The following is a 143,232-nucleotide window of genomic DNA, read 5'->3' as shown; positions in this document are numbered from 1 at the left end:
ACCTGAGCTGATCACTTACAACTGTAGCCGTACTGTACGACGATTTGAACCCTGTACAGAAGGGTTGTCTGAGAAGAAGTGAAGTCACATGTTTGAAGTTGGAATGGTTAAACTATTAACTTCCTGGGTAACATGTGAAACAATTAAAGGGTATTTCCACTATCTTTACACATTAAAGTGTGTTTGCCGATCTTTGGGAGTATAACTGTGTGTGTGGAAAAAAAAGCAGTATAAAGCCTTCTGCAGCTCCAGAAGAGATTGTATGTAATCTGATAAATTGCCTCCAGTGATATCACTCAGTGGCAAAGCTGCATTATGGGTAATGTAGGTTCTAGGTTTTTGAAAAGGATGAACAATGCGTAGAATAAAAAAGGCAACATATCTGGTTCTGCTGTATCACATTTGATTAATGCAATGCTAACCCAGTGGACTTCTTTTCCAAAGCTGGATCCACCATTTCCCATAATGCAACTTATTTTTTCACATATGCTGATGTTTGTAAACACAGTTTGATGTGCAAAAATGTTGGAGTAACTGTAACTGCCTGCATCTTTAAACTATGTTACCATTACAAAGATAGAAATCTGGTGTCACTCGAGTGCACCTATGCCCTTTTTGTCACACAGCCTTTGTCTGAAATTGAGTTGGACAGGTTTGAATTAATAAGGATACTGCTGAACCTCAGGTCTAATTGGCTGAGTCATGCCTCTGTCAAACAGCTGATAAATGTGCGCCCATCTGACCTAACGGGAGTTCATAAGAAATTTAAATTGATTAAATCCAAATCAGCACTTATGCAAGTCATTATTTGTCATTTAGGAGCTCCTTTGTTGAGCAGCTGCTAAAGGACTACAGTATGAGGAGCATGGAGCATTTGATTAATAAGGTTGATTAATCGCGCCATGGCTTCACTCAGTCGACGTTAAGTTGGTGTGTTATCTTCGGATTTAAAAAAACAGTCAATGTCCAATTATGTTGCTTAACATCCTGTACATAAAACCAAGATTACATTCTTAAACTTACCAGGTGACTCAAAGTGTGTGCTTAATTCAATTTTTTGCGGTATTTGCCTTTACTTGAGTATTTACACTGCCATGAGACTAAATTTATGAGGGAAATACTTGATAGCTTTCCAGCACTATTCCCGCCCAGCTCACTTCCTTTTCCTTTGCGTCTCATAAGAGTGAGAAATTTGCACTCGGTGAGACCAACTGCCCGGAGTGCATTGTTTCAGACGGGTGGTTGTTGAGTTGCACCCTTTCCTGCTTCACAGGGCAATTAGACACACAAGTTGCTAAAAATTTGCCTGGCACTCTAACTTTTGGTCAGAGGCCACTAATCCATAAATAACATACTAATATTGCTCTTTGTCAGGTGGATATTTTTCACCTGGTGACCTGGTGAGTCTTGGAGATAGTAGGGAAGCAAATGTCCTAATCACAAATATCTCCCCTCTTCAAGAAAACCTATAGATACAATATATGCAAAAGAGTTGCAGGAAATGACTCTTACATAAGCACCCACGATGCTCTTCTTGGCCACCACGAAGATGAGGCAGATGAAGATGGCCGAGCCCAGCATGCTGACGGCGCACACGAGCGGGTCGGCTCGCTCTGTCCTCTGGCGGCACAGGCGCGTGGTGGCTGCCCCGATGACGACGCCTAGCAGCCCAGTCACACAGGTGATCGCCCCGAAAATTAGACTGGACAAAAGGGGAAATTACTGTTAAAAAAAATTGTGTCAAAAACAAAAATAATTTACCTCAAATGTAACTAAAATAAAATGTAAAGACACAAAAGTGATGGTGTCTGTGTACTGTGTTGCAGCTGCAGCAGTTACTCTAGTGATGCTGCCCTATTTGTTTGGAGTATGACTTTGAAAGGTCACCAATAATTACGTTCTGAACTTTTAAATCAAAAATATATCGTGCACATTTTTCTAAAACCAGCATGGGCTATAATAAATGGTGCATCACTGAAATGCCTCTAAAATGAAAAGACAAAAATGGCATAAATCCACCTTAACCCAGTTCATTCAGCTTTTTACAAGCGGCACACAAAGGCTGCCAGTATTCTTCTCTTTTACCGGGTTTCAGATTACACCGGTGACTTCAAAAGATCGCTCCCTGTGTTTAGTCATTAACCTCTCACCTGTCTGTGCTGCTGCAGACCTCCTTTGTGCAGGCCTCGGCAGTCTTCTGCACCACCTGCGCTCTGACGAGGTACAGAGGAATCCACATACCAAATGCACCTGTGGCGAAGGACACCGCGGCGGACGCCAGGGAGGAGAACACGTAGCTCCGGCTGGCGGTGAAGAAGCACACACACAAAAAAACAACCAGGTGATCATCCCGGCTTTACGAAGGGGAAACAAATAAACAAGCTACTGTTCTCTGTCACGCGGCCTCAAACATCTCTCCGGCTCTTATAACAACTGCAAGCAGATCAGGCAGATAATAGAGGAACACAGGAGGTGTTTGGGAGATTATCTGATTATCTCCAAGGTAAGAACATGAGAATTTAAAGGAGCTCCTGAAAAGAAATATATGCAGTTAATGCTGCCAGTTTTATGTAGGAGACAAAAATAACACAGGATTTAACACTTTTCCATAGGTGGTTAATGTGGGACACTGTGTACATGCAGGGGATGACTAGGCGGTTGTTCCCATAAACATGCATGGCTATATTAAAGTAGCTATATGGATTTTATAACTTTTTTTTTCGAGATGAAACCCACAGGTCTCATAATAACAAGGGCCTACACTGTCATGGATGCAAAGCTCCCTTCACAGCTCGGCAGCTTTGCAGAGTGGTGCTGAGTGAATGATACTGGCTCACTGTGTCTCGTGTTGACATTCCCGTGCCTCTAATAGCTACCATAAAAAGATCTCATATATAAAGCTTGTCGCCTATCATTCAACAAGCTAAATTGTTAGCATGAATGGCTTTCAGTGGGGGAAAACCGGTGCATTCTAAAGGGCCTACACTCATCAAACCCAGAAACCTGCTGCATTCTCTGTTGCCTGATGTGATTGGACGCCTTACTTTTTGGCGAGGGCCTTCATGTCACAGCACCAGGAAGTGCGCGTCTTGATGCGGACCATCTGGTCAGCGCTGCCTCTCTTCGGCTCCGGCACGAAGACGAGGATCAGAGTTCCCGCGGTGATCCCTAAAACTGGGGACACCTACCGGGGGACAAGGAAAGACCCCGTGAGACCTCTGGACACATCCCATGACATGCTGTTCAGAATGGGCGGGGTTTGGGAGAGATGCAGGACAAAGGCTGTGTGTTTACAATCTGAATCTGAATGGACGGCTGCTGAGTTTGCCGACACGCCTGACATCCTACACAAGCCCACTGGAGCTGAGAACATTCCCTTTGCTTACTCTATGTGAGTATGTGTCTGTGTGTGTGTGTGTGTGTGTGTGTGTGTGTGTTTATGTGTCTGTGTGTGTGCGTGTGTGTGTGTGTGTGTGTGTGTGTGTGTGTGTGTGTGTGTGTGTGGGCTTGCCTGTGTCTATAAGAATACGGGACTCTCAAGCTTTTGAGAGCTGCTTTGTGCATCAAGGTGAAAACTTCATAAATGCCCATCTGCTATTATGTTCACTATCATCCTTTATAGGATATGAGGTAGCATGTTTGTGCATGTGTGCGTGTGTGTGTGTGTGTGTGTGTGTGTCAGTGTGGGGGAGACAAAGAAAAAAGGCAGGATGGTGTGTGTGGGTGAGGATTTGTTTGGGTAATACAAATTGCTCACAAAAGCAAAAACTAATTTCACCTGTCAGGGGAAATTCATCATATTATATTTTGTAGCCCATTTGATATGCAATGGTACAGTGAAACATGTGTGTGTGTAAGGGGTTGTTTCACTGAGGGGAGTAACTAATGTGGCTCGTAATGTGGTCTCAGAGGTGTGAGGATTACACTAACACTGATAATTTCCTTTCCCATATTGTCTTCTTCTTCTTCCTGGGTGGAGCAGCTTAATTGGGTCCGCGTCTACATCAGAAGCGTGTAATATGCTCACAGCTTAATGGAAGGCACGGTGCTCATTTCAAAGTAAATAACTATTACTGCTATTTCGGCTCGAATCCCCTCAGAGTTATTCTATGAGACACCAGGAATCTATAACCTCCGACCCCGACTCCCACGGGGCCCATCAAGACACTTCCCGTATGGACTTATGGCAATCAAACAAATTAGCTCCTGCCCCTCTCTTGCTCCTCGTTTCTACGCATTCCCCAACGCCCCCCCAGCTCCTTCTTATCGCCAAACAAGGAAGGTAGCTGGAACACGCCTGGCGAAAAACAAACGGAAACACTGCAGTGTTTTTTCCTCAAAGCAGGATACTGTTCCACAGAACCCGATTCATGTCTTGGTATTTGTTTTCCTCCGCATGCCACACCGGTGATTAATTGGCTTTGAGATTGTTTTATTGGAATGTTATTGTGGCTGCTGTGGAACAAACTCACCCTCGCACTTTGTGCTTTTTTTTTTTTTTTTTTTTTTTCCTAATGCTCCAGCAAGACAAGAAAAATGAACATCCTGTTTCCTGAACCCCAGCGAGCTGTCACGTCCAGAAATCTCTGCCACCCCGACATGCTTAGAGAATGTTTAATGTCTTCCTTTAAATGTCAGCCGGCTCATAAGAGAAGTCGGGTCATCATTTGTTTTAAGGATTTTAAAAGCTGACCCTGAAGGCGGCAGCGGCTGCTTGGGAGTCCTGTTAGACCTTTCATTGGTCCTCTCCATTACTGCTGGTATGTCTTATAGGGCTGTCCACTTCTAAACATTGTATGTGGAGTCCCACTAAAAAAAGGGCTATGACAACAATGATTTAACACCTGCTCCTGCTCGTAAGTACGCAGTAAGTGCGCTACTGCAAAACCAGTCCAGTAGGTAATTTCTTTCTTATAAGGTTGGGACGTCTCAGCAAATTTCTCTCAGATAAATCTGAAATGAGCCTTTAATTAAAAGGGACCCAGCTTAATGCTCTTGGAGCACCATTACGGCATCAGTCCAGTAAGAAGCAACACATTTGTGCCAGGTCGAACTCAAACCCCGTTCCTCTCTCTATCTCTGCCCAGAGAAGAGAATTAGTGCCTTCCCTGGAACACATTCTCTTTTCTCACAGGTGTTCTCTGATTTCTCTGATAATGCAGCTTCATCTAAAATCATCATCATTTCCCTTCCACCCTACGTTTTCCATTATTTACAAAAGCACATGCCGCAGCATAGCTAGCCAGTGGTGAAAGAAGAACTCAGATCATCTACTTGAGAAACAGTAACAGCAAATTGCTGGCCTCCCAAGTCTCACTAAAGTAAAAGTATGTACATTTTAACAGCGTGAAAAGTAAAAGTTGTGCAGTAAAATGATCCCGTCAGTGTTCATATTGTGTATCATGTATTTTAATTCATAAAACTGCTATGTTTATGTTTATGTTACATCCTACAGCTTAAGATGTTTACAGTTGTGCTCATCTCAATTATATCATACATACGGTATATATACAGTATAAACATAGGTATCCTATAATAGCATCACATGTTTGTGGCATTACTGTCCTGTGGCATTTTCCAGCTTGGCCTAGAGTGGTTCTTAAACTGTTAATTTGGCCTCAAAGAATTTTTCCGACTCAGTTCTTAATTCTCATCACATTTTGAGATACGCGGTTTTCAGTGGACAGGAACAGTACGGCAATTGTTATCTGAAAAGCAACAAGTAACTAAATCTGTCAGTCAAATGTAGTGGAGTACAAAGAACAATATCTGTCTCTTGGATCAGGTGGAGTAGAAATAAAGTTGCATTAAATGGAAAAGCTTAAGTACTATGACAAGTACCTCGAATTTGTATTTAAGTTCAACATTTGAGTAAATGTACTTAGTTACCTTTCACCACTGCAGATAGCAGCCCTAAATTACCTGGGACATTCAGCATTGTGTGCCGAGTAGGGCCACATTGACCTCCAGCATCTCCTTAAGTGCTTAAGTAGCTAGCGATGAAACCTAATGCTATTTTTAATCAAGCTCGAGCACTGAAAAACGAAACTCTGCGCAGGTTGAGAAAGCCCCGACACTGTGTTGTTTTTTCTGAGGCCGACATTGATCTTGCCGCGCCGGAGACGACCCGCCTCGGTAAAGTGCAACGAGTGACAAATGTGTTTACAGCCTTACAGCCTTGATCCCCTCTCCTCACTGCAGCCACTGCATCAAACTGAACCATTTATCAACTTTATTCTTTTTACCTTGAACACATATTAAAGGAGGTTGAGTGAGTTTGATGTTAAAAGTTTGAGAAACATTTTTAAAAACGTTCTGCAGGAGGCTCGAGGCTGTTGATGTGGACGTGTTTGTTAGTTGTCCAGCCTTCAGCTCTCGCTGCTCTGTCACTTCCCTACAATGTCAGGCCTCGGACCGCCTGTTCAGCCATGTGTGTCCCCCGGTGCTTCTGCCACCACTGACCCTCCTGACCCCAGATCCATGACAGGCCTCCCCAGCAGCCCTGCAGGGGGGACTATTCTCCTGTGTTTGTGTGCAGCTTTTAGACGATGATGATGCTCTTACCCTTAATGCCCAGTGCCAGTCTCCTGCAGCCACCTTGGCGCTGGAGCCCAGGATGTAACCCAAACCGCTGCGGAGAGATGGAAAGATTTCATATTAGCAACACAAAATGTTGAATACATTCCTCTGAACCTGTTCCACTCAGGTCTATCAGTGCGTGTTATATATAAAGTCTGTGAGTCAGTGTCCTGAGTTAGCTGAGTCTATCATTTCCATCACATAAGCTAACGCCTACGCCACACACATCCTGTTTGTAGTGTGATTAAAGCTGCGTTGAGTGTTTGGATACTTGACATGGAGCGCTTATGACAGTGTAACTGATCAAAGCACCGGTAGCAACTTGGCTAGTTGGTCTATTTGTGGACCGGGGATTTGTGCGTGCAGTCACAAAATGCAGGTGCGCAGCCATCACCCATGACCCAACAGAGCGCCGCACTGATACATTTATCCGGCCGAAAAGGCTGTGTTGTCAGCGTAATCGAATTTCACCACGTTTTACTCGAGTTTAAGGGTGTTTTGTGTGTGTCGTAAAGGGGAAATAACAGTGAGACGCTTTGAGGGAAATGTTGCCAGATCAGATCACATCAGATAAGGTGGCCCCTATGCTGCTTTAAGCCTCTGCTGCTAGATAGCATCAGCATTAAAGGACAAAGAGGATTCGAATAGGGGAGGTGTGAGTGGCAGAGGACTGATAGTTACCGTAAGCGTGTGAGTATTATCTTCAACACAGTAATGGCGTAGTAATTAAAGAGTGATCACCACTGGGGCTTTTGACTCGGCAAATCAGCCCAGCACCGCAGAGATCTGCGTCTCCAGTACAACTTTAACATTAACCCACGCACTCGTCTTGAGCAGCGATCACAGGAGCAACTGTAAATACTCTTCCTCCCCGCAGCACTATCGAAGAATAGCTGCTAACAAAGCTCAGCCAATTCAGTGGCAAACACATTTGATTTCTTATAAATTCCTCCCAATATAAAGCACAGACAAACCCGCATATGACGTTTTAAAGCTCCGCATGACCTGAACTACGGGCTGAGACGATTGAATACATTTCTTGGTCAACAAAAAAAAACTATTCAAACTATTTTGATAACAAATTGTTCATCAGAGTCACTTTTAAAGCAAAAGTTATGAACTTATGTTGGTTCTAGCCTCTATAATGTGAATATTTTTGAATTGTTTGTTGGACAAAACTAACAATTGGATGAAAAAGCCTGGAGCTTCAGGAAATAGTGACACTAATTCTCACAAGTTTGACAATTTCATAGACAAAATATGCGATTGAAGTAGAAAAGAACTATCAGACGAATCAGTAATGAAACTGATGAGTTTCAGCCCCTTATCTGAAAAGCCTCCCGTAAAAAAAATTCTCAAGAATGGCCCTGCTGTCTGTTCTATTTCCCAGATACGTCAGGACATGAGGGATCGCTGACTGGTTTGATGAGTTTAATAACAATGTGTATTGCCGACAATGGCCCAGACAGTCACCAGATCTCAACCCACCAGAACACCTACAGTTTTGAGCAATATCCAATTTAATAAGGATGAAGTGATATCTTATCTGATCCTATCTACAATTAAGTAATGTATCATCCATCCCTATCTTATTCCTTCAGATTTGTAAGCCTCTTCACCAGAATTAGTCAGTAAGAGTCTTCCTGATCTAAGTTCTTTGGACCTGTTTGTCTGAATGTGCACAGCCTCTGGTCAAGGGATGCTGCTTTCCATTAAAATAGCAGATTGGAGCTGTAGATTGATGGACCTTATCAGCACGGGCAGCTAAAGGCCTCAAACATGTTCAACTGGTTTTACACACACAGATGCTCACACACTACACACTCAGAGCAGAGCGGGGGGGGGGGGGACAAAAATAACACGGCAGTATAAACTCAGACGGCGTATGATATTTCCAGTGAGTGACTAACAGCTAATCTTATCAGAGTCGACCCAGGGAGTGTTTGGAAAGTTCAGCACCAACAATAAAGCTCTGCAACGAAAAACACGCTCGTATCAAACGCCGGCGTCGCGCAGACACCATCTGTCAGGCCGAGTTTTAAAAAAATTATAGGAGGGGGGAAAAAATAAAAAATGAGGGCAGGGGAAACCATTTCCTGTGAATCCGGTCTAGTTTCTGAGGTCATTTCCTGGAAACGCTCATAACAACCTCAGTCAAGACAAACAAGTGGGAGACTGGATAGGATGTTTTATACTGAGGCCCACTCTTCTACCACCTATTGTCCGTGTTGCCGGGCAGTTTACGGTGACCCAAACATTTTGGCAGCTAGCGCGACTGCTCCGAGGTCAGGTTAGCCTTTCCTTTCCCCATTTGTCGGACTGTCTCCAATCTGCCATCATTAACTCATTTGGTTATAGCACCGAATGGCTTATATAAGCTTTCATCGACATGGTTTTCCCCTGCGTCAACAAATTTAGGTGACATACGTGTTGAGAGTGGAGAGACTCCAGCACATTCCCGTTGTGTGTGATAGTGCGTGCAGAAGCAGGAATACGGCGCAGCGTGCGGCAGCTCAGGCCCATGCCGTGCAGCATTACAGCATATAACGATAAACCTCAAGTGGCTCCTGTGCCGCATCCACAAGTACATTCATCTTTTATTACTTGGCTTTGTTTGTTTTCTCCCTGTGGCCCTTTTTCTGATTGAATGAACTGAAAAGGCTGGAGATTTGAGCTTAATAATACCTCCTACTCTCCCACACCCCGCCCCCACGCCACATCTCCGAAAAAGCCTCCCACCCCTCCTTTAAGCCTCGCGCAGCCAATTGTAAGTTGTGCTTTTTTTTTTTTTGCTGCAGAGAGCCTTAGCTCTTTGTGTGGCTGCTTCTGGAAAAAAAAAAATATAGAGCAAGATAGGAGCAAGCCTGACCTTCTCTATGTGAGGATGATTTCAATTCTTGTGTGTAATTCTCCTCATTCCTGTGATTTAACATTTGAAGAACCAGCTGGATTGGATGAATATCACCACCAAGCTAAAGCGTCATTAATGTCAGCATGAACGTTTCCCAAAATAGACCGTGTATCTTGTTGTTTGCGCCGAGAATACAGGACCTGTCTGGCTCTTACCTTCCCAGCGGGATGGCCAGGTAGAAGACAGAGAGCATCATGGTGCGGCTGTTGTTAGTGAACAAGTCTCCTATGATGGTGGGAGAGATGGAGGAGTAGCTGGACTCTCCGATCCCTACCAGTCCCCTGGAGAGCACAAACAGCCAGTAGTACTGCAGAGAGAGAATAAGGGAAAAGATAAGACACAGGACTTTTGGAGTCTTTTTCCTCACCAACTTTTAATTAAAGCAGAAAACAGTCACGCTTTACCTTCGGCACAAGGAGTACTAACCCAGTAGCACGGCTGTAAATGTCTGTATTGTCATTAGAATCGGGCTTACAAGCACGTACTGTACTTAGCGGAATTACAAACTGTTAACTGATGTAATACAGTTGAATAGTCACATCTATTTTCTGAAACGTCTTTCTCCCACATAATCAGACAAATGGCATACAGGACTGGACAATGAAATAAAGGCAGCATGTAGAGTTCTGGACCAAGAGTAGCACCATGGACCGATGGCTTTATGATTGAGTCTCTGTTGTGTTTGCTTCGTGAACGCGCATGGACACGTGGCGGCAGGTTTTGTTACGCTCCTGACTGCGGTAGTGTGCAAATCAATGAAACAATGGGCCGAAAAGGCAGCGTTGACATATATTGGCTGTTTAATTCATACATTAAACTTCTCTAATTTGCTAAGAAGGCCTCACGTGACACCTTTAGCACTAATTAACAATGTCAACATCTTGTTGCAAATGGAGTTTATCCTGCTAAACCAGATACATTTCACTAAACTGTGGAAAAAAATGCGACATCAGCATTCGAATGTTTAATTCCCCCCCCCCCCCCCTTTTTTTTTTTTGCTCTATTAAATTACCGCAGCCAATTATCTCTCATCAGATGTCATAAACCGATAAATACAAAAAAGATGAATGCGTGGAGGGCTTTAATAGGAGTGGCACGCTGGCGGGGGCACCTGTGTAGGCAGCTGGATTGTTAACTGTTGCCATGGCAACTACTACTCGCTGGATTTCATGTCTGCTTGTGAAGCTGCAAAGAAAATCTGGTTCCCTGACACAACAGGATGATGCAAACAGGAAATATTGGCCACTGATTTGCATACTGCATTAGTAAAACTAGCTTCACGTGCAACTCCTTAACGTTGCAATCAGGTCACACTGTTTGATGGTGACACGAACTGTTAGTATTTCACATTCCTTTACACTATGTGTTACATTTATCTTCTTACACTCGCAGCATATTCAAGCACCCCGTGGGGCCCTAATAATGTGAGTCTGGGATGCGCGTGAGCGTGATGAGGTCGCACTGTAGTGAAAAGAGATTAACGCAGGGGCTGCAGGTAGCGGAGGCAGAGCTGAGACGGCGATCCTTGCGCTGACCCGAGCTCTCAGCTGTCACTCCAAACTTCATGCTGGTGGACGGGACAATGTGGCATGAGGTCAGACACACAGCCATCAAACATCCCCTGGAGACTTACCACACACACACACACACACCTCAGTGTAAGATTACAGTTAATGGACGCCTCTGCTGTGGTATTCACCCATATCGTTTTCAAAGATATGTGTTTACAACTGTTTTTTTCCTGAACATTTTCCTCCTTTCGTGTTATGTGTGGGCCAAGCGTGTTTTCTGACTGATCACAGCTGAGCTTTCACTGCTGCATATCTCTGTTCGTCACAATCGCTTTCAAATGATTCAGAGCCAGTCTATTTTTTCTTCTTTTAATGGCCCGCTGTTTAGTGGGAATCGCGATGATAGTTCTCTTTGTTTGTGCGGTGACAAGATTATCATCGGCCACTTGGAACACAAACACTAGTATCAGTGACAAAAACAAAAGGCAACGATGCCAGGAAAGCGCCGCAAAAATGAAGTTTAAGAACAGCAAAAGCAGACTGAGGACTACGAGGTGACAAAGGAGAATAGGGAGGTTAGAGGAGAGTCTTGTCTTCTTTTGGTTAACATTTGATTACTGAAGATCATTACTCAACCAGTGCCATCCTAACTTATCTAACTAAGCAATTACACAGAACTATTAGAGAAAACCAGTTCTCTCAGCTTGCATGTGAATGCAGAAGACAAACCATCATGACACAATCTGAGGTACAGAACAGCATGTTCTCAGCACTGGTGGTGAATGAAAATAATATTCACGTCAAGGGTACAATAATATCAAGAGATTGTCCAAAATGCAATAAAATATTATGAATCCGTGCAGCTTTATGAGAACAATAGTCGTTCAGTGATTCATTATTCTAGTCTCACCCTGTTTATATTCATGAGAAACGCTAGTCTTACTTTCTTTCCATCGGATTAAATTATAAATAGACTGCCACTAATGTGTTTCAGATTTTTCTACAAGTGATCACTGTGTGAACACACACGATAATCTGTCGTGGTCATGCAGAAAAAAGTGTGCACTTTCACTTCATGGCAGTGGCAAATTCGTCTTACGTAACATCTGACTTCTGAATCTGCCGCAAAAATCCTTCCAAAAATGCCCCGGAGTGTCTTAAATGCGTAATGATAGGACTCAGTTGTAAGTGGTCATTAACATTTCATCGCACGTCATGTCTTTCATCTCTCATGGCGACAGCGCCGTGGAACTGTTACATAAGAGACATCTATGCTTGTCCCGTTTGATTGACGCGGCCGGGAACGTGTCTTGAGGGCGAAGTTAAAGTTTGGGGCAGAGGGACTGCTGGTGCTGAGGAGTCGTTCCGCAATCTCCGCGTCTTCGCATCAGCAGTCGGTGGCCTTTGTGGCATTTGTCAGAGGGGAAGAGGCCCTTAATGTCAGCTTAGCCATGAGCAGCCTGAATGTACTTCCTTCTTAGGCTGCCATCTTGTCTCCTAGCAGACCGGTCTATAGGGGATTGAAGTCAAAGGACGCCCTACTGAGACCATCGGCATCTCTGAGCTGTCAGTTCCTTCCGTAGCTCTGGGGCTGAAGAGTGAACAGGCTAACTCACAGGGGCGATGACACTGTGGGACTCCATGATGCTGCTCTGCAGACATGCTGCATAAATTCAACCAACGTAGCCTTTAATGCCACATATCCCTGCCGGTGGAGCGACTTCAGACTGTCAGTCTGATTTTTCATTGCGACTGTCCATCAAGGCTGTAAAACACACACATACACATGCACGTGCACATGTACAGAGCCCCTCACTGTAATGTGATGACTACCCCTCCCCCACATCATCAGCCACTAGAGTAATGATATCATTTAATGCGTCTAACACCACCCAGCACACAGGCGGCTTTTGGAGATATAAAATCTAGACCCTCTTGTCAAGGGGCAGTGAAACAACTGAGCCTTATCTTCTAAAGCATTGTAATTGAGACAAGGCTGAGGCATGGGCCTTCATTAGTTGATTGGCTGGCAGCCAGTATAAGGGGGAGGAGGGGCGGGACGGAGGGAGACATAAAGAAAGTCTACAAAGGCAAGGCGGGTGTCTGGCTTAACGAGCATATCATTTCATTTCACCAGCCTTAACATCAAGCATATCAGGACCGTAACAGAATAATTAGCTTGTCGGTGTAGACTGTATCACATGGACGGGGCTTAATAGAATAACATTAGAGCTCCAGTGCTCTGATTGTTCTACCGTTTCCATCAGATGTCGTACCTCTTTGCTGATGAAGGAGCTTGACAGAGTAACAATGGACCAGAAGAAAATGCCACAGCTCAGGATGACCTTTCTGTTGAAGCGGTCGCCCAGGTAACCGAAGATGGGAGCTGCCACCATGAAGCTGCAGATGAAGACTGCGGAATAGAAAAAAAAAAGGAGAGGAGACATTATAGTGACAGAATGTGACATATCTCTTTCAGTCGTGGCACTGCGGTATCATGTGTAACTTTGTTGCGCTTTGCTGTAAAACTCCAGCCGGACTGAGGCGTGTACTTTAAACTTTCAGGTCCACCTATTAAGTCAAGACCTGTCCAGATCGACTGGGTGATACCAGTGAAGGACTGCCAGAGGACAGCTCCATTCAACTCCAGCCAATTAGGATTCCATTACACCCCACCTACACCAACTACAAGAAACCCGGCGAAAGAATATTAAACACAGATGATACAGCAACCGAGAAAGGCAATGTCGGTTGTAAAGGTTTCAATTTGTAAAAAGAGAAAGTAGTGCCCTGCACAGGGAGGATTGTAGGAGGAGCTACAAACTCGGCCAAATACAGTTCATAGGAATCGAACAAATCAAAAATGAAGTAGGGGGAAAAAACATGTCAGGATTTAATGTATCGCTACTGGAATTACATTAAAACTGACCAGATGCCATGTGATTCTGTCCCATTTTTTCACAGGGGCGGAAGGACTGTGGTGCCAGTGTGGCCATAAATAATTCCTCCATCTTAATTCCATGCAACTAAACCTATGTCCCAGTGAAAGGCACACAAGTGCTTTAAAATATGTTCCCCTAATTGCCCCTCTGCTGACTGGACAACTAAGCCCTTGTTCTCGGGGCTTTTAGTCAATATTTATGAGGACGAGCAACCCAAACAGACCTGAATTTTTAATGCTCTCAAACCGAGTTTTGTGTCTTTGCAGAGGAGAAAGGGCAGAGATGTTACTCTTGACAGCGGCGAGGGGAGCCGGGGAGGCAGGCTGGAGTGTTTTGACACATTATCAGCATAAACATACAGAAGTGGAAGGGGGGAGAGGAGATGACAGAGAGAGAGAGAGAGAGGGAGAGAGAGAGAGAGAGAGAAAGAGGAGAGGAGAGGAGAGGAGGGGTGTGTTATATAAGACACAGGCATCACAGCTGTGATGCAGAGGCCAACCAACAGGATAAGGGACAATAATCAGATTAAAGCTGAACCGTAGGTTAGAATATGTGATATCATGATATGATAAAAAGAAAAAAGAAAATTTACTTGTTGTTGTAGGCCCAATTTATACTGCCACAACATTTTTTAAACAATATATGCAGGTCCAAGACCCCTGCTTTAACTAGTTTTAAAAAAAAATTTAATTGTTATGCAATTGTGGTTGTGGTTTTGATACTGAGGCTTTTATGTTTGGACATCTTACTTTTTATAGTGAATAAAAACCTCATGAAATATTAAAAAAGAAAAGAAAAGGAAAAAATTATTCTGGGAAAAATATGCTATTCAGATTAAAAGCACAACTGTGTGAATACAATTTTTTTTATAAAGCTGCAAACAATAGATATTCTGCAGTGAATAATCACATTGCTGAGGGGAAATATAGCGCCAGTGATTCCCACATTTTCTTATCCAATAAATTCGAGACCATGGTGTCAGCGCCACTGGCACATTTTCAAGTACAAATGAGGTTTTTACACCAGCACAAAGGCAACGATGATTCATCCTTTCACAACTGAAGAACTTTTGCATGGTTACTGTGTGGGGCAGGCTTCACTTCATTTTTGTTTGACTCATATTTTAATACAAGAAACACCCACTCTGGTCAAACCAGACATCCCCCCGGTGGGATCTCACTACTCATTTTAAGGAAAAAGAATCCCATTTCGGCAGGTGAAATGTAATCTAAAATCTAATTTTAAATCTAATTTGGATTACTATTAATGAATGAATCAGTCACAGTTTGGGTCTGGGATTACTTTATCTGCTCGTTCCAGATAATGAGTCTCTCCCGCCTCCTCTCTGCAGAATATCTTCCCTCTCTACCTCATAGTGTCACCCTCGTGTTTGCCTGCGTTTTACCTCCTTCTCTCTCTTTCTGCAGCCTCCATCGCGAGCGCCTATGTGGCTAAGTGCTGCAGGTCTATTGTGTAATGCTAAATGACTCTGATGACTGCTCAGTGCAGGTCTGGGCTCTCTAGGGAGCTTCACTGGCTCGCCCTGCAGCCACAGACACACACACACACACGGACGCACATACGCGCACAGAGCAGGGTGGCTGCGGTGCATGCTGGAGATAAGATGAGGGAGAGGTCTGCAATCACCCACCACCAGCTGGTTCCACGTGGGTTTTAAAGCCAGGGGGGACGGAGCTCATTATTCGGTTTGTCAAAAATATACGTCTGCACATCATTAGCCGGCTTATTTTCAGTCATTAGCAGGACCACACATCACCAACTCTCTGTGTTTTATTTTGTTTAATTTTGTGATTTGTTGATAAGCCACCACAATTTCTCGAGGCCCATTATCACCTCTTAGCAGTGTCAGCGCATGGGAATAAAGCCAGGTTTTGACAGTTGTGCTCACATTTATGCGCTGTTAACCTTGCTGCTTGTTAACCTCCTGTTCATATTGGTTTAATATCCTGCGCGTTTGGTGTGAGGACACCATACAAAGGAGAAAGAGATAACATCAGCTCCTTGCATACCGAACTTAGCAAAAAAAAAACAATGTGTGTAATACCGTTTGTTGTGTTTTTTGGGTCCAACATTCTCGTCAGATCATCGACCGAACAAAGCGTATGTGTCAGAAAAACCTTTTTCTCAAGAAGCTGCTTTGAACTGACAGGATAATAGGATGAACTACCGTCACACTTGAGTTACATATAGAAGTTTTGTTTCCTCACCATCAGGCATAGGGGAATATTGTCATGCTGTTTATTTAAGGCTGAAACAGGTACACCCTTCTCAAGAATCAGGGTGCAGCATCGAATTCTTTCTAATCAGAGTCGGTGCTGGCGACCCTGCCGTGCTGTCTGGTTGTCTTTGACCTATTACAGATCTACAAAGGGATACAAAAAAATGAAGCAGGCCTTTGTTTAGAATGACAAAAAAGACGTCCGGCATTGTGGAAAATGTGAGTCTGTTGATCAGATGTGTTGCTGTAAGGATTACGGGACACAATACACAGCACAACGTGGATCCACAAAGGAGACACCTGCTTCTCGTCATTCTGCAAAAACCAGCAAAGGGAATGCTTCATGGTGTCATTTTGTTCTAATTAATCCATTTTTGACATACAGTCAGATTAATCAGCCTCATATAAGACACATGCTGTCACTGGGACAGGATGCACACTAACATCAGATGTAACCTTTGTGGAGCCTCATCTGCTCCCAGGAAATACCCTGTCACTACAAATCCTGCCTGTAAAATGATCTCCTGTCAGTCTTCTTTGAAGGCTGCGAACCTACAAGAGCAAAAATAAAGAAATCTGTCAGGCTTGGAAGCAAAGATTTCCTCCTCCAAGTGCAACTCAGTTTGAGGGATCCAGCATGTTGTTTTTTTATTTAAAGCTGAATAACTTGTTTAAGAGACTACATCACATTCTCTATCAGATGTATTTAATAGTTAGAATGTTTGAAAAAGTATCATATGTTTGCTGCTGCAACAATTAGTCAACTAATCAACTAGCTGATTGAAAGAAAGTTAATCGGCAACTATTTTGATGGTCGATTCATTGTTTCAGTAAGCAAAAATGTCAAACATTTGTTTCTTAAATGTGAGGTTTTTCTGTTTTTTCTTCCTCATTTAAGAAAATAAATTAAAAGTCTTTGACTGTTAATTGGACAGAAGAGAAAATGAGTCGATGTCACTTTGGGCTCTAGGAATTAGGAACTCATAATTTTTTGACAATTTATAGACAAGAATAATGAGTTGCAGCCCGAGGGCATACGAAGTGATTAGTGGGAATGGAGTCAATGACAAGAGAATAAATGTGTTCAGTCTATTTTAAGACATTGCAGGAAAAAGACAAACAAACCATGACTAACAATAAGACTTCACAGATGGCAGGTCACACCCAAAACTCTCAGCGCAGGCAGTAAAAGCTTCATTATTCATCACCTCATTTGCAGAGGATAAGTCTAATTTCTGGAGCGATTAAGTGTTTGATTGACATACAGTAAGCAGCTCTTGAATATGAAACATGTATAAAATGCTGCCCGTCCTCACAAGTTACATTCCTGGCCTGGCCGCTATTGTCTCTCTGTTTATGCTTGTTTAACTTGCTTATGCTTGTGGAACACCACACGTCCACATGTTTGTGTGATCTCCACGGTGCCATCAGAGATAAGTCCTGGCTAATCACCAGAGATGGCAATCTCTCATAAATAAAGTACATGTGCAACAAATATTGAGCAGGAAAGCTCCCACAGCGAGGAGGTGCAGACGTACTCGGTGGATGTTTACACTGCAGGCCGTAGGGGAGGAAGCGTTTTCAGAGCCTAATTGAAAGAACAATGGTCAGCTGTGACTACTTTTCAAGACAGTGACTGACTCAAGCCGTGTTTTCAGTGTAATAGAGGCAACATTTCCTTCCTGCTTCACTCCATTTCACATGAAACACCTCTGGATCTAAGAATTTAATATTTGTCAGATTAGATGGGAGATAATAGGGAGGAGATGATGAGGAGAACAGATCATAGTTAATGTAGAAATAATAATGGGATTTTCCAGGACTGGAGGTACAACAAAGAATTTTTTTTAAAGGCAGGACATGTTCCTGAAGGAATTACTTTGAATTTGATAATTACAGTTTACACTGGCGTGTAATTATGATAGCTATCAATGTGAATGCCAGCATTACATAGACATTTTTTTTGAAAGTGACTCAATAGTAGACTGGAAAACAGCTTACCCAAACCCTACAGTATCGCCTCTGCGTGACATCCTGCCTTTATCGTGGGCTTATGTGACATATTCCCCTCTATTAGCTCAACAAACACAGACTCCTTTTCTATTAAAACCATTGTTTATCTCATAACTCCCTCCTCTTAGGCTTGGAGTGAATTGCAATTCTGCACCAGAGGCATAAGCTGTGCACTTAATTAATGGCAAGGACATTTGTGACTGAATTATCATGTATAGTCACAACAAGGCTGTGAAGCCACACGATAAATATGGAGATGATTCGGTGTAACCTTACAGAGTAGTTTGGACAATTAAGGTCATTTATTACCGCCGCCTCGTCCGACTGCAGGGCCCCCCTCTGAGGCCAGTCTAGGAGAAGAGGTGGTTTTGTGTTTTAAAGCCTCTACAGGGCTGATTAATTAATCACTATTCTTTCTTATCTGTTTCATTCTCTTTGTAGCCAGGGTTTAAAGCGAAAAAAGCTCAAAGTCTCTTGAACTTCTGACAGAATAGATAGCAGCAGTCCAGTGGAAAAAAACTCAAAATGTTCCTCAATGAAGACAATGAATTCTAATTTCAGCCTATGTGAGTCAGGTAGGAGTGCCAAACCGGTCCCATAGTTCTTTAAATTCTTATTAAGATGCTGCACATATTTCTCGCAGTCTCTCATAGAGCAAATTACATCAATTACCATAGTCTTTGCACATTCCATGTGGGGACAAAGGCTGTCTAAAAGGTAGGAGACACCGATGGAAACATTACCACGTCGGTGTGTGGTGTCAGACACAGGTGAATCACGCTATACATGTTTGATGGTTACCTCTGCCTAACGCAGCTGCGTTTCTAGGAATTTAAGATGTGTGTTTAGAAAGACGATAGCCTGAAATGTATTTAGTGTCTGCTTACTGATATTCAAAACCCTCTTCTAGAGAAGTGGAACAGTTCTTGACCTTTAAACAAGCAAATGTTTCTCACTTTACAACACATCATTAAGCCTGCAGTTGTAAACAGTGCGGTAAACGTCAGTGAGTCCTTGCTTCATCATCTATCATCCTTTATTATCATCACCATCAGCATTTATCACCTGTTATCATTAGAGGTACATTATGCTCCCGTTTAACACTTTGCAAGATAGAATGTAACGAAGTGCATTTCCTCAAGTGATGTACCTGAGTACATTTGACTTGAGTATTTCCATTTTTTGCTACTTTATACTTCTAGTCCACTGCATCTTGGAGGCCAGCGGTGCACTTTTCAGAATATACATATTTTCTGAATATCAGATCCTTTAATTCACCGACCATCAATTATTAGTCAGCCTGTAGTATACAGTATATACAGTACATACATGCAAATATCTGTACAATTAACTTTTACTATTACTTTTGATACTTCAATACATCTTATATTAGACATTTAAAGACTTTTACTCAAATATTGTTTGTCAGGGGTGGAATTTACTAAACAAGCAGTAACTTTTTGGGGTTATTGTAATTTTACACGTAATCGAAGTATGCATGTTAATGAGTAATCTAGCCTGAAGATTTGGAGAATCAGAAACTTCTGTGACTGAACGTCCACTACTGTTAATACATTTATCAACCAAAAAAAAGTAACCAATAATCCGAGTTACATTCGAGAAAAATACTTTGTACTTGAACTTCTTTACTGTCAACTGTACCGGTACCTGATTACAGATATTTAGAACTCTTTCCGCTACTTTTATTTGCATGGGTGACCTTCCCTTTTACTCGAGAGAGACTTTTGGGTACAACATTGCTACAGTACTTGTGAGTAGGTAACAAAGCTGTTTAAAATTGAAACATGATACTTTAAGCATTCATTTAAAGCACCTCTAGCTTGCTTTTCTTCATGCATCAGTTTGGTTGATGTTGTGTCATCAAACATACTGTATTTGTGGTACAGAGGAGCCTCTCAGAAGCCCCCTGCGTGGTGGAAAAATAGAAAGTAATTACAATGAATTTCAGTGAATTCAATTGAACAAGGTGCATCCCCACTGGCAGACCCCCCTTAACACACAAACACACACACACACACACCCTATTCTCTTGCCACACAGACTGAGGCTGGAAACACCGGACGTCCAGCTCTGGCTTTGATTGGCCAGCAGAACAAAACCCCCGGTGATGACTCACTCCCTATGATTCAATGCCACGGTGAATAGAGCATCGGGAGGAGACGCACGTATGTTGAGTGTGTGTGATTGATATTCACGGAGCCTGTACGGATACATTTCCCTATGAAATAGTAGTTTCCCCTGTAGAGAGCACCTGTGAGGCTCTGCATCCGGCTGTGGGATACCAGGCGCTCAACAGCCCATTTGATCCTTAAACAAAAAGGAGTGTGTGTGGAATAATTCACATTTCTCTTGACGGTGACTGACAGTCATTCAGATGGAAAAAAGTGGAAATGAAAAGCACTGAAAGGCACCCTAATTCCCCACCAATACAGATGTACACTTAAAGTATTCTGCTGCTTTCAAGAGCTCCCTTTAAGCTCCCAACCACTGAGATTAGACTCTTGAAGTAAATATGATTTGTCACGGATTCAGGCTCTCCTGCTTGGAAATTAAAATCAGTTTTTATTCAGTGTAGAAATCAAGTGGCACGGATGTACTTTATGCTGTAGTGGCAGGATGCAAAATGGAGCAAGAGCTGTTTCGGGGGCACGTTTGATTCTTTGGGCTATCGAAAAAATGAAAATGAATTACCACGAGAAGTGGAAATGATAACATTCAACAGTGCTTGCTACCACATGGGATGCAAACCAGTAATGTATGGCAACACATTACATCATTATTATGCTCTCTACCTCCTTCAAACCAGACCTGATCAATTTAAATCCTCCTCCTGTCACTGAGTCTCTCTGTTTTCTTAGATTTGGAATTTGGGTATTTCCCACCGTCATCCTCACAGCTGTGAAACCTGACAATCAGGAGACCGTCCCACCGAGGGACAACGGTTCGAGGAATCCGACCATCCATCAGCTGCCACAGACAGAATTAGAGGAACAGGAGACGCACATCCTATCTGCAGGTCTGTACATGTCTCCACGCTAGGCGTTGTCGTTGGGTGCCATTTACAGCACCGCAGAGTGTCACTTTGACCTGTTCGCCGTGGATGAGGTGTGTGTCTAGGTGTCGGCGTTCACTGCATAGCAAACACGCTGCTTCCATAAATACAACTTCCCTCTTCAGCGTCTGTTGACTCATCTCCACCTTTGTGCCCTTTCTCGTCAGCGCAAGGTTACGTGCTGGCTGTAACCGGAGGCGTTTGTATGGAGACTAAACTATGGATGAGTAATGTCTGTTAGTCAGTAAAACAACTTTGTAACTCTGTCCAAGACAGTCTCAAGTTTAAGCTAATATTGTCCTTATTATCACATATATGCAATAACTCATTTACACCCTGTAGGCCAAGAGCATAAATTACTGCTGCAAACACCTTGGAAAATGCAAGGCACTCTTTCACATAAAAGTTCCACTATGCAGCAACAACAGAGATGCATGGACGCAGTCACATACAACTGATCAAAAGACGCAGAATGAATGAATGTGTCCACGATGTTGTTTGGCATGAGCTGCTGGCTGACACATCTTCGACAACGCCGCCCACCAAATCTGTGGCAAAGCAACATTCTTCTGTAGTTCGTTTCCCAACAGGGTGAACCTTTCATAACAAGAGCACCTTATGGAAGAAATGTTTTTTGGTGCTTTTGTTATTAACTGCAGTCCACACAGAAGCCGCAGGTGTTTGTTTGTGATAGACACGGATCACCAGCATTTTTGCACGTATGGAAAAGTACCTGAGGCATTCCACTGCTACACCTTCGCAAATTCCTCATAAGTGAAACCTCATGGTTTCCAAGAAGGAAGAGATAGTGTAACAGTTGAATGCCAGAGTGAAGGAAGAAACACCTTCATATGTAAGAATTGGCCATCTGTTAAATTCCTACTCAAAACAAATACGGGCAGCATATCACTAGTGTAACCGCCAACTGCTACTAAATGTAGCTCTCATAAGGTGGTTAGCCCAGTTAGCAGTGCAGCTTGGGACCCGGTTTACAACGCTAGCACAGGAACTTTGGAATGGGACGGGCATGGAATAGCTGGTTAGCATGCTATCATCTGTAGATATCTCTGTAACGCAACAGATGGGTCTTGAATGTTTTCAGCTGAAATTCCTTTAAATGGAAAATATAATGTTATGTGCGTCATTTAACTATCGTGTAGAACAATGGTTCTCCAAGACGGGTCCTTTTCCTGCTATAAGGCACACAATTACAGAATGCATGACTACTTTTTGTTTCATAAACTATGTGTAATCAAACATCAAATAGCAGAACAATCTTAAGAGCTGGGGCATCTTATCGTATTGGGGCCCTTGAAGTGGAAAGGCATGTATAAATCTCCGGGTGGATATTTGCAGCTGAATTGTGGCTGTGGAGAGTTTAAGCGAGCATGTATTTGCTTAACAGAATGCAGCCTGGAGGGTTGAACTGTCTCTGGTGTATTATATTTAACACAACACTAAATCTAATGCTGTTTACTGGAGTGCTGGGTCTAATAAAAGACAGCTGTGTATCCATGTGGTGTGGAGTAATTTACTCTGCCTCCTTTGCTATGATATTCAGATGAAAGAAGAATGCGAGAAATTCAATAGCATTACTACAAAGGCTTTAAGATGCTACATATATTTCATTATCTTCATCTTGCCGCTTGCTGACTGATAATGTGCGGAGAGAACATTAATGCCGCAACGAGGGAGCGGAATAAGGAAGCAGGATATTTCTTTCTGTCATCACCAAGCAAGCAATGTTGTCCACTGTGGCAATAGTTTGTTGTGAGTTCTATCAGGTGTGTAGTACCGGTGGGAGCGGCAGCTTTGTTTTCTCCTTCCTTTAATGATTAATGGGACTGCCTGTGTGGGGCGTGACACATAGCTTCGGCTTGAGTAGGACACCAGAGCCGACCAAAACGTCTCAACTCAGACATTCTCATACATCACATCCCTGCCTCCTGGATTCTGGATTCCCCACAACGTTTCTGCATTCCTCAAATTTCTGATCACCGCTAATTCTCTCCGAAACCCCTCCGTTCGGACTTCACCAGTGTTGAATTACCAGCGCGTTGGCTGCCGTTCTGATAAATGCCACATGCAGCCTGGGAAATACCCGCGCGGCACTCTCTCGCCTGTCTAAGCAACTCGGCGGCTAATTCCCACAGAAGCTGCCATCAAGTCCAACCTAAAGCCCTCTTATTTCATTCAGTCTCTCAGCTACTGAGAGCTGATAGCTTGTCAGTGCAGCTGCAGCAGATCTCCCCCGCTACCTGCTCGGTGTGAGAACTGCAGCTGGAGAGAATTACACGCTGCTTCGAATACCAGGCCGGCTGGCGAGAGCGTGCTGGAACATCATCTTTTGCACATCGCCGGTGCATATCATAACCAAACACATATGGTAAGGATAAAGGAAGGTGGTTGCTTCTGTCCTTAAAAACAAGAAGCAGTAGTGAGATGAGGGTTCAGTTGAGTTCCAGACTGCGATCCAGGCTCCAGCTTTAGTAAAAACATGCAGTTTCTTTTTTTCTTTTTCTTTTTTCCCAGAGACACTTTCCTGTGGCTGGTGACATGGCAAGTGTTTGTGTTCTTGCATGCTTTCCTTGTTAATGGTGCAAATGGGATAAGAAACAAGGGCTGACACACCCACACACACACACACACGGGTACAAATGACTTCCACGAACTGTTCACACTTTGTAAATGATGAGTGAGAACAGAGCAAATGAGGAAGCAGCAGCCCTGTCTTTGACCTTGACTTGCTGAGGTATGTGCGATGGAGCACATGTGTTTGACTGGAAAGGGCGTCAAGTGTGTGTGTGTGTTGGTGTGGGCGTGCAGGTGTGTGTGTTTCTAATTGATCTGTTGATGTCACTCGGAGCAGATGCTGATCAGCTGCCTCCTGTGGCTTTGGCCGATCGATCGCTCTTCAGCCTGTTTTTCGGAGAGGCGAGAGAAAATATCAGTGAAAGTCTTGTTCCCATGAATGCCCGACCGCTCCCATGACGACAAGCAAAGATGATGAAATAACAAGCCCATTTTCACCCCGTCCTCGCCCAGTGTTCGTGCGAGGAGAGATCTGATAGGACATTTACACGCAGAGGGTTTGACAGCATACATGTTTAATTGGCCTTAAAATCCTGATTGGATTGGCAGTCACTCATCGCCACCACTATTGGTTCGTCGACAGGAAGTGGGGGGGAAGTAGATGGGGGAACGGGGTGCCAATCATCACCCAACAGCTGCCCTCCTCTGAGACATGGCCTATAAAAACAGCCTGAGACGGAGACACACACACACACACGCTGCAAAGTCGATGCATCATCGGGTCACCGTTCTATTCTTGTCCCAGCAGGAGAGCGGCCTCCGAACACCGTTGCGTCACTTTTTTTGGTGGGGGGGGGCTTTGGGAGTCAATAGCGGAGAAGATTAAACCTCGCTGCCATGCATGACCGTGGGGAGGAAGTCACAGGTGGCTCTTTCTTCGGCCTCCATTTCCCTTCATCCCTCAGTCGCCTCTGACTCCTGTAAGGTGCCAGTGGGAGTGACAAACAAGGCAACAACAGCTGCCAGACTGCTGATAGAGAGAGAGAGAGAGAGAGAGAGAGAGAGAGAGAGAGAGAGAGAGAGAGACGGAGAGAGAGAGAGGGAGAGAGAGAGGGAGCGAGAGAGAGAGAGAGAGAGAGAGGAGGTACCGAGGGATACCAGCGAGGCCAGGAGACAAAATAGGAGCAGCTGTGAGCGGCCAAAACAGCTGATAAAGCACCACTAGCTCCACTTCCAATTGTAGAAACTGTTTGATTGACACTGATCATAAACCTATATAATTGTGGACACCTCAGAGGCGGTAAATAACAGGTTCCATAGAGCCACTAAGCCTTCAGCAGCCAAAACCCCGATTTCAACTAAATACAATGCTGCCTTCCTGCGGTTCAGGCTTAAAAGTCTTTGTGGCGAGTTTAAGTCTGATGTGTTAGCAAAGCTCAAGCCTTAAGTCTTAAACAGCACCTGTGGCCTCATTCCTCACAGCTCACATACCGGCTGAATGGCAGACTGACACCATGTTAAGACCATGGCAATGTCACTTGGGGTGTGTGTGTGTGTGTGTGTGTGCTGGTGTCGTGTTTCAGACAAGGTGGGCAGCCACACGGGGCACAGACAGTCTGCGAGCTGTTTTGAGCGCCTGGCTCCTTATTAAGCTGCCGCCTCACTGTACATCCAGCCTGACTGACCCCAATAACTCTGCTTCCATGCTAAACCAGTGGTGGATAATTACTATGCATGCATCCATTGTGAGAGATAATTCGACCCATTAAGGCTTATTTTCTGATTTGCCTCCGAGCACTTTAGTTTAGCTTGTTAGTAGGAGAAGACAGAATTTTCTCAGATTTCTCAGTCCGGAAAAGAAGAGAGAAAACTCCTCCCTGACTAAAGGTAACACCATCCAGGTGAACCCCCTCTCTTCTACCTCTCTTCCATTAACCTCTCGTGCCCTCTGTCCCCCCGGGACTGGTCCTGTTCACAGCTGTATGCAGGTGTCACTCCAGATAGCCCCCCCCCCACAAGAACCATTAGCGCAGAGGCCTGTCATTTCCAGTGGGAGAGCAGAGCCGTCCTGGTGCTCTGACAGCTCTGCTGAGCTCAGGTGAGAACGTCCCCGCCTGCAGATGGACGAGGCCGGAGAGCTTCAGGCTCATGCCTTTACCCTAACCTGACTGACAGCTATGAACAGAGCTCATCCTCTTACACAGAGACCTGACACCTCAGCTCCTCGGGCAATAATGACACTCGCGCGCACACACACACACACATGCGTGCACAACAGAGATGAGCACATACCTCAGGTCAATTTGTGTTATGTAAGCTGCTTTTGAAAGGGTTGGTGTTGCCAAATAACAGAAATAACTGGTGGTGCGGAGGCTGAGCTGACCACAGGGTATTTTCCATGTGTTGTCCTTTAGCATGACAACACCAGTGTACACCACCGCACTGCAGAAAGCCTTCATCTTAACCTGCCAGTCAGTCTCAAGACATATGTTCATTATTTTCCTGCCAATGTGAGTGTGATTATTGTACTTTTTCTTTCCCAGGAATGAGTGTCAATAAGGGGTGGGCGATGTGGCTTAAAAATGATATTTCTACATGTTTAGTTATCATCAGGATACACTATATATAGCTTGATATTTTGAAAGCACTTCATAAATTCTTGCACTGGTTTTTAAAAATCACCCTTGACCTCAAATCTCAAGATGACTGTACTTTTACCAATATCCAAAATCCGAGATGATATAATGTCGTAATAATATCATACATATTGTTGAGCCCGAGTGTCATAATCTTAAAACAAACTGTGAGGGACATATGACGGATAATAACATACTAACCAAAATAAAACTAGATTTTTGTTGGAAACAGATTCATTATGTTATGCTCATATGCATTATCTAATGCGATTCACTGTTGTTGGCTTGTTTCAAAAAAACGGACAGATGTCTTGGAGGGCAACAATCAAAACATAAACACTGCAGCAGGTCTAAGAAACTCCTCAAGTGCTAAGGCAGGCTAGTATTTCCGAAAAGCAAACAACCTGTCAGTAACTCCCAGATATGGGAAATCTTTCATTCCAGTAGTTCTGATGCGGAGCCAAAGAAAAGGGTCAAAACGATCCTTTTGCACAAGCTGAACCAGAACAGAGTTCGTGTGTGATTCTGACTCAAACTGTGTTTGTTCTACGACTTGGATCCAGCAGTGTGTGGTCAGTGTTTTTAAAAAATGTGAGGGTGACCTGGCAGTGGAGGAAGAGAGAAAGCCGCAGCGCACACAACGCCCACGGCCTGCAAAACAACTACGTTGGCAGTTTGCGTTTCCCAGGTGGACGAGAGCTGCCAGGACAGAGGGAGCGAGGAAGGAGAAAGGAAGGCCAAGCCGGCCTGGCCTGGCCTGCAGGTGCTCACAGAGGCAGGGATTGTTCCCTTTTGAGATGGAAGTGGGGGGATGGGGGAAAGCCAGGAGGGACATGTGCATATTATAAACATATACACACACTCACTTAGTCCCTTCCAGCACCCTGATTACGTCAACCTCCTAACCTCTTCTTCACACCTAGGCTCTCTGTCTGCGCCCACCCGCTCTCACAGTTCAAGGCATGGACACCCAGCATTCCTCAGGCCTGTGTGAGAAAGAGGTCGGCTGGAGATCAGGGGCCAAGCGGAGTCTGAACAGCGACAGGCTGGGACAGGCCGGGACAGGCCAGGCAAATCCAACACACAGTGGCCCTGCTTTTAGCCCGGTCAGCTGGGTGCCTGTTAGAGACCTGCAGACGGTGCAGAGCGCAAGTCAGCTGCACACAGCCCTCAAATAACACACTGTGTGTTTAAGTGTGTGAGTGTGCATAACGCAAGTAATGAGCCAATGCAAACAGAATTAAGAGTCAAACACACCTCACACTTACAGTTTCCTGTTTTTTGTGAAGATTTTATACAAATTTGCAGAGCGTGCTGGTCAGAACAGACATCACCTGGAGAGGTCAGCATTCAGGCACCCTGCCGATTAAATAAACTAATAAAAGGTGCTTGATTCAACACCATTGCCAGTCGGTACAGGCTTTACATGAGGAGCTCTGGTTGTGCTGGAACACCAGGCTATTTAATTTTTTGGCTACCCCTGCATGAAAAAACAACTTAAAGAAGGAGCTAAAGTCGAAAAGTGTGTAAAGCAGAGAGAGTTGCTGACGGAAAATTAATTGAGTGCAATATAGATTTGGGGTGGAAATGAGTTTTGGAGATGATGAAATGGCTCATTCATCGAAAAAAGCCAACCAAAATTACAACACTGACTTATTTTTCCTGCTGGATATTTTTGTCCTCAACACACCATTCAGCTCGCCTAACGTTGGTCTAACAACATCAAGTGCAGGAGGAAAACACTGGGCTGTATTCTTTCCCCCCTCAAACTAGAACCTGCCTGCTCTCCCTCAATGGCACTTTGTGTGCAAGTTTGTTGGTGTTTGAATAAGTTTGAGGGCATATGGAGACAGGACTGGCTCCTGTCCTCCAGTGAAAGGGCTTTGCAAGGTATCTCCCTAAAAAGGTGAATTCATTGGGGTCTAGAGTGGAACAGGAAACCCTGCCCTCGACCCGCGTCCTCAGACGCTCCGGGTAAATGCGTGCAGGCTCTCTGGAGAACAGCCTGCCTGGCTCCCGCCTCTGTTTTCCTTTTACTGTTGACCTGCCCTGCTGTTGCTGCGGCTGTTGCTGCTGTAAGGAAGTATCACCCCCTCACTGTCAGAGTGGTGCTCAGTAAATATAAAAAGCTTTTGGTGCAATATGTCAGAATGAGCCGCCTGTCAAATTCATACTCAAGGCAAACGAGGAGCAGCATTATCAGCAGAGTAACCGCTAACTGCCTGTCATTGTAGCTGCCACTGGCTAGTTAGCTTGATTAGCCATGCAGCTGTCTGTCCAGACATGGAGCTTAGGGACCAGAAGTTTGTTGTTGTTTAATCCACTTAATTTATCTGATAACTTCAGTTACTAATTACTTTGCAGATTGAATGCAGCATCATTTATTTAATCTGCAATGAGATTAAAAAAACACTGATTCTAATTATCATGAAGGTATTTTCAGGGAGAATTTTACTTTGACTTGTAATTTTAATGCTTAAGTACATTTATTTCCAAAAATGCCCCTTGATATCTAAGGACATTTACTATCAGACTATTTGTAAGGTTGTCTTTCACTTTCACCAGTTTAATACATAAATGAGATGTCTTTACTTATACTCAAATATGACGTTTGGGCACTTTTACAACACAGTCTTCTGATCAATACTGCAGTTTCCAGGCTTTCTGCACATCACGGCAGCACTTTGAGATACAAATTCTTGCAAAAATGAAAACATATCTTGTCGTTATGGCCAACAATAATCTATTTCTGTCTCAGGCTGACAGGCTGGACAGCAACAATGAGCCAATTTATATTGTTTTCCTCAGAAAACTTTGTGTTGGTTTCTTTTCAAATCCTGCAATCAGAGCACTTCGGTACATATACAAGAGACAGATTAGAGCAAATACATGAGTGAGTCGATTGTTTAAATTAACTCCACATCCGAGCTCCTTTTACTAAAACACTGTGTGTGAAACAATTGCAAGCATTGTTGCTGTTAACGGGGATTAAGCATGTATTTTTCAGCATCGCCCTTTACAGGAAGAAAAGAGGCTGATTGGGATCGGAGCCTCTACCTCTTTAGTCGCTCCATCCAATTTAGCGAACATCAGAATATCAGAGCTACACAACAATCACCCTCATCGTGCGGTGAAAGGGTTGAGCTGTTGAGCTAAAAAAAATTCCACACATGCAATTATGGGATTAAAGGTGATTTACCTGTTTGCAACAAGCCAACTCCGCTGTCTGTTTGTTCGTAGTGCCGCTGGATGTCTTGCACAACACCTGCAAAACAGGAGCAGAGGGGAAACATGAGTGTGGTTACAAGACATAATAACAGTCATAATCACAGGTATCGAAACGCTGAACTCCGTTTGACAGCATAGCTGAATTAACTACGGCTTTATGGGAGTATTTTGTGGCTCGGGATTATTGCCGGATATGATGGATAGATAATACCGGAGGGCTATCATTCACTTAAGATCCCTGAAGAGCAATATGACATCCCGATAAGTGCTCTCTTGGCTGCCAAGCAGTGCTTAACTTAAGTAAATGGCAGCGAAGACTTTAACCGAAGGGGTGTTATGTAAGAACGACGTCTGGTGTTAAAATGCTAAACACACCTTCCGTTAAACGCTCACACTCTTTCGCCACCATTAGCTACCCATTGGCTCATGTAAACGGCTGGGGTTGATGTTGGCGCGACCAGATGAGCTGCAACCAACTGCGCGAGGTCAATATTTCTGATGGCTCTCATCAGTCACACAGGCACACAGCAGCACCAACACATAGTTCTACTGCGATAAAACCACAAGGTCTTTGAAGTCGTCTTCATCTTATTGCCTGTAACCCAAGAGCAGCTATGCCGGAATGGAGGAAATGTACATTCTGTGCGTGGCTCTAATGCCTTAATGAACTGAATGGCACCCGGTGCTTGGCCGAAAGCCATGTTAACGGCTGAATATCCGCTCATCAGAACATTATGACTTGTGTGAGTTCAACATAGAGGAGAAGAGTGCAAAGCATGCACAAGGAATCTCATAAACTTTTTAACACTTCGTAAACATCAGAAGATGAAGATGAAGAAGAAGATCAGAGGGTGATAAATCGCGAGTGAAGGAATCCCTTCATGGCTACCGTACAATTTTAAGCAGCAGTAAACAAGAAGCAACAAGTCTGCATCAAATGAACTCGGCTCCTCTTGAGACCACCAGCTTGGAAAGGTTCAAAGTCTTATTTTTTTATATGTGGGGAAGAGAGGAGAAACGGAATAAAACATCTCTATCGGAGTAATCCTGGTGTGCTTGGTGGTGCTAGGCTGACTCTCTGTGAAACTGGCAGGCTGGTCCTGGGGATTGCAACACAAGCTCATGAAAATGGAACAGCAGAGGCATGAGTAACATTTTAAAGAGCTGGCCGCCTCTGACCCGTCTGCTCCTCTCCTCCGAGCCCACCACACTGGCCTAACCTAGCATGACCATAACCTGACCTCCAGACTGGTGCACCTGCAACTTTGAGACACAACTCATGCAGAATGTCCTTGTCATCTCAGGGGCTGTGCCTCGGAAGATGATGAGAAGGATCACAGCTTTGCAGGCAAATAGCTGCGACCCACATAAAATAGAAGTCGATTCAGCGCTCGCCGGCATCGCCTCGCCGCGCAACGCTCGTCTATTTGTCAACAGAGAGGCTCAGCGTGTTTCAAAGGCGGTGCGATGGCGAGGCAGGTGCAGGTCGGAACGGTGGCTGGGAGCAGAGGCATACGTCAGATTCCTGTCATCTGAGTCAAACCACCTGCTCGCATTCTCACACTACAGGCAGCATTCTTGCTCAAAGCGCTGCACTCACAACTCTGCATCTTGTTTCTCTTTCATAATGACGGGGCTTTTAAAGGTGCTGGTGCGCTGGTTTTCACCCAGTATCAGTGAAACTCACAGTTTAGACTAGCAATGATAAATAATTGATTTACTACATCACATCTGCTCAACATGTGGTGACAGTGTTTCTTGTCAGCCCACAACAAGCGTAGAGTACATATCAAGATTCGATTGTTATCGTGATATGAGACTGTATATCGTGATATCGTTATATTGTGTTATGACATATGTGTTTTGTCTTTTCCTGGTTTTAAAGGCTGCATTACAGTAAGGTGATGTATTTTCTAAACTGACCTGAGAGCTCTACTTGTTCCAATACCTGCCTTTACCCACTTGTTCAATATATCCACATTGCTAATGATTATTTAAACAAATTATTCATGTGAAGTAATATAATAATAAAATCGTGAATCTGTTTGTCAAAGGTTCGAGCTATTTTTACCGTCTAGTCCCAGAATTTATGAAGTGCATTTGATGAGATTTTAAAATACCAAGATATATATATATATTTATATATATATATATATAGAAGCTAACATTTATAGCACACTTTGAATCAAAGTGAACAGTTTACTAGCGAAGTAACTCGTAACTAAACTTATCAAATAAGTGTAAACTAATATATAATATAATATAACACTCAAGTGAGGCGCCTCAGAATTGTACTTAAGAACAGCACTTGAGTAAATTGAAATAAGAAATAGCCCATCACTGGTTATAGTAAATTTTGACACTGAGATTTTAATTTTTACTGCAAATGTCTGGCCTCCTTGATTGCTTATAATCGTATCATTGTCGGCCCTGAAGAAAACACATCGGCTGTTCCCTAATATATTGCGATGTTATCTTAAGGCCGTGTTGTCCAGCCCTATGGCACACAATGTGGCAAATATGCATCAACAGCCTCGAGACAGGTAAGACTCAATTCACCATTCCCAGGCAGGTAGATCTCAGTTCATATCCTGTCAAAGTTAGGGTGGATAATTCACATCAAAATTCTTTGCTCTCTCAAAATAAAAGAGCAGGTAGGCGCTTGCTAAGGTGACCTGCCCCCCTTCACTCACAAACAGACGCTTCCAACCACTTCTAACACACAGCACATCAGGTTGTCACCCCTACACGGCCTACAGCAACAGCAGACAGGTTGGCTGTGACACCCCCCCCCCTGTCAAGCCCGTCATACAGCGACAGCAGTGTTTAACAGTGCACTGTACAACTGCAGCTGTACTCTAATTAGCCTGGAAGGAGTGCACGCACGCACACACATACACCAACACGTACACACGGCCTGCTGGGAGGGGGATTCCTACAGCAGATGGTGGAGCGTCCCTCCTGGACAGTGTCTGCGTTCGTCTGAGCCACACCCGTCTACAATTACCAGACAGTTAATAAAGGTAGAGTTGGCCAAATGTGCTGTGAGATTAGAAAAAATTTAGAGCCGGCGTAGAGCTGTGTGCCACTGTGTGATAAAGTCTTGCCATGACAACAAGATTAGATTAGTGAAAACATGAAAATATTATGTAAGAAGTTCATATGCTCCTTTTTTGTTTTTACTCCAGCAGCTAAATTTGAGTCCATTTAAGTAAAATGGTAGAAGTCCGATCAAAGCAACAGTGTTTATTGTACCACAGATTCAAGTGCAATGAGCTGAGTAATGGACTGCGTTAATCTGTAAGGGATTACAGAGAGCAAGCAGCTCTGTGTTTGTGTAGCAGCCTATCGCTGCTATCATCTCTACTCTCAAAGAGGCCGTTTAATTCCTGGAAATCAAACTGTCCTTTTGCTTTCTCTTTCTTCCTGTTTAACGTGCTCTCCACTACATATCCCATTCCTCAAGTCAGGCTGTAAGTGTCACCTCTTTTCTTACCTGAGATGAGTGTTTTGGGGATTTCTTTCAGGCCATCTTTTATTAAGACAAAGAGATTCAGTGAAGTGTCTGATTGTGAGGTACCACAACCCTCGCCCAAGCTGGCAGCGCCCAGTCTCGTTGCCGTGGCAACACTGTTCGGGCACTCAGAGCGATAAAGGTCAAGAGACCACAAAGGAACTCAGCTTTCCAAATCTCTGCCTTTTTCTAATCCTCATCGTGGCTGCATCTCACAACGCGGCATCTGCCAAATGACACAAAGCCAGAACTAACTCCACAGCAGCACTGAATAGAGAGATTGTATACATTAAGAGCTACAAATCACCTCGTCACTGTGGCTGTGGCAACACTGATTGCAACATCTAACCCAGAGGATCCATTAAACTGAGCAACGTTAATGAGTTTTCTCAAGTCTCAGGCCTCCAGGGGTCCGTGCTCATGTGAGGACGATGCCAGGCAAGAAACATGGCAGGAATGTGGATCTTCCTGATGGCACACAACAATAACACCAGCTACTTCCACGTTCATTCAGTGTAACAGCGAAGCACACTCAGAGCCACTCCCTCTGACACAATACACTATCCGCTCCCTCGAATTACCGAAAGAAACAGTGAACGAAGCTGGAAGAAGTCATTAACGTTAATCATGTTTTTTCACATTCCCAGTTTGAACACACAGCAGCCCTGTGGTTTCACTTGTTTTCACAATCATCTCGACTAGTTCTGGCGCGTGTAACAGCACAATTGTAGAGCCGCATTTATGTATTCTCTAACACTTACGGGCCCCTTTCATAAATTCATTGTGATGCTGAGCTGTATGTACAAACGGCGACGGTCAAAACACAGAGCTGACACAGAGTCGGGGGGCCGGCGTGCAGCTGACACTTATTCCACCCTCTCATAAAGTCCACCTTTATGACCACTTTTTTTTTTTTTCTTCAGCATGGCTCGAAAAGAAATGACTCAAAATCGGTGAACGTTAAACATGCCACAAATGCTGCATTTAGAGCGGTGAATTCTGAGTGAATAGTACTTTCTTTCAGTCAGCTGCTGTTTCCATTATAGACTGCTCACTAACAGGCGAGGATTTATGAATCTCATAGATCAAAACATATGAGCTATGACTCCATTTACCATACTACTAACACATTGGCTGTTATTTTCTATCATACTCGTCTTGATCCAGAGGAGATGTATAACTGAGGATACTGCGTGCTGTTTTTTTCGCAAAGGCCAGCTTTCGTGCAGTGACGCACGCTGCCAGCATTGCTCCTTTGGGACCACCGTATGCTCACAAATACCCCATAAGCGAACACACACACACGCCCACTCACACCACACCCCATAAAGCCATACACAGATTTACACACACACACACACACACACACACACACACACTGTAGAACTCCATCAGCTCGGAGAGGACAGATTTCGTATCAAATCCCCAACCAGAATCCCAGACTCCAGGATCTCTGGCCCCCCTTTGGTTCTATTTCTGCTCAGAGAAACTAGGCTAAGAGGAAGGAGAGAATAGTGGTCCAATTTAACAGTGACGCGCGGCGGAGAGAGACAAAAGCAGCCGGAGATAGAGGAGTCATGAGGAAAGAAATAGGTGGTGGCCACAATCGGGTCAGCCTGCGTTGGGTTCGTCTTGTAAATCATGTGTTTCCATTGTTTATATATATAGTATGTGTGTGTGTGTGTGTCTATGTGTGTGTCTGCGTGTTCCCCTTTCCCCTGGTTTCACTGAGTGTGTGTCTGAGTGAGAGGGAGCCAATGGATGGAAGTCATTCATCCTGGCCTGAGTGTGACGGGCAGTGGTGAACCACTCTGCTGATGTGGCCAGATCTTTCCCCCCAATTCCTGCAGAGGGGTGATCCCTTTTCATGTGTCAACCCCCATCAGTATAAATAGTCTGGGAAAGGAAGAAAAGGGGGACATAATGAGTGAGGAGAAAGTGCATCTTTTCTGGTTGTTCTTGTGACCAACGTTTTTGGATTTGCGAGAGGCAGCGGGAAACAGCAGCGCGGAGGCGAGCCGGGGCTGCAGAGCGCCTCAGACTGAAGCGAGGAGAGAGTCGACCACAAATATGCCCGACTGTGGCCGGCGGGCTCCTGACCGACTGCTCTCCTCCCTTGCCATGTGGCCGCAGTGGGCGGGGGGAGCGCTTTTTCCATTCCACTTCCTTTCCCTGCCACACAGAAAGGAAACGTGCTGCAGATGTCTGGGAAAAACAGCGGAGAGCGGCCTGCACGGGAGGCCCTCGGCGCTCCGGCAAGAGTATCAAATCAGCGAGAGATGGGGCGTGTGTGAGTGCGCTAGAAAGTTCAATTCCGGCTGCCCACACAACTTCACCCAAAACCACTTGTAGAGCACACTGTGTGAGAAACACAGCGAGATCTTAAGAGCAACAGTGGGAGTCATTCTACAGACAAGCTCCCGTTTTGAAGATACAAAATAAAACATGGTCTATTTGAGAGCTGATCCACGTCGACCACAAGTAACCCGTCGAAGCGATGGTTTCATGAATGGATCGTTGTTCTATTTGTGCTGTGCACCCCAGGAAGAACTCACATACATGCATGCAGGCAAAACAGGCGGTGCAATTGATTTGTATTGTATCGTATTGGTTTTGTATTCTACTAAGCAGAAGTTGGTGGTAGTAACACGCCAAGAGATGTAGCAATGCACGAAGAACGGAGCGTAGAAGACTGCCGGCAAGCAAACATGAAAGTGAGCCCTGCACAATTTTACATCTACGAAAGAAAAAAACACTGAAGCTGCTGTAAGTCATTTTAGTTAACCTTAATGTCTGTTTTGCAGTTAGGAATCTCCTCCCTCCTCTCTACATCACCACATGAATGCTCAGCAGTAATCACCACCTCTTTATGGCGTTCTCTGCCCTGACTGGCTAAAGTGGGCAGGGATACCAAAATTGAATGTCTCTTTTAATGCATGAGCAGGAGGAGGAGAGACATGGGTTACTGACCAAATACTCTATAACAGTGATGACTGTTGGATTATAGAGCTATTTGATGCTTATTGTAATATAAATATATCACTGACAGTAGCTTTAATGAAAGAGAAATAAAGGCTAAACACCCTTTTGGTAAGAAATACTGCATGTAAACATAACATGACCTGGAGGTTTAGGACACGCGACTTGACTTGACATGAGAAACGATGACCCTACGACTCCTCTGTGCTCATTTTATGTTGCATGTTTTTTATTTTATTATTTCTTTATTGATTTTGTTTGTTTTTTTCAGTCTGGCGGTCAATTTTCATTGTACAAAAGCGATGGGGAGAGAGTATAGCAATTGAAAGATATTATGCTGATTTCCAGTATTTCAGCAAAATAACTTTTGAATATCTTTTCACTCAAATGCACACATGCATACAAACTGTGCAGCATCTGATAAGCCTTCATTTCATGGATGTTTTCCTCAAGCTGTACATCCTGGATCACGCGTCATCCTGTCACCCATAGCAACACGCCCACACTAACGTAAATACTACTTCACACAGCGTTCCCTAATGCCAGGATAAGTGAGTGAGACTGCTGGTTTCAGTTCATCTTCCTTTTTTTTTTTGTTTTTGCTTTTGTTTTGCTGGCGTTGGTAGGATAACCTAAGATTTAAAGTTTCATCTGCTGGTCTAAACGTCGATCTAGATAACTCTCCACCACCCCAAGATCGAAACTGAAGGTAAAACTCAAGTTCACTGTGATTCAAATCATTCACTTGTGCTATAAGAGGGAGGTTTCAAAGCAAAAGTGTACTGTCAGTGCGTTGATGGTTTCAGTTCATGATTCTTATCTTCATTTTGCTGATTCCGGTTTGGATGCTATTTCAAGTCAATGTAAAATGACAGGTTACTTGCTACCAATACACCACTATGCTACACCAGGGTGAATGCTTTCAAATCAGAACTGCTGCCACTGTGTTGAGGATGAATATTCTGTTAGAACAGTGATGAGGCCCCTTTGACATTTGAGACAGCTTTCACTCTAATCTTCTAATTTGTGACAGCCAAACTAGGGCAAAATCAAATTAAAGGCCTGTAGGTTTGCCAGCCTTACCACTTTGATTAATCAGGCTTTTTCTTTTTTTATCCCAATTTTCTTTCACTAATCAAAAGCTTGAATTAAGCTCAAGGGTTCGCGGTGCATTAGTCCCAGCCGGTGCATGCTAAATATTTGATGGTAGTGGAGAGGACGCATAGTGAAGCATCAAGGGAGCAGACTAAACCTATAGCTCATCAATAATACATCCGACGCTGGGGCCACTTGTTCGTATGAGATAATGCATTAGATGTATTGGACGGAGACGCAGTGAGGCGAAGCAAGGGTATTTGAGCCGGGATGAGACTGTCTGACTGCCAGGGGATCTCCGTGAGCTGCACTCGTTCACACCGTCGCCTCTCAGGAATACTGAACAGCAGTTGAACTCAACCTTGAACGTGGACCCGGAGGAGGGTTATTTATGTGGAATTTTGAAAAGGAGCCACGTTAGTCGTAGAAAATCACTGAGAGAGACTCGAATTTGTCCACTTTTATCTCAGAGACAAGTGATATGGACGGTGTCCCTTTTGAAAAACCCACAAAAAATGCCCTGAGGTATAAATTCAATTTGGCTGAGCCTTGAACCATTTCAACATTATCTTGGAAAACAGCCTCAATCCATAAAAAAAGAGAAATATCGATAATGGCACTATGCCTTCCAGACAACAAACACTAATATTTGAAAGGACGATCTCTCAAGACAGTCGGAATGATAACCAAGAGGAAAAAAGCCATGAAATCTCTCAAACACACAATAAGACAAAGTCTGCAGCAACGCGAGCAGCTCTGTGAGCCTGTACAAAGCAGTGCTTTGAAATAAATGCTAATGTGAGCCTGCTGACATGCTCACAGTGAGAATGCTAACATGCTGACCTTTGTGCGTGTTGTGTTTACCTTGTTCACCATCTTAGCTTCGTGTGCTTACATGCTACTTCTACCAATTAGCGCAGAAGATATAAGATATGAAGGTGAAGAATTATTCCTTGGTTTCTGCAGGTATTTTCTCATAAAACAAAGTATTAAACAGAGTGAAATTTTGAGCAGAGGGTGGCGCAAGAGGAGGAATCACCAAAGTTATTTGCAGTTCATCCTCTGGGAAACATGAAAGCCTGTGCCACACGTGCCAATCTTTCTTTCAGAGGTAGAAATATTACACTGGTTGAGTCATAATTTTAACTTATTGGAGGCACCAAATAAAAGTGAAGGGATTCCCACGTTGAGTCATCCTCAGGCGAGCATGATTTTTCTCGGCAATCCCTCAAATAGCTGCTGAGATATTTCAGTTTGGACCAAAGATATTTCAGTTTGGCCACCACTGCCGTACCTAAATTAATCCAGAGACACAGACCATACACATCATCCTGTGCTCTTTTTAATTATGGAAATGTAGGGTTACATCAATATGTGTGTTTTTGTTTGTGTGTGTGCGTGTGTGTGTGTGTGTGTGTGTGTGTGTGTGTGTGTGTGTGTGTGTGTGTGCGTGTGTGTGTGAGTGTGCCAGTGTCCGCACATGTGAATTTGAAGAAATCCTGTCAGTAATCCCGGCGCTGTTTTACATAACAGTGTGGAGGATTAAAGTCATTATGTAGTGTTTTTTAATGAGATTTCATTTATCCTCTCTCGCTTTCTTTTCTGCTCTCTGGTTTTATGCAGATGTGGGGAATCCACCGTCGGGGGTATTGAAACATTGTGCTGTATAATTATCATAAACTGTATCTACAGTCAAGACTGGCTTTCAAACATGATCTTACCTAATGACACATCTTTAATTATGCAAAGGTACTGTAAAGCAGCGTGCTCAACTATCCTGCTGATATTTGCATTTAAATACTTGATACCTGCCCATCTACTGTTAAAAGAATATTTTCCTGCGCTCTCAGCTTGACAACTGACTCATCTTCTTCTTCTGACTTCTCCTTGATTCAGTCACAGCGTGAGCTGTAAAGCTTGACGCTAAAATGTCCACAGGCTGTCAAACGTACCGTCTAGACCTCTGCGTTGTTTCTCCATGAAGAGATGGTGCAACGTGACCCGCAGCCGTGATGAAAAGATGGGAATATTGGCGAAGAGTTGTATTTTCAGCTCAATTTAGCATCAAACTGCTTCAGTGCAGCATCTTCTCTGGATAATCACTGTGCTTAGGCTTCACAAAATGGAGAATTCAAGGGATGTCGGGGCCCAGTATTTTTTTCACAACAAAAGTCTTATTTATTGTGTGCAATATATAGAAATGGGTGAAAATTGAAATAAATGAATAATACATAAATTTGTCTGCTAAATATCCCATTGGAAACACTACATTTTTCTTTAGATTTATGTAGAAATAGAAATTTGACATAGGAACGCAAAAATTATTGATTTAGTTGATTAGATGATATCTACTAAATTAGAAAAGTCAAGATTATGTGATTCCAGTTTTTTTAAATGTGCATATCTTCTGGTTAATCATCAACATGTTAATCGACACAGAAAATAACCATTAGTTGCAGCCCCTCTCTTTGGGATTATCTACTATAGTACTGCCACGGACCACTGAGATCCCATCAACAGTCAGTCAGTGTGTAATAAATGTGGCCCGGGTTTTTATTGATTCTGGCACTGAGATATCGCCACATCTCTGCCATGCAATTTACCGTCCATTTTGTTTGCTAGGCTGTGCGTCTGGATCGTGCGGAGGCTAAGTATGACTAATGAATCAAGGAAGGGCACTCTGCCATATTTAGCCTTTATGTGCACAGTGATAACATCCGTCATAAATGACTTTGTTTCTGCTCCCACAGATCAACCGCAATTCTCCAAGGCGGCCACGACTACTCCGTTTGGGCTGTAACTCATGGGATGTATCTGTAACTCCTACATACTGTGTGCGTACTGCAATGTGTGTAACTTTACAGCTAACGCTATAACGACCCATGGGAGTTTATAATGTATAAATGTGAATGTCTGACATGTTTTTGTTCCCATCATGCCTACAGCCGGCGAGAAGACCAATCAGACATATAAAAGCATTTTCCTTCTGAGATGCTGTCAAGGTGACCTCTCTACAGCTGTACACACAACACCACTCAAAACCAATCCGGACAATGCCACTCTCACACTGAGTCTTCATCTAGGGGGGGAAGCCACTCGTTCCCAACCCAATTTCATCCCGCTTATGGGAGGACAGTTTAGTTGAGGTTCATCTTTCATTGTCTCATGAATTAGATATGCATCTCGTTACCTCCTCTGCTGTTTCATCAAACACTCAGAAACCCAAATATGTCCCTTTTGCACAAACTTATGAGAAATGACCTCAGAGGCCCGGTTTAAATCTCTAAGGGCCTCAAGAAGGAAATCATTATTAAACACAGTGTGATTTAGCTGACAGTGTGTTTGAACTCGCTTTACACCATAAAAAATATGCAACCCCCGTTCCCAAAAGTGAACTCGATAACTTTATGATCATGTTTGTTAATCGTGAGGTGAGTATCAGTTCTTCTTAGCGTGGGAAAAACACACCGAGGCATCTTGTGAGTTCATCTCTGACTTCCTCCACATACCAGGCGGCTTTATTAAAGAACAGCCCACATACCTACAGCACACAGCCTCGGGCCATATGCACACTCATCAGTCAGTCAATTATGCTTAGAAATATGCGTATAATTCCATCGACAACCAGAATGACAACATGAGCCGCTGCAGTAGGCTGCCGCCTAAACATCACTGAACATCTAGGTCGTGTAGGAAAAAGCACCATCATGCCACAGCTACCACATTCAGTTAACAGATTCAGCCTGATGTATAATGTTCTTAGCGATATAAATACATGCAATCGAAATGTAAGCATTTCCGAAGTGGTTGTGGTGACATGCTGCCTTGCAGATTTGTCTATTTAAACACAAGGGGGTAAACATTTATGGTGCTGAAGAATCAAAACAGCTCTGTAATAACCCTCCCTGGGCAGTGAGGTGTAACCGAGCATTCTGGTGTACAACTGCACTGCAGAAACAAACAGGAACATCCAGGCTGTCATTGTCTCCCATTGAAAAACAAAACAGATGCAAACGCCTATTTGCCTTCTTGTGCACTGTGAAAATTAGCCCGAATCTAAATGACAGGCTGGACTGATTGGAAAGATAACATGTGTCTGCCTGATTACAGTCCAACATTAACTTTAAAGGGTAACGCCACCAATTATACACATTAAAGTGTGTTTACAGGTCTTCAGGAGTACTAATGCATGCGGGAAAAATGTAGCACAAAGTCTTTTGTGGCTCCAGAAGAAGGGGCATGTAATCTGATAAATCCCCTCCAGTGATATCAATCAATAGCTGAGTTGCATTGTGGGTAATGTAGCCACCAGGCCCTCAAATGCATCTCCCTCTGGAGCCACAAACGGCTTTATACTACGTTTATCCACATACACAGTAGTCCTCAACAAAACCTGTAAACACACGCTAATGTGCAAAACTGCCAGAGTTTAATACCTGTACATTTTGTTGTCTCTGGGACATCACCAACGTCTCGGAAACACAAAACCAATGACACATTCTCAGAGGAATTCAACCCTAAGTGTGAACTGTTGCAGCAGAAAAACAAACTAAGGTCTGTGTGTGTGCTTGTGTGTGTGTGTGTGTGTGTGTGTGTGTGTGTGTGTGTGTGTGTGTTTGTGTGCGTATCCACCTCTGACCCAAGGCATTAACAGCAAGTCTTTGACAGAGGTCAGTGCCCTCATTCAACCCCCGGTTGTTCCCACAAGCACGGTAACGCATACGCCAAACACAGTAATGAAAATCCCCCCTGCAATCTCATCTTGCTCTGACAACATGACAGATATCCACAAATGAAATCAAAATAAGAGCCGATGAAACATGTGAGGGGACGTGCACGAAACAAACGCACACGACCCGAGAACGTATCCCGGTGCTGATTGGTGGATATAAACGATTGCATAATCCCTCCAACCGGGCTCTGTTATTTACTCCATCACATGTAAATGGGGGGGAACAGATTAAATTTCTCCCAAAGAAGGAAGGCTTTTCAAACACACGGCTGCTGTAAATAAGCACTGTAAATATTATTCTAGCAGCTGTGAGAGCTTCCAGCGGCCGAGAGCTAATATGCCTGCTAGCTGCAGGTCGCCTTTCACAACTGCTGCTTGTGACTCCTGCTGCAGGCGGGTCAATATTAAAGTCCAATCCTCTCAAGAGCAACTTGTTAATGTGTCCGAGAAAAAAAAAAATCCAATTTCAGGGTGTCTCAGGACATTTCGGTTTCATCACTTGTAACAAATTCCAAGCTGCTGTTCTGTTGATCAATATTCAGCGTCTGTGAGTGTGTGTGCGTTTGAGAAATGGATTATTCTATTTCCATTTCTTCATGTAACAGGGGTCTCAGCCAAAGCACAGGGCTCAGGGGAACGTTTGGGCATGACCTTCAAAACACAGACATTTCACTTGTTTTTGTTGCTTTGTTTTGTTCTCCTTTTTTTTTTTTTTGAAAATGTCTCCTGGTGAGTGTGTTGAAACGGATGAGTATGTCGCAGCGTGTTTGGGGTGGCTGGAGGAAAGGGAAATGCCCAGTGTAGTGTGAGAAGTGAAAAAGTAGTTGTCTGACAAACAAAAAAATTTGTTTTTTACCATTTAACTGGAGATTAAAGCATAATAATATTGTTGTTTTGACCCAAACATAGGTGATGCCATCATGACTTGAAAATGAAAATTGTGATGTAAAAATGATCATTCCCATAATTAGCGAATCACGTCACTGTTATATCTGTCAAAATATAGTAATATATTTTATTGTTTTACCATATAATGCAGATTGGGTCTGAAAACCTATGTATTTTCATTTTAACACTGCATCTTAACCATACCCTATTATAATTTGATGTGATAATCAGAGGAGTCGGAATGCGGGGAGTGGGGAAAGCACATTTTTTTCCTATCACGTTTCTTAAGCGTGGATGAGCTCTTATTTGACAGCGTGTCAAACACAGCAAAGGGCTCAGCGCATCCCAATTCTCCCCCCTTCCTTCCTGCAATCTTGCCGTCTCCTGCGTTAGGACACGACTTTCAGCTCTTTCTCCCGGTAAACACAATCTTCTTCGATAATGAGACAGGAAGGGAGGGGGGTCTATTTAACATGGGGGAAGACTGCGAACGGGTCTTTGGGAGGGTCCCTCTGCTTCTGCTCATGATTAATCTCGCTGTCACTCCGACATGTCTTAGAAGCTCCTAACTGGACCGAGTGAACGCCATGTTTATCTCAGCGGCTGTAATCTTAAAGCAAACTTGTAGGTGGAGGACAAACACCAAAGGAAATACGAGCGCCCCGTCCTTCTGTCCACACACACTCCTGTGATGACAAAGGAGAGGTCAGTGATTATCACCTTCGCATGTCAAAGATCAACAGGAGGCTTGAGCAAGCACTGTGGTCTTTTACAAGTTGACTCATCAAGCCACTGCGAGGTAAAAGATAAGAGCCTCTTAAGAGTTTAAATGATAAGGAAAGGCACTGTATGTTGAAACGGCCATTCAGATTCTGGCCTGATATCGGATTTTGTTAATGACATGTTGTGAGGCTTTGTTCTCCAAGAATACATAGTGGAGGGGGGGGGGGGTTTAAAGTCTGACACTCTCAGACAAAATTACAGACAGCTGGCTAAGTTATGACAGACAGAGGTACAATATAAGATGCAAATTGCGGCAATTATGCAATAAGGGTTTTAAGTACCTTTTTCCTCAGAAACGGTATGTTTTTAGGAGCCGTGTTTTCTGTGGGAGAGAGTATCTCCCGTTTGTGCGGTTTTGTTAACTTTCAAGACCTTTTACATGCAAAGGAACCTATATAAAACAGTGTAGGTGAAAACAAAACAAACACAATAGGTCTCATTTAAGTAAATTACGTGAGTTGCTGAACACAAAAAAGATCATAAAGTGCATGTACATTCACTTGCCGCTCGGTGCTGCATCAAGATATCATCCTTTTCCTACTAGCGACTGTGGGTGTCAAAGAAATCACCAGTTTGGTTATATTCATTAAAGAAAGCTGATTTAATTAATAAAAGACTGAGTCATCCAATCCAGTGAATCACTTATTATTTCGAACTAAAGATTTAAAAAACAGGTTTTTGAGGTGATGATGAAAGACATTTGTAGCTCCATTCAAAAGCCTTAACAGAACGTAAAAAATTCATCTTCGGAACAGCCCTACAATATATAATAATGAGATTCCTGTTCTTCTAAAGACACCTGACCCTCTCACCGCACTCACATCTCTCTGTCTGCTCCTTCCTCTCCTACTCACAGTTAGAAAACCTCTGGTCTATATCATGAGTATAAATATCCTCTCCAGAATGCGGCAAATGTAATGGCCTCATCGTGCCTGTGATGAGTGATGGAAGGATGCAGTTTGGGGTGATGCCAAAACAACAGCTGTACAGAGGAGAAGAGTCAACGAAGTGACCATCAGCGGGGTCCATGAAACGGTGCTTTCATGGCCCGGGGAGTTGGGGGGGGGGGGGTCACAGGGTGAGAGCTGCTGCGAGGGAAGTGTGTCTGCATGATGGTAAAATCTGGAATAGCCACATGAAAGGGCCTGCACTGGCAGAGGAAGGAGCTACGTCTAATTCCATCGGTTACTATTACAGACGTCGGCTAAATCGGAGCCTAAGGAACACACAGACTGTTTTCTCACAGCAGTGGGACTGGCACGCCAGGATATAGACATAAAGGGATCAGTGGGATATCTGTGGGAAGCCGGTCTGGAAAAGTCCACTCGGTCACATATCATGTAATTGTTAATGACTCCGTGTAACATCTGTTGAGGAGTGTCAATATTTTGCTTTCAACAGATTTTGAAAGATGTTGACACGTGTTATAAAAAAAAAGTGCAGACGCGATGACGTTGCCTTTCAGAGAGACGTTTCACACTGTACAGCGTCCTTTCGTCTAATTCAAAGCAGCTCGACACAGGATGGAAAAGGCGTGGTAAGAAAAAGGCAGCAGCCCCATAAAGTAAATTACCAGAGGCCCTTCCATCTTTTTAATGGCTCGGCTGTTGTTTGGGGACCTTTAATGTGAGCGCTATTAAACAAGAGAGGGTGAAACAGGGAGAAGAGTGAAGGGTGAGACAACCCCGCGCTAAACCCCAGAGCAACCCGAGCGTGGCCCACACAGCCTCTCTCACAGTGTGGCAGTGAGGAGACACTTCCTGTACGTCTAATCCTGATGTATTCCACTGCAGCGCTCCGTGTAACAGAGAAGATCTGCAGCGACTCGCTTCCGCCAGAGAAATGTCACAGGGAATTTCAACATTCAACACGGTAATCTACTTTATACTCGAGTAGAATTTGATTTATCCCTGGATCCCCCCCCTGACAGACACCTCCACTGTCTTCACTTCTCCTCTCTTCCAGCCTCTGTGGAACTGAAAGTGCTGCACTCTCAAGCATGTTGTGCACTTCCACCCAAAAAAGGGCGTTTTATTTTGTGACAACTGACAAGAAAACACAAAGAAGACAGAAAATATGCTCAGCGTTCACCCCGTGAGGAAATGCTAATGCGGAGGAACGCCCCAGGCTTGGTGGACAGTGATAATGAGTCGCCACAAAGGAACTGGACAGAACTATGAGGAATTAATCTGCATAGCCTGTCAGACTGGATGGATTGGTCCATCTTTCCTACAGTGTGACAAAGAGCTTGCCTTAAGAGGATTATGACCCCGCGGTCATCTGTGTCTGTAGATGCCAAGAGTTCACATGCAAGGGGTCCTGCACCTGTCCAATGGGATGCGACCCTGTTTTGGGGTATTCCTGGAATGACAGCTTGACAGAGACGACTAGACTTAAGGTGACTGGAGGGAGAGCTAATCTGCAGCTCCCCAACATTTCTGATCAGTACAGATTAGGCTGCAGACCGTAACCCCCAAACTGCTCCTCCGCTGGCTGAGAGGTGGATGATTCTGGGTGCACACTGGGGGGTTGCTGGAGTTAACACACACCAGGGTTTACTTACTTACAAAGCAAATAACTTTAAGTGCTGAGTGTCTGCCACGCATAACCTCATATTCTCTGAAGAAAAAAAAAAACACTTAATCCCTTCTTTATGATAATCTGTCGAGGAGCTTGGACTGTCTGCTGTGGGACTACAGAGAGACCAACAACAGGATTTAAGGTTTCAAAGCCACCTCAAATTAAATTAAACATAGTGGCCCTCTAAATCTCAGAGCTCTTATGCACTCTAAAAAGCAAATGGAATATAAGTGGATGTGGATTAAATGGCTGCCTCCAACGGTAACACACAAAGTGACCCAAAAGGGGCATCGTAACTCATCCAGCGCCGCTCCGGCCTCCACTCCAATCTTGTCTCCGTCTCACTCCCTTGCATATCTCATCCGGACACCCTCAGACATTGCCCCATTTCTGCCCTGTCTGCATTGCAGACAGTCGTAAAAACAAGCACGGGCTTCTGAAGGAGCGCACCAGGTCAGGTCTGACCCATCGGCTGAACAGCTGAGCCTAAAGTACGAGTCACTCAGGGGCTGTCTGTCACACCCTCCTCCTGTTCAGCACCCTTTAAACTCAATACTGGTCTCCTTTGTGCCTGTTCACACTTACACTTGGTGCATAAGTGTGCTCGACAAAAAACAGATCACGGCCTCTTTGCCAGTTCTACAACACAGAGAACTGAAATTGCAGAAATGTGGCCTTTTGATGATCCCCAGCTGAACACACTGCATGACAAGAGTGAAACAGATATTCTCCATGCATCATGGAAAAGTTGAAAAGTTCATGTATTAGTTTGCCTGAATTACAGTGGATTTCTCTCCCGGACTCAAAGTTTCTCAGTGGATGACAATTTTTCACGCAGTCTAATTCCACACTGAGATCATAAACATGCCACCCAGCAGCTCGAGTCTCAAGGCCTGCACAATTACTTTGTTTTGAAGCCGTCCCTCCTCCCAAACGGTATTAAATATGCAAGTCTTGTAAAAAAAACAAATTGGCAGCACATCTATCAAAGCCAGAACAAAACAAGCTCCATTGTGAGTTCTCCCTTCTTTTGTGGTTCTAGCCATCGTCTTGGATGAGTCAAGTGCTGGAATCAGAAGAGTTTGTGATTATGTGGTGTTTTGTTTATGTGTGTCTGCGTGTGTGTGGCTTCACCTCTGACACTGGGAATTAACAGAAAGATCTAAGTCTTTGACCAGGCTGCTGTGCGTTGCCGGGTGCAATTTTCCCATCATTGTTGTGGAGCAGAATAGCCCCGGTGTCTGGAATGGTCGCCCTCTGTCTCTGTGACAATGCTTTAGTGATCCACACACACTACAGTAATGGCCGTTGGTACAAAGGCCTTTTGACGTCGGGCAGATCTCGGCGCTGCATGCATTCTGCGTCCACTTCCCTCCCTGACTGCCTGCCTGCCACTGCAGCAGCCCGGCCCCTCCCCTCGCTACTCCCCTCTCTCATTCACTGTGTGTTTTCTGCGGGTGTGCGCTCATGCTCGCTTAATTGACATTAAGATCTATGAGTTGGGATGTGCTTTGGGTACCTGCTACTGAATGAGAGGGAGAAAAGCTAAGGAGGTGGTTGGTTTCACTCGGCCGTAAGCTCAGAATTGCATATGAAAGACATTAACTTTAAGCTAAATGTCCAGATTTTTATGTGGATTCATCAGCAATCCACTCCATCAGCACGTCACCGTCGCTATACGGATACATCATACTGCTCCATGTTACATCCCCCTCCACACACACACACACACACACACACACACACACACACACACACACACACACACACACACACACACACACACTTGGAGGAAACACTCTGCAACCGACACACATGCGCTGCTCACACCACCTAATTACTACTGCAATATAGCTCACCCAGCAGGAGAGGAGAGGAGAGGAGAGGAGAGGAGGGGAAGGGAGGGGAGTGAAGAGGAGAGGAGAGGTGAGGAGAGGAGAGGAGAGGAGAGGAGAGAGATGGAAGCAGGAGGGAGAACAGATCAGCTCATGCTTCATATACTGTGTGTATGTGTGGTGTCGGTTGTCGCTGGTCCTCATCCTGTGTGAGGATCCCGCGCACATGCTGCCCATGCATAATACAAAACAGTCCAGCAGCGTTTAGGTGGCACCGCATGAGCACGCCCCACAAGGGCTAGCCCAAGATGCTGCAACCAAGCCCCCTCCTCCCTCCCCTTTCCCACTTTCCCCTCATCTCTCCTCACTCCCTCGTCCTCCTGTCACAGCACAAGTGCAGCTCCGAGGTCCACCAAGGGATTCTCTGCCCTGCAACTCAGAGACGGTGGTGATAGGATCCTGACGGAGAGGACGGAGGAGGATGGAGTTGTTTTGGGGCCCCTTAATGAGGGGCTTTCCTCTGATCAAAGCACAAGGAGGTGTGAAGGAGACAGAAGCACAAAATCGCTACTGTACTGTAGGAGAGGAGATTGACTCATCCATGAGTGAGGATGAGGATGTAGCTCTTCAGTCTATCTGCTGTGCCTGAGTGGTGCTTGAAGATGTTAAGATTAGATATGGCACACATCAACGCATTCTTGGTGTGGCAGTTGGGTCAGGCTTCTAAAGCTTCCTCGCTGTAATGAGCATTCAGGCACTCCGAGGCTTCACAGTCGACAGACTGGACCTGAAGCCTTCAGGATGATGAGCCAGAGGCATGTGGCTACTTAAGTGTACACATTGTTCTGTTTGGATTAGCCACTCCTGCTTTGTGCCAGGGGGCTACAGAGCGAAGTCAGACACATTTTGTCCAAAAAGGGTTTGCTGTTGTTTTAATTTGTTGATATGTGCCCTGCCACCTTTCCAGCTTCAAACAGTGTTCTGGGGACTGAGAACAGCTTGCTTATCCACTTACGGAAAACAAACATTTCTGAGTCGGTATTATTGCATCATTAAGATAGTAAATATTAAAATTCTGAGTTTGAATTTCCTCTCCAAGACTGCGCATTGTCCCTTACACGTTCGATAATTGTGAAGTGTGGGGTAATAAAAGGATGCAGTCTCATGTCCAAGTTTCACACAGGTAAGTCATTAACAGCAACGGCAGACACTTGCACTTTAACCAGGACGGCTCTCCTTTGTACAGAAGAGCCCACTATCCTGAAGAACACACTTCCCTCCATTCTCCATGCTGCAGCATTATCTTTAACCCATTCACTGCCACTCAGTCCTGCGTGCAAGCCTTGCTAAGCAGCTCGAATGAGACATCCAGCAAGCCAAAAATATTGGTGAACATAAGAAGAGGTTAAGATGTTGATCTCGCGGCATCAGTGTCACATTTTGTTCATTATAGGTTCTTGCTTTAGGCTGAATCCAGGATAATGAAGCAATAATTACATCAAGATCAGCAAAGGAGGTTGACAGAAACACTGTGTGAGACTATCAAATGAACGATTGTAATACTGTGATTCTGCCTTACAATATATGGATGTAATATATATACACACATCTAATTCATATTCTGCCATTTTAGTCACAACCAATTAATGTAGGCCATCACTTCCACAATTAGACGAAATCCTATCAAATAAATGCACTTCTCACATTAACACACACTCCAACACTCCAGGCGTGATTTTCCATCTGTACACAGTGTTCAGCTTTACCAAACTACGCTCCGACTCTCAGCTATAGTGAGCAAAATGCGGACACTTGAGGAGGATTAACAGCACATGGCCCCATCGCAGCATCTCACACACACACACACACACACACACACGCTGCTGCTGCTGCTGCTGCTGCCGCACACAACGCTGGACTATATCGCTCCCAGAAACAAACTAATGACTGATCCTTCACACTGATGCGCTCCCTCCTTCTCCCCATCTTTCTCATTTTGCGGTCGCTGAAGCAGGGGTGACAGATGAGCCCACAGCGACATGTCACACACGCGGACACACACGCGCGCACTCACACACGCACACAAACGCGCACAGTGCGAAAGCATGTAGTGAGGGGTCGTGGATGGAGACTTGATCGCCTTAATTGATCGATCTGCAATTGTCCAGCAGCCTCCCGGTTTGAAATCACTCATGTCAAGCACTATTCGTGGGTGACAGCGAGGACGTGAAGGCTGTCGGATTAAACTACAACACACACACAAACACGCACAAACATAGAGACTACAACACCTCACAGCCTTGTGGTTGTAGCAGATCAGCCACTGCGCTTAGGCAAGCCCATTGTTCCGTCCGTCTCAGCTGAGGTGAGCCGGCAGCTCTACAAATCAGCTCCCAGGCAATTAAAGCATGTGCAATCACTCCGGCCAATAAAGACGAGCCCGTAGTAATAGTCTGCCAGAAAAAGAGAGGAGTCGGTTCTTACCGGCCACGGTGTACCTATCCATGTAATTGAGGACGTTCCCAAAGCTGAGGATCCCGGCGGCGGCAGCCGGTGAGCGGCATCTGAGCAGCGCGGCGCGGAATTTCTGGCCCGGCTTGCACGGGTGAAGGTCCGGGCTGGATTTCAGTCCGGGACTCATGCTGCCCGACAGCGTGCGCACCTCATCCGAACTGCTGCAGCCCTCAATCTCGCACCCGTCGCTCTCCACACACATCTTCTCTCTCGAAAGATCCAGCGCAGAAAAATCACAGAAAGAGGGACAGAGAGAGAAATAGATATACAGAGAGAGAGAGAGAGAGAGAGAGAGAGAGAGAGAGAGAGAGAGACAGACAGAGAGGAAAATAGTTGAAGAAGGAGCGGTGATCTGTGATTTTCAGATGAAATTAATCGCAGTGTAACTGTTGTCTCAAGTGTTGAAGCGCAGGAGCGGCTCTTCTCGGGATCATATTTTTGTAGCAGTGTGCGGTGACGGGCGGCAGTGCGCTCCTTAGTAATTTTTTTTTTCTGAGGGACCCAGCGCTGTGTAGTGCAGGGGGGTGTGACCTGTCTGAAGAACTCCTCCCCCCGTGAGGCCCTGCAGCGAATGATGGAGCCGCACCTGATACTGTGCTGCGGATGCCGGGGAATTGCAACCGGAGTGTGGTGCGGTTGGAAAAACCTCTCTGTTATTTGAGGGGAGGGGGCTGACAGTGGAGGGAAACGGGTGGGTGGGTGTGACTCCATTTATTAATTTATTTAATTCATCGATCACATTTGCGGCGATGCTGACTGAGAGAAATACCAATGTCATTACTACTGAATAGAAGTAGGTCAGTAAAGTATGTTGTAGAGACACATTTAGACATCAGAGGAGGCTGCTGAAGCCCCCCTGCTGTGCTCATATTTTTAGCAAATACACAACCTATCTGGATTCGTTGTTTATTCTATTTTTTTTTTTGTATATTCTGTATTATGTCTCCCCAAATCTGTCTTCGTTTAGGTCCCCTGTCAATGGTGGCTTCTATACAGCCTCTGATCAAAGTCAGGCCAACCACACATAAAAAGCACATTTAAAAACAATGTTGACCCAAGTGCTCAGAGATGAGATTAGGAGATTATCTGCCTATAGTGAAATAAAAACACACAAATAAGTAAGAGGATATAAGATGAGTGAATCACTAATGCACAGGATAAAGTCATGAAAAGACAACAGCACCGCGCTGAAAACAAGTCATTAACCGTGTGAGCGGTCATGTTTTCCATAATAAATGATGAGGTGAGGTGAGCCTTTAGAAAAGGCTTTAATTAGTTTAGGGCCTCCAGGAGAAAATGCCTTATGACTCCTGGATTGTAACTCTGAGCCAGTGGTGGAAGAAGTACGCAGAGCTTTAACTTAAAGGAGGACTATGTAGTTGTGGGGAAGGGATTTTTAATCAAAAGAGAAATATCTCCTCTGACTGATTTTTTGAAGGCTTAAACAAACTAAATAAAATATTTTCTTTACCATGACTGAATAAACTGAATAAACAAACCGACCTCAAAGGACAACACAATTTCATACTATTTTACATTGTTAGTATCTGGCGGACCCAGCCACCTTTCTTGTTTTAATCAGTGTTCTGGGGAACCTTATTTTCCACTTTTACTCACTTACGGAAAAAAATAGTTTGAATTATACCCCAAGTTTGAATTCATTCTCCAAAAGTGCAAATTGCCCCTTTACGTACAACTAGGCCTACATAAAACAATATTGTTAGTCCTGCATTCAAGGTCTCACTTTTTAACTTTTTTAACAGCAAAATATCCTTGAAGTAAAAGTAATTATTTGGTCCCTTTTAGAGTTGTATAATTATAAAAAGCACACAATACTAATATTTAATGGCATCTAGCCTGTGGCTGTGAGAAATACAAACACGAAAACATGGCAGCTCAACATGGCGGACACATAAAAGGCTCGAAAGGCTCTTTTTAGGTGATTATACGCTCAAGAAAGCATAATTTGTTGTTAAACTAAAAATGAATAAATATATCATTAAAAAAACTGAAAGCATGATTAAGAATATTATTACACTACACTCTGGACCTTTAACATGTAAGCAGCATTTTTATGTAACAACTGGTCGAGTTCTAGGTTATTTTAACCACTATACATACTGTTATAGGTTCATCCAGCATAAAGTAGCGTAAAATTGAGACAAAAAGTACCTCAAAATTGTACTGAAGTACAGCACTTGAATAGCTGTTCTTAATAACTTTCCACAACTGCTAGGAGCACAAAGTCATTAGCACATCTGCAGGATCACGAAAAACAACTACATTGAAGGTCCTTATGTGAGGAATTAAAGTAAAAGTCAAAGATGTGACAGTGCATTACCACAGCAGTAAAGCAACTTTACTGGTGTCCATTAGGAGGAAAGACTTTGTTAGGCTTGTCCTTCATTTAGGATTAATTCTACTGGATGGATGATTATATATATACATATATATATAGGAGAACGTCTTTGAGGCAGATTTTGGTTGAAGAGCATGAGACTGAGGGCAAGTTGTTTGCTTGCAGTGTAATGTGAGACGTTTCTAAATAAGCCCATGTGAGGTGGATGCTTGTATACATGACTCGATAAATAACAGAACTAACTGAAGATGCATATTCATATTGTGGACTGAGTTAAATTAGCGTGTTTAGAGGAAACACGTCTGCTGTATAAAGGAACCGTCTGATTGCTTTTGTGAAGACATTGCTGTGGTCAGGTGTACGGGAACTGCCATCAAAGTGTGTGGGAATAACATTTCACTGGTCACTGGGCTTTCCCACCACAAGCAGTGAGCTCACACAGAAGTGCAAGTGCTTTTTTTAAAAAATGAAATTAGATTATGATTTTACTCAACCCATTTATTTCGCATTCTCTTTGAATGTGTTTTCATAGCCTATTGCTCTCTTGTAGTTTGCACGGTTGATGTTGTAACTACACCACTGTACACAGTGTAACCTAAATATTAATAATAGATGTAATAGATGTAACACATATTTGTTTTGAATATGACCCCCAGGAAGACAGACACTTTTAGGTGCATGCTGTGATTGTAAATGGTGGGAATTGGAGTTTGACCACACTCACGTCACTCCATTGTTCCATCAAGCAGAAAGGAGAAATAAGAGTTTCAGTGGGGTCCTAAAATCCCTTGGAGCTGGTCGTGTGGGGGCGGATATCAGACGTGATGTCACAAAAGTTTATTCTGAATAAAATTTTTCCAACCCACGCAATTATGACGAAAATAATTAGAGTCATATGAATGAAAAACACACTGTGACACACAAGTTTCAAAAATAATTAACCAATGCGCAAATGTTTTATTATCTGTTGATGATTAAACCATGCCTTCCTATATACCTGCATTTTGATATTCATTTATATTCTTAAATGAAGGAATCCCCCCACATTTTAGTGATCCAATAAGCCAAAGGGATGATATTCGACCATCTGTGGTTTGCAGCATGCATGGAGATGTGCTGAGCAATGAGGCCAATAGCTTCTGGGAAATAAATATTGTGACTTTGAGCCCACAGCAAACAAAAGAAAGTTATTTATGAGAACTCTACATATTAATACATATCAGGGCAAATGATTTTTCGTCAGACCATCTGTCTGAGCCCCACCTACTAAGAAATCTCCATCTCATCACTGCACACATTTGGGAGACGTTTACGCTAGACAGCAGCATTTATTGTTTAAACAGTCAGCAGATGACAGTGAAAATAGCTAATCATTTTAATGGCAGCAGTTTAGAAAAGTTATCTATCACTCATGAGAATAGAAGACCCAGTAGAGCACTGAATATTCACTCCAGCCTAAATGTCACTTTGTCTGGGAAAGTTCTGAAAGAGTTTGGCAACAAAATGTTCTCATTGAAAATCATTTATGGCCAGAAAAATGCATTTTTTATTTTTTATTTTTAAAAAAGACTAAATTTAAAGGAGTGAAATTGTTGCCTGAGAACAATGAAGTCAACTTTACTTGCAATCGATTTTTGTTTCACAAACAATCTTCGACTCAAGGGCACAGCAGTCAAAGCAGAATGGAGCAGTAATGCTGCACGAATCCTACTTTTTGGACATGTTTGTCTGTGGCATTCCTAGCGGTCACAGAATAAACATCAGAAAGGATAAACACAATGCAACTGGCTTAGTGCTGACAGTTTCAGCGGTTTCTGTACTTTTCTTACACCCATCGCTGTCCCTAACTTCTTTATAATCTAGAGAAGATATAGAAAGCCTTAAACTCCTGCAGGGTCAGAGTTTGATGCAACTATCTGTATCAATGCTACTGCAGACTTCTTAACTTGTACAATAATGACTTTAATACCACTGAGGAAGGTGACAGTGCCTTATAACACTGCACATTGTGTTGTCGTCTGATGTGAGCTATTGCTAACCCTTCACACCTCACTGAATTTTCAATGGGATGACTTTTGATAAGATGAGCTTCTGTTGTAAGATCACCGTGTGCCTGCAAAGGGAAAATGATCTGCTCCTGAATGGCTGGGAAAGGTCCAACTCTGCATGCAGATGAGTGCTTCTGTGCCATCTGCGTTCTGTCAGAAAGGAGCCAAAACATCTCCAGCTAATTGTTCCACCATCCCATTGTGCGCACAGAGCTAGTTTGACTTTGCCAAGACAGGAATCAACTATATATCGCAGGGAGGGATTTTTCTAAATGTGAACCAAGAAAACGCTGAATGAATTAGAAAACAAAGGTGTGAAGCTGAGAAAGAAAAGCTGGGGAGATGTCGATTTATCTCGAGTACAGATTTCTTTGTGTGAGTTTATGTGAGATGAGTGTGATGAGGGGGCATCCCTGGTAGGTGCAGTTTGATTTAGCAAAAAATCGATCGGGACATCATCCAACAGGGCTCTCATTCCCAATTAAATGCACAATGTGTAATTTCTGCCGCCAGGGGTCTTGTGTCAAAACAAAGCAAGAGCCATTTGTCGAATATTGTGTGGGTAGGGCAGGGCAGCTCTGGAGGTGAGAGTCAGGTGCAGAGCCAGACATTCCGGGGAAATAAACACCCAGAATCACGGTTCTCCCCTGATCTGGAACTGCAGCTTAATCCGTGGGGAGATGAGCTCTGTTTTCTGGTGTTTATGTGCTTTAATGTTGGCTGCGGACTGAAGCTGGAGAGGAAATGTACTTTACTTCCTAAGCATAACGTTCGGGCCAAAAGCAAACATCTATTGGACTGTATTGTTAAGATACAAAATGGTACTAAGGTCTGAAATTCCCTTAACTGACTTTCTTACCTTTCTTATTCTATCATACAATCACTGTAGAAACAAAAGCATACAACCATGTAATACCATACCTAAATACAATCAAGCTGTTTTGTCAGTGTTTAAGGCTAAATCTGGAGAGGAAGGTAGGCAGAAGATGAGGCTGAAATGAGGCCGAAAGGAGGCTGAGTCCTGGCATTCCTCTGGGACAAGGCTGGGCGCTTGCCTGGCTCCGCTCTGCAGGCGTTTGGCATGGCAAGGGTATCAGAGTTGAGTTCTGAATCCATTCGCATGCACAGAGTTGACCTGTATTGTTTTACTCGGCCCAGAATGAGAAAGTTCTGCCAGCGAAACCTAAAGCCCTTCACAGCATTTGTTTGCGGAACTACTTTCAAATCTATCATCCCAATAACTTTGATGTGTGAAAACTCCCCCTGCTTGAATCTGGAAAGTATGATGCATACAGTGCAGCCTGGCAGGCTGAGCAGAAAATGATCAAATGATACTGACAGGAATTGTTTTTGTAATGCTGCGTGCGGTCTGACATCCAGGATAAGAGGATGCAGGAAAGGAGGAGAGGGCCAAAGCAGGCAGTGGTCTCACGCGGAGGGCTTAGGAGGGAGCCCCAGTAAACAGTTGTTCCTGTCTCCCTCTGTGGAGCCCCCACCTCCCCTCCTCTTTCTTTGGGATGTGCTTGATATGCTGGTCATGTCTGTGGGACCCTGTGTGTTTTTCCATCGGGCAGAATGGCTTGGTGGACCCGGACCTATCTCTCGCATTATTCTGTTATGTGGCCCGGAGCCACTGAGTCACTGCCCCGGCCTTCCTTCCTGTCTCAGCTCAGGGCCAAGCCTCTAGTGCAGGATGGGAGATAACTTGCTAATCGCTGGGCCCAGTGCCTGCTGGACGATAAGGACGACCCTCTCTTCGTTCTATCGTGTGACTGCCAAAAAAAGTTTAAATGTCCCAGTGACACGTGTCTATCAGCTGTGTGTCAATCAGCTGAGTGTCTATCAGCTGTGCTTCTGGTAAACACGCCTCTGCCTCTTTTGAACTCATGAAGTTGGCAAGAACAAACAGTGTATCCAGCAACTGCATTTGTACTGTAATCAAGCAACAATAATCAATCAAGCAAGTAGATTCCAGTAATATTTAACCAAACTAATAAATATGCAGGTTTAAAGGAAAAGTTCCCAAAGTTCCCAAATTGAATTAAGAATGGGTTATATACGCCCTTCTCAAAGTTGAAATCTTCACTCTAGCTGCTCCCCTAGCACCCCATCTGTAGTGGTTGCACTGACTTGACTGTGTTTGAGGGAGTACTTAACTATATTTCAAACTAATTTGTAATCTCGGGGGTTCCAGAGACTTGTATTGCGGTAGACAGGTAACAAATTAAGTTAAATGAATGCAAAACTGTACCTAAACCATGTGTTTACTCAATTATTGAATGTATTAAATCAAAGTAAACTGCCCGTAACACTGTTTGTGTTTTGTCTTATTGTCTACTGAGTGCAGATGTTTCTCCTTGTAGTTCCGGTCTTTGACAGATATAATTAATCCCTGCACTAAGCCTATGTGCACATTTCCCAAACTTTTTTAATTAGCAGTGATGATGTTTCATCTGACTGCTGTTTTTATTTTATGCAAATATCTAGTTTACTCCCTATATTGTCACTTTTGTTGCTTCTGGAAATCAAGTAGATTTAGACTTAAATGAATAAACGAAATGTTAGCCAATTAAAGCAATCAAGGATTTTTTTTTTTTCAAACACAGTAATCACGCAACAGTTTGTGATTCTACCATTGTTGTCTTGATCGGCCACATTTACGCTAAGTTTCCCCTTCCTGTGCCAGGGAACCAGTGTCACAGTTCCCCCGAGCACACTCTGTACATTAAAGACCTGGAGGCAAAGGAATGAACAGTCCACCTTGATGTTTGGTTAAACTGAGGAAAAAAAACAACCTGTACATTTATGTCGGACATTCTTTTCAGTGGAAATGAGATGAGTCCATTATGACATCTAAAGTATCTCAGCCCTTTGCATTTCAGTACAAGGTGGCCTCCACTGATATGCTTTCATTCCCTATTTAGGTCATAACTCATGTTATATCACACTCTATACACAGTTTTCTCCCCCTTTTCTGAATCCTCTGCAATTGTTCTATTCTGGCAAGAGAAATGATCTCTCTCATAAAAATGTCTATTTGACCCATGTAATCAATCAATATAATCAGGCAATGAAGCATCTAACTGGACTCATTTCACACAGGCCAGTGAGCAGAAGTGACTGCCGCAGATCTTACTCCATTCATTCATGTGAGGTCAGGCTGAGAGCATTAGCCTAGGTCAGCTTGAATAGAACGAGGCCATGATACTGCCAGGATGCTTTCAGGTGGCCAACAGGAGACTGAAGGAACACAATCAGTCCGTGAAAGCAGCAACCCTCAGCAAGATATTTTGTGTTAAGCTGTTATCATCAACACATGTTCGAAACTTTCGACATCCCACCCTCCTTGATGTCTGGTGCCGCTGGACCACCCTTCTTCCGCTCTCCCCACATATTGTTTTTAGAGCCGGAGCCGTCTAGGCTTTGCTCAGTCTTGAGGTGTGGGCTCTGCCATTCTGACCCTCTCTCATCCATCGTGACCTCCTGACCTCTGGACTGTCAGTTCCTGACAGTAGCTTGCTGTAGCTGCTGCACCCCCGCCCCCCTTCTTGCCATGCACTCCCAAACTCAAGCAACAGAGTGTCTGGCAGCAGAGCAGCTGAGGATTTCAATAGATCTGGGCCAATGTCTACGCTCCTTGGAAGTGTGATCCGGGGGCTATAGTGTACAGCGCGGCAGCAGCAGGAGGAGGCAGACAGACAGCAGGGACTAAATATAGTGTTCAGAGGGCAGAGATAGCATCTTTTATCTGCCCATTTAATTATTTATTTGACAGCTCCATCCAAGCTGGACTTCTTGGTCACTGGTCATCAGTCTCCGTTGCTCTGTCTGTGAGGTAAAACCAGCCCATCTCTGCTGTCTGACCCCATGTCATCATGTCCTCAGTTTGAATCTCTTTTATCCGACTGCATTCTTTATTCAACTGAAAAACTCAAAATCAAGCTGTGCCTAATTGGAGAAATTTGAGCTGCTGTGTGGCTGAGGTTGACCTGCAGGGAGAGCAGATCAGTGTGGTGCTGGAGCTCATATTTATAGACTGCATGGGTCTTTGTAATTACCCCATTGCAATGGCCGTGTCTGTGAATCAGCTCTCTCCAGCACAGTGGCCAGCGAGCCTCTGAAACAGGAATGCTAAATACATAGGACCAGAATGTGCATATGCCATTATAGGGCAAACCTCAGATCTGGCTGCATCCCCATTGTAGTCCACGTTTGTACTCCCTGCTCCCAACAGTCGTTTGCATGACAGTGAGAAGTGACTTGACTGATCAGCTGTGCAGCTTTATATATATATATATATATATAAAAAAACAACTAAATCACACACAAACAGCAATCATCTTCACATTGTTGATTACCTAAAAAAGTCACATACATTTTGCAAATCAAGCTGAAAACAAGACTTTATTCCACATTGTCATTTTCTCCTCAAGTATGGTTTCATTCTTTGGCTGCATCTGGCTTATTTGCATTTACAATCACCAAATCCTTGTGTTGATTAGTGCCAGAGATGGCAAAAGTATGCACATTCTTTACTGAAGAAGAACTACTTGTATAAAAGTAGAAGTACAGATTCAATTCTTTACCGAAGAAAAAGTAAGAAAGTACAAACTATGGAATGTACTGTAAAGTGAAAAGTATCCCTCTGTGGGACATTTCTGTCAGCCATTTTAGTGCAAAAATACAGTCAAATACCACAATTTTGGGTTGGTAAAGCATCCTGAGCACAGAAAAAAAAATTAATTGAGAACATAAGAAAATACAAGCAGAGGGCTGCAGGGTCTCTGCAGAGACACTAACACACAGTGTGCGCCTTAGAGATTTATGTCAACAGGGCCGGCTAAATTCAGATTTAGTGCCCAACTAACTCAAATAGAGATAAAATGATTTAATCTTGCAGCTCACCTGGACTTTCAAAATTTTACTGGACTAAATTATAATGGTCAAACAATTAATTTTGCTGATGTTGTGCATCTACCGTTTTACCGCCACCTCTTTCACAATGTGAGCTTATGTATAAAGTCTTGACATTGTAATTACACGGTTTGGCCTCTATGACAGTCTGTTTCACTCTTGTTACAGCTTGTGGAAAGGCAGCATGCAATGACGCAAACTAAAAAATGTTGGTTATTCCCCTTTAATGCATTTAAACTGAACAAGACGGTTTCAAAGTGTAAGTAGTAGAAAGTATGGATATTTGTGTTCAAATGTAGGGAGGAGAGGTAAAAAAGTTTCTTTTTAATAATGCATGTGTGAACAGTCCAATCAACACATATCATTTGTTTTCCTTTCACACAGCAAAAGCCCAAATACTCTGCAGTGTAAAGTACTCTGTCATGTCTCTCTTTCGTCACTTCTCCTGACACTCTACAGTAAAAATAGGAAATGTATCCTCCTCCCTACAGGCTGAGGATGGTCCATGATGTAATTTTTCCAAATAAGGGGCAGTACAGAGGGCGGAGGGCTCTTCCTCTCTATGATGTCATGTCAACACAGCAGTTTGCCGGCGATAAGGAGAGGCACATCCAAAAATGTGGTCTGACTCCTCTTATCAACGCCATGCGAGGGGGGGAGAGAAAGCACAAACATGGGGTCGATAAGCTGTGTCTTCTGTTCCAGTTAATATGCGTAACGCACTTGCATCACTTCCTGCTTATTGCTGATATCATGACAGCCGTCTGATTGCACGCCGACCGCTGCCATGTTGCATGTATCAGCGTGTTGTTTTGTACCATGGCTGTTTTTCGCGACTGAAAATGCTCCCCATCCTTGTGTAAACACTGACTGTATCCGCTCTGCCCCTGGCTCCTGGCCCCCCTCATTGATCGGCCTAGACAATTTATTAGCCATTGTGACGGTTTCCTGCGCAGCCAGGGTCGACAGGGGAAACGGAGAGGTATGCAGATAAAGTGCTCAGAAACATTGTGCACAATACCTATTGTGTTTTAATTGCAGGTTGAACTGTTACCTCTCGAATGTTTTCCACATACCTTTTGGTGTGCGTGTGTGCTTGCTTGTTATTCCACATGCATGTCCTGCTGCCCGAAACTATTCCCTCGGCGAACCGAGTAACCGCACAACTTCTGGAAAATCACAAGCGCCAGGCTGAGTCGCTCGAAAAACAAAAGGAAATTCCGGCAAATTCCACAATAAAAAGCGATTAAACCTTTAACAATGGCTCAGCGTCCTTGAACCGCGGCTTTCGTGTAAATGTCAAGTTCAGTCGACAGTTCCGACACTTGAGTCGGAAATATTTGTTCAGAAATGTCACAAAATCAGCAAATACATTCTGGTAAACCATCCCACTTGAGCCAAGTTGTCCCCATGTGCATTACTTAACGAGTAAACAAGATTATGATGACAATGCAGCTCGATTACAGCATGACCTTGCACCATGAAGGTGACAGAGGTAGTGACCTTTGACCCCCCCCCCCCCCCGTGTGGTTCACTCCAGTGCAAAACAATGGAGACAAGCAATGACATGCAGCTGTTAGAATCTGCCAGGGGACACCTCTGCAGCAGAAGTCTGAAGAGTTGAAGTGACTGACAAGCAGCTGTCACACTGGGGTATGTAAATATGTCCCATTTGTCTGGTCTGTGCTGGTCTGAGACAAGAGCAGCCAAGCTTAAGATGACCAATGTTAACACCTCTCGTGTTCCATGAACTCGGCAGAGGTCACAGACTCACACTCGGTTTAGGGTTCAGCGGATATCAAAAGTAAACACTCGGAGGTAGACACACAACCGCTGGATTTCGGTCTGCACTGTGCTTGTTTTACATCCCCGCCACCTTCAGCCTTCAATATCACACCTGCCTTCACCGTACGTTGTGTGAAAACTGATGAGACTTGAATGGAAAAAAGAGAGGAAAGACAGAGTCAGGAGAAACACCCGTGAAGCTGTGGCGTTCCCATATCTTCCATGTCTTCCTCGTGTTTGTGTCGAGAACGGATATTATGTGTAAAACTGGGCAACATATTGATTTCAAGCTTGCAGACTTGTTTTGAAGGATATTGTTGCTCAAGATAATGAATGGGAGCAGACTGCGGTTAGAAACCAGGGGGTGTTTATTTTTGTTTACCGAACATTCATTTGAGAATGCTATATCCTGGAACACGCCTTTTATGACTCCATTTGGTATCGTAGAGTTGGTTTCAGTCCACCTACCCGGTTTTTATATGTACTCTGTGTGGTTTTGTGTTGTAGTGCTAAGCGCTAACACGACAAAGGTGCTTGTGTGGTTGGGGTGTGGAGGGTTGTTGCAAAATAGATAACAACACAGATAATGGAAACAAAAAGATATGAACAAGCAACAGCACCGGCACTACATAATCAGCATACACATTTAGTAAAAAGAAAAAGAGGATTACTAATTGGATTATAATTTTAAAATAAAGAATGGTGTAGAAATCCAAAATCCTAAGAGGGTAAGGCAACAAAGGCAGGCAGAGTGAAGCCCACTAAAGCAAAGGCAGGCGGCCAAAACACAGGCCACAACACAGAAATCCATAACTGTAAAAACTCAACAAACCAAGGGGGACACGTGGAAGTACAGAAACTGACAGAGGTAGACACGAGTACAGTACAGGACCTGGGGACAGGTGAGACACACAGGAAGCAGCGAAGAGTGAGGGGAAAAACAAAAAAGAACAAAAAAGTAACAAGGATGATGAGAGACAGGTGTGGGAGGGGACATCAGGGAGCACAGGAGGGACACAGAACACCAGGAACACAGGTGAGCAGGAGGTGGAAAGTGACAATAAGACACAAGAGGACGTAACTACAAAATAAACCAGGAAATAACCCACCAAAAACTAAGATCATGAGAAAGCGTGTATTCTTACAGAACACACTCGTGATATTAAGATAAAAAAAAAAAGCCCTCCCAACCCTGGGAGTGAAACATAAAATGACATATAAGCTATTTATCATTTTTCCCCTCCGAGAGGATGAGGTTATCGTGTGTAGCAATACGTGTGTATGTGTTTATTTGTGTATGTATATGTCTATAGGTGTGGGTAAACAATATATATGTGTGTACATCTATCTGTGTGTGTTTTTTTTTCCTTGTCTCTGATAATTAGATAATAATAAATCAAATCCAAAAATTCAAAACTGTTTGCTATCACATACCACAAATAGTTTTCTGAAAGGAGTGCAAATTACCCAAGTCATATCATTACAGTGAGATCATTACGTGTAATAGCGCTGCCCAGGACCCACAGGGATATTAATGGTCATTACAGTAAATATGCACATTATGAACATGCTGCATTAGCACACAATTGGTACAGTTGTCCTGGAGGTCCCAGTGAACATCTGGCAGATCCATTGCACCTCGTAGATAAAAGGAACCAATAGCCTCATTTGAACAGAAATGCAGCAGTGCCATCTAGTGGACACACTCGAAAGAACTGAGGAGAAAATACTCGGAATACAATACATTAAAAGAGAAAGACTCTCTTTTCTCACAGGCATTGCCAACATAGTGTCAGAGTATTGAGACACGTCCGAGATAAATCCCCTGGAATGAGTGTGAATGCAGGATTATGGGGCGGATTTTCAGTCAGTTGTTACAGTAAACAGTGAGAGTGCAGCACGGAGATCCTCCATCTTTACCTCCATTATGTGCATATGTTGTGGACCAGCCTGCGGCCCCTGTGGTCCTCATTAGGAGGCGGCAGCTGCATGCTGGCTGGGACATTCATAGATGGAGAGGTTAATCTGATGATCCTCACGATGGATACTTGGGCAAATTCAGCTCATTCTGCCTCAGGTTTATGAACCAAACTGAGCTGGAGACGGGGAGAGATCTGCAGCCTAAGCTGACCACATGGGTGTAGATGGCTGCCAGCAAAATTCTTGGGAAATCATTAAGAAAAAAAAAACAAGGAGACAATAGCGACAAACAACGGAACGCGGCCATTTTCAGCAAAGCAATTGTCTTGGGGGGCCGGGCTATCACTGTCACGAGAGGTTAACGCTTATGCATCTGTACATCTTAGAATGTATGGCAATGAAACTGAAAACTGGACCTAAAGAAACATAAAAAAAATGTAAACTTCGATCATCTCCATGGTTTGGGGAAGTGTACATTGCAAACATGCATCCAATTGCTCATTTTCTGTAGATAGATAGATAGATAGATAGATAGATAGATAGATAGATAGATAGATAGATAGATAGATAGATAGATAGATAGAACAGGAAAAAGTTCTCCACGGTTGGAAAGAAGAGAGTGATCAGTCACATTTTTTCTTGAACATTTATTTAGAAGAAAAAAAAATCCGAAAATATAAGCATTTACTTTTCAACACTGCACAGTGCACCCAAAGGTGAGGTAATACTGCCACAAATTATGAATTGATTCTTTCAAAATGTCTCCACAGTTTCTTCCTTTGTTCCTCTGTTTGAATTAGTTTTCTCTTATCTGAATCGAGGGTCAGTGGTCCAACAGTTGTAAAACTCTTCGAACTTTGGGATTTAATACTTTCAGATGTACACAATAAAACTGACTTCAACTATACGAAATACAATTCAAACTTAAGAGAAGGTAAATTTTTGTTTAAAAGTCGACGGTGTGAAATGAACAGTTTTCTCTCCATTTGTCATCAAGTGATGAAAACGGATCTCTTCAAGTCGTCTCCAAAATCCTACTGTCCATGACAACAGTGGATTTTGACTTCACTTCTAATATTTACAGATAAATTGACAGCATGGCTGCCTTTGTCCAGCAGTTCTCATTTCTCCCGGTTGCTTAGTTCGAGGGGGGGCTCAGAGGGTTCAGAGGGTTCAGAGGGCTCAGAGGGCTGAGATGCGGCAGGACCAGGCTGAGGTGGAGGATCTCCTGTAAACACAAACACACACACACACACACACACACACACAGTAGTTGGTTGCTGTTATCTGCTAAGGTGATGCCAGCTAGGTCGCCCTGTCCGTGCAGCTGCCTCACACAACAATTAACAATCCAACAGAAGGGAGGGAATGAGGTCAACTCACATCCAAACCAGAGACACGATGCTGTCTTTATCAAATTTGGCCCATCTCCTCCCCTTGTGCCAGAAAAACTAGACTGCCAGTTGTGTTCTTGGGTCATGTGTGCAGATAAGGAGAATTTGTTCGTAACTGAATAAGGATGGATGCTATCTTTTAGTAAGCGAGTTGAATAGAGCGCTATTGTTCAGGAAGGGCTGGAGACTGAGAGAGGGACGACGAAACACAATGGTGAGGACTTAATAGGCTTCCACACATACACCCTGCACCAAAATTCAAAATCGGAAAAGTCTCAGAACATGTTGATTTTAGAACCCAAACCTCAGAAGAACAGCAGACCTACACATACCTTCAACCAGTCTTTGAGTGGCCTTCCTGTCGTCAGCGATGAAGAGGGCACACAAGAAGAAAAACAGTCCGCCCAGGACCCCAACAAATACGCAGACCAGCAGGCTGTACTTTAGACTTTGGAAGTTCCAACCATGAGTGTCAGGTTGTTGTTTGCTAATGGCATCAGATATCTACTGATACAAGTGTGAAGATGGCATTATTCCTTAATGATTCACAGAAAAGTGGCTGACTCAAGCCTGATGAAACAGTGCTGTTGAATTTAAGGTGGGAAAGTAGAAGTATATCTCACCAATCCTACGAGGTAAGGACTCCCAGCATCACCCAGGAGATGACAGACTGAAATCTGGAGAGCCTCGGCTGTGGCCCTTCTGGTTGGTATAACAACGTACTGAAATGAAAAAAAAAAAAGAAAACACAAAATGGGTTGGCTTCAAGTTTCAGCAGACTCTTTCTTATTCTTGTTACAACATGCATCATTCAAACTCACCAGCAGTATATCAGCCATGACGGCCCAGTTTAGTGATATCAGTACTTCACCTAGGAAAATAAATACCTGAAATCAAACGTTCAAGAAACTGATCAGTATAGAAATTAATAGTTTATCCACTAATCACTTGATGAGGTCAGCGCTTCATTTCTGACATTCCCCTGAAAATGTCTCTTGTTCTACTCTTTATGATGTAATCGCAACTTTTTATCACTTGTTCCAACATCTTGGAGTGGTAATGCCTTTACAGTGCTGTAAAAAGTATTTGTAAAAGTTGTACTTGAGTAAAGTAAAGATATCATGTTATCGTATTTTGTGAGAATAAATCCTGACGTTTCTGACTGTGTCTAATTTTCTGGATATGAATGTACTGAAGTATCAACCGTCATTTAGCACTTAAAGTACTTATAGATCAAAAGTCAAGAAGTACAATTATGCCTAGATTTGCATGTATGTATATACTGTATACCATGGGTTAACAAATGTTCAGCCTGGCCAATTATATCAAGCAATTAAGATATCAAGCATTTTTCTGATTATGGGATTCAGTGTTTTTAATCTGATGGCAAATAAAATTAATTCATTTAAAAAAAAAAGGTTTTGACGTAAAAGTACAATATTTGCCTCCAAAGTGTAGTGAAGTGGAAGTATATAGAAGAAGCAAATGGAAATACTCAAGGAAAGTACAAGTACCTCGAAGTACTTGCGTATACGTACTTAGTTAGACTCCACCACTAACTTGACAAAATTCAAAAAGTATCCAACTGTGTGGTTTCTTCACCAGGGTTATGGAGAATCCTGACATCTGAAGTTACTACTACTTCCTACTTCCATTATTGTAGAAAGTGGTACATATTCCTTTGTTCAGAACAATACTGCTGTAACTGGAAAAGGTTGCATTTGACAGGTTTGAGTCAGAAAGGACCATGGATGTATATATAGAATTATATAGAATTTCACGACAATCCATCCAACCACTGAGACATCAGTCTCATTCATAATCATTTAGCTACAGGATGACAGCAGTGGAATATGTATATCTCTTACGTAAGTGGTGGGAATGCTTGCTGACGCCACAAAGATGGCGATAAAAAGGCAGGGCGCTGATCCCAGCAGGCCCACTGCACAGATGAGTGGGTCCGCATTTGACCTCTTTTTGCTGAACCACCTAGACAAAGCCGTGCCGAGACACCCTCCCAGAATGCCCGTCACCACCGTCACAGCACCGAAGATGTAACTGTACAGGGAGCAGAAACGGTCTGGTTAAAACTGTGTTGAGACTTTCAAGGAAATTACATGAATGAAAGATGATGCAAGTCAAAGGTCATGTTGCACCTGTCTATGTGGTTGCAGGGTTCTTTGTCGCATGGCTGTTGGAGCCCCTGAAAGACCTGAGCTCTGGACAGAAAAGCAGGCGTCCAGAAACCGAGCGCTCCGACGAGGAAGGCCGTAGCTGTCACTCCCAGCGTCGACCACACGTAACTTTTACTAAGGTAAGAGTAACAGCAAGTGATGAGAAGATCAATCAACAATCGTATCTCTGTAAACTTTAGGAAACAATGCAAAGGCCACTTTATAGCCTGATATCAGCTTATTACAGATATAGTCAGTGTTGGGGAGACTTAAACTACATGTAGTAGTGTAGTAGTTAAGCTATGTAGTAGTGTAGCCAGTAACTACATAGCTTAACTACAATATGCTGTAACTTGCTGGTAGTTAAACTACATTCATATTTGTGCTGCATCTAGTATTTCAACTACTTCTTGGGTCACAAACTACAATTTTGGCCAATGACATGAAATATTTTTTTTATAAAATATAATATACATTTTATTTTATTTTTCTTTGATGACAGAGTGGATGAGGTGGAAGCCATTGTGAAGTCACCAGATGAGTCCCCACAAAATGCTTTCAAATCTCTACCCAAAATGTCCAAAGTGTTTGTGAAGTTCAACACTGGTGTCCCAGTTAGTGCAGCATGTGAGTGGCTTTTTAGTGTTGGTAAAGATGTTTTTAGTGCCAAACAGAACCGGCTCATGTGTCGTGTCAACAAGCGATTCTGCTCTGGCATCGAGTGTTAGTGCCTCTGAAGTTCCTATGATGTTGACCAAAAATGTCAGCTTTTGTTCTTTAAGAAATACAACTTGAGTTGAGAGGCATAATTTCTACTGGCATGTGAATTTTTTGTAGGCTATGATATTTTGTTTCATATACACAATATGTTGGTTTATTTAACGCTGATTTAAATGAATATAATGAGTATTAAGTAGTTGCTAAAGCTACTTTTTTTTAGCAGTAGTTTTACAAACTACATTTCTCCAGGGGAAGAAATGTAGTTTGTTCAAACTACTGCCAGGCTGAACTACAAGTCGTTTTACGAATTACACTAGCTTCTCCGACACTGGATATAGTGGTATACAAACTAACCAAAAATTGTAGAACGGTTGTGCCAAAATAATGACATCGTAGAAAAAGTAATGCCATGACATAGTTTGTCCACCAGAGAGCACTGACATATTTATTTTCTATCCTGGTCTCAATTCTTTAATGACCAAATTTACAGAATGTAATTTTTTTTTAATACTCTCAATCAATATGCCGATTGGCCTGATAAATCCAGGACTGCCCACACTATAGTATTTAACCAATATTATTTCCCACGTCTTACTTTTTCAGAAGATACTTGACGTCCTCGCGGTAAGAGCTCTGCATTGCAACTCCCTCTCCCTGGGTTTCAGCAGCACCTCTGGGTGGGTTGGGGCATAAGAGGGTCAGCAAGATGAGTCCCCCTGCACCCAGGATGGGTGTGATCTGTGAACGCAGCAAACTGTGAAGATATCTGTCCCTCTGCAACTGTCAGTGCTCAGCTAACATTTGCATTTACTGATAGTTTAAGTGTTCTCACCCTGAGTGCCCAGCGCCAGTCCCCTGTGGCATTAGCAATCCCTGCCCCTGTTATGTAACCAAGACCACTGAAAACACAACCGATGGTAACAAATTGAGTGATGATAATGCCATAAACAAGCTTAGCAATACATTAAACCTGTACAAATGCAAGGTTAATCAATCTATCATTCTACAACACAGGGTTGTACAACGGAAATCAAGTTGCAAATGGGTCCTTATCAGATCGCAATTCATCGCACTACTACGAATTGCTTGTTCTCATTTTGCACTACTCTTCTGTTGTTTTGTTTGTTTATGAAAAATAAATGCAAATGTTCGAAAAATAAAGATTTCAATCTATCAATCAATAAGTCATAAAGATAGACGATTTTTTATGGTGGAAGTCGGAGGATGCATTCAAGAATCTCACAGCCTGCAGACACCAGCTGGTTTCGTAGTCTGTCGGATCGGCACTAGATAACTTTTGAAACCACAACATACGGGCTGTGGCTGGGGTCGGTGCTGTTTCTGATATCCGTTGTGAACCTCACGTTTCGCTGATGCTCGCTAGATGGTTATCAGTGCTGCCCTGCTGCGAAGTCTTCCTGTCTTGGGCCTTGCAAGAATCATGCCACTTTGTAATGATATCAGTCAGGACGCTTTCTATTGCTCCTCTATAAAAATCAAACGCGCATGTGCTTTATGAATACTGCAAAAGTATGACACCTCAATCCACTAAGAAATTCACCCTGCTCGTATTCAGAAATCGTGCATTTAAACAAGACTTCCGTGAGGTTGTGATGTCACAATATACAGCCACTACCAAAAAAAAACAGCAGAGCTGATGTGGAAACACATTTGGTAGTGTCTGCTCAGGCCTGTGAGAGCCTGTGAGACCAATTATTGCTGGTCAGACTGGTCTATTCAGGATAGTGGCCTTAAAGAGTCAGTCACAAAGCTGGATCAGTCAGACAGAGGGTGAATAGAGGTGCAGCGATGGACAGTGTGAGTAAAAAACATGTATTTTTCAACAGTAATTGCCAGAAGACATCCTAAATAAAAGTGTGAACCTGAAAATGAGCTGCATGTGCGATATTTAACCAGAACTTTGTCACAGGATGTTCAGGCCTTCTTAAGTTTTCTTTAAAAATACAGTCATTTCTTCTTTTCTGTGGTAGAGAATTTGTCTGTCTGTGATTGGGGAGGAAGTTGGTTTGCAAATTGAAATCATTTCACAGTAATGTCTGCCTCTTCTCAACCAATTCACAACTTAAAACATTAAAGCGATGAGTCTATTTCAGCAGATTGTGAAAATTAACTTGCAGGGCGAAAAACTTGATGTTGTTGACCTAGATGGAGTTGGTTTCTAACCTTCCGACGGGGATAAAGATGTAGAAGAGACAGATCATGGCGCTCCGTTGAGTCCCGCTAAAAAGGTCACCGATGATGGTTGGAGCAATGGTGGAGTAGCTGGCCTCTCCGACCCCAACCATGCCTCGCAACAGCATCAGGAGCCAGAATTGCTAGAGGGATCAAGATGCCACCGTTACTGCCCGGAACACCACAAATATTAAAAAATTCACTTTTTAATTTACGAAAGTAAGAATAACCTTCCATCGAACACTGATTGCACTGAACTTCAGGGTCATTTCCATTTGAAAAGTGATGATGAAGTCAAATAGAGGAAGAAAAAAATGATGCGCCACAGGAAGTGGGTTTGTGTCATCTTGCTGCTTCTTGTTTTCGCACTCCTAATAAGTGTCCGTGCATCTATTTTTGCACTTACCCATTTACTGACAAAAGAGCTGCTGGCCGCAGTCACAAGCCAGATGCTCAAACCAGCGATCATGATGTACTTCCGATTGTAGCGGTCCCCAAGGTAACCGAAGAGAGGGGCCAGAAGTAAGAAACTGCAGATGAAGACTGCAAGTACATGGATGAGAATGACTTGAAGAAAAACCCACTCGTGACACTCAAAATAAAACTCACTTTCATCGTGTCGTACACTCGTGCATGTGAGTGAGTGTCTGATTCCATACTTCTGTGGCTGTGAAATTCATTTGCAGCACGTCTTACACAAGGTCATCTTAACGAATGCAGGAAACAGAGCTGGTGGGCGTGTGTCTATCGAGGAGATGCGCCATCATACCTGTTTGCAGAAGTGCGGCCACACTGTCACTGATATCGAAGAACTTCTGAATGTTGATGAGCACGCCTGTATGACAGTAAAACAATGTGTAGGTCAACTAAAGGCTGTCTGTTTACAGGCAGTGTTGTCATGTGTGCACAAGAGATCACCCAACCTGCTATTGTGTACCGCTCCATGTAGTTGATCAGGTTGACGTAGCAGAGCACGGCCACGGCTATGTAGGAGCGTCGAGGCGATATAGCTGATTTCTGCACTACCTCTTCTGCTGTTGCGAGTGATGAGAGGCTGTTTACAAAAGAGCCGTAACGTAGACCAGAGCTGGAGCACCGGCTCCATCGAGGCCTCGGTCTGTCCTTGGGTGGCGACACTGATCCGTTTGGCTCCATGGTGAGCAGCTCTCTCTTCACCTGGGAACAGAGAATGTACCGTATGACCTAGTTTGAGAGAAATCCTTTGCCCTCTGTGGTTCAGCTCGTGCACAGCTTGGCAACAAGTGTAATGAAAGAACTCAATAAAGCTCAGCAACAGGACTGAAGGACCCTGTCTGTAGTGGAGCACGGGAGGTTGCATTTCTTGCTTTCATCTCGAAGATGAAGTCTGATTATATCACAGAAGATCAAGTGACTGTTTCTGCCTCACTGTACATTTATCAGCCTGCTGGCACACAGTGTGAAGGGAGGGTCGCTTTTGAAGTCCTGCGCCGCGCTCATAGTCTAGTTCTGGGTAAATCAGTTAACGCGCTTTGTGGAAACACTTAAGACATAGCCCTTATGACACCGAGGGCAATTACAAAACAATTTGTTGCAAGCAAAGTGTGTCAAAACAGAAACGGAAAAGGAGAACAAGGATTATGACTCAAACTCTTTTTAATGCCACCATGATGTGTTCTGGGTAATTCTGGTGATTATTCAATAAAAAGCATTATTTCCAGCATGGTGTGAGAGGCCAGCATGCCATCTGACCTGGTTAGAGTCAGTGCAGCGGTTACAATGACTCTATTGTGCATGAAACATATCCTCTAAACAACTTAGTGCAAATCAGTCACCATCTAAACTTCGTCTGCAACAACCTACGACCTCGCTCGGTTTACCAAACACACTTTACACTGATGCAGGCGTTGATGTAATCACATCATACAAATATAAACCGTCAGTTGTCTTCTTTCAAAACTGTGTCCGTGAATTCAAATGTCGCAAAAACAGTCTCACGTGCTTGTCGACGGGGTCCCGCTCCTGTGATGTTCTCCCTTCATTCCATGTTTGCAGTAGTCAGAGACCGGTGGCTCAAAGTGTGTCCCTGAGGCTTGAAGAAGCAAACAGAGGCCTCAGCTCTGACATGCCTCAGGGGATATTGAGTTAGCAGAAGGGAACAGCCCACTCTGGGTTGGTCATATGTTCTTCACACAGATCATCACTGACGCAACGCTGTAAACAAGTCAAATGTCCCCTTTTTTTCTCTTTCATTTTCATTCTCACACATGATACGCAGAGAACCAGACAGTTAGGTTAAATATGCTTCATTTGCTGCGGGCATGATTCACTGATAACTTTTAATAACTGTGCACGAAATTCACACAACAGAAGGACAAAAGGGAAGGGGTGATGTGCGTGGGCGTCAGGTGGTGAGCTATTGATGAATGTGTTATGACTTTCAGTGGTTGCAGCTCTGTCTTCTGTTGAATCATCAGCATTTTGGAGAAGAGATACTGCCTCTGATACATTGTGGTGATCTGTGCCATTTTTGGGCATACTAGGTAATGGATGACTGAAAAGTAGTACTGCCCATCAATCAAACTAACTTGTGACTCGGACTTTATGACAATTATGCGTCCTGAAATACATCTGAAGATGATCTAATTGGGGCACTCCCACAGACAGCTGAGAAAAGTGATGCTGTTCTTCTTTTATTGTTTTTCCTTAACTCTCAGCCAAACTGTGGAGTGAAACAGCTGTTTAATTGGAGGCCTGATATATATAATAATGTTAGCGTATTAAACTGCTAGAGCCTTTGTTTCGCCACAGTCGGCGAGGTTGTAACTGTGAAAAAATGGGATCTTTCGTGCTGTCTGGTGCAGGGAAAATTATTTGTCTTGAAAACAAGATACATGAAAGACTGCCGCCCCAAGAGGTTTTCATGCACACCATGTCCTTACATTCCTTACAAAACCAATCCTCCTCCACTATTCATGTGAATTCCAAACCGAGTTTTTTAAATTACCGAGCAGAACTTTTATTCTGAACATCAACATACCCCTTCAGCTGAGAGAGTGCACTGAACAGAGTGTTCTGGGAAGTGGTTTGTTATCTGTGACACGGTGAAGTGAATGCCTCAGCTTAAAGAACTGACCTCCGTTATCCCTGCCTGCCTCATCCAATGAGGACAGAGGTGGCACTGTCTGTTTGGGGAACAGCAGAGAGTAAGATCCTGTCGTGTTGGTGCCTACACCGACGATGGCCGAACAGGAAAAACTACTAATTCCAGTGCTCCTGGTGAGAGCTGATACTATCAAAGGAAAAAAAAAAGTTGAAGATAAGAAAGAGGCAAGAGAGAGGTAAAAAACGCAAATACAAACAAATATGATCATAATGACAACTAAACTGCCATTTTTACTTCAACCAGTTCCAGTAATATGCTCTGCTGAAATTCTGTCACCCCTTTTCCATTAAGGTGGTTCAGGTGCTGGTTCGGAGTCAGTGCTTACTCTTGTACCGGTTCCTCGTGTTTCAACAGCCAAAGAACTGGCTTCCAGAGAGGAAAACTGGTTCCAGATTGGCACCAGCACTTTGCTTGTCCAAAACAAAGGACCGCTGGTGGCTGGTTTATCATGACCAAGGACCAACTGAAACTGCTTCTGACTGTCATTTTTAACAACAAGAGCTAGTATAGCATGTTCTGACCGATCCGTGGGAGGAAAAACAAAATGTTTTAACTATTTACACTTATCGGAGCAACAGTGGTCCAAGGACCAGTCATGTTTGGATGCCAATGTAAGCATGCAAAGCCAGGATCAACACTTGTAAACAGTCAATGTATTCGTATCTTCTCTGAGTTCCACAGATACATATACCAATTTTCCACCAAAATTAGTTGGTCTACAACCTTAAACACGAGTTAATCCACCTATTGACCCCATTCCCACTTCCCATTTGCAGGGCAGACCATCTGTAATTTTTATCTGCAGCGTAACACTGACGTCACTGACGTCACATTTCATGTCTTGAATGCACAGGAAACAGTTGTAACAGAAGAGAAAACAACAATATGTACATAAATTACTGTGACCCAGCGAAATGACTCATTTAACCATGCTTATTTGAGCCATTCGGTCCAATAACATTTGGTAAGTGCAAAAGAGCCGCATAGCAAGATTGTTTTATCCCCATTTAAGTTAGCCAGGAGCTTAACCTGAAATTGGTCTCAGTCGACAATCCAAGTGTAAATGCCCAGTTTACACATTTCCATTGCACATCTTAGCGAGTTTGTGTGGGATTTTTGACCAATGGAAAAGGGGTAACAGTTGTTCCCAACAATGCTGGGAAATTGGAGACGTATGCAGGGACTAAATGATGCACCTCTGTGGTGGCTATCATGCCTGTTAGAAAGCAAACCAGTTTTAAAAAAGACAGACATGCAGCAACCAGTTCAGGAGTTACAAACGAAGCTGCACTTGTGCTCACAGCTTTACAAGAATATGTGATTACGATCTGCCACTTCCTCCAACAGAAAAATGAAAACCCACCCTAATCATGGCCTGACATCAGCTCTCTCTTTCGCATGAAGAAGTGGACCAAGTTGTGATATTAGTGTTAAATGAGAATAGCAGTTAATGTCACACATTAAGAGATACGGACTACATGTTTTTCGTTTCGTTTCGTTTTTTTTCTTCCGCTTTATCCATGCGGGTTGCGGGTGATGTTACCGCTTTTATACCACCTTTTTCAAGGTGGAGCGGGGGTACTGGGGCCAAATCCAGTGACTCTATGGGCGAAGGCCAGGGTACTCCCTGGATGAGTCGCCAGCTCATCGCAGGGCCCTTACTGATGGCAGCGGCTGCCACGAAGGTGCCAACTGCACATCAGGAGCAGTGTTGGGGTTCAGCATCTTGCTCAAGGATGCTTCGGCATGTAGCTCAATCCTACTACTACATGTGTGGGCCCTAATAAATACATCAATTACCTTAAAATTACGGTGGATTACAGGACACTTGACATTTATCTGTAATAAAAAGAATCTATGTTTTTTGTTGTTGTATTAAACATCATGTTGTCAAAGGGCCGTCGAGATCAGGTCAGTTGGCGTCATCTAGTGTCCACCGTGGGTACTGCAGCCAACACAGCTCTGATATCACATCTGTTTGATTGAAAGGCCTCAGTGTTCTTGTATGACTGTAACCTTTCAGTGAGTCTCATTCCGTAAACTAAGTGATTTGATGGGGGAAATTATAGATGTAGCACAGCGGCCATGGAAAATACTATACTTACATGGAGTTTATCCCTCGGTCTTTTCCGTGCTCTACGCTCGCAGAATGCAGGGCATTGTCAGTCTCTAGAGTATATAAGAAGCTAGCTGACGGCGCGACATTTGATTGGAAAACAGTTAATTTAATTTTCCTTATGATTTCATTCTTTGTAATGGGTAGGGTGTTGCAGTGGATACAAGGGAAGACTGCGATCGTAGGAATGTCCAGGAGATGGCAGTGATGCATCAAAATGGAAGCCGGCTGCGGGAAAGAAAACAACATTTCCACGAAGAAGAAGCGGTAGCAGCAGTAGCAAGAGAAGGGAGAAGGAGGAGAAGAAGAAGAATGACGAGAATGCTAAACGGAAAATAGAGGAGACGGAGCAGTGTTTGGTGAACGTTAAATTAAAGCCGTTACCTCTAAATATTGCCATTGAACATAGCTGCATTACGTTCGTTAAACTATGACAGAGCCTCAGTCAGCGCTGTTACTCAAGAGACAGCTTGCAGGTAATCAATCCTTGGTGTTAATTGATGCTGGATGCCTAGCTAAACACTACCGTTAGCTGTGATTCAAACGATGGTGCTGGCGCAAACTGTTTTCTTGAACCTTCCACACAAACGTTAACGTCCCATGACAAATAAACTGCGTGGAGATTGTAGCAGTGGAAGTCGACAGACTCAGTTGTCTCATGAAAAATAAATGCCTTCAGTCTGTTGGGAGACCCAACTCTTTCATATGTGTGCTTCGACGTTGCATACTGATATCAAAGCTGCTGTCAGAAGTCCCAACGAGTTTCTAGTATCGGGCTAGCTAAAAGCAATTAGCCGAGCGTTAGCATCTAACTGGCTCGATGTGTTTACATATACTTGACTTGACATAACAAGTGGTGTTTTCCTTTTTTTAAGACATGACGTCTGATTCTTGTGCGATTAGCGTGATGCCAGTCACTGTATTTATGCATGAATCTAAGCAGCGTTGCACTAGTTGACCCAGTTTCCCGTACTAACCACATTGAATTGTTAACATATTTAGCCAACTCGCTACATCTGTCGGTTCAAGTTAGCCGCGGTCACTGTTGTTAGCTTTAACAGCCCAAGCTAACAAGCTAACTTATCTCTATTCGTTGTTTTAGCAGCGTCAGTTGCGCATTAAATTGAGCTACCCTGATACAAGCCAATTTATAAAGGCAGCTGAGTTGGACGCACATGTAGCTAACGCTTTATGTTACATTTCTGGTTTTATTTAAGATCGTACATTCTATATGCAACCTGTCAGGGACATATTGTGCTCGTTTGCAGATTTGCAGAAATGTCTATCTCCATAATGATGGGTAATGCACCTGGACCTGAATATGTGGGATTTGAACGAAAAAAGAAGACAAGTAGCTTAAAGTCAGAAATGAAAATTACCCTTGGTATTTCATATATTCTCATACTTACTTGGATTTGATAGAGAGGCTATTGATATAAAGGAATAAGTACATTTTCATTGACAAATGCATGCTTTTTGTTTTAGAAATGCACTTATAATGTGTTCTAACGCAGCACTGAAACTCATGTAAGTTTTTATCTGGCTGACATCAAGTAATTATGTTGAAGTGTCAGACTTCACTTGTAGCACAGAAGTATCTATTTTGAAACATGACTGTTCACACATGTGCAGAAAGGTAAAATGCCAGTTGGCGTTCCATCTGAATAACAATAACCATTTAAAGAGCCCTGAAGGTCTTTTTACACTTAATTTAGCCCATTCCTAGCCTTCTTAGTCCCAGAAAGCTTTCACCCTGGCACAGTTCTGGTACTAAATTAGGGCTCGCTGGCCATGTTCCTGAGCAGGTATAGCCCTAAATCTGTGTGGTTTTCACTTGGAAATTGACTAAAACACAGGGCTAAATGTTGTCAGTGGGAAGTTTACCTAAAGTAGTCACGTGACGTTCCAGAGTGTAAACATTTCTGTCATTTTCCACGGATATTCAACCCCAGCTTTACCTGAGCTTGGCTAAACCCTGGGTTAACATCTGAGCCCAGGGCCAAGGATGGCCCTTAGGCTAAAATATATGGCTGGGAATGTCACAAAATGAACGTTTTAATGTGTCATTTAGATATGCTAAATACAAAATGTTATGAAGATTGGTTGAAATATAGGAGGAGTGGTGACCAAAATGTCATTTAAATGGCAGGAAATCTTTGTAAGGGGAAATGTTGGCAAGCAGTCTGGATATGTGTTTCGGTAGAGATTATGACTAGACATAGCAATCTTTGTTGAAGGCCACATTATCTGCATGATCTGCTCTTAGCTTTGATCTATTGTGAAGCTTTTAACTAAATTTAGTTGTAGTGTTAATCAGATGTCATTGTAACTAACAGATCGGCACATGGGACTGTCACACTTTCTCCTTCAGTATGGTACCTAAAACAAACACAGACTCATCACTCACAGATTTTTGATCCCTGCTCAGAATCAGTATTCTGATCTTTATGAGTGGTTATCGTATTTCTTAATACAGTTTTTCAATAAATAATAATGCTAAATATAGATAACGTGTTATCTTTTGCGAAGTGCAAAACATATCTGGTGAATTGTAGAGTGATTGAGTAAGAGTTGGCCTCGGACTATTTGGGTGGTGTGTGGTTTCAACACACTGCTGGTTCTCATTCAAGCCTCAACCAAGGTCTCCTAATATGAGGTTGATGTTGTGTCCTCAGCAGTCTTCCGAAAATCACAACGTCAGTTTGGTTAACATGCTGTAGGTACTATGATATGAGCCATTAACTATTTATTTGACTTTGGCATTTTTTTAATATCTAGAGCTGAACAAAAACCCAGTGGAGGGATTCTCAGCAGGCCTGATTGAGGACAATGATCTCTACAGATGGGAAGTCCTTATCATTGGGCCTCCAGACACACTGTAGTAAGTCTAACACTGTATCATACATGAGAAGTGGTTGTACAGATGTGTTATTATTTTGTGTTCTGAGCAACTTTTGCTCAGCATTGCTCTGGTTGTTTTGAAGCTTGTACAATATTCACCTATTGATTGTTCTCTTTGTTTTCACAGTGAAGGTGGTGTGTTTAAAGCTCATCTGACATTTCCCAAAGACTACCCTCTCAGGCCACCTAAAATGAAATTCATCACAGATATTTGGCACCCTAATGGTAGGTACAGGTGTAGTACAATGTGAATAATTTTGCCCTTTTTTGTAGACCTGTTTGAGGAGGTGGAGGGCATGTTTTTCACAAAGATGGAGATTTAGTGAATCGAGATTTTAGAAATCAGGGTTTTACCTTTTATGTTAATACTAGGGCTATCACAATGTTATATTTTTTCACTACATGATTATCAGGAATTTAAGATGACATAATCATATCATGCGCTTCATGGCCTTACTTCATTATCTTCACTAGCCTTCTTTAAAGTAAAACATTCAGAAGAAAACCTTTATGCTGCAAGGTCATGAAGAGTATAACAAAGTACATTTTTAAGCAGAACTTTTGTGCCTACAATAAACTACATCTGTGCCCAATTTTCACTTTGAAGAAAATAGAGTAACCTCACATTGGATATTGATGATATTTTGTTCCTTACAGCATGTCACTCTGTTACAGATTATGTGTTGCAGTATGTTGATATTTTTTATGTAGTGTGAACAGTGGAATGAAAAAGATGCACCTCTGAGTTTTTGCACATCTGGAATTACATTTTTTTTTAAATCTGTTTTTGTGCAAAGCTGATACTGTAGACATAATGTAGACACTTGGGTGCCTCTGCAAAATGTTGACTCAAAGTGGAGGATGATAATTTTCATAGGCACTGTCTACAAACAATATCATAAATCAGTTTGGTAGTTTATTGGCTAAATGTCATGTCAAACCACAGAACTAGCAAAAGCATTTTCCGGCAGATAAATTGTATTTGACCTGTTTGGTTGTTTCCCCAGTTGACAAGAATGGAGATGTATGTATTTCTATTTTGCACGAGCCTGGGGAGGACAAGTATGGCTATGAGAAACCAGAGGAGCGCTGGCTGCCTATCCACACAGTGGAAACCATCATGATTAGTGTTATCTCTATGCTGGCAGACCCAAATGGCGACTCACCAGCAAATGTGGATGCTGCAGTAAGTGTACTTGTAGGTTAGAAAAGTTGATTAGAACAGTTATTTGAATAAAATATTTTTCCCAAGTCTCTTCTGTTTAAAACAACATCTGATGGTCACCTAATGCCTATATGTCTGTCCTTTTGAAACCACACATTTCAGTGAATTCCAAGAATTTGCTGGTTTATGTTTCGAATGGTATTAAATAGTGAATGTATTAAAGAAATAATCAGTTAATTACTTCTTCATTTTGATTTTTTTTTTAATAAAGAAATCTATAACAACTTTGAGTAAAATGCAAAATAATCCCCCACCATTATGCGAGAGAGAATGGAGTAAAGTTAAAGATACATGTATGTATATATTCGAAAACTAAATTGTCTTTACCTTTTTCCCCTCTGCAGAAAGAGTGGAGGGAGGACAGACATGGAGCCTTCAAAAGGAAAGTTGCCCGTTGTGTACGAAAAAGCCAAGAGACTGCGTTTGAGTGATATTAGCAACGATCTAGCTTCATGTTTTCAGGGCAAGTATCCTCGAATGAAACCATTTTAAAATCTTTTGCTCTTGAATCTCAACTAACTTCAGCTATTCAGAAATGGTTGCCTGTTACACCTGGTGAAATTGAAGTAAAAAAGGTCTTGTAATTAAAATGTGAACTACACTGACACCCTTTTCACACTGGACAATAGAAACCACTTATGTCTAGCTTTTGTCTTTAATGGTAATGGATGCATCAGCATCACTCAAATGTCTCTGCAGTAGTCTCCAGCCCTGACTCACTCGACTGATGAAAACACAACACCTAGGTGGACATGCTCATTTTCGCCCATTGCCAGGCGCAATGCTTTTATGCATGTTGAGGTTATAGCTTTTAGACACCAGACCGACAGTCGGCTGTCAGGCTTTGTCAGGGGAGTCAGTGAGTGTCCGGGGGCGTAGTCGGTGCGGCATGTCCAGCCCGTTTAGTCCAGTTTCTCTTCTGCCTTTTCACAAGGCCAACTTTTTATCAGACATATTCTTAATTAGGGGCAGTAACAATAGTGAATGTGGTGTAACAAAAAGCCGCTTAATAATAACAACTGTTTGTATATCAGCAGAGAGGTATTTCCTATCACTTTGGCGTAGAATGTGTCAAGTGCCGCTTTTTGGCTGAGGCATAGGAGACTAAGGCAGCTTGGTCAGCACTGAGTTTTACAGAGAGACTAAGGTAAAATATACTTAAAGATTAACTACCCTTACTTTGTCTGTGACTTTAATGTCAGAACCTGATCCTTACCAGCTACCTGATGATTACTGCATGTCTGCAACTCTGAACAGAGATGAGAGAGAAGTGAGATGTGTCGCACCTTGGCACCTTCCATCATCAGCTCTGGAAAAAACATGTCTGTTTTATTGATTAATGTTTTTTAGATAAAATTAATGTGTTCTGGTGTAGTTAAAAGAAGTATATGATCTACTGCTTTTAGTTCTCGGTTTTCTGGCGCATTCGTGATAACAAATGTGACACTCAAGAAGAAGAAAATAGAATTAAACAGAAAGGCAAACTTGTCCGCTCGCAAATAAAACAGAATCAATGGCCATTTTTTTAGACCGTTTTACCCACGTTTTAAAAAAATCTTGCATTTAAAATGGTACTAGTTGCCACTTTTATTGGGTACACCACAAATCCGGACACAGCAGTCCTGCAGTGAATCCTCGCTGCATGAAGGTTTTCCTGTTTAGTTTTAGTTTGAACTGTTTTAGGGAAGTGTTGATTCAACTGAACTTAGTCACAGTGTAACGGCCACTCAGATGAAAGGGTTGGTGTCGGTTAAGATAGTCATCTTATGCTGTCATCTGAGTCATGCAATTCAGGGAATGTACACTTCACACTTGAACTTTGAATTGCACCCACATCCATCTGGTCTAACACGCTGCCCCTTTTTTGTTCATTTCATATTTGTGCCTGCTCTTGACGTTATCACTTGTATAATCTGTCTCGCCAGCTTCCTAACTGTTTTTCCTGTCATTACATGTGTGTTTTCCCACAGGTCTCCAATTGGAAATCAACATGGCACTGTTTCCTGCACTCTTCCACCCTGTCGTCAGGCTTGTCCTCCTTTATTTTGGCAGGAACAGACTGGCTACTGTAGGCTGCAATAGAACATAACAGAGACTACCAAGGCTGACAGAAAACCGCCAAGCAAGTGCCAACTAAAAAAAAAATCAACAACACAAACAACCCAGAAGATGATAAAACATTTTTCAAGTCTATGAACTGCTTCAACATTCAGGAAGATATTGTAAAGACATGTATATAGCACAGACTAAACCGGATAATATATAAGCTCCCTTTCCATCCATCGAGACACTTAGACCAAATGAGTAGCGCTGGCTCAGATAAATTTATTTTTGTTCACTTTCCCTTTCTCACCTCCAGCATGCATTAGTTCTTTGTAGATTGTTTTAACAGGAGGTCTTTAAAATAGAAAGATAATTGTGATGCTGTTGGAGGAATATCACCTGTGAAGAGCTTGATTGATTCAAGTGAGACATGAATGACCGGTGAAGGAGGAATACCGCCATATTAGAATACACCGCTGTTTTTTGTTGGTTCTTCAACATTCTCATAGCTCAACACACGTGCACCGAGTGATTTTGTTTTCTTTATCAGTTACGAGTCTTACCACCCAAAAGGCAACATACCCCTTAATTTTTGTGCATGCTAAGTTTTGTTGATCTTTTTTCAAAAGTGCCTCCTAATAAAATGCCTGGCCACTTCACCCTGCATTGAACAAGTGTTAAGAAATGTTTGGAAAAAAGATGGAGAAATTGTGCACCACCAATGTGTGAATTTATTTAATAGTCAGTACACAGGGAATCTGTATAATTAGGGTATTGGTTACAATTTGGTGTAGCAATAACTCCCCTAGTATCAAGTGTACGCGTTAATTTTTTGAGGTCCTCTTCTCCAATATTCCGTTCTTTTAGCAACCTCTCTTCCTCTTCTGTGTTGTCCTCAGTAGGAATTGTTATGCATGCTCTATCGTATTTTTTGTTTTGGTTTGTTTTTTGCTGAATGTTTCTGGGATTTTTGTTTGCGAATGTTTGAGTGTTTGTGTATACAGTATGTGCGCCCCTTTTGCTTTGTTGCTATTTCTCCCTGATCCACGATCTCATGATCTCATGATTATTCTGCTCACTGAACTATTGCAGTTTTGCCTAATGTACAAAGACAAAATACTGATGTATATTTTTCATGTCATGAAACCTGTCACCTGTAGTGAGTTCTTCTAAAATATGACTTTTTTTCAATATTTACTTGTGTATTTAATCAAGGCGTGTTTTGGATACAACATGAATTACATATCACTTATGACAAAGACAGCAGAAAGCTTTCATGTACACAACTTGTTTTCATTGCACAACTGACATGTATTTATTGGATGGCCATTCTAACCTGGTTTATTTTCCATTTGTTTAAGAAAATGTCCACTAAATATTGCAGATATTAGAACAGCATTTCTTAAGTTTAAACTCAAACTCCCTCATCTGTTTTCTCAGCATGGTCATGCATCAGATTATGTATTTTGGTATAATTACATGATTAGTTTTTCATAGATTAAGGGGATTATGCCTAGAGTGTGCAGTTTCTTCTTTTGCTATTTTTTTTTTAATAAGATCTGCCAGTCAATAGTGTTTATTCACAGATTGCTTTTGGATCAGAGTCACTTAATGAATCCAGTGTTACTTTTGAGAGACCGGACTGCCACATATATGAACATGATGACCCACGATATAGGTAAAACAAGACAACATGATACAACAAATGTCACAAGAATCTGGTGATTTCCACAGCACAGAACACAGTACAGTAAACCAAATATCACAATTTTGGAGACAGTCCTCTTGAAAACAAAGTTTAATTTCAGGGTTTTATCATTTGCAGCATTGTGTCATATTTTATTTCCCTTATCCTTAAAATTTGCAGCCCTTTGTTTAGAGAATTAAGTGAGCAGATGACTGACTTGATCAATGTGATGCTGTCAAGCTTCTTGCACATAATGCATGTACAGTATCAATCAATCAATCAGACTTTATTTATAGAGCACTTTTCATACATCGTAATGTAGCACAAAGTGCTTTACAGAATTAAAACAGCAGCAATTTCAATACCCCCTCCCCCCCACATACATACGCACACACATACTCCCACCCACACACACACACACACACACACACATATATCCAGCTACTTAAACACTGTAAGTGAAGTAAAAGAGTGAGTAATACTAAATGAATAAAGGGTAATAAATAAAACAAGGCATTAACAACAAGTATTGGGGAACTGAGGAAACGCTATCATTGATGTATTTCACTGAGGAGACACTAGAGGCAGTAAAATAAGATAAAATAATAAAACACTAAAACTACGACTGATAAAATACTAAAGGAGGTTAAAAGTCTAAAACTGCTGTGAAATCAATAATATAAATAAGTAAATCGTGAATACAGTAAAACAAGATAAAACACAATAATTAAGGTAAATAGATAAGTGGTGGGTGAATAGATAAATAGAATAAAACCAGGTTTAAGCAGAATAAGACTCAATAAATAAATCAAATTCAGCTAAAAGCCATCCTAAAAAGGAAGGTCTTAAGGTTGCTCTTAAAAGTATCAACATTCTCCAGCGCCCTCAGGTCCTCTGGGAGACCATTCCACAAACGTGGACCGTGGTAGTGAAAGGCGGCCTCACCGTGAGTTTTTGTCCTCACTTTTGGAATTTTTAAAAGGCTGTGACCAGAGGACCTCTGGAGGGTTCATATGATAAAAGCAAATCTGATAAATAAGTTGGTCCATGGCCATGAAGAGCTTTAAAAACTAATAAAATGATCTTAAAATCAATCCTGAAGCAGACAGGTAGCCAGTGCAGAGACTTTAAAATCGGTGTGATGTGTAGAATCCATGAGATTTATTTTTAGGGAACAGAATTGGCTACAGTGCCATATCAGCCCCACCAGACCAGACATGATTATCCCCAGCTGTTTGATTTTACAATAGCTCCTTCATACTCAAGAGATCTTCATAGAGTGTGTCTTGTCATAAATAGGTCAATCTTTGCATTAATTGTAAATATAGCATTATGCATACAGGGACGTTTATTGAATCCACTGTAATGTTCCCAACTGTACCCTGTGAAGCAATGTACCCTATTGTGGTACAATGCTTGGCATAATGGTGTGATTTTTTTTTCATGTTGGAGTTAGGAGTTACCAGGAGCACCTGAAGGCAACACAAGATTGACAACCACTCACCAGTTTAAACACATAACACTTAAATCTCTTTGGATCAGAAACTTCTCTCAACTCTCCCAAGTGGAGACAGCCCCCCATTTTCTCACTCTCACAATGAAGACACAAGAGACTGTGTCTTCAAGGTGGATATCTTTTTCCAAGTAACCAAAAATCCTCAAGTTTAAACACATTTAAACCTTTAGTATATATATATCATCAATTTAAGCGCTGATAACAATGTATTGTGAATAGAGAACAAATAACACAGCACACAATGTAATTACCTCCATGCAAGGAGAAAAGTAATGGTCATGTGATAAACTATCAATTAACGTTTTTTGAGTAACCACTTGAACGCAGCACCAGTGCCTACTAGCCTGCTTCTTCGTCGTATCGCGATAGAGACCATCAGGCCACGGAGCTAACGCTGAGCAACATGGCGGAAGGTATGAGATTGGGGTTTTTGACTATTTGGTACACTCCCTGTTTTCCTTGTATGCTTGTCGGTCTGCTGGACTGGATCAACTAGTGCCTCGGCAGTATAATATCCCGTGCATTGTGTGTGCTTGAAAATAATAAGCACTGCGACACTTGTCACACTCGGCTTGACAGTGAGCAAGCGGTGGCGTTAGCTGTCGTTGATGTTGCTAGCTGATTTTTTTTTATAGCTACGAGTTAGCCGAACTGGGCAAGAGATGTTGGTGGGTTGGACTGCGCAGAACATTGTATTTATTTAGGCTGAGTACGGGTTTGCTTCGTGCGAAAAAACGTTATGTTAACTTACAGAAATGGCATGTAATGTTGGTATTAATACTCAGCTGTGTCAGCGTCATGAATCGCATGAAACTGTCTACATTATCTCTATTAGCTATGATTTCATTAACACTTAACGCTCTGTTCGCACTCGCTGTTATGTTACTATAGGTAAATTATTTTAAATCACAATTTAATGTCACTTCTGTTAAATGTAAGGTAAATACGGGCCAGGAGTCTTCACAGGACAGGGCAGGTATGTCACTCCCTGGAAGGTATCATCTCCACCACCTGGCAAGAGGTGCCAAGGGCACCACCTATATTTGGCCTAGACATAAGGCAATGTCTGCTGTGTGCTCCTCCTTAATGAGGAAAATCTTCTTACCAACCTGAATCCAGAGAATAAACTCTCCAGTCTCTGGTGTTGGGGTTGTATGTGGAGCTGCTTCATTGCTACTGAGCAGAAATAATCTTTGTTTTTGACACGTGAAATGACCGTGTCCTCACTTAAATGAAAACTGATTTATTTAGTCTTTTGAATGGCCTTTGTAGTGTCTCTATTCTGTTGTGAGTGGCATAGTTTGGTAGAACTTTCGTTGTGCTTCGTATTTACATATAATTAGTGCCTTATTGCTTTACAAAGTCTGAAAGAGACAAGATCATGTTCACAAGTCTGACAAAATGAAGTGAATTCCAAACAAGGTTGTCTTATGATGCATTTTATTTTAATATTGAGGGTTTGTTGTATAAACAATTGTCTTAGGACAGACTCTCCAAACCCTCAGGTATATATTTATGAATGCCTCATAGGTGCCTTCTAAATCCTCCAAAACAAAGATGGATTTAAAGATATAGGCTAATAAGTGTTTGTGCAGTGGTTGGTCAGTTGGTCGTAAGCTGTTGCTCTGCCATATCGCCCTTCCTGCGTTGAGCTGATCAGGTGGTTTTCAGAGACACCCCCCTTCTGTTCCTCATGACCAGTAGCTGTGCCAGTAACGGTTTATGACAGAGGACAAAGTAACGTGCCGTCTCAGCATTCTTTCCTCACTAAAACTTTACTGGTTTAAAGGAAGGAAATGGGCCTCAGTGAAACTCTTCGCTGAGACATGAATCAGTGTTGTAACATGAAGACCTGTAGAAAGTGTTTTTCACTTAAAGGAAGTGGGAAAGTGTTGTCGAAACAAAAATATTGTCTTTATACTCTGCCGTAGTCTGTTTTTAAGATTTTGAAATTTGCATCTTGTATGCCTACGACACGAACTGCGGAAAATGTTTTTCTGTGCAGCTTTGATGACACAGGGAAGTGCTTTTAAGAAGAAATAGGCCAGTATTATGAAAAGCAATAATTGGTCAAGTCACATTTCACAAACCCATGGGTGCAAATCAATTTCATCACCTTTATACAGGCTAATGCCACATCATCACTGACATAACAATAACCTTTAAACAATTTCTGCACAAAAGAAAACATAAGTGACAGCTCCTTTATGTTAAAACCATAATACTATGGACCGAAGTGGAAAGATGCCTCAAAGGGTCCAGTTCTAACCTGTGTTCAGAAATCAGTCTTCCTCACCTACTTTATCCCTGCATCTTGTTTTGTCCTCTGTCTGTCTCCTTCACCTTGATATGTGACAGAGGAGGTGGCCAAGCTGCAGAAGCACCTGGCCCTGCTCAGGCAGGAGTATGTGAAGATGCAGCAGAAGCTGGCCGAGACAGAAAGGCGCTGTGCTGTGCTCGCTGCCCAGACCACCGGCCAGGGTACCCCCAGCCCCACAGCTGCAAACACCTTCATTAGCCGTCTGCTGGATATTGTGGCCGACCTCTATCAGCAGGAACAGTACAGGTGATGAACATGGGATCCAACTGCTTAATTATTAATTTATGTGTTTGCACTGGTGTGTGATACAACCCACTCATGCTGCTTCATTGTTGCAGTTAATGGGCGGGTGACATAACATCTTAAAAGCGAGTCATGCTTTGAGTACTGTTGAGTAGTGTTCTGGTCAACATATTGAGAGACTTCTTTAAGTTCAATATCACATTTTGTTATTGTTAGTTTAAACATTATTGAAGCTGTAGAATATTTGTGAAATACACATGGTTTCTAAGATGAATGTGTTGGTTTTACAGTGATCTGAAAGTGAAAGTTGCAGGAGAGAATCTTAGTGCCCATAAGTTTGTGTTGGCTGCTCGCAGTGATGTCTGGAGTCTGGCCAACCTGGCCACCACCTCTGAACTGGATCTGACTGGTGAGCAACCCTGATATGATGGCACTGTGTTAAAGGAGCATCTTAAAGCTGGGGCTGAACAGTTGATGCGTGTATGTGTATATATGTGTGTGTGTATCTATATATCTATATCTGTATCTATCTATCTATCTCTATATCTATATATCTATATATCTATATCTATATCTATATCTATATCTATATCTATATATATATATATATATATATATATATATGTATATATGTATATATGTATATATGTATATATATATATATATATATATATATATATATATATATATATATATATATATATATATATATATATATCTATATATATATATATATATATATATATATATATATATATATATATTAAAAAAAAAAAAAAAAATTGCAATGTGCTCAAATGCCTATCCAAATCGTAGAACCTGCAGATTTTTCATGAATGTAAAATATATGTCAAAACAGCATTATAATGAAGTTCTGTAGTGCTGCAGAGATGCCCTGGGCTGCAAATATTGGTCTCCAGATGTAAGAAAACATGTTTGGTACAGACAACAACATCACCAACAACACCATTGTGATTTAGAATTTTTTTATTTTTTTTTCAGTGGAAATGAAAATCGCAATGTAAAATGATCATTTGCATTAATGGTGAATCAAATCCCAATAGAATAGCTTTCAAATTAATTGCAGTATTTTTTTTTATTACCATATTGTGCAGCCCTACTAAATATCCAATTGTTATCTACCTACCACCCTGTCAGTTAACATGCTTATGGGTTAATAGATGTTGGCTGGATATATTTATTTTAGACTGGACTGTGCAGACTGTCAAAGTCCACTGTTGGACACAGCGTTTGTTCTGGGTTGGTTTAAGCCCTTATGCCTATTTATTATTTGCCACTTTATATAAATGGGATCAAATAACTGCCCTAGAAATGTGAAAGTTCCTCAAATGTTGTAGATTGCACTCCATGTTTTCCAAAGAAAGGAAAAAAAAATCATTATCATATTAGAATTACAGCAGGTTAGTAACTGATCACACTGTGTACATATTCGACTTAATTACAGATTGCAAACCAGACGTTGCCATGGCAATGTTGCGCTGGGCATATACTGATGATTTGGAGCTCAGCGAGGATGATGCCTTTCTTATTGACTTGATGAAGCTGGCCAACCGCTTCCAGCTTCAGCTGCTCAGAGAAAGGTCAGCACAATTCTGACTTTTGCTTTTCAGGCCACAATTAAACTTCAGTTGGTGTCAGTGGCAGTGTTAATGTTGAATACTATTTCATAGAGCAACATATGTGGTATAACGGCCCAAAAATACATCTGTTTCTCTGTCGGGACAGATGTGAAAAAGGCGTGATGTCTTCGGTAAATGTCAGGAATTGCATTCGCTTCTACCAAACAGCTGAGGAGCTGAATGCCACCACCCTGATGAACTACTGTGGGGAAATCATCGCCAGTCACTGGGTGTGTACCTTCAAACAGATGGTGTATGTCACATGTATGCATGTGTTATATGATTTTTACATTTTTTTTCTTTCATGTACTGTGAGACCTCGACCGTTGTTTACTCCACCTTTTTAATAGAATTAAAATTGTGCTCAGACTGAATATTTTTCAGAAGGACGTTTTAGCTGTAGATATTTAAATTTCAGGGTTATTTTTATTACTTTAGGTGTAGGAAATGGCTGTTGACTGTCACCTCAGTCTCCTTCATTTTATATTTTTATTGGCTCAAGTTCTGTAACTGCTTTTCAGGAAAGCAAGGAATTCTCCAGCTTAAGGTCCAGTTGATGTTATTTTGAGGTTTCTATTTTAAGGAAATGGGTAACACTTCTTTTTCCATCCTGGGCCAGTTTGGATATTTAACACTGACAATTTGTTGTCTTTCACTGATTGTCTTTTATTAGGATGATTTGAGGAAAGAAGATTTCAGCACCATGAGTGCCCAGCTTCTGTACAAGATGATCAAGTCTAAAACAGAGTACCCTCTCCACAAAGCCATTAAAGTTGAGCGAGAAGATGTGGTCTTTCTCTATCTCATCGAGATGGACTCGCAGGTAAGGCTTTATTAACCGCTCACTAACAGGGGCTTTTTCCCATTTGGCTGTAAACGTGTTTTATGTTTTGTATCTGATGTTGTTATCTCATGTTTTCAGCTACCTGGCAAGTTGAATGAACTGGACAACAATGGTGACCTGGCCCTGGACCTGGCGCTCTCTCGTAAATTGGAAAGTATTGCTACCACCCTGGTCAACAACAAAGCCGATGTGGACATGGTGGACCAGAGTGGCTGGAGCCTCTTACACAAGGCAATCCAAAGAGGTGTGTGGATGTCATTATAGCTACACCTTTGGCTCATGTCTCACTTTCGTGTTTTTACTGTAGATGTGGTAAACTTTTAGCCTAGCTGCCACGGTGTTCACTTAAAATTATCCCTGCTATGATACACATTTTATCAAATTATTCAAACACTTCATGTGAAATAAAACTCACATAAGGTTATTTACTGTATTTTAGAGCACTAGATGTTGAAGTTGATGCATGACAGCAGATCTTTTTTCATGACTTTGAATCTTCCCTTCGCTTCTCCCAGGTGATGAATTTGCCTCCATCTTCCTGATTCGCCACTCGGCTCAAGTGAACGCAGCCACAGTGGGGGCAGTGGAAACCCCACTTCACCTGGTCTGTTCCTTCAGCCCCAAGAAACACTCTGCGGAAGTGATGAGCGGCATGGCACAAATCGCAGAGGCTCTGCTCAAGACCGGAGCCAACCCCAACATGCAGAACAGCAAGGGCAGGTAGGTCAAAGGGGGTCCTGGTTTATGAACTTGACTGGATTGTAGAGGTGGTGCTTCAGCTTTATCTTCTGTTGTTTTTAGGACTCCGTTGCATGAAGCTGTGGCATCAGGGAATGAGCCAGTGTTCAACCAGCTACTGCAGTGCAAACAGTAAGTTATACTCTGCCTTCAAATGGAATAATTTAGTCTGTTTCTTACATGGGAACTCTCTCACACAACATGTAACATGTTTCAATCTTTTTTTGAGAAGTTTATGCAATCTAAAAATATTTTGAAAACAATCATTATAAAATGTCTTATCTACACAACCCTGTTTGAAGACACCAACTCAACTCTAAAGGTAATCCTGTATGTAACCTGATGTAATCTGTCCATCTTGTTAGACTTGACCTGGAACTCAAGGACCATGAGGGCAGCACAGCTCTGTGGTTGGCCCTGCAGTACATCACTGTGTCTTCAGACACCTCAGTAAATCCATTTGAAGATGATGCACCAGTGGTGAACGGCACCTCTTTCGATGAGAATAGCTTTGCAGCCCTGCTTATCCAGAGAGGAAGCAATCCTGATGCACCTGACACTAACACAGGTGCTGTTTCATAACTTCAATTCAGTTATTCCTTGAATGGAACAATGCCTCCTCTTTAAACACATTTTAATCCCCCTGCGTTTTGTCCCTTGTAGGAAACTGTCTCATGCAGAGAGCAGCTCGGGCAGGCAATGAGGCAGCTGCTCTTTTCCTCGCCACTCATGGAGCAAAGGTCAACCATGTCAACAAATGGGTGTGTATGACCATGAGGCCACATAACAGCTAAACAGTGGCATAATTTAGATAATCAGACCTGGTGTGAAAGTAGTTTTCAGTTTTAAAGTAGTTTTAAATTCATACCTCAATTACAATGTCCCTAAACCAACCAGTTTAATGTTACAGATGTCTAAACATACGGTCAGAATGAATCCTTTCCACATTTTCCCAACTACATTATACTCCCCATGTCATTTAGGACAGTTTAATGTGGAGAGCTCCTTGAAGTTTTATTAATATCATTATTTAGTTGATGTAAGTTTATGTTGAGCTGTCTGGATGTGTGCCCCCCACCATTTTTCAAATGGAATGTTCAAACATTCAAGCTGCTCTCTTCTTAATTGTTGTCTGTGGGCTTCTCCAAAGCCTGCTGGTTCTCATAACAAGTCCTACTGTTGTTACTGTAATTAACCTTGATCCTTGTCTCAAACTATGTTGTGCTGGCTCCTTGAATTTGATGTTTAGGGAGGATGAGGGAACCCTGTCTTATAGTTATTGTAATACACCACAGGCACATGCATCATAATGCACTAGTGAACCAGCTACAGCTACTGCAGGCTGCAGGCTGCAGTAGACGGCAGTCATTGATAATATTTATTTCTAGTCTTTCGTAATTTCGATATGCAAACCTTTTTAAAAATGTGACTTCATGACTCATCCTTAAACCTTAAGATATATAGGATTTTTTGTATAGTGATAAACATTTTGATAATGCATATAAGATATAAGACATATCCTTAACCATCCTTCAGGGTGAGAGCCCACTTCATACAGCATGTCGCTCTGGCCTGGCGAACCTGACAGCAGAACTGCTCCAGCAAGGGGCCAACCCCAACCTGCAGACCCAGAAGGCTCTGCCTGATGACACCATTGGTGTGGCTAACCAGACCCCTCTCCACATGGCTATTGCTCACAACCACCCAGATGTGGTCTCTGTCATCCTTGAGCAAAAAGGTCGGTGTGAATTTTATACATTTTACAATAACTTAATTACAAAAATAGCATACAATCATGTTGAGCGATTTCTGCCTTACCTCACTACATATTTAGAGAATGTTCTAAAACGTCCCGTAATGGATCCACTTATTTTTCCTTTGCTGGCTCTGTTGCAGCCAATGCACTCCATGCCACCAACAACTTCCAGATAATTCCAGACTTCAGTCTCAAAGACTCTGTGGACCAGACAGTGCTGGGCTTGGCCCTCTGGACAGGTACACGGTTGATTCTGCATTAGTCATATTATCTTCGGAATGCCTTGTTACAAAACTGCATTGTGATCTGTGTATGTGCTGCTAACATGTACAATCTGTCTCTGTCAGGTATGCACATCATAGCCGCTCAGCTGCTGGGCTCAGGTGCTTCTATCAATGACACTATGTCCAATGGACAAACCCTGCTTCACATGGCCATCCAAAGACAGGACAGCAAGAGTGCCCTGTTCCTGCTCGAGCATCAGGCAGACATCAATGTCAGGTAATGCCTGGTTTATACTGCAGTTTAAAGCACTTTAAAAAATGTCAGCATTTCCAGCCCTTTATTAGTTGGCTGAAAGTAGCAAGATGAGAAGAAATGAGGAGAAGACAGAGCAGTAATTACATGTGATGAAGTTCTCTGGCCTTAACCCCTAGGGCAACAGGGTGGCCCCCATCTTCTGTTATTTTGTTGTCATTAGAACCAGATTCAGTTACACTTCATACATTAACTGCAGGAGTAGTGTATACAATTTAAGATGGGACCACAATCCAATGTTGTAGAGCAAAAAATGTATTTCAGATCAATTGCACTAGAGCTGAAACGATAACTCGAGTAAATCAAATAATTTGATTACAAAAAAGAATGAAAATCACTGCCTCGAGGCTTTGTTTAATTCCTATCACCCGCATTATGAGGTGTGCTTAGTTCAGCGATCATTTTTCCACACATAAAAGACAGAGAATGTCCAAAGTTTGGGATCATTTCACACTTAAAAAAGAAGATAACAAAGTGCAATCTGTCTACTGCAAAGCAGAACTGGCGTACCACAACGGCACGTCAACAATGATTCAACATCTGAACCAAAAGCATCCAGTTGTTAACACCAGCTCACCAAGCATCACTGACACAAGCTAATGTTAACATTGATGTTAGCTAATTTAAGCCTACCATCGCTAGTTAGAACGTATGGTATTTGTAGAGGCTGTAGCCTGTTCACGGTATGACTAGATATCATGTTAAGATGTGGAAACTAATTTGCGTTAAATTGAGAGTAATGAGAGAGTAATGGCCTAAAACAAATAACTCCTTTCCAAACACACACACACACACTAATCTCGTCTCTCTCACTCTCCCTCACGAATGCGTGCACACACAAACAAACACACACCCTTACTCCCGGTGTTAGGGATAGTTGGAACAAATAACTGTATGTTTTTTTTTTCAGGAATAAAAGTCAGTTGTTTGGTCTATTTAACAGGCCTGTCATTTTCGTTATGCATTATTTAGTATTGTTGTTTAATATTGCTAAATTATTTTTTTATTAGATTACTCGATGAATCGATGGGATAATCGGTAGTATACTCAATTCTAAAAATATTCGATAGCTGCAGCCCTAAATTGTGCCATTAGCAGAGAAAATTAATATCCATCTGCCAGTATTCATTTAGGAATTTTGAGGAGAGTTTTTAAATAGTTTTATAGTCTTTTGTGTCTTAGGTCTAAATCTTTTTTTTTTTATCTTGACTACCAGGACCCAGGAGGGACAAACAGCACTACAGTTGGCCATTAGTAACCAGCTGCCACTGGTGGTGGATGCCATTTGCACAAGAGGAGCTGATATGTCTGTGGTGAACGATAAAGGGGATCCTCCATTGTGGCTGGCTCTGGAGAACGGCCTAGAAGATATTGCCTCCACGCTAGTAAGAGAACTGCATACGCAACCAATTTAGAGATAATAGCAACATTTTAGTTCCTCATTGGTACACTACCAGTTATTAATGGTTATGAAATCCAACTGAAGACGAAATGAAACCTAATCAAGAAAAACCCTCAGGGGTAGATGCCTGTGGTTGTCGTGTTGGAAACAAACATCCCTGATCTTGTTTCTCAGGCGGTGGACAAGGATTGGTAACAAATAAAGTAAAAAAAAACAAACTGACTTACTGATGTTCTGAAGGCAAATGTCTGCACTAAGGCTCATAAAGACCTGTATTCATGTTTGTCCCATATAGGTCCGCCATGGTTGTGATGCGACTTGTTGGAGCACAGGACCCTCTGGCTGCCAGCAGAACCTCCTGCACAGAGCTGTTGATGAGAATAATGAAGTCTCTGCTTGCTTCCTCATCCGCAGGTTGGCCAGTTTGATTACCATTAGGCTAATCCTAGCTAGGGCTGGGCGATTAATTGAATTTCAATTTCGATTTTGGCTTCCCTCGATCATGAAAACAAGATAATTGTAATAGAACGATCATTCTGCCGCACGCCGTGTCTTGTGTGGTAAATGCAGCGAACCCTTCCATCTCCACCTGTGCACTCCACACCGCCCCCGCCTGAAAATTTTCGCTTTCAGCCACGCCGGTGCGTGTTGCCAGTGCGTGTTTTGAAAAAACATGTAGAAGAAGACTGTAGAAGGTGGCAGAAATGCAGCCTTTGGTCGGTAAGAAAGGTAAAGCGAATTCTGTGGTGTTAAAACACTTTTGTTTCGAGGAGTCTGAATCGGAACAAACGAAGATATTGTGCAAAATATGTCACGCGACCGTGTCTGCACCTCAAGGGAACATGACCAATTTATTTAACCATTTAAACTCCACACACAGAGTACATGACCAAGTAGTGAAGGAACAAAAAAACTCAAAAATGAAAACCTGCCACCGCCACACAGTCCTCAATTAAGGACACACGTTACAATGCCTACGCATATCCACCCAGCTCCCACAGGCATAAAGAAATAACAGATGCCGTCACATACATGATTGCCAAAGACATGTGCCCCATCAACACCCTTAGCGACCCGGGGTTCAATTAACTGATTAACACATTGGACAAGCGGTATGTGTTATCATCACGTCACCATATCAGCAGAATTGCGCTGCCTGCCCTTTATGACGAATGTCGCGGAAAAGCTTACAAGAGAAGTGTCAACAGCATTATATTTTGCCACCACAACGGACCTGTGGTCGAGCCACACCGGGATAGTGTTTATTTTTATTTTTACATATTATTTAATTCATTTCATTGATATATTTTTCTGTTATTTATTTGCATTTTTCTTGTTTTTCAGGTCAAATTTATCGTGTTAAAAGAAATACCAGAGTTCAAAGTTCAATAAGTGCTTGTTCTCAAATCAATGAATAATCGTCTTTAATAATCGTGATTATGATTTTTGCCATAATCGAGCAGCCCTAATCCTAGCTGGGAATGCACATATTGGCCTAAACTGTGAATCTTTCACATGCGGGCAACAACTGATGATAGAAATGAAAATATACTCAAACTAAAACCGTCAAACTGTCTGTCCTTAAGCTTGATGCTCTTCAGGTGGATGTAGCTAACTTTATTAATTTACTGTCTGCCTTGTGTGTATGTGTGTAGTGGTTGTGACGTGAACAGCTGCAGACAGCCGGGTCCTAACGGGGAAGGAGACGAAGAAGCCCGAGATGGACAAACGCCCCTCCACCTTGCGAGCAGCTGGGGATTGGAGGAGGTGGTGCAGTGCCTTCTAGAATTTGGAGCTAATGTTAATGCACAGGTTAGTCCTGTCACATTACTGGGCTGATTCCTGTCAGATTTGATTTTTTCCTACCACAACAGGATACAGTTATGGGAGATAACTGTGTGAGCTGTAAACATCTTCTTTTTCTAATCCCTTTTTGTCCATTTCTGTCAGGACGCAGAAGGCAGAGCTCCCATCCATGCTGCCATTAGCAACCAGCACAACGTCATCATACAGCTCCTCATTTCCCATCCAGACATTCGTCTCAGCATTCGCGACCGTCAAGGGATGACCCCCTTCGCCTGTGCCATGACACACAAGAACAATAAAGCAGCAGAGGCTATCCTCAAGAGGGAGCCAGGCGCTGCAGAACAGGTAGCGCTGACATAGCTGCACCAATTTGGTCACTGTTGACCCACTCAAGTGTTGTACAGTTAGTGTGTCAATCGCTCCTCATCATTGTCTCTCTGTTTCTGTCCAGGTGGACAACAAAGGGCGTAATTTTCTTCACGTGGCTGTGCAAAATTCAGACATTGAAAGCGTCCTGTTCCTCATCAGTGTCCAAGCCAATGTCAACTCCAGGGTTCAGGATGCAGCCAAACTCACCCCTCTCCACCTGGCTGTCCAGGCCGGATCTGAGATCATTGTCCGCAACCTGGTAGACACCTCAGATATTCCATTCCTTTACTATTCATGCTGTTTAAGTGTTATTGGCAGAGCAGTGCAGTTGATGCTGTTTTTATTTTGCATTTTCAGTTGCTTGCCGGAGCCAAAGTAAACGAGCTGACCAAACACAGGCAGACAGCACTACATTTGGCTGCCCAGCAGGACCTGGCCACTATTTGTTCTGTGTTGCTGGAGAACGGTGTAGACTTTGCTGCTGAGGATGAGAATGGCAATAATGGTCTGTTACACTCTTTTATTGCGATGCTTTTGTTTATTTGTTATCTTTTATTTAAAAAACATTTTTTTTTTCAAGAATTCCAATCAATACAACGATCAGATTAACAGTCATCTCAGAAGCCACTCTGTGTTTGAATCTCTCATTCATGACAGAACAGTTCTCAGCCCTTAGCCACCAGCCGTCATATTTTGGTGCAGTGACTCAACAAGGGACTTGTCGTACTGCTGTGTTTAACCTTGGCATGCAAATATCAGTAATTTGCACAACTGCCAGAGATAAATGCTGCTGTCTGTGGATATTGCATGTTAAGTTTGAAGCAAAGGTGTTCAGTATTTGGGCGTACTGACATCCAGATTATTATGTGTGTAAAGGGTTAGTTCACTTTTTCACACAAAATGGTATTAGTTGCTTGTTGTAGAGATTACAACGGAGAGTTGTCACAATAAGACTGGGCTGCTGCTCTGTTGCGCAGTTGATTATTCATCTTTATCCCACCACCCCAGCGTAGCGTAGTCCATGTGAATAACATTTTATTCCTTTGTTTGTCCTTGTTTTCTCCCCAGCGCTGCATCTGGCTGTGATGCAGGGCCGCCTTAACAATGTCAGAACCCTTCTCACAGAGTCCAACATTGATGCTGAGGCCTTCAATCTCAGGTGCATTCAGTCTCTTTTTACAATCGGATGTTGAGATCATTAAGATCAAACGTTGAGGTCAATGCAGCAGCAACATTTTCACAATACAAAACAGAAACGATATCGACGATGTAAAAAATGTCAGCTTTTTAAATGTAACTTCTGTGAACCATAATATTGACTTGTTTGTCTCTTTTTCATTGTCTTACGTCTTCTCAGGGGTCAGTCACCAATGCATGTGCTAGGCCATTATGGAAAAGAGAACGCTGCTGCCATTTTTGAGTTGTTTCTAGAGTGTATGCCTGAATACCCTCTGGACAAACCAGATAATGAAGGGAACACAGGTAATGTTGCTGGCTTTATTATTTCTGTTGTAAATTGTTGTTTATACCAGTGGTATAGTTGTGAAAGACTGACTGTAACCTGTATTTTATTGCAGTTCTGCTCCTGGCCTATATGAAAGGAAATGCAAACCTGTGCCGTGCAATTGTAAGGGCTGGGGCTCGGCTGGGCATCAATAATAATCAGGGCATCAACATTTTCAACTACCAGGTTGCAACCAAACAGTTGCTCTTCCGCCTTCTAGGTACACATAATTATCTATCAGCCATTAAAATGACAGCTATGCATTTTGTGATATACTTCAATACAATGTTTTCCTGTATTTGTTTAGATATGCTGTCCAAAGAGCCCCCTTGGTGTGATGGGTCCAACTGCTATGAATGTGTTGCCAAGTTTGGTGTTACAACGAGGAAACATCACTGGTTAGTACTATGGCTTTTATTAGGGGTGTCACAAATCTCCAAATCCATGATAAGTTTGGCTTGTGATTTAAGGGTCACGATTCAGTTCAGTTTTCAATTGTTTTTTTTGTTTTTTTTACCCGCACTGACGGCTCTGCCATTATTACACCATCAAGGCTTGATTGTTAAGATGAAAAATGTATTCATTAGCTTTATGCCCCAATGACTTTTCATTTACATTTTCAAATTTAAAAAAGATAAGCTACATGGTGCCAAGTGTGATATAACTGCCATATTTTCGGGGGGGGGGATGTGCTACACCAAGGCCATACGGTCAAGTTTAAATAATTTACGTAAGGGATAATAATATTCCAGCAGTCATTTGAAAAGAAATACAACGACAAAAAGAAGGGTCACTAGATGGCAGAAGGGTGCTTTACAACACCAGCTTGAGTTACCCACGTGTAGAACTTGAACGTGTGTGCGCGAACACATTCCAAGTGTTGTTTTTTAATAACCCTTTTTAAGTTAATTTATTTCACTTGCATTTTCATTTTGTGTTAAAGTGTATGATTAATTCTGTGCCTCTTTCTTGACTGTTCTAGCCGCCACTGTGGGCGCCTGTTGTGCCACAAGTGCTCTATAAAGGAGATACCCATCATCAAGTTTGACTTGAACAAGCCGGTGAGGGTGTGTGACATCTGCTTTGATGTACTAACTCTGGGAGGGGTATCGTAATGCAGTGGCCTGGACATCCTCCAACCTCTGACACAGGCCATGCCAGGCCAAACTTGGCACAGTTATTCAGGCACACCAGGAGAAGGGACATCAGTAGCAGGACATACTAACAAGAGATTCCCGGACAGTTATGGACCATCACCTTTACACTATTCCAAGTCTATGAAAAACTATTAATGTTCTAGAGGGATGTTTCAAATAGAAAGTGAAACATTGTCTCTATGTTTCTGTTTTGATCAAAGTATCTTAAAGTGGATATATGCAGCTCTCCAGCTCTGTGACGGCTGGACTGAGTTTGTTAATCAATTTCCCATGTTCAATGATGTTTGTAATGATTAGCTCTTATTATCACAAGCAGGTAGCTGCTTTCACTAGACATTTCAGTTCAATGATGGACATTTGAATGATCAAGTCACCTTCGGAGAGAGGTTCCCTGTTCTGTTTGGGATATTTCACCATCAGCAGCCTTCATGCTATGTTACCTGCCCAAAGACAAAAATTCAATCCTAAAACATGAATTTATCTGAGAGCCGAGGCTGCTGTCAAGCAAGAACAAAGTAAAACTGTAAAATGCCCCTTGATCACACAATCTACGAAGCCTGAACTATCAGCATGTGCTCTGCAGTCTTTCATCTTTCACTCTTCTGTTACCGCAATTCTGTGTTGACTGGATCAAGTTGGACAGACAAGGAGGATTCAAACGGAAAGCAACTCAACTCAACTCATTTAAGAAGAAAATGAGCATCATTTCCAGAAGAGATCGAATCGAGTTAGATTCAGAATTACATTGACATTGTATTTCTGTTAAAGTGAAAGATGGCACAACTGGACAAAGATGAAATCCTCATGAAATGGGACTTTTTTTTCTCTACTACATAGCCTATCATTTGTATGCATCAGCCAGATTAAATGGGATTCTAACTTTTTAACGAGGCATGTTTGGGAAAATGTGACCTGGAAAAGCCTATTTTAACACACACGGAATACTAAATGTGGTCGTCAAAATTAAATTCTCTCAACAATCCTCCACCTCAGTTACAGAAACACCTATTTTGCCTATGCATGTCATTTAATTTGTAGCCTTTACATGTCATTGTCATCATGAATCATTTTTCCAAAATCAGTCACCAAATGATTACATTCCATTTTTGATATGCCATGAGGTCCGCATGGGAAGTTGTGACCATGGTCCCCACAATGTTGCCTCAAGTCAAGTCGTTGTCTTGACCCATCACATTTAACGCTTCTTGATTTCTAAGCCTAACAGGTGCACTTTATCAAGATCACATGGCATTTCCGATCATTGGGGAGAATGTGGAGCTAGAGGGGGTGGCCGAGTAGTGGGGCCTCTTTAAGTATTGTTAAATTGTACAGATAAATGTGTGATATTTTTGACCACTACAACTGTTTTGTACTTTAATGCAGTTTGTGCTTGTCATTGTGACAAACCTAAATCTTGCCTCTGTTAATCTTTTATGCACATTGTTTAATCTTTTATGCACATTATATTGTATCTGTATGCTCAGATATCTAGCCTGTCTCTTCCTGGTGTATCCTTTTAGAGAAAGGGAGGACAACTTTACATAAAGGTCATCAAAAACGAAAGCACTGAGTTTTCTTTATTCTTTTTTTTAATTATGCATAAGTTGACCGCTGTGATTCACCAGCTAAAGTGTCTGTATTTCCCTGAGTTAACCCTATGCTGTAAAAAAAAAAAATTAAAAAAATGGAATAGGTCCATTTCAGACTAGAACTCTCCAACAAAGCATGAGTCAGCATTTGGAGGGCAGCCATCATACTTCAGCAGATTGGGGTCTTCCTCTGCTGCAGATGGGTCTTCGACACAGACACAACGAACGCCACTGGAGCCTGGAGAGAAGAGCCTCCGTGGGACACCCGTCCAGCTTCTTTCCACTCCACCACTAGAGAGTGAAAAAAAAAAAAAAAACACGTCAGTCTTGTAAATCGTCATTACAGATATGCATGACACCAACATTGCTTCATGTGCTTTTCAAGCCTATTAATATTTGATTAAGCCAGAACTATTTCCATACCTCTTAGTGGAGCACCAGACTCTTCCTCCCCTATCAGCACTCCACTGTGAGTTGCAGGGCGGGAAGCGTAACATCTCAGCCTCAGTCTGGGCCTTGATTTGCCGGCCCTCCGCTAGTGCTGCCTCTGCCTGCAGCAGGGCCTGTGTGGGCTGCCCAGTCTCGCTGTAGAACCGGCCTATTAACAGACCTGAAATTCAATATAGGAGAGGCTGGTGTTTTACAGAAGATACGTGCCAATCAGTAAGGAGAAAAGAGCTGGATTACCAAAATTACACATCAGTCATAAACTTTTACTATTCAGAATACTACAGATGCAGAGAAAGTCACTTTGCTGCCTCATACTGTATTTTCTAGAGTTGTCCAAGCATTTTCATTAGGGCTGCAACTAACGATGAATTTCATTTTCTGTTAATCTGTCAAATATTTTTCTGATTAATCCATGAATCAAAAATGATGTCCTCAAATCTCTTGTTTTGTCCACAACCCAAAAATAGTCAGTTTACTGTCATAGAGGAGTAAAGAAACCAGCAAATATGCAGTCAGGAAACTGAAATAAGAGTTCAGAGATAGAGAGAAAGAGAGTTTATACTGTTTTTCTTTAAATTACTCAAACTGAATAATCAATTATAAAAATAGTTGGCAATTACTTTATAGTCAACAAATATCAATGCAGCACTATATTATATCATTCTCTTTTAATTATTTAACACTCCATGTGAAAGCATTTCGAATGTTGTAGCTCATCAGTGTGGAGCTAATTTGAGATATTCTTGTTGTTTTTATGCAAAGAGTAATTTGGAAGAATCTAATAAATACGGAGGAGTAAAAAGTACAATAGTTCCATCTGAAAATAAGTGGAGTTGAAGTAAAAAGTAGCATGAACAGGAAATACTCACGTAAAGTCCAAGTATGTCTAAATTGCACTATGTGCAGTACTAAAGTAAATATAATACACGTCAACAAATTATTGTAATAAAGCTGAGCTGAATCTGATCTTACAAGCTGCTTGAAAAGTAACCACTGATTGAAGTTTGTTTAGGAAGAAATGCACCTGCTGTACCAACATTTTTTTTTAATGAAAGAGCCGTGGGATAATCATCACATACCTACAGATTGATAGTCACTCTGATAAAAAGCCAGCCAGTCATAGAGGGCCATCATCTGCAGAGGGGACAGACTAGAAACATCATCTGATAGGCCGCCTTCAGTGAAGTCCCCTGTGATGAAGGCCAGAGAGGCATCTTTGCCTGAAATTAGAGACACACGTATAAAGTACAGTACAGTAAATATGATACTAATGTACAACAGCTGTTTATGTGCTATTATTAGACTGGAATTCATGTTCCTGATTTAGGTTTGTTGAGGGTTTGAGTTGTTAATCAGCATCAGACAATATGTACCCAGTAACATACGATTAAACATTAAAAGATCCCTCTGTGCTTTATTACAGACTGTCAGGTGTAACATTAACGCAATGAGGGCGATGAAGGACAAGCAGGTAATCACCTGCCATAAAGTGATAAGCACCGCCAGGTCCATAGTGCTTGTGTCCCTTGTGCACATCAAAGACCTGTCCCAGGATAGCCAGGTACAGGCCCCTGCTGCCTTCTTTCCCGTCGTACCGTGACAGTTCCCGGGTGCTCAGGAGCCGCGCAGGGGGCCCCGGGGCTGGCACATTTCCAAATTTAAAGGACCACTCGGGAGGAAGTAGAAACAACGCTGCCACTGATAAAAACGCGACGAATACATATCTTAACATCCTGCCACTTTAAGCGTTTGAACATGTGAACTATTTACGCAAAGGCACGTTATTTCTGACTGAAAAACGGCGACAATAAGCACGGATGTGAACGTTACATCCATGACAACAGTGCAGGTGCTTCCGTGAACGGGAACACCACTGCGCGTGCGCGAACTCACAACGTAACGACAAGTTGACGTACAGTACGTCAATGCGGTAGTAGTGAACGGCAGCTCTAGCTGTAGGTTAGAGCACAGAGGTCTGTGTACAGACCGGTACAAACGTTTCAAACCTGACACCCACAGGGCCGCAGAGATTTCCGGGGGAGTCTTAGGTCGGTGAAACAAACATGGGGAACGCCGAGAGCGGCTGCGGTGGAGGCAGCGGCGACGAGGAAGACATAGAAACTGAGAGCCCGGGCTTCGCGGAAGACAGTCCGGCCTCTGCGGCCGCTGGCGTCGGAGGCGGTGGAGGCTCTGGCTCTGGTAGAAGCGGAAGGGGATCGAATAACGTGCCCGTACCCACCGGCGGGCCACCCAGCCCCGGGGTGCTCCTAGAGCAAGTGAAACTGAGAGAAGCGGCGGCTCGCATAAGCGACTCAGGGATCGCCATTCAGGAGTCTGTCCTGGCCGGGAACGAGGGTGTCCTGGTGCGGTGGCTGGAGGACCGGTTGAACCGAGGAGAGGAGTCCGTCAATGTGGAACAATTTTGTGAAATGTTGGAGAGCAGAGATGCCCCGAGGGATGAGTGTGAAGAGGTATAAAGCCACAGAAAAGCAAATGAACCTCTCACAAATCCTGAGAAATGCCATTATTAGGACTGTCGTGTCTACTCTCGTATCGGTATGTAGGTAAAACGGTTGATCGCTGTGGCCATGCCCATTTATGATGAGTGATCAGTACACATGATTGAGAGGTCATGTATGGTATCCTGTAATCTTTACATTAATCTTAATGATGACCATGAATTAAGACATGTAGCTATCACAATGTCACCTGTGGATGTCAGCCTACTGTCGCTGGGTTGTCAGCTTTGGCCTCCTGTAGCATAACTCCCTGCTTTGTTGGCTGACATCTGTTGTTGCAGATGAATGGGTTAACTAATGAATGTGTACTTTAGTCTGCGTTTGGCTTTGTGTGGGCAGACATGGGATGCCACTGCTATACTTTAAACATGACATGCTACAATGGGCCATTTAAAAAATCCCCCCTGTATGAGATCCAGAGCTACCACCTGCCTTTATACTTTATGTACAGGCATAAAATATTCATAGCTCAATAATAAGCAATAGAGGTGGATCTCACTGTGTGCCCTATAAACACCAACTGTGCGGTCAGTTGTGCTTTGATTATTTCCTATAGGTTGCGATGGTGGGCAGATATGGGAGTGATTGTGTCAGTCTAGAAAGTGTCAATGTCTCTGTCCCCGTCTCAGGCCTTTGGACAGTTCGATGCCGAGGGGGATGGGGTGGTGGATGTGGAGAGCATGCTGATGGCTCTGAAGAATTCCAATGGAGCTAATCTAAAGGGAGAGCTGAGTCATGTGATAAGACAGCTACAGGCATGCTCCCTAACTCCAGGTAGGAGATGTGATTTGTTTATCAGGATCAACAAAGGCAACCTTATGTGATTAGCGGTTGTCAGCAGGCTGTAGAGGAATTAACCCTCATTGTGTTTCCACTCTTTTTTTTTCTTGTATTTTCTCTCACAGGTTTTGTTGACATATTCTCCAAGACCAAAGACCGGTTAGGGGCGCACGCCTCTAAGATTCTTAAATTCTTACACAGGAATCGAATTCCCAGCAGTGCCATCCCTTTTCCCATTTTAGAAGGCTACAACAGTATCTGCACCATGAGGTCCAGTGTGGTCCAGGACTTCTTGGAATTCCTGTTGCAGAAGGAAAAAGGTGAAGACCCCAGATAAGTTTAACTGAACATTTCTGAATGTTTCCTGGTGTATTTTGAAGAATACGACCACACTCAAGACATATTTAGTATCCGTCTCTCACTGCCGCACATCTTCCAGACAGTCGTCCTAATCTGTTTTTGTTTGTTTCAGATTTAGATATCCAGTACAGAGCAGAGCTGGACCGGGATCCGGAGGTGGACAAGGTCAAGGTGGTTACACAGTGCTACAGCTCAATAGAAGCTTCATCAAATGTTGCAGATATTTACAAGATGACAAATGGAGAAACGTCATCGTTCTGGCAGTCGGATGGCAGTGCGCGTTCACACTGGATAAGGTAAGGACACCTGCTCTGCAGAATGTGACTCACTGCTTTGCCGTTGATCATCATGTGTTTCCTATCCTCGAATAGTAGAGATATTTGTTGATGACATATGATACATTTCAAGGTGTTCTTTTCTGTTCCCAGATTGAAAATGAAACCAGATGTGGTTCTGAGACGTCTTGCCATTGCAGTGGCTTCTAACGACCACAGCTACATGCCTCAGTTCGTCTCAGTCGCTGTTGGGAAGAACCGGCGTTCCCTGCAGGAGATCAGGGATATCCGCATCCCCAGCAACGTCACAGGCTACGTAGCTCTCTTGGAGAACGCCAACATCACACACCCCTGTGAGTCACCACCTGTCAGTCTGTCTGCTCAGCTGAGTGGTTATTTATTTTGGGCTTGTGTTTCCTTTTGCTGATGCTTTAGGCGAAAACTTTTTTTTCTCATTTTGCACCCCTCCAGTGAAGACAAAGCATGCTGTCAGCTACAGACGAGTTAATAGATAGTTGAGTGGTTAAATCCCTTACTTTTGTATCCACTTGCAAGCTTCCATGAGCCTAGGATTGCGTCTGGCTAGAATCAAGGCATCACTGGTGTGAGTTTTTTGTTTTGTTTTTTAGCAGAGAATTAACTCAGGATTTCCATCTTCTGCCGTAAGGACCATCTGTGTAGCCAAAGGGTCACACTTTCACCCAGTGCTGACCCATAAATCCTATTTTCATCATCATGCCAATGTGAACATGCGTGATAAACACTGAAAAAGACTAAAACGTAATAGAGTATGTAAGAAAAATAACTATTTACATTCACCATGCATTCACCACACACCTAACTCAGCATGCTAACATTTGACCTATCATATGGAGCCCTAGATACGTTGGCTATGCATTCACACCATTTTAACAATAAAATTAAGCCCCAGCTTGCTAACAGCTACCCTCAGATTAATTAGTGTCAATTTATTTGTGACTGCAAGGTTAGCTAGCACTATGGCTAAGTAAGGAGAGAATATATCACATGGAAATTGAAATATTTGTTTATTTATTGCAAATCATGTTGTCCTTGCAATATTGTGCAATGTTCTCTCAGGCCATCAGGGACACAGCTCATACACAAAAATACACACCACATGTGAAAAGGCACAGTTCCAAAATCAGCCATGTCTGGAGGACTGGAGCGCTAGGTTATTAAAGAAAGTTTTGAGCCTGGATCTAAAATATTCAACAGAGGGGGCAGATCGAGATTAGATAGAAGTTTTCTAGCCACACAGAAAAGCAAAAATGTTTACTCTGTTTTCACTAAGAGATTTGTATAGATGTGTAGGAGATTAACATCAAGTGAGAATCGATTGAGGCAGGTAGCCGAGATCGAGAGCAGTGGTCAAAAATGAGCAGAGGCTCAAATAATGGTGGCAAACATTCAGATGGAAAGGTTTTTTGAAGGCAGCCCTTTGGTTTGCAGCTCTAGCTACAGGCTAAATCAGTCACTGTGCTGTATTTGGTAAATTATAATGTGCTTCATGGCGGGGAATGATCTCCTCAATCCCAATGAAGAAATTGATATTCATTGGCTGGCTTTGCATGGTCATTAGTCATGTTTAATAGTAGAAGTGATTCGTTACCGCCGCCAAGGAGGTTATGTTTTCACCCATGGCTGATTGTTGGTTGGTGGGTTGGTTTGTCAGCGGAATTACACAAAAACCATTGAATGGATTTCCCTTGAAGCTTGGATGGAGGATGTGTTTTGGCCCAGAATAAACCCCGTTAACTTTTGGTGTGGATCCAGATAAAGGGATGGATCCAGGGATGTTTCTCACTTTGTTTAACATTAATAGATGGTGTTTGTGAACCTTTTTATTCATTTCTCAAGGGATAATGCAGGGCTCTTGATGACACAATTTAGGAGACTGGTATCTTTGAGTTAGTACAGCTTAATGCTGATCATAATAAAAAGCAGATCTGGAGGATTTAAATTTGCTTTCATTAAAGGAAGTCTTTTCTTTTTCAGCTGCTCTGCGCTAACAAATATGGATAAAAACTTGCAACTACCATCAATGTGCAGCTTTGATAATGGGGATTCAAAAAAGTGTGAACGGTGATTAGGCTTGATTTAGTTAAAGGGCCTTGGCGGAGGTATGCACTCTACTGAGTGCCATTGTAGTTTTATTTGTGTCTCCCTTAATCATTGTCTATTTCATGTCCTTCTCAGAGGACGAGCAGCCATGTATGGCATTTCTGCATCATGTATTCCATCAGTGGGCTAACTACATTATCTCTTCACCAAACCGCAGACATACAAATCAACATTAAGCGGTGCCTGAGCGATGGATGTGACACACGGATTCATGGCTTGAAGACCCTGGGCTATCAGATTACTAAGAGTAAAGAGGTGTCTGTTTCCGATGCTTCAGCCATCTGGTACCTGTCTCTCCTCACCTCCTTGGTCACCGCATCCATGGAGACGAACCCTGCTCTGGCTCAGACCGTCCTTCAGAGCACACAGTAAGATTATAGTGTGTCAGTTCTTAATGCAGAGTTAAGTCTGGTGATTAGGATCCTGAGAGTTTTTTTGTGTGTTTTTTTTCTTAATCTCTCTAGAAAAGCCTTACGGCACATGCCACCCTTGTCCCTAACGCCGTCATCCACAGAGTTCCCCAAGTTCTTCTCTTTGAACATCCTGGAGGAGGTGGATGGATTTCTCCTCAGGATAGCAGAGTAATGACCCGCTGCAATTACACCAACACACTCACCCATCACTGCCTCGCTGAGCTCATTATGTTGACATCATCACAATGAAAGCAGACTAAAACCAAAGTATTGATTTAGTGGGCCAGTGACACACTGTTTCAATACCATTGGTGTACTGTAATCCTTTAGTGGTGGCTATGGTCTTTATCAACAACAGCAGCAACAATATGGCTGAAATAATCAGTTATTATCAGTTTAGAGAGATACATTTTTGGCATCATTGCATGTTCAGTCATAATCTGCTTACCTCCATGCTGATGCAAACTAGTCCACAAAACATTTCTCGAGCTTCTCAGAAACAAATTGTATTTTTTCTTAGTTTCCGCATTCTTCTTAACAACTGAAATAGATGGACGTACAAAAAAACCCAAACATAAAATGGTTAAAAAAAACAAGCTAACGTACCCACCTAAGATGGGATGTGTGCTAACCCATAACTTAGTAGCTAAGATTTCTGCTTGAAAAAAATAAATACATATGTAAATAAATCTTTTCAAATACATTTGGCATCTCAGGGCTTCCAGGGACTTGGATTTCAACAGACAGGCTTTATGGTATTATGGTTGTTGTTTTTATTTCAAATCAAGTCCCCATTTTCTTGCAAAGTTTTGCATAAAGAAGCAGTCAGAGCCATTCTTTCATTTCCTTTAATGTCATCTATATTGTTTCTGGGAGATGTTTTAGTCAATTGAATGTTGTCATGGAAATTCCAAGAAACTCTTCAAGCAATTTCCATGTAAGTGATGGGCGAACAACTCCTTTTCTCCGTGCAAATAATACGTTCTAAAGTTCAGCTGAAATATCTGGCTTCAATAGTCTGAGGGAGATAAGTAATGCTCTGTGGACAGCATGGACAGCAAGAACAAATTCCGGTGACTGATAATGCCATCTTAAAATATAATTTAAAGACTTACTTGACTTGACATTTAAACCTATCTTCAAAGATGTGAGGGAACATTAAAAGTTATGACCATGCATTAAAGTGCAATTATGTGGCCGAAAACACCTTGAGCACTCTGAAACAGAGACATAAGTGATGATTTAATATGCCTGAAAGCACCTCAAAACTAACACATTTTTGTGCCTTTGCTCCTGTGTAGCTGCTGTGTGAGTCCAGATGCAGAGCTGACCCTCCTGGCCTTTGCTCTGGCCAGAGGCAGTGTGGCAAAGGTGCTCCAGGCCCTGTCCTGCATCAGCGATCATTTAGAGGCAGAGTACAAGGCCTCGTCCCTCAACGTGTCGATGGCCTCCGTCAGGCTGCGACTGCTTAATCGCAACGGTAACGCTTCCAGCCCTTCTTTACTCTCGTTCATAAAAGGACATTTGAAACCATAGACTTAGGAGAGAAAGTGCTTGGCCTACAAGGAGGAGATGCATTAGTGGACTGTACCATGGAACATCTCAAATTCTGTTTGCTGCGTCTCAGTATAGGAATGGAAGTAGAACCCAAATGGAAAATTATCAAACGATTAACTATGGTGTCATAGAAAATGCATTTACAGTGATTTATCTCCCATTATAGGGAGGCCTCTCCAGTTGCACCTGCAGGCCTGTGATGTGAAGAGTAAAGAGGAGAAATCAGGACCAGAGAACATGCTCACAGAATCCTCCACTGGAGACGGTACAACTGACTCATTAATGAACGTTAATAATAATAACATGAGGTTCATACTCAAGCTTAACTTTGAACATGCTCTCAAGACAAACTGAATTTGTTTGTTCTCCAAAGGTTTTCTGACAGAAAGTGGCAAGAAGAGAGCCAGTGTGATCCTGTCCACAGAGGACCAGAGTAACTTCCAGGTCACTCAGATGACGATCAAAGTGAGCCTCCGATTTGATTTCACTGTTTCATTGAAAAAGTTTGATAACGCAGACAGTGACAGCATGTCTGTAGATGACACTTAGTTGTCCGGTGTGTGTGGTTAAGGTGAGAAAAGGAGCCATCGGAGCAAAATGCGGCTTGGTGTTTGCGTACAAGGACGAAGATCCTTTCGACGCAGAGAAACATTTCAAGAGGTTCAAGAAGTATGACACTTGGGACTACAAGGACTACAAAGAGTTTGTACAAGACAAGTAAGGATCCATTTATAGCCGTCTCAATATATTAGTGACATTTAAGCGTGCATTTATGTTTACAACTTGAAAAGCCTTATATTATTAGTAAATAAGAACAACATCATATCTAATAAGAAAATAAAAACTCAGTATAGTTATTTTGTCTGAGTTATGAAGCCCCTCAGCAGTGTTGGGGTCTGCCTTAATTGTTTACATGAATGGCTGACACACTATACTGTCACCTGACATTCAGTGTAAGGATCCCAGCACAGTCGGAGGACGAGCCGATTGGCTGGTTTGAGCTGGAGAATGACTGGAACGATGCAGAGATCAAGCTGCAGCAGTGTCGCGTTGCAAAGGTACATTCTACATCCAGTTAATGCACATCTCTTTTGACCCTTAAACCAGTTATTCCTGAACACTGTTGTCAAACAGAAATAATGTTTTATGTGTCCTTGTCTTCCAGTTCATGATGGTGAAATTCCTCTGCACCAGGCAGGACTGGGTCGCTGAGCGCCTCGGTGTGCAGTCCCTCAGCTTCAGTGGCTACCTGTGCCCCGGGGCAGAGAGGCTCGCAGACCTGGATGACCTCAGTCCCGAGGCAGAGAACTTTGACCGTGATGCTGTGCCTGGCCTCTGTCTACTTAACAAGACACTATTCTTCATACAGCAGCTTACACGAGACATGGTAACTAGTCAAGTCAAATGTATTAACTTTTTCACCCAATATAAAAAAATTTCCTGAAGTGCACTTAACAATCTCTTGATCGATACTGTGTAAAACATTAACGAAAACAGTATGCAGTCATTTGCAAACAAACTGTGATACACAAATTGTATAAAGGATATCACTACATGGGCTCAGGAACACTTCTTGAAATTGTTGTCAGAAAACACAAAGTGGTGCTGGCAAACGACTGAGCCTTTTGATACTTGATACTCACCTATTACCAGTGTTTTTGGAGCATTCCACAACTTTCCCAGTCTTTTGTTGTCCCTGTCAACAAACGTGTTGCTGGCATCAAATTCAGGATAAGCATACTTTTTAAAAAAAATAATTGAAGTCGATGAAGTAAAACATCATTTTTAATTAAACATAGCATAATTGATTTATACATGATGGGCCAGCCTGCCCACTTGTGGCCTTTAGGTGACATTACAACATCTCCTTTAATTGTCAACTGTTGAGGGTGAAGGGGTACTTCACATTTATTCATGTCCTGTGTTCTGTTGTTGTTGTTGAAGACTGTTAATTCATTCTCCATCTCTGCAGGATGCCTCTCACTTCAAGCAGAAGTATCTTCTGGACTTCAGTGGTCTCAACCTGAACCTCTTCTGGACCTTCTACAATAAACTCAGGCAGATGTGAGTAGTTGCACTGGCACTGCTGTTTTTTTGTATCTACACGCTCACCACAGTCAATATAGCAATAATTAACATTTGGCATGATCTGGCTCTTTGGTACATGTCTTTGTCTCAGTGAGGGAGAGGAGGTGTTGAAGAGCAGAGTTTTGCTGCTCCAGTTGATGCAGAACTGTTTCCCCATGCTGCCCAACCCATTGGAGCCCCGGGGCTCAGATGAGGGAGCCACTGCAGCGGCTTGTCCGTCCACATCCAGCAGTGCCGAGCCTCCGTCGGCCTCGGTTAAGGCTGTGTTGGAGCTCTACACTCACCTCTGCCACAGTAAGACTTTGTCAGCTGTCATACAGCTGAGAGCAGTAAAAAAGATTAGAGATTCCTTGTCATGATTGATTCAGAGGAATGTGTGAAAATATATATAGCCGTAATACTTGTGATGTTGTGTTTCAGTTGTGGACAGTCCAGAGGGTGAGACAGTAGTTGAAAAAGTTTTGCATAAAGAAGCAGTCAGAGCCATTCTTAATGGAGCAGCTGTTTTTTTCCCTGATAAACATGTCAGGCGGGACAAGCTCTTCCACATGATGGTGAGTTAAAAAAAAATAAAATAATGATAATGATAACAAATGAATAAAAATAATGACGATATGTAATATAACAATACAACTTTTTGCAGAAGAATATTACAGAAGAGGATCAGCCAGAGTCAGTGAAGGTGACGTTTGAGTCACTTTGCAATTACTTCAGGTAAGCATTAGATATGCAAAAACATACGGGGTACACATTCAGATCACAGTGGATCAACAACAACAGTTGTGTTCGCTCCACACAGTGACCAGGATCCAAGTGGCCTTCTCCTGCTCCCACCCAAAGGAGCGCCCTCAGACTTTGACATCAGCCCCATACTGTCAGTCATGGAAACACTGCTGCTGGTGGCAACAAGAGAGGTGAGACCCCTGTCGCACACTCAATGTCTCAGCTGATCTGTGTTCATGTTATGTAACATTACTCAACATGTCTTGACATAAAATCACAAATCTCTCTGCTTCTCTGATGTTCCTCTCTGTTCAACTGTATCCCTTCTCTCAGTGTGAGGTCATGATGGTGGATGGAAAAGGTGGAGCCAGTAGGACAGTATTGCTGTCCCTGTTCTGGGCTCTACAGGGTAGTCTGATCTCTTGGTGCTACCTGCAGCTCAAAGGAGGAGCTTCCACCGGTGTCGCTATGGACCTGGCCCGGGACATCCTGCTGAAATGTGAGATACAGTGACAAACTTGAATGATGCAAATTAGCTTATTACAGCTTCCTATTCTCAGGCTTAGATTCTGTGTGTATAAGAGCCTGTATGGAATTAGATTTGTGCCAAAAGAAACAAACAAAACTTCTTAAATGTCAAACAAAAACAGGAATTTGAGAGAACATAAAACTCATTTCAAAAATAAAACTTAGAACTGCAATCAAATAATTTGTCAAATAGTGTAAAATATTGGTGTTTTACTCTTCTAATAATGCATTATTTTGTTTACGGTTTCCTCTGCTGGTCTCTCTCCACTCAGACTTTTGCGCTGACTCTCAGCTTTGCGCTCTCTCTGCAGTTCTGTCTCGTTTGCGCTCCCTGACTTTTTGTTTGCAGTTTTGGCACAAACCTCTCGGGTGGGCGGGCCTTTTCAGCAGAGCGTCCCCATTGGCTAATTAGATTTTGACTGACACAGCTCAGTACCTATGGGTAGGTAGCTAGCGCGCTAAACGACCCCGGCTTTAAAACGGAGAGAAGAAGAAGATGACGACGACAATGAAGAACAACAGTAACAACCCACAACAAGAAAAACTAGTGAAGTGTAAGTAGTTATGACATACATATATTGTTCTTAAGTGTCGTTGTCGTCGTCGTCATCTCTTCTCTCCGTTTTAAAGCCTGGGTCATTTAGCGCGCTAGCTACCTACACATAGGTACTGAGCTGTGTCAGTCAACAACTAATTAGCCAATGGGGACGCTCTGCTGAAAAGGCCCGCCCACCCGAGAGGTTTGTGCCAAAACTGCAAACAAAAAGTCAGGGAGCGCAAACGAGGAAGAGCTGCAGAGAGACCGCAAAGCTGAGAGTCAGCGAAAAAGTCTGAGCGGAGAGAAACCAGCAGAGGGAACCGTAAACAAAATAATGCATTATTAGAAGAGTAAAAGACCGATATTTTACACTATTTGACAAATTATTTGATTGCAGTTCTAAGTTTTATTTTTGAAATGAGTTTTATGTTCTCTCAAATTCCTGTTTTTGTTTGACATTTAAGAAGTTTTGTTTGTTTCTTTTGGCACAAATCTAATTCCATAAGCCTGCAGCTAGTAGTGATCTTTTAAACATGATAGTACAACCAATCAAAAGAAAATAAGGGAATAAGTTGTATCTTAATACCAGCAGTGTGTTGAATTGATCCAAGAGTGGCCAAGAGGATGTGATTTCAGAATGGCTTGGTGGTTTGTTTCGACAGATGTGGATCAGTTCCTGGGAAGTATCAAAGCTACTCTCGGTTCCCTGCTGGAGAGGCACACAGGTGCTGAAATAACAGAAAAACTAGGCAGCTCCATCCTGGCCACAGTCTTCAGACAACTGGTAATATACTCTTAGCTCCTAAAATTTGATCTACCGTCTTGCAAACTTCAGTAAGTTGAATGACTGTGACGTTTTTCATGTTCCTGGCAGATGATTTTGCTTCTGGAGCTGTGTTCATTGGACATCCCTCACAGTGTGCTGCTGAAGAGCTTCTCCTCTCTGGTTGAGCTGCTCAAAAGCCTCTCTAGTGATACTGGAGACATCTTTTCAAAGGTCAGTCCACTCTGATAATAAAGCCTAGCATTGCAGAATGTGTACAGCCTCTGATCCAACTGTATGAGTATGAACGGAAAGGTACAAATGCAGAGTAGGGGCCTCATTTATAAAACTCTGTGGGGAATCCACACTAAATATTTGTGTTTTTACAAATGAGGAAATTAACGTTCACAAAAAACATATTCTGATTAAAAAAATAGAAAAAAAACCCTTGCCTTTGCCTGCCAGTGTGCAGTTTCCTCATAGCCACCTTCTCCACACCCACATTCAACATGACTGCTCAATGCAAAATGCCTTATGAATGTTAATGCATGGAAATGAATATTCTGGTCAATTGTTCTTTATAGTGAATGAATCATGGCAACAACCCAAGAGCAAAAACAAAGAAAATGTATATGGAAAGACGGCACTGAGGAATACTTAAATACTTACTATATTATATAAAAATAGTCTTCCTTGAATACGTCACTTAAGTAAATTATGGAAATATTAGCTAAATGTATTTAGAAGGAAAAGTAATACAAATGCAAATGGCCTATGTGAGTTTTATACTAATATATATTATGTTATTGGCTCGGAGCTATGAACTATTGAAAATGAACTATTTCATTCATGTAGTTAACTCAAAAACAGTGCTTAACCAAAAAAATACATGCAAATACATGTGATACATGTTAAGTAACCAGTAACTACAGCAGTCATGTAAATGTAGCCCAGGTGGTTACCCAAGTAAAAAGCAGCACAAAATGGAAATCCTTGAGTAAAAAATTAATAGCTTGAATTTATGCTCAGGGAACAGTACTTGAATGTACGTAGTTAAATTCCACCATGAGTGTAACAAAGATTGATCTTATGCCATGCGGCTGTTAGGTGGATCAGGAGAGCTGGCACCAGCCTCAGCAGCCAGTGGTGCTGAGGACGTGGAACATGGAGTCTCCTCACAACTATGAAAACAGCCGCCATGAGACCACCATCTATGCCTGCCCGGGTGCTACCTCGTTTGAGGTGGAGTTTGACGAACGCTGTGAGACAGAGAAGAGGTAACTGTTGTTAATTACTTAATATTCAGATGTTTGTTTTTCCCCCTTGTGAGAAATCTTCTAACCAGTTGTCTATGGTCTTGATATTCGCAGATACGACTACCTAGAATTCACAGATTCTAGAGGCGGGAAGGTCCGCTATGATATGAAGGTTGGAACTGAGAAGTGGCCAAAGGTAAGATATGAGAAACCATTCAAGCAGTCTACATATGAAACACTGTTGTTTATGAATTGCTTGACACATCTCTGTTGCTTCTCTTGGCTCCTACAGAAGGTGACATTTGACGCTGGCCCTCAGCTCCAGTTTCTCTTCCACTCTGACAGCAGTAATAATGAGTGGGGTTATAAGTTCACCGTGACAGCTCTGGGCCTCCCAGATATCACTATTTCTTGGATGTCAGACCTGCAGCTGCTGGTGGCTCGCCTGATGGGTCGTCTTGCTTCCAGAACCCTCGCCTTGAAATCCCCCCATGGTGAGACTGATTTATGAAACCTTTATCCAATTAAGATGTGATCTAAAGTGTGTCTTTGTGACCGTGTTGGGCGATAGTTAAAATCTTTCTGAGCTTGTATGTTTGAGGCATACATGAATAGATCTTGTAGGTCAGATTTGATTGGAGTTTTTCATTTTTCAGACCTTTGATGAGAGATTGACATGCTGACCTCTGTGTTTTACCATCTATTCCAGAGATACGCACTGTTAAGGAGCTTCCACAAGGGAAAATGTCCCATGTTCAGTCCTCTCCTTTATGGAAACCCATTCTGCGACATGGGTTGTGTGAAACAAAAGAGACAAATCAGCCTAAAAGACCATCTGACCAGGTATGATTGAATTTGTTTGATCCAGTTCCTATATCAGCCTCAGGTGTTTATTGACCTTGGGAGCTCAGCGCTGTTCTAATATTGGGTGTTTCTCGATGTTGTAGACAAATGCGTGGACTCTTGACGAGTTAACGAGCTTCCTGGAGGACTTCGCCCGTTGGAACACTTCTCAGGAACCGATGGACAGTAGAACAGAGCTCATGAGGACCCTCATGCAGTCCTGCAGGAAACAGCCAATGAGGAACGAGATTGCCGCCGGGCCAAAGACTGATCAAGCTGTGAACGCCATTTGGGCAGCCATGGTACACCACACACCAGCCCTCAACCATGCCCTGAAGACCTACGGTAAGGTTTGGCTATAATTAAAAGATGTCCTTTTTACTGTTTCATCTTGATATGTTTTATCAAGTTAGTTCTGCATGATTTATTGACTTGGTCCTATCTGTTTTGTATTTGTATGAGTAGTCAATCAGGACTGTAAGTCTTGTCTAAGTGAAGAATTCGTGCAGGTGTATTCTCTGGCAGACAGCATCAGAACATGGATGGTGAGTATTTCTGTCAGGATTCATGTCTTTGTTGATGCCTGCTGCAGTGTTTATATATGATCACAATATATAACTATTATGTTGATGCTGTCTTTTTTTTCCTGTCAGTTGGAGATGAAGCAGAGATACCTTGTTGGCAAAATGAACATTCCTGGCGAGAAGGATGGGGTTCATGATGAGGTTACCATGGATACACTAGGTAAGGACTCAAGCTAATGTAAAATGAAATCCCATCATCAACTTTTTTCTTTCTTCCTATTTATTGCTGACTTTTTTTCTGTCTTTCCAGCTGATATGTGCATTGAGAAGAGCCTCTTGCTCTTCAGATTTACCCCTTGTGGAGTACCCTGTCAGGACAATGACTCTACAAAAGCTGCAGAGGGCAGTAGTGCTCCACTTCTCCGCTCAAGTTCGATCTCCGAAGGGGACTTCCAGCCCAGCTCATCTCCGGTACCTCAGTCTTCGGGGACTGAGGAGGGCGCTGAGGCCAAAGCAGGACAGAACCAGCCCTCTGGTGCTCAAGCCCAAAACTCCTCTTCATGTGTGCACAGCAGGCCAGGCCACAGAGGCTCCACAGAGAGCCTCTCCTCCCAGTCAGGGGAACCAGCCTCGCCCTCCGCCTTCCCCCGTAAAGCACCGTTCAGTCGGGCACGCTTACGCCTCCTGTCCTGTCGATCTATAGAAGAGCCCCGCATGACTCCCTCTGTCAAGGATCGCTACCCAATACTCAAACACATCCTGAACTTTATAAGGGACCAGGCTCTCACAACAGCAAGGTGACTGACCCACAGTCTTCTATTTTGCATTTTTAATTTGTTTATATTATCATACAGTGTAAAATTATCAAATTATTCCCCCTCCTTTAGCATTCTGCAGACCCTATCCCTGAGCAAAGCCCAAGCTGTGAGTGTGTGTAAGGTCCTGGAGATGGTTCAGCAATGTTTACATTCCCTGGGAAAGCCACACCTCTTCCAAGCTCCCTGCATCCTGTTCCTGCAAGAGTTGCTTGCATGCCAGAAAGACTTCACCAGGTACATCTTGAGTAAATGTTTTCAGTTCAAGTCAAACAGCAGTGAACTTTATCTGTCGTACAACACAGATTCCCAAAAAGTTGGGACAATGCACTGATTTTGCCAGGCACTCTTCTTGTGTCTCTGATGCATTAAAATCTGAAAGGACACAGTGAACTCACTTTCCATGTGTCCCACCATATTTTCCCTAATAATGCTACGCTGTGAAAAAAAGAATTTGGATTGTAAAAAAGGAAACTCGCTGTCAACATAGAAAACATCTGCTGGTCATCGTTTCCCATCATCAGTGCAATGTGTGCATAGTCTAAATCATGATGACATGTTTTCTGCTGCAACAAGACCAATGCCTGACACACGGAATTCTGTCAGTTGGACTTTTTTTTGTGTCTGGCAGCTAAAATAAAAGTATATTTAAGGCTCCCTTCATATATATTCCTCATTGAGATGTTACCCCTGAGCATTTTTTTAAGGTTCTATGTTTTACCCAGTTTTTGGAATTTACTCTGACAAAATCAATGTAACTGGCTCATCAACTTTCAGGGAGCAGCAGATGTGCCGGTGTTTTGTTTTCAGATCTTGGATTTTGTTTGTTTAATTTCAGATACATTTTCATCAAACATATAACCATAATAATAACCATATAACATCAAAAACTGGTTTAATATTACAATTTGCCAGAAAGAAAAATAATGCTATTAGGGACCTTCTCAAATGACAACCTGTGGGTTATGGAGATTCACTATATCAAAAACCAACATAATGGACACAGTGTAAAACATTAAGGAGCACCAATTGCGGTAATTTGCGAAAGGTCTGTGCTTACCAATTTGGTCTTCCTGAGCCTATGTAGTACACAATAGTGACTTGTGAACAACTGAGCCTTCGGAGGATTTCGCTTTCATACACAGTTAAGATACTATCACCTTTGGAGCATTCCACTTCTTTCCCCGTCTTCTGTTGCTCCTGTCCCAAGTTGTCGCTGGAATCAAATTCAGAGTAAGCATTTCTTTACAAAAATCAATGAAGTTGGTGAGATAAAACATAGAGTAAAACGTATTGTCTTTGTACTGTTTTCAATTGACTATATGTCAAAAAGGATTCGAAAATGATCACATTTTGTTGGATTTATGTTTCACACAGTGTCCCAAGTCTAAAGTCTTATGGTCTAAACAGTTCAAACCATATGACTCTCAGCTACATTTTACGATGAAAATTAAGTTTGTGTAGACTTTGTGTAGAAAAAGAAAAAAGAAAAAGTCAGAATTTTCTTTGTCTTTTTCAGTTATTTCTCTCAGTTGTCGGACAGTGGGCAGAAGCTTGGAGAGGAGGTGAGGCGTTCCTACCATCAGCTGGTGCTCATGCTGGTGGAAGCAGTACAAGGCTTCAGCAACCTCAATGAGAAGTAAGTTCTTACTTGCAGTTCTAACACACCACATTCACACATCACTAGACTCAGTGAAATGCTTGTGCTTGCAGCAGTGATTAGCGTAATTTAAAGTGTGTCTGTGCATTGGCGTGATAATCTGACCGTTATCTCTGCTCTCCAGAGCCCTGCTTCCAGCCCTGTCATGTGTGCAGACCTGCTTGTTGCACCTTCTAGACATGAACTGGGAGGTACATGACCTTCCGCTCTTCCTGAATATCAAGCTCCCTGACCTCCTGCTCAGCATGGCCCAGGAGAACATCAGCGTTCATGACATTGCCATCAGGTAGTATCAGACTCATCTCTGAAATAGAGCCCGAGCTCAGTAGAAATATAATTAATTTCCTATTGATAACCTAAGGCTAGCAAAAGCTTTTATTATTATTTTTTTTTACAAAGCAAGGGTCCAAACTGCTTTGTGCTTAATTAGTCTATTTCAAATCTTACATAATTTAAACCGGTTCCCAGCTAATTAAATTTGCAGTACTGATTAGTTTTGTGGTTTGATTTATCTTCAGTCAATGGACAGAGGAGGATGAAATCGCAGACTACAAGAAGAACCAGGAATGGATGGATGAGTGCATGGACGGGATGTTCGAGAAGTGGTACGACAAAATCGATGAAGAGGACTCCATGGAGGACAGGAGAAAGGTACACAGCAGCGCATAAAGGACATAAAAGAACAATCATTAGCAAACGAGGAAAATTGTATGGTGTCTGAGCAGTCTGGGGAAAGAAATAGCACTGGGAGCTTGACCTTATTGCCCCAAGTGCTTGTCTGCTCTCTGTTTACTTTCCTGTGTGTCCCAAGAATAGAGCAGATATAGTCATGCTGGTAATGCATTCAAAGACATGTTGAAACCTGCCATTTAGAAAAGATGAATTCATTCAACCTTTATTTAAATCTCGAGAAATCATTGATCACTCTATCTAAAGTTTAATAATATTAATACTGTGTAGTTTACGTGACCTGGTTTGATCCACAGATGCACATGTTCATCGCACGTTACTGTGACCTGCTCAATGTTGTGATCTCCTGTGACGGATGTGAGAGGATGGCGCCTTGGCACCGCTACAGATGCCTTCAGTGCATGGATATGGACCTCTGCAAGACGTGCTTCCTCAGTGAGCTCATACACTCCACCCCACAACCCGGACAGTCACACCTGTTGACACAGAGTTTGGATAAACTCAGTTTTATACCGATCACATGTTTGATCAGAGCAAACCCAAATGTGAATGTGTGTGTTTTTAACCAGGTGGTGCAAAGCCTGAGGGCCACGAGGACGACCATGAGATGGTGAACATGGAATATGCCTGTGACCACTGCCAGGGGCTCATTGTGGGCAGCAGGATCAATTGCAACGTGTGTGAAGACTTTGACCTGTGCTTCGGTTGTTACCATGCAAAGAAGTATCCAGACAGGTGACATATTTGAAGTTTAATCTTCTGCTTTTGAAACCCACTTACTTTTTAGTGTTTAGTATACCTTTTTTTTTTTTTTTTTTTTTACTTTTAATGTTCCCATCTCTAGCCACCTTCCCACCCATCGGATCACAGTGTACCCCATGGTGACCATACGAATAAGCGACCGTCACCGCTTGATCCAGCCCTACATCCACAACTACTCCTGGCTGTTGTTCGCTGCTCTGGCCCTCCACACGTCAGAGCTGAGCAGCGAGAAGCAGATGGATGGAGAGGCTTTGAGCAGCAACACATTGAACCAGGCCTCCGCCCTGCAGACGTGTTGCTCCCAGCTCATCACTGACTGCTTGCTCAAGGGGCAGACGGGCAAAGGTAGGTTGCGTCATTGTCCATCCATGTGTCAAATGGTATCTCAGATTCTCCTAAGTTGTATTTTTATGTTTTGTCCTTCTATCACAAACCTTCGATGCCATCATCCACTTAGGTCTGCGCTCCTCGGCCTTGCTCGCTCTTCTGTCGTCCAATGACTCTGGCTCTGACAGTGAGCTGTGTCCAGTCTCTCCAGAGTCCTCTCAGGAGCTCAGCACAGCCACTGACACCTCCTCCATCCCCGGCAGCACTGCAGCAATCTGCTCCCCGTCCTCTCCCAAGGACAAGGTGAGGAACAGAAGTCCTGGGAGTGGGTTGTAACAGTGGCAGGAAATGGAACAGCACAAGAGCAGAGATTGTGTAGGAGTGGATAAGCAAACATGTTATTTAATTCACCAAAAAATAACTAAACAGTCTACCTGATAGACAGAACTAGCTAGAGGTGCGTACATGTGGCCATATGTCTGGTATGTAGGTAATGGACTTTTTAATAAAATACTGTTGTGATTCTCTCACATCCAGAGTAAACCATCAGGTAAGGAGAAAAAGGTAAAGGAAGTGGGCTCTCCTCCTTCTGCTCCTCCAGAGGTGTCATCCCCCCCAAGCACTGGCGAGGGGGAGAAAAGGAAGCTGGTCTCCCAAGACACCCTGGACTCGCCCAGCCTCAGCCAGACGCCTTCTGTATCCAGTGAGGACCCCCTCTCTCCTGTGGCCCGACGTAAGCACTGACTTGACCTCCACTAACCTGACGACGGCTCTGATTTTGTTCACTTGTGGTTAAGTCTATCCCTTAGCTGTCAACTTTTTGTGTTTGTTACCATTCTCAGCTTCCGAGTCTGGACCAGGAGCAGTCCAGTCTCCGGAATCTGACGTCGTCAAGGAGACGGATGAGCGGCTGCCCCAGGTCCCTCTTCAGGAGCATGTGTTTTCAGAGTGCTCCAGAGAGAGGATCCTGGGTCTACTGGCAGCCATGCTGCCACCAGTCAAACCAGTACGTAAAACAAAAGACCAGTTTAAGGGTTGAGATTCTGTGTATTGTTGTGTGACATTTTGAAAATTTGCATAGCTCATACTTAAGTCTCCTTTGTTTAATCCAAAGATAAAAATGTTTGATTGTTGGTAAAGCAAGACTATTATTATTATTTTTATTTTGTTTTTTTTGTAAAGTCTTGTCATTGCCTTGAGGTTGCTGGGTAACCAGCAGAGACTCACAGAAAACTGACTTCAAATATCCACTCATAACATTGTCATCGTCCTTCTTTTATACCCAGGGCAACACCCTGTCTCTGCCCAGTCTGAGCTCTATCCTGCCCCAGCTTTTCAGGGCAGTTATTTCCAATGCTGGCTCTCTCAACGAGACCTTCCACCTCACCCTGGGTCTGCTGGGTCAGCTGCTGCTCCGAATCTCTCCGATGGAGGCCGACACTGCCGTCACAGAGGCCCTGGCAGACAAATTTGAGTTGTTATCACAAGGAGAGGCAGTCGGTACAGACACCCAGGGCTGGAAGACCACCCAGCTGCTTTTCAGCCTGGGGGCTGTCTGTTTAGACAGGTAAAGTGATGATACGTGGGAAATGTATTATTACTGTAGTTTATAGATCTACTTGTTAGATCTAACATTAATTTTATCCAACAACATGAGATACATTATTTTCCTACCATGATTGAAACAGTCAATGAAAATAAAATTACTTATAAGCACTTACCATATTTGAAATTGAATCATTATCAACCGTTAGCTGTTATATATTATTTTGAGAATTGTCTTTTCTTTTACTTTATTTCCCAGTCGTATTGGTCTGGATTGGGCGTGCACAGTGGCAGACATCCTACACAGTCTGAATGCGTGCCCCGAGTGGAACACAGTCATCGCTGCCTTCACCGACCATTGTATTCAGCAGCTACCACAAACCCTCAAACGCACCAACCTCTTCACACTGCTGGTGCTGGTGGGCTTCCCTGAGGTAGGTAGAACACCCCCCCGCTGTATAGGACTGTACACTGTGCTCCCTGACTCTCTAAGCTGAGTCGTGACTCTTCTGCTTGTCTGTCAGGTGCTGTGTGTGGGCACCCAGACAGTGTTTATCGACAACGCCAACGAACAGCACAACATGATCTTGCTCAAACACTTCACAGAAAAGAACCATGCTGCGGTGGTGGATGTCAAGACACGCAAGAGGAAAACAGGTTGGAGCAGTCGCAGCGCCTCTAACGGCTTTGCCTCTGTCGAGAAACAAACATGGAGTTAACCCTCTGTGTGCTTTTTCCTCTTTCCAGTGAAGGATTACCAACTCATCCAGTCTCAGGATTCCACTACAACTGGAATCCCGGGGCAGTCAGAGAGCCAGGTCCCTCCAAAGACCCTGCTCAGCCGCTACCTGAGCAATTTCACCTCTATCATCAGCCACCTGCTGCAGAGCTGCCAGGACAATGGCTCTCCTGATGCTGTGGAGGCATCCTGGGTTCTCTCCTTGGCACTTAAAGGCCTCTACAACACATTGAAGGTACCTGCCATAACCTAGAAATGTCCATTATTTAAGATGCGGTTAGGATATCTGGAAATAGGCCAGAAATAACTGGTAGTTTCTCATTCTGTTTTGTCCTCTCATGTAGAAACACGGGGTAGCGCAAGCTCAGGAGGACATCCAGCAGTCAGGACTGACCCAGCTGCTAGTTAGGAAGTGCAGCAAAGGGACAGGCTTCAGCAAGCTGTGGCTGCTGCGAGATCTCGAGATTCTCTCCATCATGTTGTACTCCTCCAAGAGGGAGATCCATTCCATGGCCCAGGACCCAGAGCGAGACCAAAGAGAGCAGGACAAGGAGCACGACTCTGACCACTCCAGCTGTTGCACTGATGACGTCGACATCAACAAGGCGGATCCCTTGGAGGGTCTCGACGAGGAGACAAAGATTTGCTTCCAGGTGATGAGGGATGCTATTTATAATGCAGCAAAATATATTGTGATGTTTAAGTCTAAAGTGCTTTTTTTCTCAATGCAGATCACCCACGATGCCTTAAACGCCCCTCTGCCGATCCTGCGTGCAATGTATGAGCTGCAGATGAAGAGAACGGACTCCTTCTTCCTGGAGGTGCAGAAGAGGTCAGCATCAGCTTCCATAAAGAGAACTTCTTTTCACTTTACTTTCTTTATGTTATTGGCAGAGGTGTAGACTGGAGTCATATGACTCAGACTCAGGTCAGACTCGAGTTAAAACAAATTTAACAACTTTAGACTTGACAATGTTTAAAAAAACAAACAAAACAGGCAACTCAACATGGACTTGATTGAAAGTCATTGTAATGAAAATACATTTTACCTTTGCCCTAAGATTACAAGATATGTTATTTAAAGAGTTTGCTATTAAGCAATCCATATCCCTTCCCAGCAGTTGGAAAAAATTATACCGTAGAAAATTTTTTTCTGCATACAAAAATCATGTAAAGAGAATTGCAATATGCAACACATGCAGGATGAAATTACAGATAGAGACGCCACAGCTTCAGTCTTTTTTCGATTTTTTAAAGTTGTACAAAGAACGGTAAGTCGAGGCTCTGTTGTTGAAATGGCATTTTCTTTTGTGAAGAGAGCAGTATGACTTGTTTAGGACTCAAAAGTCAAAATTAAGGAAGTTGGGACATGTCAGTCGCGACTTGTTACTTGACATGAGCTTGAGTGCAAAGACTTCAGACTTACGTTTGACTTATAAGACAATGGCTGTCTCCCACCTCTGTTATCCACCACGGAGAAGGACTTATTTGCAATCTAACACTGCCACTCTCCTCTGTGTCATTTTTAGATTTGATGGAGAAGAGATCAAAACAGATGAGACAATCCGTACACTGGCTCAGAAGTGGCAGCCTACCAGGCGACCTCGCTCTGAGGAGAGGAACACCAAGGCCGTGGACACTGATATGATTGTAGTGTCATGTGTGGTGAGTTTGAGATGTCAAACAGCACTTAGAAATGGCTTTTTGGCACATTAGCAGTATTGCAAGCCATGAAATGAAGAAATGAGATGCTTCGAGAGAAAGTTTGAATGGCTGTTTTTCAAATTGTCAATACAATAATCTGATATGTCGCTGTCATCACCCTCCTCCTCAAGTCTAAACCCAGTCACTGTGAAAAGGCCACCGAGGAGATCAACGTAGTGGCCCAGAAGCTCATCACAAATTCAGAGAGCGACTTGCAGCTCAGCTACGCCAAACAGAGGCGCACCAAAAGTTCAGCTCTCCTGCACAAGGAGCTTGATGTGCGCAGCAATCGGGCCGTTCGTCAATACCTGGTGAAGGTCAACCAGGCCATCGCCACGCTATACGCCCGCCACGTGCTGGCCTCGCTGCTGGCCGACTGGCCTGCAGAGGCGGCGCTCAGCGAGGAGGCGCTGGAGCTGAACGGTGCATCGCACATGGCCTACATCCTGGACATGTTAATGCAGCTCGAGGAGAAGCCGCTCTGGGAGAAGGTGGGCAGAAGGGAGGAGGAGGGGGAGGTGGAGTTTGCATTTGATACATTATAGGCGTTTCGTGGATTAATGTGACTGTCTTTAATCCATCACTGATCAGATTCTCCAGAGGGTACTGAAGGGCTGCAGCCAGAGTATGCTGTGCAGTCTGTCTCTCACTGCCTGTCAGTTCATGGAGGAGCCAGGTATGGCGGTTCAGGTCAGAGAGTCCAAACACCCATATGACAACAACACCAACTTTGAGGTGGGTCAACTACTTTTTCTGCCTTCACTTGTTAGCGACAATAACTGTTTTTAGTTTGATAATTTATAATTTGTTGCACTAACTTCTCCATTTAAACCTTTGAACTGGCCACAGAGCTGCAATGATAAATGGATTAGTTGTCAACTATTAAGTTAATCACCAGCCATTTTAATAATGGATCGATTGTTTGGCTTCTGTGACGGTTAACTGAATATCTTTGGGTTGGAGACAAAACGGGACATTTCTGACATTTCATTGGCCAAACAACTGGCAAATTATATATTACAATAATTGTCAGATTAAATGACAAGTAAAATAATCGTAAGTTGCGCAATTAGTAACTGTTAGTACGATCCTTTTTTGAAAAGGAGCCCATGCACGATGTATGCTTTTTAGTTTTCGCTATTTGGTTTCAGACCACAAGACACTATTTTGTCCATCTTTTCCTCCCTTCAGGACAAGGTGCATATTCCAGGGGCTATCTACCTGTCAGTAAAATTCGACTCGCGCTGCTACACAGAGGAAGGCTGTGATGAGCTCATCATGTCCAGCAGCAGTGATTTCCTCCAAGACGTCCACAACTTCAGCGGCTCTCCTCAGAGATGGTCTGATTTTGAGATTCCTGGTGAGAAATATTTTAAAAAGTCATTCACTCCTTTTCTGCTCTGTGAATTTATATGTGCATTTCTATTTATTTACTTTCATGTTGTTGTTTTTGGGTTTCTCTCAGGTGATACCCTCTACTACAGATTTATGTCAGACATGAGCAACACAGAGTGGGGCTACAAGTTCACAGTCACAGGAGGCCACAGAGGACGGTTCCAAACAGGTAATTTACATTAAAACAAATAGCTACTCCTTTTACATTTCTGCTTCCTTTGGTAGAGAGAAACTGTGCAGACCACTCGGTAACATGTTTATTAACAAAATAAATCCTCAAGTTGGTCAGGTTGTCACCTTCTCTCCCCTTTGCTCTCTCATCAGGGTTTGAGATACTGAAGCAAATGTTAGCAGATGACCAAGTGCTCGGTCATCTGCCATTGGCTGACATCTGGGAGTGGCAGGTGGGCGTGGCCTGTCGCCAGACTGGGAACCAGCGACTCAAAGCCATTCACTTGTTGCTCCGCCTGCTTCAGTGTCCGTCTCAGACGTAAGAGTTCAGCATTTTTTTACATTTCTATTCCCCCTACACTTTTTCTCTCCTAATTTACTTTTCAAGCTAGACGCTTCTGGTGTTATGTATTGACATCCAAAGTAAGATGCACAAACATAACTTGGGCTTAAAGGCCTAAGGAATGCTAATTTGTGGCCCCAGTGCACATTTTTACCATCTGTGTATTTCCCCTTGAGGTGCAGGATAGTACCACACACAGTTTGCATAAAAGCCTTCATAAATCCCTCATGTCACCACCACGGAAATGAGGCAAAGGATGTGTTTATGTATTTGCGTATGTGCAGAGTGACTCGAGCAGCGACAACATCACACATTTTATGGAAAGGTAGTGCTCACACAGGCAGGTAATACATTTGTTAAGCTGATATCTTGGCATTAGGATTTCCTGTAGTTTCCCTCCACTCAAAAGTGTGTTTTATCTTACTGTTACTTCACTTAGATGTTTAACGGCATCCAAAAACTATGATAGCCATGAGCCCCGGCAAAATCAGAGCAGTCCGATAAGAGCTAAAGACGGCACAGGAGTTGCAGACTTCACCTACAGTTGAACAAGGATTTGAAAATGAATTATTTATGCTGCAGATTTTGCGTTTGGTGTATTTCAACATGGTTATCTTTACCTTCCACCTGCAGTTAGCAGTATGTAACACAGAATTTGAAACGCAGTTATTTTTTGCCCAAATGCTCCTTGGGGTTTCACCTCAAAGTTTTTAGGTACACAAGCTTGTACCTTTCACATTTTATCGAAGAACCAAATATTTTCTCAGGCAGTTCCTAATTTTTTATGGTGATGCTTTAACCGGACAAGTTTCGTGCTGATCCAAGCTGTGGAAATTCTTCAACTGTGAGCCATGGAATGTTGTCTATGGGAAAAATTGTTGGTAGTTTTTGAGCACTGTTTAATTCGTCTGTTATGAAAGTGGTTCCCTAACTTTTTTTTTTTACATCAGGAATCCCCACAATAGATTCACATTAGACCACAGATCTTCAGCTAGTGAGGATATTGTCTTAAGGAATCCCCTCTGAGTAGTTTAGTTTTAGGTTTGAAGACAAAAATCAGTCTTCATAGTCACCCAAAGATCAATCTTTGATGGCTATAAATGACAATCAATCAATAAAGGCCAACTCTTATTTTTTCCTTGTCATTCATTCTTTCCATAAATGTGATAAAGGTGGAAATACTCTATTTCTCCTTTTGCTTGGGACCCCTTTCAAGCCCACTCAAGGACCCTTGGACCTTAGTTAGAAAACCACTTCATTCATATACAGGAAGTGATTTGTTGTCAATAAATTATTAAACATTTATCAGCATAAAAAACATCCGACAGACAATCCTCTTTTTCTTTTATTTGGGCCCATCTAGTCACATGAAGGCTCTGTCTATCCCCACATCAATGAACAATCCATTTATGGCTGTCAGAGGCAAAATGCGTGATTGAGTCATGATAAATGCATGAAGTTGAAGTGGCTCTCACTGGTTGTTTTTCAGCCACAGCTTTGTTTTTCTCAGAATCTAACTCTTTATCTTCCTGTTCTGCCCCTGTGTGTGTGTGTGTGTGGTTGTGGTTGTGTGTATGTTTGTCTAACTATCGATTTGTTTGCACTCCAGAGCCTGTGAGCTGACTCTGCTGCGACCTCTGTGGCAGCTCTTTATGTCCATGGAAAACAGCCTGAGCCAGGATCCCACCAGTATCACTGTGCTGCTGCCACTTCACAGAGCCCTGACTGAACTGTTCTTCATCGCAGAGGCCCGCGCCATTGTGAGTGACACACACACACACACACACACACACACACACACACACACGCCACGTCTGGGATTGTATAGGTGTTGTTGTTAAAACTGGAGGTGTGGCTTTCGAGGTGTGTGTTTAGTTGTGTTGGTTGTTTTTGCTGTGATTACAGTGTTACTGACTCTGCAGGTTAAATACAGAATAAATTTAACAAGGCTGATTATGTGGAGACCAGTTTTTAGTTAACCTTCTTCTTTGGTTTAATAACATTCAGTTTGAGGCTATTTCAATGAAATGATGATTAGAATGAACTAATTTAACATTTTATTCTTTACCTCGGTCTTTCCTCGCCTCACTCTGTCTATATTGGTCCCTCTGTGAGATGATGAGCGTGTTTTTCCCTCCACCCACCTGTTCTCCGCCGGGCTCAGGGCCAAAGCCCGGCCCTGCCATCTGCCAGACAGCACAGTGCCACACTGGCTCCCTGCAGGCTGCTGGAAAGAGGAAGAGATGCTATCCATTTTGTGATGCGTATGGGCTCCCTCTCTCTCCCTCTCTCTCTCAGTTGTCTTGAATTATTGATTAAGAGAAGCCTCAAGGATTATGAGCATGCCGTCAGCCAGGAGTTTCCCATCTGTAGATGCAATTGAACCAGACAGTCCCAGAAAAGCACCACCTCTCCTGTTCCGTTCAGCTCTGGTCGGTGAGGCCCGAGGCTGCTGGTCTGACAATAACATTACATCAGTCGACATGTCATTCACGATGGATTCTGTGCTCCCATCTGCACTAACCGAATGTTGGTTCATGTGAGACGCCCAGATGGGGCAGTGCCTGTCAACAAACACCAGGGGGCAGTAGTAGTACTTAGCAGTTTTGACTGGGATGCCCTTCATGGTTTCTCCAGTGTTGTGTTAGCAATGATAGACACATTTTGGTGTGTGAAACCTCCATCCAGCTGAGCATCATCACAGAGCATGGCCTCTCTTTTATCGACACAACACCAATGGGTGCTGCAGTGGTTTTTAACATCCTGCTTTTCATCCACAGCTTAAAGTAGTCTGAGATGAAGGCTTTGACAGAGGTAAATAAGAAGTGCGTGGATGCAGTTGTTGATGGTAAAGCGTGCACTCACTGGGGAATTTTGAAAAGGCTCTGTTGACCCAGTCAGTTCCCTCATCTAAAATTTTGTCAGCATTCTCCAGATAAAAGAATTAGATACCTCACCAAAAAAAAAACATGCACCTGCTACCTTTTGTGGCAGCCTTGACAGTCAGGATGTGGTGTCTGTCATTGTGTGTGAATAAACCAGTGAATGGTATTGTACATGGGCGACAACCCGGCTGTGCTCCATCTAGATTGGATTCAAGTGAAACTGGGTATGTTGCGGTTTCACTGTTCCTGGACTATATCACATCTGAATTTGCACACAGGATTTTATAACCACGCGGACTGTTCTGAGGCTAATATAAGGGGGAAAAGTTGGTATTGATGTACTCGAGTTAAATCTTGTACTTGGGTGTGGTCTCAAGACCACTTATGAAAGACCTCGTCTTGGAATTGAACACATTTTTACTCGGTCTTGTCTCGGTCTCAGAAAAAAAGGACTCTAGATTTTAATTCCAGACCAGTCACTTTATTATGGATAAGGAGTGTTGAATACAAGCGATGAAGTGGATTTGAGCTCCTTAAGGTTTGTATTACTTTTCTCATAGAAAACAAAAGAAAATTCTCACACATAAAATTCCCCTCTGCAATGCCTTCTGATTATTTTATCAATACATTTCTCATGGTACACTTAAACACATACACTCATACTGTGTGTATGGCAATGAAGATGTGAATTAGGTGAATCAAGTTTTCTGTGGGTGTTTCTAGTGGGTTGTGGATCTTTCAAATCAATTTGAGGCGAGTCTGTGGTTTGCATGTTTCACATTTTATCCTAAGCGTGTCATGTGAGTGTGGGATCGCACTGCTCTTGGTCTTGTCTTGGCCTGCCTTGGTCTTTGTCATCACTGAGTCTCAACCCCTCAAAGTTTTGGTCTTGTTATGGTGTCGATGTACTCTGGTCTTGGTCGTCTCAGTTTACTTGGCCTAGACTATAACACTGGGAAAGGTCACTTTTTAACCTGAATTGGACAGAAACATTAGAAAGCCTTCATCAGCTGTAAGGATCAGTGTTCTACATCCAACACACCACACCATCTGGCACCACCCTCCTAAAAAGTAAGGATTAGTGTAGACTAAGGTTGGTGGGCCTCGTGTCGTGTTGACACTTGAGCTTTAACAGCAGTGGTGACATACGACTTCAACAGCTCCATGTTGACTAATGTGTAAAATCATGGAAAGCTTAAGTGTGGCCGGCCACATCATGGAGTCCTCTGTGGCCATATTAGGTCTGAGCCTTGAATGGCTCATTTTTAGCGCTTCAGTGGCCGGTGCCGCTCACACTCAGTTCCACTGAGATTCACTGAACTCTCCACTGCAGGAAGTGAAAGTTATATTTATGAATCAAAAGGGTATGTCATGCACTACTGACTGTACAAATGGTCCTAGGATGTTCCCCAGCATAAACAGTCGGGGTGCTGTGAGATGAATGACAGCGAGCGGCTCTGGACTGTGTCTCCAGCGCTGTAAAAAACAAAACTCCATTTGGCCAGTTTCAGCCCATTTAGCCGCTGTGTAGTCTTATCTGTGTTCCCAGACTCTGTGTTCTTATGTAACCCGAGGTATGTCTCTCCCGTAGGGCTTTAGTGGAAGCGCTCCTCAGATTGTTTATAATTTTTAATGGCTCGTCCAACATTCCTCAGTCCAATTTGATGCTGAAAAGGAGATGGAGAGCGAACAGGGAACCAGGCCTCATTTATAACTCAATTCATCCGTTATGTAACCTCTTAGAGTAGTCTGTCCCGGGTAGCTTCCTTTTATTCATGACAGCTATCTGGCCTGTGAGGTTATCTGCTGCTTTTGGAAACATGGCAGAAGACACCCTTCTCACCAGCCTTTGATGTGTTTTCCAGGCACAGGGCATCCTCCAGGAGTACCTGTTGGCCATGACAACTGACGAGCAGCTCCTCAACCACACCGCGATGGTAAGACTTAAACTCCTCTTTTGTTTTTGCATAATAATCACTGATGACTTTTGACACCTCTGCCTCTTCAAATTGAAAGCCTTTGCCGTCAGCGCGGCTCTCTCAGGTCACCTTTGATGTTCTCACTTGTGAATTACATCTCTGCTCCTCTGAATTCAAAGTCTTGCCTTCTGCCAGGCTCTCTCAGGTCAATTTTGATGTTTTCAGTCAGGGGGGTTCTGACTCACACGGGTGATAGTAGCCCGAAGAAGTTGTCCGTGCACCCTTAAGCATTGTGATATCATGAACCGGTCTTTTTTGAACACGCAGTCCTGTTGATTGAACAGTCTTCAGCCACTGTGAGTCAGCCCGGGGCTAGAGTCTCTTTTGCTAGTGAATCAGCGAGCTGTTGACACCCAGCAGATCCCTCAGCACCCCCCCTCCCCTTGTTTTGAATATGTGTGGGCCACACTCAGGACTAATGTATTTGGTAATTACTGTCCATTAGCATTTGTGGGTGCGCGCCACAGTACTGTGTGCGTTCTCTGTACTGTGGACCTTGTAACACATCAGAGGAGCCTGAAGGCAGTTAAGAGGAGCAGAGGATGTGGGGTGGTGGAAAAAAAAACATTGTGGGTGGTTCTGTTGAGCAGTTACCTAATACCTGTCGGCTTGAAAACAAAAGCATAGGTGACTTGGCAGTAGTCATAACTATTATGATAACAATGATGCAGAGTTCAAGAGTAAATTGGCGGAGGTTCACTTTCAAAGGGCTGGAAAAATGTTCCAAAGCTCCACTCGTCAGGGACTATATTTTCTCCAAGTCTTTATCTCTTCTGTGGCCTGTTATTTTCTGATGGATTTATTATACCACTACACAGGTTGGACAGTGTTCAGAGGATCATGTTCACTCCACCCCTCCCTGGCTTTAATTCATCCTGTTGTTCACTCAATTAAACACTGAGAACAGTGTAAGATGCCTGTCTTTCGGTGCGACATTTGCAAAGGCATTGCCCTTTAAACCATCTGAGCCCGCTGACAGCCAACTCAGCAAGTGCTGCTGTGTGTCAGGGCACTACCTGGAGCTGTAATGGACCTCTCGGCTCCAAGGAAATCACCAGGGGGAAGGGTAATTTTTAAAAGAGAGAGAATTTTATAGTGTTGAAATTATAAATCATTGAACAGCCACAAGAGTTAGGGTGCAGAATGGATTATAAAAAGACCTAAAAATAAACAGTTTATTTTATTCGAAATAACAAATTCTTTTAAGTGTCACTTAAACCAGATGACAGCTGCCGTCACTATTCAGTAGTTTAATGTTAAGAAGGGATCAAATGTCTGTATTTTGGGAAAGGGATCACATGGAGTTGAAATACCATAGAGAATTCTCCCCTATTTACAGTTCCCCTCAGCTCTGATCCTGATATTTCTAAATCTCTTCAATAACACTTCATAAATGCAACAACATTGCGACAGTATTGTGGAGAGAACTATCGGTGCTTTCATGAAATATTAACACAATGACATTTTTGATAAATAATCATCAGTGCTGTGGATATAATGACATCATGAGATATATTAGGTTGGTAAAGGCAAGTATTAGAACAGGTAAAACAGTCTGGTAAATTCTGAAAAAAAAACAAAAAAAAACAACGACATCACTCTACGGTAATGCAGCGTTTAAAACCAGGGAAAACCAACGCTTAAGAATCTAACTAACTGTAAGCTACCTGCACCAAACAGTAGACAAAGTAAGCAACTAGCTAACAGCAAACTGACTAAAGAAAATAGTGAGCATCAGACCATCATCCGTCAGGTGGCCAGAAACGTGACTCAAATTCAAATTTTGCTCCAGGTCTGCAGAATGTGTTAGACAAATGTTTGCTTTAAAAAGTGATCATCCATCAATGTTATGGTGAAAAGCCTGTTCTGCTGCTCCCAAGTAGCCCAAAGAAATGTTTGCTGCTTAAGTGGTGCGTCCTAGCTTAACCAAAACTATTCGCCAACCCACGATACAAAGGTAGCAGTACAAATATAACATGCAGATTTGATGGCTATTGTGCACAATTTTACAATTTGACATTTAAAGAGCATACAAGTGTACATTTAATTCTGACAGTGTTACTAGTAGACAGGTTTGGGGATCAAGAAAGACATTTACTGTCTGGGGTGGGCCCCCGAAACCTCCACCTTCAAAAAAGTAATTTAAAAAAAGAGAAAGTGGAAAAAAAGGTCAACAGTTGATCCTGAGGAGACTAGTCGCCGTCACATGGAGAGGTGCTGACGGTGCTGCAGCAAGCCTCTGCAGGCCTATCGATCTGTTGTGACGGGTAGGTTTGTGTCAGATTCAGACAGCCTCTCTGGCATGAACAAAATATAGTTCAAATGCAGCTTTTAAACCAATAACAGCACTTAAAAAAAATGTGTGGTTTTGTCACAAGTGACAACGCTGTGCTCAGTGTACTTACATTGATTTCCTCTCAACTATTCTGTTTTGATACGGTCTTATTGTTTGGCTGACCTGTCATATGGTGCTGTCAAGATGTGGTTTACTATATTGTAGGGATATTACGAACAAAAGTGTAATTAAGTCTGTGATGCTGTAGTTTTATCGGGTAAAATACAAATATGTACCGCAATGTACATATTGGTGTTAGTAAGGACGTGCAAAATATAATTGGATTAACTAAATGTCAATCTATCCCGAATTCCATGATATTTACCATTTTTGTTTGTAATGATTGATGAACCGCAGAAAAACAAAGCAAAATGAATGTCCAAGAAGTTTCCCCTAGTTACTGTCCTCTTCTGGGAGAGGACAAAAGCACTTCATCAGTTTAGCACTTTGGTTATTAAGTAAGGGCGATATAAAGTGCACAGAAGTCCTTGCATCATCAGTTTAGTCACCCCCAGTTCTCCTATTTATCACCACTAAACATGCAGTGCACAGCCCAGGTGAAAAACAAGGTTTCTCACGTCTCATTCGCTCTCTTCACTCTGCTGATTTTCTCTCCCTGCAGCAATTCTTCTGTATTTCATTCACATATTTTTTTTTTTTCTTTTATTGTGCAGGCTCTGAAGAACATCGCTGCCATCAGCCTGGCCATCAATTACCCCAATAAATCTACCAAGCTACTCAACATGTCCCCTTGAGAGAAAGGGAGGAGAACTACGTGAAGAAGGGGGGGTAACCCCCTCCACTCTGGTAACTCTGCAGTACTCTGGACATGAGCTGTGGAGGGCTACTCCAAGAGCACTTTCCACACTTACTCACAATCCTTTTTGCCTTACGTGAATCCAGTATATCAGCATGTGCATTCACTCGAACAGGAACAATTGCGGGGGTCGTGTTTTTTTTCCCTTTTTTTTTTTTTTGTTTGTTCGTTTGTTTTTTTAAATAAAGTTTTTACTTGAAGATGCCGTGCTAAAGGACATGAAGTGTGCCAAATTCACGACTTTCAAGGGGAAGTATATTCCTTTTTGTCCTGCCTTTCTTCCTCCTAAACAGCAGCCACTCTGGGTTACATAGTTGATCACGGTGAAAACAGGTCACCTTGGCGACTTTGCGTGTCTCTGTGGACATGTAGAGCATCCTAAAAATACTGTCCAGGACAGTGGAGTCTCATTAGTCACCATGGGGAGAAAGTACTGACCTACTAGCTCATTCCACTCCCTTCCTCCTTCCTTTTCTCCTTGTTTCATTTAATCCACACTTCCTTCCTTTCCTACTCACCTTATCTCCTTCTTCCTTTCCTACTTACTTACTAACCTTTTCAGACAACAGAAGTACGTGATATTTTTTACGACTGTTATTGAAGGGAAGGATCAGTATATCATCATAGATATCCTCAACATATATCTGATCTGCAGCGTGACACGATGAAAAGTGCAACACACACTAAGACCCACAACTGATGATCGTACCGAACAGGATGAAGACGATACTCACAATAGCCATAGTCTGCGTAAGATGAGAATTGATACTACAGCTGAGGGAAAACTGTGATACTGTACTATCGCAATGCATTCCTCTTTGTTATCCTATCAATATGCTGAAGTATTTTCACTCCATCACTAGTGAATGAATGAAAGACCATTATGATGTCAAATGATGTTCATGAAAATGAATAATAGCAAAAAAAAAAAAAAAAAAAAAAATAGTCAGAGAGAAACGATGAATCTCTTAAAGGCCTTCAGTTTTATCCACAACTTATTTATTAACTCGCATTATTTTAATGTTTAATTAACTTCAGCAATTCATGATTTGCTTTTCAAAGCAGTGAATCAGAGACGATGGTGGATCCTACTATCGTGTCCTCATACCTTGTGTACCATAACGACTGCAGGAAACGCTGGTGTTGTAACATAAATATTCAAAACAGAGCAAAGCTGCTGTTTTCCACTATTACACAGATGGACTGTGAGTCCCTAATATCACTTATAAAGAATGAATTTACTGTCATTGTGATAAAAATGATAAACATAAAGGTGACTGTAAAATAGACACGTTATCCCAGTTATTCACTAGTACCACAAGGAATGGATTCTTTAATACTGAATTACCTCATCTTTTGTAATTACACAGATCATTGATGTGACACTTTGTTGTTTCATGTGATTTTCAATTGCATCACGCTAACCCCACATTTTATTAAAGGGACAGTTCACTGAAAAAATACATATTTTTCCTCCGATTTGTAGTGCTATTTAACCATCTAGAGTGTTTTGGAGGGAGTTGCAGAGTTTTGGAGGTATCGGCTGAAGACGAACGCCGAAGTGCCACGAACATACATTTGAAAGGCTCAACAGCGATGTCTGTCACCTGGATTCACCTAGAGAAACCTTGTTGCTTGCAGTTATGAGCAGCTTTGCAAGGGAACTATTTTCTTTCTTCGCCAAGCTGTAACATTAGCTGGCTTAACTACCTTAGTTGGCTGGCTTCTAGATGCGCACTTCGTTTTGCGCGGTGAGACAAAAAGAAAATATTTCCTACACAAAGCTGCTCACAGTATGGTCTGTGGATTTTCTCACTTTGAGGACCACAGAGTGCCATCTACTTCCATCATATGCAACAGAAGGCGGTTATCTCCAAAACTCAGCAGCTCACACCAAAACAATCTAAATGGATAAAAAGCACAACAGGTAAGAGGAAAAGTAAGTGTTTTTGTTTTGTCGGGGTGAACTGTCCGCTTAAAGCCACATCCACAGAGTTCAGTCATGTCAGAGAAGGCGTCGAGTTTTGTGTGTTGACAAATCTAAACACGAGTTTCAAAGAGAGTGAGTAGATTGGGGGGGGTGTTCATTTCAGATGAAGAAGAATCCTTTAGTTGGAGGGAATTCATGGTGGTTTATACCAAAGAAACCAATCATTGTGAGCCATGAAACATCTCTGAAAGAGCTCCAGGTAGAGTTCCTTCTCTGTTTATCACATATCAGATAGATACCCTGTGAGGAGCTGGAGCAGAGGAAACCTTTAGACATTGTTAATTTTTATTTTTTGTATTTTTTCTGTTTTTACTTTTTATTTTCAAAGCGGTCCCTATGAGGACTGCAGACTAGCTCGGTGGTTTTGTTTACACAAACATCAGCTGCAGTGAGGAGAGAGGAAGAGATACACGGCCTCAGTTTGGCTTCTACGACGCCTCACCTATCTACGACGTGCCTATGGTTAAAAATGAAGCAATCATAATTTAACTCATGTTAGCCGAATAGTTATTAATTATATTTTAAAAGAGAAATATATTGTTTCATTTGAAGTTTTTTGTAACTTTTTACTTTTATTGTTGGTTTCTTTTGCGAGGATGCTTGATATTTGAGGCTGACTAATTTGAATGTACATATATCTGTGAATATTAATTGCACAGGAGAAAGACTTTGATATCAACCCCTTACAAATATAAACTTTATTGGGCACTAACAGATGGACACTTTGATTCTGATTTTGTATGCATGGCACATTGAAGGTAAAAGAAAATAATGCTTGGGTTGAAATGTGATCCATTTCTAATAAAAATAGAAATGACTTAAATGCGAGCCCCCCTGTCCTCCTGTTTTTTCTTATCTGCAGGCTCAACCAAGAATTTTGTGTGCGGCAACAAACAATATATTGATCACTCAATCGGCATCGATTAGGGCCCACGCACTCGCTCCCAGCAGATACTGTACTCAGTGATGCAACACCATCAATAGTTCTCTTTCACACTGCTTCTATTCCTACATCTCTTGCTCTTTATTACCCTCAGCCAGATAGTTTCCCTTCTGCAATCTAAAGTCCATTTTTTTCTGCTATTTGTCCAAGGAGAACATTGGTATTCCTTCTGTTTATTAGTTTCTTCTTACACCCATGGTTTTACCTCAAAGGCCCCCCATCCCCCCGGTCTGCCTTTTTGCTTCCTCTATCTGTAATCTGGAGACTCAGGGACAGCGCTGATGATGGGAGTGATGATCACTGGGGCGATAATGACATCAAATGGAGGAAATATTCAATAAGGCACCAGATGATTCAGTGCCCCTCTGTGCCACAAAAGCCCCCACACCGGAGTGAGTCAGCTCTCCTGTCCACCCCCCACCGCTCCTTCTCTCTCTTTCCCTGCTCTGTATCCACCTTTTTCAGCCAGGATCCCACAAGGGCTGTAATTTACCCACGGTGAAAAGAAGTAGCCATGAAGGCAGAGAGAAAAACAAAAAGGCTCATGGGGATGCCCTTGTGAACGTGGGTGATGCTTCGTTGAGATTAAAAATGAATGATTTTAGCCACGTAGCATCTTTTCCCTTACAATTAAGTAGTTCCAGCGGAGGCAAATGCTAATGGAAAAAAGGGATGGATCCTACTTGTTTGATGAGCATATCCATACAAAATTCTTCACTTTTCAAGTTTGACATATTATGAAGCCACAAGGTGTTCGGTATTAAATGAATAAGTAATGAAAAAAATATACAAAATAAATGCTCACATGTGTTATCATCATCCTCCGTTCTCTCAGCCAGTTTTTTAATGAATTTGCCTGGTTATCCACAACGCTAACACATTTAGCCAGTTAGCTCCTGTTAGCTAGAGCAACAATGTCAATGTCATTCATGAATCAATTACCTTAGCAGCTGATGGAAATAAACACAGTTCACAGACACAGAACTAACTTTATTATTATTATTACTTAGCTTAAAGGTGGTCTGTGTCCGAACCAGCCAGAATTTGAAGTTGGCTCCAAAACTACAGGGGGCAGCATAACCGCCTACTGCTGCTCACTATGCTGGACTCTCTGCTGTAGCTATCTGTGGCTCTAGCTAGCCGTGGAGCTAAGTGGCCCTATTGACCCTCCTCAAATCAGATGTTGACTTGTCAAAGCCAGCAAAGCACTGGTGTGACCAATAACAATAACCATGGCTCAATGCTTTTAAGTGTCCCAGCAAGCCATGACATTTTAGCGACCATGCTGAATACCAGAGCCCTGAAAACGCCATCCTTAATGTTCCATTAATTCCACCAATGCTTTTCCTGCTTTGACGTGAAAATGTCTGCCTCGAAAAGGGTCTATTAGCTGACAGAAGCCTGAGGCTTGGACACAGCAAATGAGACTCACAGAGCCCAGTTTAAATACCAGGGATACATTACAGAGGTGATTTACAATGGCTCCAAACAGGACTATGGCCCCGGGGGACAAGAAAACACCACACCGGTAGAAGAAGTCAGAATTAGCATTAGCTGTGGTTGAAAACAGCGTGTAGACGGGGAATAATTTCACATTTTAGTCAGTGAATTAATTAATAATTTTGATGGAGAGAGCGAGAGATCATTTTGGAAAGAATAACCAAGACTGGGTCAGTGAGTTGTATTTTGTGTCTGTCAAGTTTGACTTAAGTGTTTTACAGTGAGTTAACAAGGCTTTAAAGACAAACACTATAGAGGCTATCAGAACATCACCTCTCGCTACCTTCTTCCTACAGTACCTGGTTGTCTTAGGTGGGATTGTGTGCTGGGTTTCTCGCATAGCATCGATGTGATAAGGCACTGTTAACAACAGCAGCTTAATTCAGAGTCACTCATCCAAATTTTCCCTCTGATGGTGTTCCACAGATAGACTTGCAGCCCTGTAAAGAGCAAAAATCAAGACATCCTTTCTGTGGTAGCTGTAGTAGCTAACTAGCTGACACTAACACTTAGCCGAGAGCCTGATTCATGGGCCATATGCACTGAGCACGACAGCAACATTATGTCTCAGCCCTCATTTGCCTTTCATGATCGTCTCCTTCAGCTGTTTGCGCGTGTGAATCACGAACCACCGTGAGCATCCAATGAATCAGATTGCGAATGTTTTCCAAAAGGTTGCTTTTAGCAGTTACACAGCAGGCTCCTGTCCATTTCCCTACATTATGTTTTCCGGTGAGACCACTCAGATGAATTAGGAAAGTACAGTGTGACACTAATTATTAAGGTCAGCTGAGGGACATGTTGCCCATTTGAATCATTTGCATCCTTTATCCGTCCCCTGCTGCGGATCGCCCCTCCCTCCTCCCATCGAGGGATCTTTGCTGTCACCAGACATATGCTAAGTGTGTCATTTGCGTCATTTCGGAGGCACACAATCAAATGCCTCCTCATCTGTGGTCACTTGTTTTGATTGAAAATTGTGTCTGTCGTGAGACAGCCACCAATGAAAAGACTCATGGTTAGAGCTCCACTCGGCTGACAGTACTCTCTGTTTTCTGGGAGTTTATTCCTATTCAACTTGATTTTGTTAAAATGATACTTTGGTCTGGGTTTGTCTGTGTTTGCCCCCACTGTCACTTTAAGAATAATTCAATAATGCAAGCATTACAACAGGTCAGGCATGACAAATACCACGCCCATATTTGCCTCCTTTTGGAATATTCCGTGTTTTTATCACGTTACAACACTGAGTCAAAGATTTTATCTTATTTTTTTTTTTTTAATATTTTTTTGGCCTTTTATCGGCTTAATTGATAGTACAGCTGAAGATATGACAGGAAACGGGATGAGAGAGAGAGGGAGAGACATGCAGCAAAGGGCGCCCAGGCCGGGACTCGAACCCGGGGCCGCCGCAGTGAGGACAAAGCCTCTGCACATGAGACCTGCTCTACCAACTGAGCTAAACGGCACCCCTTATCTGCCTTTTTTTTTTTTTAAGATTTTTTGGCATAGACACCTTTATTAAGCAGTAGACAGATAGGAAATATGGGAGAGAGAGGGGGATGTGACATGCAGCAAAGGACCTCCGGCCGGAATCGAACCAGGGTCGGCTGCATTTATGGCATGCGCTCTAACCACTCGACCACCTGCGCGCCCCTTATCTGCCTTTTTTGACACTGATCAACAGAAAATGACCCTTTAATGCCAAAGTGAAAACAGATCTGTAGAAAGATACAAATAAATTACAAAATAAAAACTCATATAAAATATTTGTTTGCATAAGGGAGTACAAGTGCTGCCTTTTGCTAGTTTTCCTTGGCTGTTACCAGCTACTGTTAGCTCATCAGCTTTTTGCTCAGTTAGCAATGGAGCCAGTAGCCCCAGGGTTCACCTGGACATAGACATTGGATCACAGTGGGGGGGTCACCACAGGCGACGGGGCTCAGCTCAGCTGGATTTGGTAGCCTTTGAGTGAACATGGCTAGACACTGAACTGAGTCTGAAATCATCTCCACCATCATTTTCTCTCAGGAAATAACTCATCTCGATGAGCTTTCGATGTGCTAGAGTGCTTGTATTCACCGGTCATGTTCTCGGCCTGTGCCGTCCCCTCCTCGCGAGTCAGTTCTCACCGTTCTCCTTTGACGCCATCTGAACCCACAACCCTGCTGATGAAACTGTTGTCGCGCTGCAGGAAACTCCATCTCCACCTTGTCATAATGAGACCTACTTCCTGTCACCCTCCTGGGACAGGGGGCCAGTGTGGGTCACCTCTCCAGAGGCTCGGGGATAATTGGGTAGTTCAAACAACCCGCTGAGAATAAGACGCACCGAAGGCCTACAGCCATATTTAGCAGCTCCGCACATGCTATTGTGTGATTGCACTCGGAGGGAGAAGCTCGCTGTTTTTGATCTAATTTCTCGCCTGTCTCCTATCTGGGTTAGAGGCAGGCTGTTATTGGAACGGCCACCTGTGGCACCAGGAAAAGGTGGGCTATAATGGATAGCTGGGGGTTCCAACATGACAGCCGTGGTGCCAAGGCTGTTAACTAATCTGGATCATTAGGACGAGGGCTGTGCATGACTAAAAGGAGCTAGTGGCTCTAATGCGATGGAGATGAGAGGAGATGGACTGCCCTGCCATGACCGATGTCTGCAACTGGACATTAACAGCCAAATTAGCTTAGGAACAGACGGACTGACTGACTCTGCATCAGGGCATGAGGGACGGAAAAGTTGAGGTTCTCCGATTGTTGCCTTTTGCCTTCTTTGCTCAAATAATTGTCACTGTTTTGGAAACCAGTGCGCCCAAACAGTTTAGTTGCTTCATCTTTACCCATTCATTCTTGTAAGCCAGCCGTCAGTCCGGCACTTACAGTATGTCATGGAGTTGACTTTGAAATGGTTATATACAATTGGTTTTAGCGAGATTTACTCCCTCTACTAATAAACACACATGAACATTAATCTCAGTTAAAGCAACTCAAGTGAAAATGGTTGTGATGGCTGTTATGACCATGACAGGAAGCCAGTGATTGTGAGGCATGAATGAAACAGCTGATGGCTTTCATAGTCTTTCAATAAGCTTTTAAACAGGAAGGACCATTTATCGAGGCCGAGCTAATAATGGTCTCTCGGTCACCAGGGAGGGAGCTAGTTTGGTGATTAAGTACATGTACTGGAGTCTTGCAACAAATAGTATTAAAAAGATAACCTGCATGGTTGTGGACAGAATGACAAAGGAAAACGGTCAACATACACTTTGTGTTTGCGGGCCAGGAGTTTCTACTCTGAATGAGCTCTGTCTTGTGGGTGCGGCTGTCACAGGTAAACATGACACGGCCTTTCAAGAGTCACGCAAACGTCCTGGAATCCTTTTTGGCATTTTATCCCTGGAGGAGGAATTTGATTGCTGATGCCTCTGCAGAACAGCTGGTGTGAGTGAAAAGTTCAAACACACAAACACACACACACACAGAAAAACACACACACAAACACAAGCTGTGAGTTCAGTCCTTATAATGTGTGCTTTTGCGTGTTCTTTCTCTGTACAAGAATCTTATATTCATCATGTCGGTTGCAGATTGCAACCAACTGAACACCCCTCGTCTCACTCTCCCCTACGGTGGCCAATCAAACACATGACAGATGTTAAAGGCGAGAGTGTTCTGTCTGTCCATTCTAGGCCAAAGCTCTAATTCTTAGTTTCAGGTTATTTCTTTTTTCTTTTTTTTGCATAGCTTAGCACAAAGACTGGGAACAGAGGGGAACAGCTAGCAGGACTCTGTCCCAAGCTATAGAAAAAAGTTCACTAGTAACAACATCATATCTTGTTATGAATTTGTACAGAAACCAAAATGAAAAAAAAAAAAAGCAAATGATTTAACGTGTTTAAGTGCCAGACTGCTCTTGGCAGGGAGCGGTGACTTCCTGGAAGCTTGTCGTCACCGTAACATTCTCAAGCGACCAGACGAGGCTCCAGGAAGTTATCGCACCAAGCCCACAGATGTATTAAATGACTTTCTTGTCTTACACCGACGGTCCAGCCAGAACTAGGTGTGCACATACACCTACAGTTAAATGCGCAGTTTGTAATTTCTGCCACTAGGGGACTCCCAATAGAAACAAAACAGAAGACGTGAGTAGTGTGGGATCGTGGTTGTTGTTTTCATTTTCAAGCAACCACAACTGCCAACGAGAAACTTTCTGCTGTGACCTGACGACTTCTTCACCTCATTATTGGA

The 143,232-nt window shown here is 42.8% G+C and overlaps 6 protein-coding genes across 10 annotated transcripts in view; 3 read left to right on the top strand and 3 right to left on the bottom strand.

Annotated features, from left to right (window-relative positions):
- The window catches only part of spns2 (SPNS lysolipid transporter 2, sphingosine-1-phosphate), a 67,915-nt gene extending 16,774 nt beyond the window's left edge, over positions 1-51,141 (bottom strand). Inside the window, exons 1-8 of one of the 2 annotated variants that reach the window (XM_030437863.1) lie at positions 50,555-51,141; positions 29,636-29,701; positions 13,278-13,414; positions 9,646-9,797; positions 6,565-6,631; positions 3,045-3,184; positions 2,151-2,303; positions 1,513-1,702 (exon numbers count right to left, since the gene is read on the bottom strand). In XM_030437863.1, the coding sequence (XP_030293723.1) occupies positions 1,513-1,702; positions 2,151-2,303; positions 3,045-3,184; positions 6,565-6,631; positions 9,646-9,797; positions 13,278-13,414; positions 29,636-29,701; positions 50,555-50,786 (1,137 nt within the window). In that variant the 5' untranslated portion in view covers positions 50,787-51,141. The remainder of the gene's footprint in view (positions 1-1,512; positions 1,703-2,150; positions 2,304-3,044; positions 3,185-6,564; positions 6,632-9,645; positions 9,798-13,277; positions 13,415-29,635; positions 29,702-50,554) is intronic. The other variant, XM_030437864.1, reaches the window with a different exon arrangement.
- A 13,101-nt stretch (positions 51,142-64,242) lies between these two features.
- Positions 64,243-75,533, bottom strand: spns3 (SPNS lysolipid transporter 3, sphingosine-1-phosphate (putative)). 3 transcript variants are annotated; one of them, XM_030438448.1, is made up of 13 exons: positions 75,342-75,533; positions 71,015-71,267; positions 70,861-70,926; positions 70,498-70,634; positions 70,083-70,234; positions 68,731-68,797; positions 68,494-68,636; positions 67,161-67,313; positions 66,873-67,062; positions 65,826-65,891; positions 65,628-65,726; positions 65,337-65,508; positions 64,243-64,838 (listed from the first exon to the last, which is right to left on the bottom strand). In XM_030438448.1, exons 2-13 carry the CDS (start codon positions 71,244-71,246, stop codon positions 64,732-64,734), a joined length of 1,584 nt encoding a protein of 527 aa, XP_030294308.1. In that variant the 5' UTR covers positions 71,247-71,267; positions 75,342-75,533; the 3' UTR covers positions 64,243-64,731. The 3 variants fall into 3 exon arrangements, with proteins under 3 accessions (XP_030294308.1, XP_030294306.1, XP_030294307.1); XM_030438446.1 differs by lacking the exon at positions 75,342-75,533 and adding an exon at positions 73,207-73,245; XM_030438447.1 differs by lacking the exon at positions 75,342-75,533 and adding an exon at positions 72,069-72,251.
- Positions 75,534-75,596: 63 nt separating this feature from the next.
- On the top strand, positions 75,597-82,714 carry ube2g1a (ubiquitin-conjugating enzyme E2G 1a (UBC7 homolog, yeast)). The gene is made up of 6 exons (XM_030438449.1): positions 75,597-75,828; positions 78,131-78,233; positions 78,381-78,478; positions 79,261-79,439; positions 79,823-79,941; positions 81,449-82,714. Exons 1-5 carry the CDS (start codon positions 75,783-75,785, stop codon positions 79,907-79,909), a joined length of 513 nt encoding a protein of 170 aa, XP_030294309.1. The 5' UTR covers positions 75,597-75,782; the 3' UTR covers positions 79,910-79,941; positions 81,449-82,714.
- Positions 82,715-85,022: 2,308 nt separating this feature from the next.
- ankfy1 (ankyrin repeat and FYVE domain containing 1) lies at positions 85,023-100,603 on the top strand. Its single transcript, XM_030439076.1, has 25 exons — positions 85,023-85,137; positions 87,083-87,290; positions 87,578-87,696; positions 88,753-88,888; positions 89,034-89,157; positions 89,601-89,750; positions 89,850-90,015; positions 90,287-90,491; positions 90,573-90,641; positions 90,875-91,077; positions 91,173-91,270; positions 92,046-92,247; positions 92,406-92,504; positions 92,613-92,766; positions 94,019-94,187; positions 94,500-94,618; positions 95,860-96,016; positions 96,155-96,355; positions 96,462-96,638; positions 96,737-96,884; positions 97,448-97,538; positions 97,737-97,861; positions 97,957-98,103; positions 98,191-98,281; positions 98,866-100,603. The coding sequence occupies exons 1-25, from the start codon at positions 85,128-85,130 to the stop codon at positions 98,996-98,998; spliced, it is 3,501 nt and encodes a 1,166-aa protein (XP_030294936.1). The 5' UTR covers positions 85,023-85,127; the 3' UTR covers positions 98,999-100,603.
- Positions 100,597-102,975, bottom strand: cyb5d2 (cytochrome b5 domain containing 2). Its single transcript, XM_030439077.1, has 4 exons — positions 102,559-102,975; positions 102,159-102,299; positions 101,053-101,239; positions 100,597-100,920 (listed from the first exon to the last, which is right to left on the bottom strand). Exons 1-4 carry the CDS (start codon positions 102,809-102,811, stop codon positions 100,746-100,748), a joined length of 756 nt encoding a protein of 251 aa, XP_030294937.1. The 5' UTR covers positions 102,812-102,975; the 3' UTR covers positions 100,597-100,745.
- A 30-nt stretch (positions 102,976-103,005) lies between these two features.
- Positions 103,006-137,373, top strand: zzef1 (zinc finger, ZZ-type with EF hand domain 1). Of its 2 annotated transcripts, none has more exons than XM_030439074.1 (54): positions 103,006-103,550; positions 104,228-104,372; positions 104,504-104,698; positions 104,851-105,034; positions 105,167-105,366; positions 107,313-107,523; positions 107,620-107,736; positions 108,870-109,048; positions 109,292-109,390; positions 109,499-109,590; positions 109,697-109,842; positions 110,078-110,183; positions 110,291-110,512; positions 111,098-111,189; positions 111,305-111,507; positions 111,634-111,767; positions 111,857-111,927; positions 112,013-112,127; positions 112,270-112,435; positions 113,665-113,786; positions 113,877-113,999; positions 114,873-115,042; positions 115,136-115,217; positions 115,314-115,515; positions 115,731-115,864; positions 115,969-116,209; positions 116,330-116,409; positions 116,518-116,608; positions 116,699-117,185; positions 117,276-117,440; positions 118,723-118,842; positions 118,988-119,149; positions 119,382-119,514; positions 119,850-119,988; positions 120,123-120,288; positions 120,398-120,660; positions 120,773-120,945; positions 121,180-121,375; positions 121,452-121,648; positions 121,929-122,209; positions 122,447-122,621; positions 122,712-122,844; positions 122,935-123,161; positions 123,271-123,579; positions 123,658-123,758; positions 124,456-124,591; positions 124,762-125,121; positions 125,222-125,365; positions 125,822-125,990; positions 126,096-126,194; positions 126,350-126,515; positions 128,149-128,299; positions 131,290-131,361; positions 134,413-137,373. In XM_030439074.1, the coding sequence occupies exons 1-54, from the start codon at positions 103,143-103,145 to the stop codon at positions 134,491-134,493; spliced, it is 9,135 nt and encodes a 3,044-aa protein (XP_030294934.1). In that variant the 5' UTR covers positions 103,006-103,142; the 3' UTR covers positions 134,494-137,373. The 2 variants fall into 2 exon arrangements, with proteins under 2 accessions (XP_030294934.1, XP_030294935.1); XM_030439075.1 differs by having other exon boundaries at positions 103,143-103,550; positions 121,485-121,648.
- Positions 137,374-143,232: the final 5,859 nt, after the last annotated feature.

Source organism: Sparus aurata, chromosome 13 (assembly GCF_900880675.1).
Source record: "Sparus aurata chromosome 13, fSpaAur1.1, whole genome shotgun sequence".
Classification (NCBI taxonomy): domain Eukaryota; kingdom Metazoa; phylum Chordata; class Actinopteri; order Spariformes; family Sparidae; genus Sparus; species Sparus aurata.
The sequence above is the reverse complement of the archived record's forward strand: the minus strand, read 5'-3'. Positions and strand labels throughout refer to the sequence as shown.

Bases quoted from the DNA above. Each gene is read 5' to 3' on its own strand.
- zzef1 (XM_030439074.1), top strand. From the start codon at position 103,143: ATGGGGAACGCCGAGAGCGGCTGCGGTGGAGGCAGCGGCGACGAGGAA. The intron at 109,391-109,498 runs GTACAACTGACT...TGTTCTCCAAAG, and splicing joins AGAATCCTCCACTGGAGACG to GTTTTCTGACAGAAAGTGGC. The intron at 116,210-116,329 runs GTAAGGTTTGGC...TTGTATGAGTAG, and splicing joins CCATGCCCTGAAGACCTACG to TCAATCAGGACTGTAAGTCT.
- spns3 (XM_030438446.1), bottom strand. From the start codon at position 73,230: ATGAGGCAGGCAGGGATAACGGAG. The intron at 68,637-68,730 runs GTGAGAACACTT...CTGCGTTCACAG, and splicing joins ACTGGCGCTGGGCACTCAGG to ATCACACCCATCCTGGGTGC. The intron at 65,892-66,872 runs GTAAGAGATATA...GTTTGATTTCAG, and splicing joins CAAGCATTCCCACCACTTAC to GTATTTATTTTCCTAGGTGA.
- ube2g1a (XM_030438449.1), top strand. From the start codon at position 75,783: ATGACAGAGCCTCAGTCAGCGCTGTTACTCAAGAGACAGCTTGCAG. The intron at 75,829-78,130 runs GTAATCAATCCT...TTTAATATCTAG, and splicing joins ACTCAAGAGACAGCTTGCAG to AGCTGAACAAAAACCCAGTG. The intron at 79,440-79,822 runs GTAAGTGTACTT...TCCCCTCTGCAG, and splicing joins CAGCAAATGTGGATGCTGCA to AAAGAGTGGAGGGAGGACAG.
- cyb5d2 (XM_030439077.1), bottom strand. From the start codon at position 102,811: ATGTTAAGATATGTATTCGTCGCGTTTTTATCAGTGGCAGCGTTGTTT. The intron at 102,300-102,558 runs GTGATTACCTGC...CTCTAATTTCAG, and splicing joins TGCTTATCACTTTATGGCAG to GCAAAGATGCCTCTCTGGCC. The intron at 100,921-101,052 runs GTATGGAAATAG...TTCACTCTCTAG, and splicing joins GTCTGGTGCTCCACTAAGAG to TGGTGGAGTGGAAAGAAGCT.
- ankfy1 (XM_030439076.1), top strand. The intron at 91,078-91,172 runs GTGCTGTTTCAT...TGTCCCTTGTAG, and splicing joins TGCACCTGACACTAACACAG to GAAACTGTCTCATGCAGAGA. The intron at 96,639-96,736 runs GTAGACACCTCA...TTGCATTTTCAG, and splicing joins AGATCATTGTCCGCAACCTG to TTGCTTGCCGGAGCCAAAGT.